At 40.8% G+C, this 137,499-nt stretch overlaps 2 protein-coding genes across 9 annotated transcripts; both read left to right on the top strand.

Moving 5' to 3' along the window:
• The first annotated feature begins 9,092 nt into the window (after positions 1–9,092).
• Positions 9,093–102,324, top strand: sema4c (sema domain, immunoglobulin domain (Ig), transmembrane domain (TM) and short cytoplasmic domain, (semaphorin) 4C). 3 transcript variants are annotated; one of them, XM_040155960.1, is made up of 17 exons: positions 9,093–9,561; positions 42,051–42,177; positions 60,406–60,614; positions 74,684–74,838; positions 79,389–79,451; positions 81,354–81,452; positions 81,832–81,928; positions 82,524–82,643; positions 83,941–84,092; positions 87,499–87,674; positions 90,077–90,221; positions 90,808–91,021; positions 94,045–94,160; positions 96,006–96,163; positions 96,465–96,556; positions 96,805–99,301; positions 101,221–102,324. In XM_040155960.1, exons 3-16 carry the CDS (start codon positions 60,491–60,493, stop codon positions 97,698–97,700), a joined length of 2,607 nt encoding a protein of 868 aa, XP_040011894.1. In that variant the 5' UTR covers positions 9,093–9,561; positions 42,051–42,177; positions 60,406–60,490; the 3' UTR covers positions 97,701–99,301; positions 101,221–102,324. The 3 variants fall into 3 exon arrangements, with proteins under 3 accessions (XP_040011894.1, XP_040011896.1, XP_040011895.1); XM_040155961.1 differs by lacking the exon at positions 9,093–9,561 and adding an exon at positions 10,710–10,765; XM_040155962.1 differs by lacking the exon at positions 42,051–42,177.
• Positions 102,325–105,160: 2,836 nt separating this feature from the next.
• Positions 105,161–119,009, top strand: cdca2 (cell division cycle associated 2). Of its 6 annotated transcripts, none has more exons than XM_040156056.1 (15): positions 105,161–105,567; positions 106,152–106,344; positions 106,706–106,842; positions 110,234–110,399; positions 110,794–110,936; positions 111,365–111,511; positions 112,988–113,117; positions 113,894–114,219; positions 114,611–114,662; positions 114,769–114,843; positions 115,258–115,394; positions 115,614–115,679; positions 115,919–115,990; positions 117,596–117,770; positions 117,975–119,009. In XM_040156056.1, the coding sequence occupies exons 2-15, from the start codon at positions 106,152–106,154 to the stop codon at positions 118,868–118,870; spliced, it is 2,715 nt and encodes a 904-aa protein (XP_040011990.1). In that variant the 5' UTR covers positions 105,161–105,567; the 3' UTR covers positions 118,871–119,009. The 6 variants fall into 6 exon arrangements, with proteins under 6 accessions (XP_040011990.1, XP_040011991.1, XP_040011992.1 ...); XM_040156057.1 differs by having other exon boundaries at positions 115,617–115,679; XM_040156058.1 differs by having other exon boundaries at positions 110,794–110,879.
• The last annotated feature ends 18,490 nt before the right edge of the window (positions 119,010–137,499 follow it).

Below are 137,499 nucleotides of genomic sequence, written 5' to 3' on the forward strand. Positions count from 1 at the left end.
GATGGCTCTCTGAAACCTCAAACCAGTGTGATTAGATTTTCACTGTTGAACACTGACTGAAGGATGATAGCATTAGATGACACTGAAGGGGAGATACACACAGAAACCAACTTGATTTGAGCAATGTGGCAAGACTGTAATCCTCTTTGCACTGTTACTAGCACATGGATGCATTTGTACAGTAGCTCAATGCCATCTTAGTATACATGCCACATTTTATTTAATCCACTTTTTAGGTGTTATGTTCAGGTGTTTTTAGCCATGCGGGCAATTTGGCTCTAAGGATGATAATGTCGGTCTGTCAGTCACTCCACCACTTTGTCCCCGACTGAAATGTTTCAACAAACACTGGATGGATTGCTGTGAAATTTTAAACAAACATCTGTAATCCCCAAAATTCTGACTGTGCTGATCCGTTTATAATTTATTACATCCCACTATTGGGTGTATTGCCATGCAATTTAAGCCACCAGCATGGCAGAGTTTTCACTCATCCAGTGAAATATCTCCAGTGAAATGTTTGGACTGGCGTTTTGTACAGACATCTGCAGTTCCTCGACAATGGATCTTACTGACTTTGGTGATCCTCTGACTTTGTGTCTCAGACTTTCTCGCCATGAAATGTGGTACAGACATTGATCGTCAAAACTAATGATGTTGGCGTTTACCACAAGTACAGCCTCACAGAGCTGGGCTTGTATAATCAGTGTCCCAATTCCATACTACAGTTGTATACAGTGTACTTTTTTGGCAGATGTGTACAACAACAACAAAAAAATTTACATTAACAGTTTACAATGTCAAGAAATTATACAATATGTGCGCAATTAAATTCCAATTAAATTTCAAAAATGGACATCAAAATGTCTTTTTTACTTAAAATCCAGAATTTGTTTTGCTATTTGAAGTGTTTTAGTCTAAATACTAACTGTTTTGAGTATACATCATTTTGACATCTGTGATCGCACTATATATAGGCTATAGTGTGATCATTCTATATAGTGTATACCATAAGCTAAAACCTGCTTAGATTTTGTTTGTAGTATGAATTTGGGACACAGCTTTAGTCTCGTTAAAACCAATTGTGCATTCAGTGTGAAATCCAGCCGCGGATAAAAAATGCATGGTCACAGAAACACATTCTCAGTGCAGGAGTTTGTAGAGCTTGCTGCATTCAGCATTCACTGCAGCTTTCTCCAAACAAACAAGTGGATGCGAATGATGTGCATTCATAGCCAACTACCAACAAGCCGGAGGCAGAAAATGGCCTTTTAAAAAATGACTCCATTTTGTTAAATCAAGGATTGTTTTTATTCAGTCACTGGCCGAACCTTTGGCATCCCAAATGAGAATATCAAACTGCAGGCCTAACCAGAGCCTATTCCCATGTATCTTCCTTCAAAAGAACAGAACGGTGTAGGAGTTAAGCTACCCCTGTATAATTTCTCTCATGTTTTCCAGTGTGCGTGCATATACATATCTGCTGAAGAAGATTCATCGGGCAGACTTTGTGGCAAGGAGAGTGATGAAGCTGAGGGGAAGTGAGGGCACTCCCTTGCTGTTTATTAGAGTAAGCCAGCTAGGGGGCAGGGGCGTAGCGGAAGGATGGAGAGGAGAGGAGAGGAGAGGAGGGGAGAGGAGATACGGGGGTCCCACGGGCCCCAACCATGCCTCCCACAACAGTTTTTCCCTCTGCGCTGACAGGCAGCACACTCTCACCTGGGGACTGAAGAAATCCCACTTGTGCAGTTTCCACTGGAATTGAATAACTCCTTGATTCTATTCCTCTTTATGTAAGACAGTAAATTGGCATATTGTTATCCCATCAAGAGAGACAGAGCAGCATTGAGCCAAACTATGCAGATATCGAAATTAAGATGAGCTCCAACAATGATTTATAGGCTTGGGGACTGTGAAATTAAGTGAAAGAAACCCAGGGCTGAATCGGTGGTTTATCTCTGTCATCTAGCTGATCTATCACCCCGACTTTTAAGAAAATTAAACTCCTTTCTAGCGTTGGAAAAAACGCACTCCTAAACTTAATTGCCTTACTTTGATGAAAGCAGGCCCTATTCTTTCCTTTCTAATCAAACACCACAATTTCAACTGCAGGTCAGATCAAAAAGATGAAGCATGTTTATGAAGCGGTAAGGAAAAGACGAAAAGACAATTAGATGATTCTTTTTTCCCTCCCTAAAAGTGCTCTGATTAAAACCTCGCTTGTCGCTTCCCATCTCCCTCTAATGAACATACAAGTTGAATGAAATAATGTTCTGTTGAGCTTTAATTTCCTTCTTCCGTTGGGGGAAGGACGGAGCTACTCATCATATGGGACATGCTTTAATACACTCATCTCAATAGATATTAACCACCAGGCGACTGCAGAGGCAGTGAAACATTTGGGCCATTCATTTCAAATGAAGACAGGAGATTTCTCCACTTCGTTCCACAAATGTTTACCCATGAAATTGCAACGAGATGAAATGTGACAGATCAGCAGCAGCTGAAAGCGGTTTTCTGTCAAAAAGCTAACGTTGCAAAAAGACCTTTAGATTGATTATGACAACTTTGGTTCTCCACCGTTTAGAATCAAACTGCTACTGCTGGCAGTTAAAACCATTCATTAATTTTCATTTCAATCTCTTTACAATCCGGATGATAATCTAGTTTCCTAATTCTGTTATAAAGTCAATTCTGTCTAATTGTGAGGATGTCTGTCAAGTAGAGAATATTATACATATCTATTAGAGAAGTTTAAGAATTTGGACACTAATGATTTTAATAAAGATGTAACAGGCTCCTTTCATGCATCGCATCGTCAGCATCTTCCTCAGGTGGCATTAGACCTGTGCGTATATTAACACATTTAACGTCCTCATGCGTTGTTGAAAAAGCCGTGGAATTTCTCTGTGCTGTTAAAAACTCCAGCTGACGATGAAAGGTACCGACACAAGGTAAATGAGGTAATGGCTCAGAACAACTGTTTCCTAACTCCGACTATTCCCCCGTATGAATCTCAGCCAAACTAAACCCCGGGTCTCATTGTGATGGAAAAGGCCAAGCAGAGCAAACCGAGAGGAGCAATACAAAGAGAGCCGAGTCTCACGGGAGGTGACCTGTGCTCTGCCTCCTAATGAGACTATACCCCACTTTCCCACCACCTGGCCTGCTTTCTACAGTTTCCAGACATGTGCTTGACATAATGTTCCTGTTGCTGGTTGTCACTCATTCAACCTTGCTACCAGCAGATCTGGGACATGTAGGAAAACAATTGTTTAGCATTTTGAGTCCCCCTGTTTGAGGATAAATGAAAGGAGTTTTTTTTTGTTGTTGTTGTTGTTGTTTTTTTGTCCTGCCTTGAAGCTGAAGCTCTTAAGGGTTTAGTTCTCATCAGTACCAGCAATATCTTTTTCTCTGTTGTTGCTGGGGAAGATTGACCTGAATTTCGAATCACTAGAGTTAATCCCTCCTACATTCACAATATGAAGAGCTGGATTTCCCGAGCCAGCCTCATACAGACCGTCCTGGAAGCTAACAGTGTGGATTAAGCTGCATTCTGTATCAGGTTGGTATCTGCTTGCATACTGTAGATATTTATGTCTTCATTTTGAATTAGTCCTGTTGCCAACTTGAACTGTTACAGGGAACAGAAAAATTCTATTCTAATTCAGACAAATAACCTAAACTTTTAGAAAACAAAAATACTACATATATTATGAACTTCTACTATATAGAAGTGAAGCATGAAAAAAAAACTGAAATAAAACACAATAAATACTGCACCAACATAAATAGTAGCTATAAAGTTTAATTACAAAAATAGTCAGAAATAAAATGAGGAGGCAATGAAGTTTCAATTAAAAAGTTACCAAAGTTACCGAGCTTTGTGTTTGCAGATTCTCAGCAGCTTAAAATGCAGTTGTTGGACTTGTAGAAGCAAAACCAAAGTGTGTGAACTGTGGGTCTGATTTAGTCATGCAAATACAGTTAGAGTTGTGACTGACTTGCTGACAAAACTGAGGACACTGAACACTGAAGAGTCTGACAGCAGCAGGGACAAAATACTCTTAGAAGCACCTTTTTACACATCACAGGTGGAGCAGCCTGTCACCGACGGAGCCGCCCAGAGCATTCAGGGTTTCGTGTAGGGGGTGGGAGGTGTTGGTCATGATGGCAAGGAGTTCTGCCACCATCCCTATCTTTTCTGTCTCCTCCGTTGAGTCCAGAGAGTATCCTAGAACAGAGATTGGCCCTCCTTACCAGCCTGCCAAGCGGAACTCTGGTGCTGACCAAACAACAGCATCGAGACCGCCTGAGACGCAGGATTTTGGCCCTTGTTCCCGAGCAAGCTCTGGTGCGGTGTGAAAGAAAACAGACCAACCACAGGATTTTAGGACATGATTTTAGCATGATTTCGAAAGGTGAACTTCTGTTAAATCAATGTGCTTATAATTGATCGGTACATATTTATATTCAGTAACCATGGCAACATGGATGCAATTCAGCACGTGAGCCCTGGGATTTTCCCTAACTAATCAAAAGCAGTCAAACCTGGTGTGTCTGTGTGCGTCATTAAGAAAGTGTTTGATCCCTCAGTGATACCTCCTGGAATACTGCTGTACAAACCACCTCTTTTTCAGCCTGTCCCTACCTGTTTGTCATTATTCATAACCCGCAGTGGATTTTCAGCATAATAACGTTACTAATGCTCATGATCAGTTCTACGTGAGCTCTTTGTGACAATAAAGAACATAAATACGCCCATAAGAAGCGACAAACTGCTGTCAGTCACCAGCATTTGATTTCCACGTGTGGGTCCTGATGATGCGCTGATGATGCAGGATGACAGCTGCCAAACCTCTCCAATCTAGGAGGTGCCTGTCAGTGTGGACAAAAAAATCAGTGTGAACATGAACTGGACCTGAAGTAAAAAGCAACACTATCATTTCATGTCCCCCTGCTTCAGGCCAAATGAACCAAACTACAGTTGTGAAAGAAAGGCTGCGTGCCCCCACAGACTCCAGAGGACCTTACCTCCTCATTTCTTGCACAGTGCATCTGTGTTGTTGGCTCAGTCCAGTTTGCTGTTGAGGCGAGCACCAAGGTATTTACCACCAGCAGCTCCGTGGTCCTATTTGCAGTACGTAGTTTTCACTACCGTCACCATGAGTGATGCACCCAACAATGGATGAGTCAACAGGAAAATGTAAACAGCAGTTTTCCTGTGTTGTAGCTGAAGTCTGATGTGTAGAGGATGGGTAGAAATAGAGTGAGGTCGGTCCCCTGTGCTACAGACCACTGTACCCAAACAAAGCCCAGTAGTCTCACACACTGTGGTCTGTTGGTGATGTAATAAATAGATGCAGGCGAAGGCACACAGACTAAAGAAACTTTATTAAATTTATTTAAAGACTTTCTAATCTTAAAATGATCTATTGAAGCTCTTGTAAAGGAAAATGCAAATCTGTATCTTTTTATCCTCTCATATTAATTTCGGGGGGAAAAAAATCATGCTACTGCAATGCTGTAATTACTTGTGTATCCTTGTTATTGTTTATCAGAGGCTGTGAAAAACAGAGTAAGTGAGCGCTCCAAGCTGCTGACTCGCTATCAGCCGCTATCTCTCTTTGCCTCTCCGTCAACTATTAGCCTATAATTTGTGCTTTCACACTGTGAAGGCCTTATGCCGAAAGCAATGGCAGAAAGTTTTCGCTTTCCGTCTGTTGACGGCTGTACATTGACTTGTAAACAGAAACGCTGACAAATATGGTGCTCCATCACGCCCACTGCAGGTGTTCGAACAAAAAACATAGATTTAAAAAAAGGGGATGAAAAGGAACCCATTGGAGTGGAGGTGTGAATTAAACTGCAGTGCAGTTCGGAGTAAAACCTAATACATTTTTAAAGGTTTAGAAAAACAAAAAAAAAACAGCCAGGCAGACTTTGAATGTGCTCACAAAATAGACGGCTAAAACGGACTTCTCTGGCCATCCAACCAAAAATCTGAAGCCAAAGAATGAATATAATGTTCATATATGATCAAGAAAAAGCAGCTGGTATTGTTTCTTCAAAGAATTTATAGGTTTCAAGCCTGCAGAAAGACTGCAGTATTGTCAGATCAGCACCATGGATTTGTGAAGTCAGCTCTGAATGGCTTTAAAAACACCATATTAACTTGTTCGGTATACTGACACTCTTATTTATTCCTACGCCATCAGCACAGTACATCAATAACAAATTGAGCTCGAGGTCAGCCTTGGAACTTCACACATGGCGGATTCTTCACATAATGCATCTAAAGTCTATTTTATCCAATATCGGGTGCAAATAATCCCTGCAAATTAATTCTCATCATAGTCTCTTTCATTTTGAAGTGTTATTGACTGGGATAGACATTGAAAATATAGAGGGAAGGTCAAGGTCTGCGTAGGATTTCTCCTGCTTTCTTTTTTTTTTTTTTTATTTAAATTCCTAGATAGATATATTTACCATACCAAGCACAACTTCCTAACCCACATTTTCTCAACAGACTCTCCTGATGTGGCCCGAGGCCGTGCTACTTTCTCTTTTCATCACGGAGCTGTTTTTAACACACTGCAGAAGAAGAGTCCGACTCCAAATTAGTGTCCTAAATCCAAACTTGTTAACTCTCACACCAAATAAATCTGTGCTAGGGCATCCACAACCTAATGTGAGTTTGAGATTATAAACATTATAATTCAGCCTTGTTTATTTGGTAATCTGTCTATGTGAGGATTTGGGGAACTAACTTCATCCCATCTCCATCAGGCGGCATGTAAATTCAGAGACTGCAGACAGTTTAGCATCAGGCGGGGCTGAGAGGTGCTAGATACACGCTCACAGATGGCAGTAAACAGTAGTTAAAGTGCCAAATGTGCAGTGTGCAGTAACACACATTAAGCGTGAAGATGTTTTGGCCTTTCCTTTGGGAAGTAGCCTATGTTGGCATCAGTGTGTTGATCTGTGCTGGGGTTAAAAGGCCCCATGGTGTCCGCACCTACATCAACGCTGACACTGAGACAAAAATTATCCGCAATATTTTCTGTGCTAATGCAGAGAGATTATCATTCTAATATTTGCCTTCTAATCTGTACACTTAATCTTTGGATCATAATCCAAAGGTATTGTGTGTTATTTCATTTTTTGGCCTCTCTGCTCCAGTTGATTTTTATTATTCAGCCTCCTTTGTAAACTCACAATCAATAACCAATCACTGAAAAAACGTTTAATGACGCTGTTGTATTCCTACAATCAAAACTTCTTTATCTATTCTTGTAGTGCAAATCATATCATGATTTCCAAATCAGTAGTAGTGTAATAAAAAAAAAAGACAAATGCAGTGTAAATTAATTTATTATTATCATTAACATTGGATTTTGAAAAGCAAGGGGGGGGGCGGTTGTCCCTGATGATGTCATCAGGGTTATCTTGTGAGAAGAGACTCAAAATTTCAAACAGAGAGCCTGAGTTTCCAACTGAACGTGTGGAGTTTGGAAGACATGGGCATTTGAGAGGCAGGGACGGTCTAATGAAAGATGCTATCGAGTTGCATTATAGGAAACATAGGATGCAGTGTTTCTGCGTATGACACATACTAGATTTATTGTATTTTGGTCTCTGCTGTCTTATCTGCCCCCTGTGAGTCCCCCAACTTTATGCAATGCTAAATTGTCAAAGTCGCCCCTTTAATTGTACTGAGCCATATATACAACATGAGTGATGTTGTGTACGTGACTGGTGACTTGCTCGCCAAAATGACTGCGAATAGTAGAGTGACTTTGGTTCAAGAGTAGAGTGGACCCTAACCTCAAAAAACAACAAAAAAACCACGAAAAAAAAACAACCCTGGATCTTCCTGTTGTCCTCAGTCGGGAAGAATGACGTTCAAGCTGTTCTTGATTAACAGGCAAGACCTTGCAAAACACGGTCATGTGAAAATACTGTCCCCTCCAGACATCTTTTAAGACACAGAAAAATACTCTGATTTGAATATGACTTTGTGTCTGATGCGGTTTTTCCGCAAAACAGTTCCGTTGACTTGTTCAAAATTCTTAGAATTACCTTCAAATCTTCAGTCTTTTAACAATGTGTTTGTTGTTGCTTTCAATACTTCTTCCACCATTTTTTATATCATATACTCTGTAGAGGCTGAACATTTATAATAATAGCAGCTGGTGTGGGGCAAGTTTCAATATCAATGGATAAAGTTACATCACTGAAACAGGCAGAATTTTGTCACGTCAAGAAGATGCTTTAGGCCATAGACCATGCGTTTTATAAAATCAGACTATTGACCTCTCCATAAGACAAAGACATGAAATAGAAATGAATAGGTAACAGAATACAACAGACACTAGGCTATAAAAGTTACATTTGGTCAAGAAAAGGGATCAAGGAGTCAAAAACAACAGATTATCTTCATTCTTACTCCGTTGTATTTTCCTCAGTTCAGTGCAGTAACAGTTAGGGGAAGAGTAATATCACTGTACCAAAGCTGTATTGATCTCCTGTGGACTGTTTTTTCTGCCTGTTCAGGCTCGGCTACAGAGCAGGTTTGAAGCCGGTGCCTTGCTCATTGGTACCTGAGCAGCGCAGGAAGTGGAGGTGAACCAGACCCCTCCAGTCTAACAATGGTCTCTTTAACCGCCAGACCACCCTGCTCCACAGCTCCGTGCTCATTTGGCTGCGGGAGCCCGTTAAAAAGCACCTCTGAGCGTCTCGGGTCAGACCCCGGGTTGGGAGGCACTCTGGTAAAACAGACCCTCGCTTTCCGCATAATGAAACGGTCTTAATCAAGCAGTGTGATGGCTGCTGGGGGCCCCACGTCTGTGTCCGGGCCCCTTGTTCGGAGCGGCTAATGGGCGGAGACCTGTTTGTCTGCCTTTTTTGAAATCCTCCATGGTCCCTGCTGTGATGCGTACTGCAGAAATAGGCTGGGGGCGCACACAAGCTGCGGCGCAACGCACCACACACGCACACACACACACACACACACACACACATCATTTTCATTAGATTGGCACAGAGACGCAGCGCCACGACCACTCCGACATGTCTGCTTTGTGCGGACTGCCGAAACTTCTGCGCAGAGACACACAGGCGGATAGATCCATCTAGCTGGTCCCAGATAGTGGATTAAATTCACGCTCTCTCTTCTTTCTTTCCTTTTCCCCCTTTTCTCCTCCTCCTCCTCCTCCTCTGGTTTCGTGTTACAAAGCCTTGGGAGGGAGTTGTGCGGAGAGCCAGTTTCTCTGTGTAGAAACTGAATGACGGGATCATAAGGCTCGATTTACCTTCCAGTCGAAACATTGAAAATAATAGAGGAAACAGGAGGAGAAGAGTGAGAAAACGAGGGGGAATTCGTCAGAAATTGATGAGGATGTGGAATAATTTATAACTCAGATTCAAAAACAGTTCCGAGATAACGGAGGAAGAAGAGAGTGGGGAGAGAAGGATACTGGATCTGTCGTCAGAGCAGACGGAGAGGAAAGCGCAGGACGCGTTGCCTGTAATGATCGCCACCATCACCGCAGTAATAAGGTAAGTTTGTAGCCGTTATTTATCCGGATGGTGGGCGCTATGATTTGAGGCGGCTGTAAATAAAAGTAGACGGAGGAAGCGGAGGGTGAGCACGTCCCCATCCCGAGTCCTCGGATCTCCAACTGTTGCCCTGAAGCCCGACGCGTTGAGGTAACGGATCACCGAGGTGCTGGAGGTTGTCCGTCTGGGGCTCAGTGTGGTGCAACTTTATCTCCATTTCGCGCAGAGTAAACACAGCGCACTGCGGCCAGGAGCCCCTGGAAGGGAATCAAGTCCGCGTATTTACATGACTGCTCCAAAATCATGCATCCGAGTCCACTAATGCATCTATACAGTCTCCTCTGTACTGTATCACACTTATGATACGCGGTTTGTGCTGCAGCGTGCCAGAATCGTCCCTATGCACCACTTCGAAGTAAAAATCCCTTCATGTTTTATTATTTGCCTGTAATACTTCCCAGTCTGGAGTGTGTGTGTGTGGTGCCGTTTGATGAACTTTCAGGCACCTTCCTATGCTCGATTGTGTTTTGTGTTCCCAGTCGCATCAGTGTAATATTCCAGCAATATTCCTAAATGACTCTGTGACCACTGCTGTCTGCCTGAACGGAGAGTTTATACAGATGTCAAGTATTCCGCACTTAAACGGATGCATGAATTGAGAGTTATACAGCAGCCCAGTGAAAACGTACGTGGAGGTTTTGATAGTTCATTTACATATAGCAGTTATAGGATTCATATATAACAGCCCTCATCCACTTCCAATGCCATCAAAGCAATGAGTCCCTTGAATTGCTGCCTCTACTTCCCGCTTGCTCATCTGACACTCAAAAATGAAGCTCTTATGGTGACAATAATCCACTGACTTGAGACATTACTTTGGAGTGCTTTTCCTCCGTATTCCCCTCCTGATTTTTTTTTTTTTTTTTTGCCTTAATGAAGTAAGTATTAGCTTCAGTTGAGTGATTATTGTAATTACTGAGGAGGAAGGGGGGGCAAGCATCCACACTGGACAGTCAGTGAGCGAGGGTTTGTGTAAAAAGGTGGTGTTTTAGGATGAGGAGGAGGAGTTGGGTGGGTGATGTGGGGGTGCCTGTTTTTCCTTTTTCTGTTTTTTTTTACAAGCTGGATGGTGCCACTGCCGGTTAACTAACAGACAGTGCAGGGGGAGCGTGGCCTTACAAACTAAAGACAGTAAAGGTTGTGGGTAAGTTAGCGGAGTCGTGTTATTACCATGTGGGAAGGAGGAGGTAGGGAAGATGACTTTATATGAGTGTTATTGTACTTGAAGAACCACTGTCTGCTGTGATGTCTGTATAATTTTCTCATAAAGTTTGTCATAGGATTTTCTTTTTCATAACATTTGTGGGCGGGTAGTTAGGCATGTCTGTCTGTGTGTGTGTGTGTGTGTGTGTGTGTGTGTGTGTGTGTGTGTGTTTGTGTGTGTGTGATCCTTTGTGTGTGTGTGTCACTGTGTCATTTGCAAAGATTAATGGAAGTAATATACTGGTAAAATTCAGCGTTAGTATTGAGCCGCAAGTTGACATTTGCAGCGTAGTGGGATGTAGTGGAGGATAATCCTGCCGAAATTCAATTGGCTCACCTTTTAATTTGTGAAATCCAAGTTCACCGACCTTTAAGAATACACATAATCCTTCATATCAACACGCAGAGTAGATTATACAAGACTGAAGTACGTTACGAGGAGATATGGTTGGAAACTGATTTGGTTGTTTGAGGGATTCCTCCTGACATCTGCATTATTCGAGTCTGGCAAAAAAGCCTTGAAAATCCAGTTTATCCAGGCCATTTGCAACAAAGACACACACACAGAGACACACACACACACACACACACACACACAGACACTGCAGCCCTCTGGCCCCAGATGTTAATACCTCCATTCAAAGTGAGACAGGGCTCCTGCCGACTCGATCTCTTCATTGTCGAACAGACAATGGATTCCACATCCTGATGGCCAGCCTCCTTCCCATCTTCCCTCACACACTCCTCATGCTCCTCACACACACATAATTAAATGGCACACAGGCAGGCAGACAAAGAACCGCATGCATTATATATATACATGCAAACAGGCAAGCTATTATGTTATTATTAATATATATTAATATTATGTTTTGGCATTTGAGTGCAAGTTAGACAGATGTGGAATTTCTTGAAACTTTTCTTTGTTAATTGAAGCATATGCGTGTATTTATGTGGACTCCTGTTCCCTCTGGGTGTCCCGTAGTACATGTGTTCCTGCAGCCGTTCGTTTCACTATAGGGCTGTAACTAATGACTATTTTCATAAGAGACGACTCTGCTGATGATTTTCTCCATTGATCGAGTCATTATTTTGTCTATAAACGGCCAGAAAATAAAGACAAAATGTCCTTAAAGTTTCCAAGACCCTGGATGACATCTTCAGCTACTTTGTTTTGCCCAACTCACAGTCTTAAACCCAAAGATGTTGTATTCACCATCATATAAAACGAGGGCTGCAAAACCTCATTTGATAAGCTGGAAAAAGCTAATTTTGGTATTTGGTTTCAAAAATGACTCAAACAATGAATCAATTATCAAAATAATTGCATTAATTTTCTGATTAATCAGTTAATTAATTAATCCCTTCAGCTTTACTTCACTATCTGTCATTCTCGTGTGTTTTCGTGTCTTCGTGCATGTGCGCACGTGTGATATAAACTGTGTGTTTTGACACCAAAGGGCCAACATTGCATCATAGCTGTTAGATCGTCACTGCACCAGATGTTTCCTGGCTGCGCTGTGTGCGCACGCTTGTGTGTGTTTAATTGTCAACTCTGTGTCACATGCATCACGTCAATGCAACAGATCCTGTAGCCCACATGGCGAGCAGCTGAATGCACGGTAAACTCCCGTGATAACGGGATGATTTCTTATTATGTAACTCAAAAGCTTCACATACAAGAACACACACTCAGACCATTCAGCCTGTGTTCATGCTGGCTATGGTGTTGTGAGAGCGTATGGACCTGAATTCGCTAACGATAATGTATTTTAGATGGTGGGAGAGGATTTTTTTCTTCACATCCTCTGCTGAGCAACAGTTGACGTGCCAGCTTCCCACAGGAGGCATTTTTTCAAAATGTCCTTTTCATCCCTACAACGATTTGAATCCTGCAATATCTGCCTTTCTTTTCTTTTAACAATCTCTTTTACACGCAGATTTGCTTTTGTTTTTGATGTTTTAAACTGGTCTGCGTGTTGAGCTTCCTGCTGGGCTGAGGAGAGTTCACATCTCTGGCCATGCCCTGTGTGTTCTGATCCTGCATGAACAGAATCGCCCTGCCTCAATTTGAATGTGTGTTTGTGTTGAGCAGAGATAGGGTTCATGGGAGGCCAGATGCAAGGTCTGGAGAGCAGAAGCAGATGGGAGTGTGTGTGTGTGTGTGTGTGTGTGTGTGTGTGTGTGTGTGTGTGTGTGTGTGTGTGTGTGTGTGTGTGTGTGTGTGTGTGTGTGTGTGTGTGTGTGTATGCCGGAGGGGAACAGTGGGAGGCAGGGTTGGGCTGGACAGGCTGATGTTTAGAGAAGAAGGAGAGGAAGAAGCTTGTTTACAAGAACATCATGGTAAATGGGTTTTGGTAGGGTGCAGGGTCAAAGTGATAGAAACCTTATGTTTTCATGCTTTCAGTTTGTATGAGCCTGCCTTGTTATTGCTATTGGTTCATTATCAAGTACTCTATTAGCAATAGATTCAAGGTAATGTGTGTGTGTGTGTGTGTGTGTTGAGAAAGGCTTTGACGTGTGCAGAGTTGTGGAGCAAAATTTACCCAGTGTCACCGTAACGTGAAGGAGTGTTACACATTAGCATGTCACTGGCACATTAATCATGATATCTTGTGTAATTACCATAATTAGAGTTGACTGAGACGACTCCTGGCTTCATTTCCGTTTTTTTAGTTGTGGTCAAAATTACGACCAAAAACCATGAAAGCTGTTGCTTCCTCCAACTAGGATGTTGCTTTTTGTCCTTCCTCACTCTGTTCCTGTCATGTTGCCTGTATTTGTCTTTGCCTTTCCGTAAGAGGATAAATGTGTCAGAAGGTCCTTTTTTTTTTTTTTTGGTTGTTTCTTATTTTAAAAAACGTGTTATCTCTAGTAGAAGAACAGCACCCTCCCTTTCATCTGGGCCCTAAAACAATCTTTCTTTGTGCTGTAAATCAATCCAGGAGGAAATCTGCAGTGGCCGAGAAATTATGGAACACTTTCACCAATTTGACAGCACATACAGGACATAAAGAAAACCACTGCAAATTGAAAAACACAAGCAAACAGAGAAACGCATCAAGTCGTACACAACAGAAGGAAAGTGAGTTATAACACATTAGAAGTTTCTGGGGAACACTAAAATCTGATGAACAGGACCGATTGGCTGAAGTTGACCACCTACAGTAATAATAATGGAAAGTGATTAGTTTTTAGTTTTCCCCAGAAACTTTTGTTATGATGTGTTTAGTTGTGCCCTATTTTTATACTACATATTACATGTAGCTGCAAACAGCATGTGCTATATAGTGTTTGTCTTAGTAGACTGTCGTGCTAAGGAAAGGATTCAATATGCATCCGTCAAACTGATTTGAAATGTCATTGCCAAATTAACTTCAAAAAGAGAAAGTCAAATGTTTTCCCAGTGATTTAATACTTTTTGTTGTTGTTGTTGTTGTTGTTTTCCTATATTTTCATGGAGCTGTCTCATCACCACCTGTAATTAGTTATTTCTAGCCGTGAGTCGCACCTCCATTTTCTTTATACATTGCACTGTGGGACATCAACAGCTCAAAAATCAAGTTTATGAAGTATGCGACATATGTATCGTCAGAGTGTTGATGATGTTTCCTCATTTGCTCGTGTTTTCTTTTTTTTTTATTTATGTTAGAGAAATGTTTCTTGTCTCAAAGTTGATGCAGTTATAATTTTTTGATGTTACAGTGTTACAGAACGAACTATTAATACAGAGCACAAACTGTGCACAAGCAGAAGCACACACACACCCTTCTCAGTGGCTTTAAGGCCTGTTGAGAAATTTCCATCAGGCACTAGGGATGGATCCAGAGGGTTTTGGCAGCAGCTGTGATTGCAGTTGTTCTGAGACGAGAAGCTTTTGCTCTTTTGCAACTTAGCCTTCCCTTTGAGCTCTCTCTCCCTCTCTCTCTCATCCTCTGTCTCTCTCACCCACTTACGCACACATATTTTTTCCTTGTCTTCTATCTCACTCGTTTTGCACCATTCAAGTAGCATAATGAATTCATTTTTGTATTGCCAAAGTGTAAGAACTTACCACTTATATAGTTCAACTTTAATTGAATGGACAAGTGCATATTCAGCCTATTGAGAATGAAAACTATGCTAGGATAGAGAAAAGTAGTATAATCCTTTTTGATGCCCATAATAGTAGTGCCAGTACCCTGAATACCCTGGGAGCAGCCATCACGGATCTTTCTCTCAGTTCGGTTCAGTTAAATTAAATTAAGTCCTATTGCCGTTGTCGTCAAAAATTAACATTGTTGCCAAAAAATACAGTACACTCAGATTATAAAACCCAGAGCAGTAATAAATATTTGTCACCCTCTATGAATGATTCAGCCCCCCTTTGGGGCAATCAATAAATAAATAAGTCCTGAGGGGGGAGAAGTGTTTCCAGGAAAGTCAGAGTGATGGAAAATCCAATATGGTGCATACTGATGTTCCTGGAGGCAAATCTGTAGAGCAAATATGGCTGGATGCACCAAATCTTTTCACTCTTGCACTGCGGAAGTTTTGTTTATCAAAGCTTTTCATTCTGACCTGTAATTTCCCCCCTGTCAGGCTGATCAATGTAATTTTAAAAATGTCAGAGTGCAGTGGTGAGAGGCATCACCCGCATCTAATTACAGTTGTCTGAAACAAATGATTGAACAGATGGAGAGTAATCCATAACTCCCCGCCATGACATAAAGGTTTGTGCTTTCTCCAGCTTAACAAACTCTCTATCTACCTTTATGAGAGACTCGCTCGGAGAGTTGGAGGCCTTTAGAAGAAGCTTGGTGGTGCTGCTCTGGGTGGCTCCAGTCCTCTGCATTATTTATGAGTGGTAGAATAGAGGTGGAGGATAGCCCTGACCTGCTTGTTTCTTACCAGCTGACCACTTTTGGCCATCTGCTGCCCGCCAGCCTCAGTCTCTCTCTCTCCTTCTGTCTATCGCTACCTCTCTCTCTCTCATTATCTATCTCTTTATTGCTCTGCTGTCTCTATGAGTCTGTCTGTCTATCAATAACTGGGTTTCCATCAAAGTTTTTATGTAAAACAGGACACATAGAGTTAGAAAGGTTAAATGGATTTTTTGGATACTTGAGATCGTAAAAACAGTCATAGAAAGTGATGACAGCACATTATTTCTGTAAGTATTAACATATTTTAGGTTTGACATTGAACTTTAAACTGTAGGCAACTGCAAAGGTTTATGTCTTTCTGTTTTCATTTTTATTGTTCATTAAAGGAATAGTTAGGAAGTTATGAAGCTGGAGCCAGGAAACTGAGACTGAAAACCAGAGGAAACAGGTAGCTGCTAGCAAGCTAATTTCCTGGAGTCTTGGCTGGTTGCTGGTAGGTGTACTTTGCTGGCCTTACATTGTACAGACAGATATGAGAGTGGTGTCAAGCATATTTCCCAAACTCTCAAACTAAAGCTCAAACAATCAATTAGTCAAACCACAAGAAAAAAAAGATCTGCATCTATTTTGATGATCACTTAATTGTTTAAGTTTTTTTTTGGCAAAAATGCCAATTTATTGGTTTGAGCTTCTCATCTTCTTCTTTTCTGTGTTTTGCTGAAAAGTGAATAACTTTGGGTTTTAGACATCACTGAAGACATCACTTTGGTCTTTAGGAAATTCTGACAGGCAGTTTTCACTATTTTAAGACAACATATAGATCAAACTATTACTTAATTGAGAAAATAATCATCAGATTAATCAGTGATTGAAAAAAATCGTTAGCTGCAACCCTTTGTCCAACTGTTCCTTTAAACGAGACATAACGTGTTAACTAATGAGCTTTCAGAGGTGCTGGCAGCTGGATTTCTGTTGTGTTTGTACAGAGTGAGACTACCTGGTTTCCCCCTGCTTTCAGCCTGTGTGCCAAGCTAAGATAACCATCTCCTGGCTCCAGTGTATTTAATGAACAGCTGTAAGAGTGGCATGCATCTTCCCTTCTGACTTTTGGCAAGCAAAGAGAATAAGCAGATTTCCTAAAATATGAAACTATTCTCTTAATTAGTTGTCAGTGCAATGTAATTTTTATTGATGGATCATCAAAGATTATAGTACCTGCATTTATACATCCATCCATCTATGTGTAGTATCTTTGGCCATGCAATGTGTTTTTCCAATCTCCTGTTTCAATCACGGACTCAGGGAGACAAATCTTTATATTTGATAATTTTCCCATAATTTCCTCTTCAGATAGCATCTTGACTCATCTCTCCCATTTCATCCTGTTTCCTGTGCCCATGCTTGGCTCTGGTTGAAATTGTAAAGCTGGATTGGGGAGAGACAGGAATATGCTTGGCCAAAAACCTTGTCACCTTGTCAGTGAGCCAACTGTGTTTCGGGGGCACTGTGTAAGGTATTTAGTATGTTTTCTGAGGCCCCCAACGGGCCTGTTAGTTGGCTGATTATTGTTCTGTTTGCTGCGACTCAGCAGATGTTTTCTGGCTCAGCTGTCCATACTGACTTTTGTGTACAGAGGACTGCTGGAATTGTTCTCTTTTTTGTTATTCTGGTTTTGGTGACATGTCAAAGCTGCTAGGACCCAATGTGAAGCGGAGGTTCCTATTGTTTACTGTCAGTGGCAACATTGCTATGTGTGTGTGTATGTACTTTGCATAGAGGACACAACATTCATCCACAACATTAAAATCGGTAACTGGTTTTAATGTTCTGGCTGATAGGTGTATGCCCATGCATATTCAGCTCTTGCTGTTTTCAGGCATTGTTTCCTGGATAGTGTATGCAAATGTGTATGGGCTAGCAAGAAAAGATAACAGTAAAAAATACAGCCACATGGACTGGATATCTGAGATTGTGTGCATTAATGTGTGCGTGTGAATAAAGATGCAGATGAAATTGCCGGGGGGGGTTGAGGAAAATAGGCCCAACCCCTCCACTTCCCTTTGCTAACCAAGAGCATGGTAGCTTGTTTTTATGACGGCCTTTTTTTGGCATTGTTCTGGTCCGATAGAGCTGCTCACCCTCCCTACCGTGGGATTGGCCGTTAGTGGGCAGGAAGTGCTGGGAGCGCGCAGCTTGAGCGCACACACACACATGCGCACATACACACACACGCATACACGCGCGCACACACATACTGTATTGCAATCTCCAGCACAAAGCCCCTCCCAAGCTATCGCCCCACACTCACACATAAAGTTTGGGAAGGACAATAAAAAGTTGCCCTTTGGCTTGCAGGCTGGTAAGCTACAGCTTATCCAGGAAGGAGCTGCAGCCGGGCTAATGGCCCCTCTCCGGGATAGGCACTACAGAGGGGCCCATGCAGGCTTATCAGCAGCAGGAGGGCCCCAACATTGCTGCTCTCTCACAATTCCGTTGAGCTAGTGTGTGGGAGTAGCTTAGCTTTCCTAGCTGTTAGGAGACTGAGAGCTACCCTGCTTACTTCCTGCTGTTTTTTCCAGTGTTACCACTGGTCTGTAGGAAAATCAAAGTTAGTCATTAGTCTCTCCTAAATGAAAAAATAGATGTTTACCCAGTGCAGCACCTGTAATTAGAAATTCAAAGTTAACTTAGTGTCACACTTCCTCATGGAAACTAGGCCTATCAAGTCTTACTGGGAATTCAATGCTACCCTTTATTGTTGAAAAATTAATGGTAGATCAGTGTGGCTTTTACTACTAGGCAAGTACTTCTTTCTATTTTCATGGGCTCCTTTTGGCAAGTGTGAGGAAGATGTCAAACAATGTGTGGAACACTGCTTAAATACACTGTATCTCCACCGCTGAAGTGTATTTTGTTTCCTTAATTGGAGATGTCCCAGCAAAGAGCCCGCATGATCTGTGAGAAAATTATTTCAACTGCAATGACGAGGAGTGAGATGCCCTGCTCCCTGACCGACTAATCAGATTTTGCCTCATGGATCCCAGTATGAAGGCTCCAGCATGATCTGAGCCCATGAGTCACTGCTCATTTTCTTCATCTATAGCAAAGGAGGAACCGATACAGTGTGCAAAGCAGCTGCAAAATCTACTGCAGTGAGGTAGCCCATCACTGTTACTGTTTCGTCTTATTAAAAGATTTGTTAAACACAGCCCTTTTTTGCCTTGAATGAAACATGAATGCAGGGTGTACAGAGTCATACATACAAATCCTAAACCTGCTCTTTGTTTTTGTTGACGATGCCACCTACCCACCTACTTGTCTGCTTTCCATATTGCCCATGATTGGTGCAATGACATCCCACAGGGAACAAGAATACCACAGTAAATACGCAATGTAATGATGAGACATAGCTGAATATTTGATCCTGATGTGGAGAAACAGTAGAGACAGAGGACACTGTGTCATTGTAGTGATGCCTACTCTTCCACATGCAGTCTACCTGCGCACTGGGAACTGCCCAGCACAACCAGAGCCTTCTACTGGGGTTGTTGAACAGATCCACCAGAGCAGTTAGGGGTTAACCCTTTAATGAACACCCAACTATCTTTTGGTGGTCTGCTTAAACTAAAACAACTTTAAATTTTTGATTGTTACAACCTTGCAATGATTATGGACATAAAGTTTTCAAGGATTTATGATGCTGTAGGAACAAAAAACGGAGTGTGATCCGTCGATACATATATTACATGTTCATATAACTTGTCATAGTACTAGAAGTCCATGACATTTTTGCATAGGGCTAACCTCCCTCAGGTACAGTGGATGATAATAAGTTACGTGCTTTTCTCAGGGGTACCTCAACAATGGCAATACGGTGCAGCTACAGATCCTACGCACATAGCCACAGTAGCTACACTAGTGTTTCCCCCTCCCAATGATGATAAAGTGAAGACAGCATTACAGAAGCTGAAGACTCAGTAGTCTTCTTCTTTTCAGTAAAACTAACAAAGACATCTCTACTGTAAACAAGGCGACTGCATGAAAATAATCTCTGATTCAGTAATCAAACAAGGCAACATACAAGTTACGTGGTTGTAACTCCAGTTTTATAAGTACGTGTGTAGCCCACGGTCACTCTGTATCATGAAGTAAATCAAAGAACTTACTTTACTTACTAATTTTATTTTGAATATTACCTCTGAGCCTTTTATTAAAACATCACTGCTATCTTAGCAAGGCTCTCAGTTATCAGCGCTACCTTAGCACTAGCACCTTATTAGCCTCAACTTGAGTCTGGCACTAGAATCTCCTTTGAGCTCAGCTGCAGCTATAATAGTTATGCTGTTGAGGTGTTGGTCTTGCTTATGTGCTGGGGATGGGGTGAAAGAGAGAGACAGACTCTGCCCCCTCACCCGCCCCTGTCCTGCTGCAGACTCACCTTTGACCCCAGATGGCTGCACTCCCCCCTCTCCTGCTGCTCTTTTCCAGTCCACTGCTCCCTGCGTGATGTCTGACTGTCTCGATAGAGGAATGGAGAGAGAAAAAAAGAAAGACAAGGGATGCTCAACGGGATGAAGCCGCAAAATTATAAGACAAGGAGAAAAACAAATTATTGGGAAAAATACGCAGGTTGCCAGGTTTGGTCCACTCGTAGAGAGAGAGAGAGAGACAGAAATTGGAAAGCAAGAAAGAAACCAGCTTGCCCAGACAACAGCTCTGGGAAACCAAGATAAGAGCTGACCAGCAGTCAATAATTACACCATCAATTTCCAACCTGGCTTTCACCTTTTTTTCTCACTCTCTCTTTCAATCTTTCTCATTTTTTACTTTGCGGTACTCACTCTTATTCTCTTTTCTCTCCTTTAGTACCCACTGCTGTGCTCCCTGTGTATTTTTGTAATAGACCTCTCTGCCTGCAGCCTGTTACACACACACACACACACACACACACACACACACACACTCACAAATATACTCTAATATTCTCTGACACATTACATGCATGCAGACAGTCATGCTTTCAAAGAACTTTCACTCGAGTACTGTCCTTACATACAGTTTTGAGGTAACACTATTGTACTTCACTTGAGAATGATGATCTGATGCTACTTTATATTTCTACTTCACTACATTGTGTGAAATGTAGTACTAACATTAGGCTACTAACCAGGTTAAGATTTTACACACAAAACACATGTTCGGCTTATAAAATTTGATGTATTAAAGTATAGCTATAAAGTAGTTACACCTTGACCATTTATAGCATTAATATACTGCTAACATGTTAATGCATTAAGAACAATGCAATGATACACTTTTTGTATAACACTATTCTTTCTTAAGTAACACTTTACAGGGAAGTTACTTGTTGCATTCATCCTGGTACTCACACATGGGTTTTTTTCAGTAAACCTCAAGTGATTATCAATAAGATATCCTGCTGATTTGGCTAACTCAAACCACTGAAGCCTCACATTAGCTGCAGTGGACCTTATGGTGCATTCATACATATGGATACAAAGTAGCTGGCAGTGTCTGTCCTCTCATGAATCTGTAGCTCTGGGGGTTTGTTGTGTTGAGCACATAATTTACATTCTCTGCTCTGACTGGACAGTTGTTTTCTGACGTACCCACCGCCACCATACACACCAACAATGTCGGCGCCTTGTTTCCATAAATCGTTCTTCTTCTCTATGTCCTGGTCACTCATGAAGGATACATTGTAGAGAAAAGGGAAGCCAGAGACTGTGACGATCAGCGTTTCCTCCATTTTGTTTAAAGTTTTTTTTTAAAAGTTCGTTCAAGTTCATTCGCGTAGTGAAGTGACGTAGTAAAAAACTCTATGCTTTCCTTTCCATTCATTCATTTCCATTATAATCAAGATTATGTGTCCAAGGATATTTGCATTAAGATGAGCCTTTTTCAACTTTTCCCTGTAGTGTAGCAGGCTGCTTATGAAGTCTGTCAAACTCAGTGGGAGGCACAGGGCTGCAAAGCCAGGTCTCATTCACAATGAATAGCAGCTGTTGCTTTCCCAGCCTTTTTAATCTGTATGTGTAAAGGGCCCACTAAAAATACATATCTGAGAACTAAGAGAGAGCATCTGCGCATTGTATAAAGATAAACTCAAAAAAATTTGTACCTGTCAAGATCCCCAAATTAGCGGATACACCATTTTCAATGAGCAGAGACCACTGTTGCTTGCTACTTTCACTTGAGGAAAGGATCCGAATACTTCTTCCGCTACTAATGCTTTCACACACACATTCTCTCACAGGCTCTCAAACATACACTTGTAATATCAGACAGATATGGAAGGCCACGTGTGTTTTCTCGGAAGGCCACACTCTCACCTGCACAACACATGTACACATTGCTTGCCAAACATGCGCATTTGCACGCACACCTTCATACATGCACGCGCACAGACACACACACACACACACACACACACACAAGCACACACACATACCAAATACACACATACTGACACTTGCACTCCCACTTTGTCTCTATCTTCCTCTCACTCTCACACACAGAGCCATGGCATATGGAACAGTTTATCTCACAGTGTTTTTTTTTTCTTGCCTATTAGGCAAAGTCTTTTTTAGGAACACCAGGGAGGAGAGAGAGACAAACTCTTTATTATGATTTTTTTGCCGGAGGTTAGACCAGCCAAGGAGAACACACGCATACACACACACACACAGAGGCATACACGCACACGTATACTCTCAGCCCCTCTCCGCTTCTACACGTCAGGAAATCAATAACACGTCTCTTTCAAAAAAAGCCTAAAAACTAACCGAAAGAGACAGTGAGGGAGTGAGTGAGTGATGCTGATGAACACCTCACACACACACATTCACAACAGACGTGCTCTAGATAGATAGATAGATAGATAGATAGATAGATAGATAGATAGATAAATAGAAAAGCATTACAGTAAAGTAGGAAAAGGAAGAGGAATCGTGTTAAATTGAAGCAACTGAGTTAAATCCCTCCCTATTTAAAATTCATTGACCGTCGATCCTCCATCCCTCCGTCCCTCCATCCCTCCATCCATCCTGTCCTCTCATATCTCTGCTGCTGAATAGCTCTGATTTGTGTACCAGGATTAAATTCTTCAAATTTGTCTTTCACTCCCTGTGGGAGAAGACCATGCTTTTTAATTAATTGATTTTGAAATTAAGTTAGCTGCTGTGTCTGCATTTGTGTGTGTGTGTATGTGTCTGCGTGGTTAGCTGGGTGTGTGTGGGTATGGCAGTGTCTTGCTCTCTATTCCTATTCTTAGGTGGCTAACAAAGGGGTGGGGTTCTGTGTTTAGCTGAGTGTTTGCCTGTATTTGTTCTGTGCCTTTGTGATCATCTGTTATTGGAGAAGCAAAGAAATGGATGATGCTAGAGCTAAATCAGAAGTGTAAATATTACAAACTGGGGTTTTACATGGGGTTACATATGTGTAAGTCACTGCTCCCGGCAAAACACACATGTCCCCCTATAACACTGCAAATTGTAATTTTTACTCTTTGGGTTTTGTATGAATTAATCAAACGAGATATAATATGTTAATAAGTGAGCTGTAATGCCAGTAAGCTAAGCCAACTGGCATTACATTTATACAGTGCATTCAGACAGTACTCAGACCCCTTTCCTTTTTTTCACATTCTGTTATGTTTCAGCCTAATGCAAAAACTGTTTAAATTCATTTTTTCCTCATCAATTTACACTCAATATCCCACAATGACAAAGCCAAAACAGAATTTTAAAATTTTTTGCAAATTTATTGAAAATGAAGAACTGAAATATCACATTTCCATGAGTATTCAGACCCTTTGCTATGAGTCTTGAAAATTAGCTTCCTCCCATTTCTCTTGATCATCTTTGAGATGTTTCTACACCTTGATTGGAGTCCACCTGTGGTAAATTCAATTGATTGGATATGAACTGGAAAAGCACACACCTGTCTATATAAGGTCTCACAGCTGACAATGCATTCCACAGCAAAAATCAAGTCATGAGGTCGAACGAACTGCCTGCAGAGCTCAGAGACAGGATTGTGTCGAGGCACAGATCTGGGGAAGGGCACAAAAAATGTTCTGCTGCATTAAAGGTTCCCAAGAGCTCAGTGGCCTCCATAATACTTCAATGGAAGAAGTTTGGAAAAACCAGGACTCTTCCTAGAGCTGGCTGCCTGGCCAAGCTGAGCAATCAGGGGAGAAGGGCCTTGTTAAGAGAGGTGACCAAGAACCAAGAACCCAATGGTCACTCTGGCTGAGCTCCAGAAATCCTATTTAGAAATGGGAGGAACTTACAAAAGCACAACCACTTCTGAAGTCATGTCTGATTTCCTCCAGACATGATGCTTAGAATTGAGGCCAAAGAGTTCAATCTTGGTTTCATCAGACCAGAGAATTTTGTTCCTCACAGTCTGAGAGTCCTTTAGGTGCTTTTTTTGCAAACTCCAGGTGGGCTTTCATGTGTCTTCCACTGAGGAGAAGCTTTGATCTGGCTACTTTGCCATTACAGCCCAGACTGGTGGAGGGCTGCAGTGATGGTTTTCCTTCTGGAGGTTTCATCCATCTCAGGTGACCATCAGGTTCTTGGCCACCTCTCTTACCAAGGCCCTTCTCCCATGATTGCTTGTTAATGTGATATTTCGGGGGCGGGGAGGTTTAAACAAATTTTCAAAAATGTCTAAAATTTGTTTTAGCTTTGTCATTATGTGGTATTGAGTGTAGATTGATGAGGGATATGAGAATGGTGTCTATCCCCTCATCCAACTCTGCAAATTTTCTCTGCAAAACCAATGTGTGACGTGAGGGGTAAGCGAGGAACAGGTAGAGGTAGACCTGGAGGACAACGTGGGCAAATAAAATGACCAAATTTATCAGCTGAGATTTGAACAACATTGGTTCAACATGTTGTAAACCATGGGTTGACATGGAGAGAGGCTGGAGCATAGAGAGCATAGCTGAGAAAAAACTTTTCTTTACTGTCTACAGTAAAATCAGTACAATGTAGCCTACTATATGCTCTACATCAGTACTTTTTGGAATCCATTCACTGGTTTCCATGTTTGAAACAATGCCTTGTACGCTTTCTTGTGACATTTTACATGTATTTTGATTGGTCTACATAGGAGAACGTGAAAGAGGAGGGGCCCCATATTCTCGGAGGAACAAGAGAGAGCTATTGTAAACATGGTTTTGCCCAATAATGCGATACACCTCAGAGAAATTCAAGCAAATATCCTCAGTGACCACACAGTTTTCAATAATGTCCATCAGGTCTCTTTACTAACACTCGGGCAATTCCTTAAATAACATCAAATGCAGATGAAACAACTCTACCGAGCGCCATTTAAATGAAATCCTGAGAGAGTAACAGACCTGCAGCATGAATATGTGGAGGAAAGTAATGTACAACTCAGTATTGTGCAATGCACAAAGAACCTTTTTACATGTAAATTTGTAGTAGACTACACATTGCTTTCTTTTTTCCAGAGAGTTATGCAAATGGTTGCTGATACAATCCCGCATGAATTTATCTTCACAGAGGAGGCTGCGTTGAACTTGAATCAAAAGTAAGATTCAGGTTACTCTCTTTGGCCCCAGTCTATTTTGATTAAAGTCCTGTAATATAAAATCATAGGGAGGCAAGTCTTAGCAACTTAAATGTGAAGGTTCTGCTAAGTAACCCTAATTCTGTACTGTTGCATGTGTGTCCACATTCTCATAATTATCAGCCCGTGTCTCTAAGTGAGGGTCTGAGCGTTCCGCTGTGCTCTATGTTTTCATGTGTGTGTGAGATTTCTTTCTTTTGCAGCTGCATGGACACTTGCTTTGTTGCACAGAGCTGCTGTGTTATTGAATGTTTCCCGTATTATATAGCGCACAAAACAGTTCTCTCTAGAGGTGCGCTCACTACCACAGCGTGTTGCCTCAATGCTTATAGCATATGAGGATTGTGTCACTCATCGGCGGGGCAACTTTGTGCGTCACAGCGCTGGTGGTGCTGCTGCATGCTTTCAGGCCCATGCCGTCTGTCACAGTGTGTGTGGGTTTCTTTGTGTCTGTGCCTTTGCTTCTTTGATTTTGTGTGGCTGTTTCTTTGTGTATGCATCAATGTGAGTGTGTGTTAACCTGTGCATCTTAATCTCTTTGTGTCTGAATGTGAGTGTGTACGTGTATATTGTACCTGTGCCAGTGTGTGTCTTTATATGTTTGTGTCCTTGACTTTATGTGTGCGTGTGTATTTGTGTGTGTGTGTGTGTGTGTGTGTGTGTGTGTGTGTGAGTGTGTGATGGTGTGCCTTTGTCTGAGTGATTTGTGTTTGTATCTGCTTAAGTCTTATTAATTATATTTATCTGCATATTGTGGATGTCTATATTTGTGTGTGTGTGTGTGTGTGTGTGTGTGTGTGTGTGTGTGTGTGTGTGTGTGTGTGTGTGTGTGTGTGTGTGTGTGTGTGTGTGTGTGTGTGTGTGTGTGTGTGTGTGTGGGCGTTACCACAGTTATATGACAGACAGACCTCCCACAAGACTTTATTAACAACATTTACTAGAATCTCGGCTCGGGTTGTCTAAGCTGGGAGTTTAAGACGTGCGTACACGCGCACGCACACACATACACACACACACACACATACACACACACACACACACACACACACACACACACAATCACACAATGAAAAGACTGACTCACAAAGACACCAGGGGTTTGGGAAAGAGAAGGAGTGTGTGTCTGTGTGTTGGGGGGCGAGCTTTGCAAAATCAACAAACACATGCCCTGCAGCATCCTGACACATTCACACACACTCTGCTCTCACATATTCTCGTTCTTTCATGCATACTGCGTCACACCTCCCACACACACACACACACTCTCAAAAACACACACACACACACAGTCAGTTTGTAATTAATATGAATTTATTCACCTGGGCTATAGCAGTGTGAGTATTACCTCACCTACACACATACACACACAAACACTCAAACACCTGAGAAAGTTCACCAGGGTGTTGTTACAGAACTATGAAGACATCAGTACGTATCTCTGTCACTGAGTGTGCGTGTCTGTGCTTTTGCTGCATGATGCAGTAGCAGCAATTGGAGTGGGTCTATTGATTTATTGGTTCTAGCAGAGGGATCGTGAGAGTGGTCAATTCCTCGTCATTCATTTTAATGGAGGGACTCCACAGGTAGACTACTTAGACCTGAGAGAAAAAAAGATAGAGAGAAAATCAATTAGAAAAAATTAAAGGAAAAGTTCGGCATTGGGTTTATTTTTCTTTCTGAGAGTGAGATTGACATCATTCTGATGTTTGTGGAGCAGGAGTGGAGACATGGTTCACCTAGCTTAGCATAAAGACTGGGAGCACGGGGAAACAGCTAGCTGGGCTCTGTCCAAGGTAAAAAATATACCTTCCAACACCTCTAGAGCTCATAATCAAAAATGTTGTACCTTATTTGTTTAGACCTGTACAGAAACCGACATGTAGAAACAAAAGTGTGTGGTTTTACAGGGATTTATGTAGTTTATTTGAAAGCAACAGCCTGGTGCAATGACTGTGCAAAGCATCTCAAAGTCTTGTCATCACATTTAGGTTGCCATCTTGTCTCAACAGAGACATGATCAACAGAGAACAAAACACAACTACATCTATAGCCAGAGATGCTGCACAAAAGTACTGGGATGAATGTATAAACTGTTGTTTGTCAAGAATTAGTAACAGTAAAATCACAAACAGTAATGTTTTCAATTTCTGTTTATGTACAGATTAAACAAAGAAGATGTAACATATTAATTCCAAAGATATGGTAGACACAGCCAGATGAATGTTTTCCGTCGTTCTGATCAATTCTGATCCATCCCAACTATTGAACTGCTCCTTTATAGTGGTAGTTTTGTAGACATTTTGGGAATACTTCCAGGAGTCTTGCCGTCTAGAAAGACACTGCTCCGGGTCAAGAAATAGTCCCGTACATAATCCTCCGTAAAACCAAAAACTGTTGCTTTTACATTTGATCTTTGTATGGATTAAACATATTTGACATAACTTACTAATCAGTGAGAGGTGCTAGTTACCTGAAGACAAAGTTAGGCTGGCTCTTTCCCCCTGTACCCAGCCTTTATGCTAAGTTAAGTGACTCCTGGCTGTAGCTTAAAATTCAGTGTACCGGCGTGAGAGTGGTATCAATCGTTTCATCTAAGTCTTTGAAAGAAACCTAAAAAGTGTGTTTCCCAAAATGTTGTTAAATTCCGTCAAAGAAAAGTAACTGAAAAGAGACAGAGATACAGTCACAGGCAGCTAAATAGACTGGGAAAGGGAGAAACAAGGAGGCAGAGAAAAGCCAAAAAGTGCCAGACAGAAATGAGAAAAAGAGAAAATGGAGGCTGAAAAAAATTAAATGAAAGAAAAGGGAAAACTCATATCGAGAGCCTGAGAATTGTCTGAAAAGATGAAAGGGAGTCAGAAAAGGTGAGATAGAGCAAGAGATACAGACAAGAACAGGAAAGCGGGAAATAGTACAGATAGAAAAGACAGAAGCAGAGTGTGCGATTGTTGTCGTCAGCGGCTCTCTGACTTCTGCTCGTTGACCACAGGCCTCCTCTGCACTTCATTCATTGTCAGTCAGTCCCCCCCCGTGTTTGCCACACAGACACCCCGCCACTTTTGTTTTTCCATTGCAGCCCCATAATGTCTTAGTTCTTTCCTGTACACTTGAGTTAAAGGGCCAAGGAGTGCTCTTTTCCTTTTTTTTGGTGCTTTGGTTGAGTTGTGTGTTTGAGTATTTTTTTCATGAGGTTTCTTTTGTAACCGTTGATCAAAGTGCTGTGGTCGGTTTAAAGGTTTTACTTTTGCATCTATTTACCTCAGCGACTTCATTTTGGAACATGCTTTCCTATGACTATGCCAGTATGTGTCCTAATTTTCATATAATGCAATGTATCTTGAATATGACACATCCTTTCTAAACATACCAGTTTGTATTTGCATGCTGCAAGTCTGTATAAATTGCCAGCTCACCACCGGTTTTGGTTGTGTGCAAATGTTGCTTCCATTTAACAGACTGAATACATTTTTCCATTTTATATTAACAACTGGGCTTTTTATTCTGAGGTAGGTTTATTTATGTTGATATTATTCAATATGGTCTGCAATTTGTGATGGCTGATGGAAAGTTGAAAAAGCTTCCCAGTGACAAAGCTGCATGTGATGACAGTTTGTATGAATAAATTACAGGTTTTAAAAGCTGATCTTTATGTTTTGGTTAGAATAATATGAAGCTGATTTTACTGAGTTTCCATTTGTGATTGAGATGTACATGAAGTAAAGTTTTTTCTCTGCAGCTTCTGGGCTGTCAGCCTGTAAAACCCTGCAGTGAAACTTAAGCGGCTAACCCACCTTAAAAAATTTCGTTTGTATGGTATTTATTGGCTGTCACATGACGGTGCAAAAGCAGCTTCAGAGTTTTCCACCCTGACAAGAATAAAGTACGCAGAGAGCACTGAATCCAATTTGTTCTTTTGCAGTTTAACAGTCAAATTTGTAAATCCTGAGTATCTAGCAAAGTGCTTTCAATCTACGGCTTCCAAAGATATAAACCTTTAAAAATCCAAATCAGCTACATCTCCAATCCCAAAGAGGGAATTTATCCTTACAACATTACCTTGCAAGCATTCTGCCTGCATCAATTGACCAGCAACTGCATTTAACAGGTAGCATTACAATTTAACTGTAACTTTTCACTGTCCATTACTGCACCATTGATTTCAGTTAAGCTCACATTGGAAATGGATAAATTGTAAGCGGGCTCAGGGTTTGACTGGAGAGTCTAATCTCATCTCCAACGATCCTGACAGTTTAAAGCACATCGAGCAACTGGCTACAGCCCCGCTGTGATCTCATGACGATGTGATATAATCCTTCTTGGTCATGGTGTCTGGGCTGCCAGTTGTATGCAATTTAAGCAGCAGAAGAGTGAGATGAATGTAAATTCCTGGCGTCTCTTCACTTCTATTTCTGAGCAATCATTGAATTTACGTATAAATATACATGCAAGAATACATACAACCATAATGTACGGTAGTAAATATAGTCTTCCTGAAGAACACGAGAACACTACATCCTTTGAGGGTGCAATTGAAAATGGGCCCAAACTGTAGAAATAGTATCTCGGGATATCCCAGGACTTCGGAGGTCTAAACTATATAACTCCTACCAACAACACAGCGTGCTCAAACCCAGCTGGCAACATTTGTGTTTGTGCCCTCACTGTCTTTGCCATCTCTCCACTCCGCAGCATCCAAAAGAAGCACGAATATCATAAAACAGCTTCATTGAGGTGGAAAGAGAAATTGCTTTTCAACCAAATGTTAAATGCAGCCTAACCAGAGCGAATGGCGAAATTCACCAGCTGTTCTGCATTTATTGAGCAAGACGATCCACTGAGCTTGAAATGTGTCACATGTTCAGTTCCTGAGCTCCGTTGAGGATCCAGCATGACTTATAATTTATTTTGTCACAGAATGTACATCATGTACTACATAACTTACTTCATTTAATTGTGTTGCATGGTGCAATTCATTAATCTGATAATCTGCCTCACCCTTTGTTTATCCTGCTATTGCAAAACGAAAGAACACACTAGTGTTTAAATATATTCTCAGTTCATAAAGATTTTATTTTGTTTGTTTTACTTGAGCTTTGCTGTAGTAAACACTCAATGTTATGTAAGTCATTCCCATGAAGAATCATCTGGAACAAGTAGCATCATGGGAAGTAATGTGTTTTGTATTTGGCAGCAGCAACAACACTTTGTTTGGAATAACTAGAGGAGGATGCAACGTGCGAAGCATGATATGGCCTGCCAGTGTGGCTTTAAAAGGAAAAGAGTGCCACCTACAGAAACTCCCCCAAAAATGTATGTATTACATTATGCTATGGCTTTACTACACAGGATTCAGGTTCCGACCAGCATTAGAACTGCATGATAGAATACACCACACTCATACATTTTAATGAAGTCATTGCATTGGCATTAAAAGTGTCTGGATGCAGAGGGACCCCGCAAAAAAAAAATTGAAGTGTCGTTCTGCAAAGAATTGTACCTGGCTTAACCAGGCTGTGGTGAAGAAGGAGCTAAGCAGGAAGGTGAATATCTTGATTTGATTTACCTGTAGATTTATGTTCCTACCCTCATCAATGCTCATGAGCTTTGTTTAACAACAAGAATGAAATTGTGAATACCAGCTGCCGAAACTAATTCCCTTCATTATCCTTCATGTCTGGGCTTGCCTTTAAGCATGAGGCACTGAAATTAACGCACTCAGTTCTGTTAATACTGTGTTGGGTGTCAAAAAGCATGGTCCTCATGGTCATAAATGTTAGCCTGCACATCAATGGTCCACATCAACTCTTGGGGACATGGGCAGATGACAAAATTATAAAGAATATAAACTGGCCTTTAAGGACAGGGTCTGGAGCTCAACATTGGAGCCTGGAGTTGAACCCCTTTTTCTTCAGATTTAAAGGATTCATTTGAGGTAATTCGGGCATCTTATTAGGATGCCCTCTTGTCGCTTCAGTCTGGAGGTGTTGTGGGCATGTCCAGCTTTTGAGACTACAGGGCAAACCCAGTGTATGCAAATGAAGGGGTTATAGGGTATATCCCATCTGGTCTGGGACCACCCTAGCATACAACAGAAAGAACTCGAGGATGTAAATAGGGAAAGGGATATCTGGGCTACCTTGTTTAGCCCGATGTCAACACAACCTACCAAATTGTCATAGTGAAGAGGGAGCTTAGCCTGAAGACAGTGCTCTTGATTAACAGGTCGAATTATGTTTCAGACAGAGACAGAAAGCACAAGACCATTGAATACAAACTGCCAAAATTAATTTAAGTAGCTTCCAAGCTTTTTTAGTGTCTGGTATCTCCCATAAGGGCCAGCTATAGTCCAAAATGCTTGCATGCAGTTCGTTTTATATTGTTTTGTGTGTCTGCCTGCAACGACGTGTTTCATACAAGTCACAAATTTTAGGCTGCAAATGGACGGTCCATGTGGACCCTCACAGACATGGCCAGATGACAAAATTTACATCAAGTCGACCATTAAATCCACAGGGTTGTGGAAAGTATAAATTGGGCTTTAGGAACAGGGTGTAGCGCTCAGACCAGCAGAAGGAGCTCAGAGTAAAACTGTTGTTTCTTTGGGTTTAAAGAATCCAAGCCCAAACTGCATCCTAATCAGATGTAGTTCAGGCATCTGATCCTTCTGGAGGTTCTGGACAAGTCCAAATGTGGAGACCACAGGGCAAACCAAGAACATTCTGGACGGATGATACATCCCATATGGCCTGGGAACACCTAAGGCTTCAACAGAAAGAACTGGAGGATGTAGCCCGGTAGTTAACCTCCTGCTACCACGACCTGCATCAAATATTTGCACACATACAATCCCGGTAGGTTATTTTCACTTTAATGATGTCTTGATAACTTCCCAGAATTGTAAAATCTGGCCTCATGCTATTATAAACTGCTGTGCAGGGTTTTGAGGTTCGATCAAGCCTTTTCTGATCATACGTCGTCCTTTCACTAGTACCGTAGCAACATGCCCTCAAAAACAAACCCCCTTGTATTATTTCAACAGACGGCTGGATTTGGACTTTACATCTGCTTAGCAAACTAAAAAATATCCACCTGCTCTGATGCTGTTACCTACAGTTTTTTGCTCAAAGGTTTTTCTTCATTCTTAGGCTTTGATGCAAATTTTAGCTCAATTCTTCTACTTCTCTTTCCCTGACCCACACATACACACACACAAACACACACACACTTACACACACATACACACACACACACACACACACACACACACACACACACACACACACACACACACACACACACACACACACACACATACACACAAACATACACCTACACCTGTCTTCCTCCCTTAGGCACGTCTTGTAGATAACCATCCCTCTCCTCTCCTGTCAGTGGGAACAAATGAGCCGGGGCATGTTTCTTAGTGTGTGACTGAGCATGTGTGCAGGGCAAACTTCCTGTCTGTCTGGCCTTCCTCTTTTTTGCTTCCCCCAAAACACACACACAGACAAACACACACACACACACACACACACACACACACACACACACACACACACACACACACACACCTGCTCCGCACTGTTACCCTCTGACAGATCACTGACATGCTGCTGTCTCTAGGCCATCCTGCACTGTGTGTGTGCGTGTGTGTGCGTGTGTGCGTGTGTGTGCGTGTGTGTGTGTGTGTGGTTACAGACAAAACCCTCCCCCCGCCTCTGTGTCAGTCCAGCAATTGCCATCTCTCGAGGAGCTAAAGAAGGGAGGGTGTGTACAGTAAGGATGGAGGGAGGGCAAGGGCCTTGATGTGATGTGAGTGTGTTTGTTGTCAGAGGGTTTATTAATAAAGATGACCTCAGCCAGAGCTGCTCAGAGGGTGTGTGCTTTTTTCCTTCTTTCTTTTTTTTCTCTCTATGTGACTCCTTTATTTAGTGAAATAATTATTATTTTTAAATGAATCCTCTTCTCCTTTGTCATTTTGGAGCAACAGTCTGAAGTTGCTGCACTTGTTTGTATGGAATACTAATGTGCCTTTGCGTGCATGCAAGTCATCTGTGTGTGTGTGTGTGTGTGTGTGGGGGGGGATAATAGGGATAATCCTTCTTGATATAACTCTTTTGTTTCTCAGTGTCCGTGGATGTGATTATGTGCTTCATTATGTCAGGCTAAACAGGTTGAGTCCAATGCGTGCGTGTGAGCAGACCCCAGTCCCCTGCTATGTGTATTAGAAAGAACAGAAGTCCTCCCAAGAATAGCATCATGAGTAATGTTCTTAAAAGTACATTTCTGCCTGTCGTCACTGCAACCGTCCATCTCCGTCACAAGTTGAATGATATGACTTGGTTTACATTTAAGGGTCCAGTTCACTCTAATTACAAATAGTCATATTTTATCTCCTCTAGTGGTACCTATCCACGGTGATAGTTTGGGTTGTAATTGTCCAGCTTTTAAGTTGTCAGATCTCTGACATTTCTGCTTAGAATTTTGTTTGCCATGCTCCCAAAATTAAAATGTTATCTTTAAGTGGGGAAGCAACTCTCAGAAATGATGTCCTGTCACTCTGGATAAATCACATACCTTGATGTGGACAGATTATAGTGGACTTACTTTCTACACAAGAAACATTCCCTATGGAAACTGTTGACAGTGTATTCTGTAAATGATCCAGAACCGGGTGATGTGTCTGAATTCTGTTCAAGTCAACTTGGTGATCAGGGAAGTCCTACAGTGAGGTGACCATATCAGGACAGCAGGGCATAGCAGAGATTTAACTGTAAACTAAACCTGTGTCCGTTCCTGTATTTAGCTGTCTTGGTGTCGTCTGACCCCTGACCCCTAGTCCTCCCTCAGGTTTTGACCGTTCAATGGTTTCATACAGTGACATAAAAGTCTCATTTTGCATCACCTTGTGAAACACTGCCACCTGGCCTAATTGGATGCAACAAGCACACAATAACTTTTAAAACTGAGACCATTGCAACCAGTATGACACAGCCTGTCCAACAGCTAGATCTTTTAAAAACTGATACACGGATTTCGCCCATGGCACCAAAACATCCAGGACCGCCACTGAGCAACCCCATCAGCTACTTGCAGGCAGCTAATGTAGGTTATAGATTTAATCATCTCAAGCACTGCAAGCTTTCCTGATGGTTTCCCATAATATTTTGTATAGTGTCCCATAGTGTTTTGCCTGTGTTGATGTGTTGTGGCAGGATGGCGTGGACAGGATTCAAACTGCTTCTCCAAAATGAACTGAATACTCATGTTCAAACAGCAAATCTGGGCAAAATAAAACCAAAGTTATCTGCATGAGCAGATATTGTACTCATAGAGTTAAGACAGAAAATATCTTAGTATTTTGGGTGAACTGACAGTTTAAAGAACAATGTAAGATTAGTAAAGTTAGGAAAGACTTATAAACTGTATGGAGTCAGGTTAGGTTGAGGTAGACGTCAGTAATGGGAGGTGATCTCATTTGTTTAGCTGAAAAACTCCCCTCTGGATCTGCCCCCAAGGGCTGGAGCTGGAGCTTGAGTGGGACGGCCAGCCAAACAATGGGTCCCCAGGGGTCTGGCAGTTACCATGGAGGTGGATGGCAGCCCGTATTTTGCCCTCTGTCTACCCCATCATAATGAAGACAGAGGCCATTAGGGACAGGGTCCTCCTGCAGCCTGGGAGAGCAACATAATGAGAAAATACAATGAGCTCAAACTGTTACTATCATCTACACATACACACACACATGTGCGGGGGCAGATGCAAGCATGCACATGTGCAGAAATTAAGCTATACAAACACACAACACCCAGTGGGAAATATGGATGTGGTGCACATGTAAATACACACTGACTCACACATTCACGGGGGTAGATCCATGAATTGATCCACACTCACATACAGAGGGTATATTAAAGAATCACCCCCTTTCAAAGCATTCACATTTTGTTGCTTCACAGCATGAAATGAAAACACAGAAAACAGAATTCTTCCAGCTTTATTTTCTCAGTGCAGCTTACAAGATCCAAGTGAAAGAAAAATTGGAAAAAGGTGCTGGGGTCAGATGATACCAAAATTGACCTTTTTGTCCTTGTGTGGCCTAGTCAGAGCCCAGACATAAACACTATTGAGAATCAGTGGAATGACTTGAATATTGCAGTCCACCAGCAGGCACCATCCAATTTGACAACCATCCAAGCTTGAACGGTTCGGTGAGGAAGAGTGGGCAAATACTGCTCAGTGTAGGTGTGCAATCTTGGTAGAGAAGTATCCGAACATTTTTCAGAACTGTTAACTGCTATATTTTTTTCACTTGGATCTTGTACGTTGAGTAAATAAAGCTGATTTCTGTTTTTTGTGTTTTCATGTGAGGCTGTGAAGCAACAAAATGCGAATGCTTTGTAAAGCGGTGATTCTTTTCTATACCCACTGTATCACTCCTTAACCTATCTATCTGTCAGTAATCTTCCACTCATGTAGGGTTCCCTGGCTATTTGCTATTTCAGCTGCAGCCCAGACCTTCCGCCAGTTACATTTTGTTGGACAGACAGCAGCAGCAGTGAGAGGAAAGCTAAAGCAAAGGAATATCCCTGCCTCTGGTTATTCTACAGGAGAAGAAGAAGAAGAAGAAGAAGAAAAATCTATGACCTTGATGAGTCTATAAAATCACAGCGCACTGTATGTAGAGGAGGGCTGCATGTTTACCCAGTTCACTTATTCACTGGCAGGCACCATTGTTCTTTAGGACCAACACAAGTCCTGAAATGCCACAGACTCCCTGTAAGGCCAAGGCTGCAAATTACAGAAAAGGACACAGGATTTTCAAAAATACTTTTAATGGATGCTTCTTTTCTTAATGGAAATTAAGACATTTTTCTCTAACAAGCCCGCAGGTCAAGACAGCACTGCATAAATGATTGTGTCAACCCTCAGCCAAAGAAGCAATGAAAACTATGTGAATTTGCGGAGGTATTTAATAATTGCAGAGATATGGCATCAACGGAAAAATGGGGGACAAAAGGGAGAGCACAAAAAAGATGGATCAGTGTCTGTTTTAAAGTTCACCCATCTCTCACAATATACCATTCTTTATTTATATTTATATCATTTATATTTATTTAATATTTATCAAATGTGTGCAATTATCCTTCTTGCATCAGGGTGTATCTGAAGTAAGAAATAAACTAAGTTTTACCTTAGCAAAGGGAATTCCTACTTTATTTAAATACATACGTGTCTCAAACCCTATGACTATATTAATTTTACTACTGCCTAATTAATTCTACTGTATTTATTGATTTTGGGCCATTTGGGAGCAGGGTGACGTTCTCTAAACACAACCTTGAACTATTAGCCAGAGTCGTTTGATAAGTGACACCTTTCACATTACACAGTCATTTAATCAGGGTTTAATGCAAAAATATTTATTAGTGCAACTTTAACAAAACTTTCAAGATTCAGCATTTGACACTGATTGGCCATACTGGCTTTTGTTTTGCAACAGCACTTTCTCACCATTCATAGCCTTACTGGGCATTTCACTAGATGGAAAAGTTGACTTGGGAGTTTACACCCATAAAGCATGTGTGGTAAGAAAAGCAGAGATCAGTAGTGAAAGTGGTCCAATGAAAAGTCCTGCATGGAACGTTGCAGGTTTTATTGGCGGGCGCCTCAACAGGAGGGATTTGTTAGGCTTTACCCTTGTACGAGACAAATATTAGGATAAATCTCCTCATCGCCCAGGGCCTTGTTGTGAAAAGGCCAGGGCCCAAGCCAGTGCTTTACCATCACATCCTCCCACTTATGTAAACAGATGTCTCATACAACACACACATGCATGCATGCATGCACACAGAGGCCTCCTAACCCATGCACTCACCCCACTCATTGGTAGGGCTTTCCTCTTCTCATGCATATACACCTCAACAACTCAAAAACACACTTTTACCAATTCAAGTGAATGAACTCTCTGTCCTCATGGATTGACTTCCTCCCTTTTCACTTTCAAAACAGATAAAACCTTGTGCAGTATGCGCCTGCGATATAAAGCACTTGTACGTATGTTGTGGATATACTGACAAATGTGAGTGTTTTTCTTTCTCCGTGTGTTTCTTCCTCAGTTTAGCTCACACACCAGGTGCTGCTGAGTATCTGGTGTCTGCTGTGTCTCCTGTGTGCTCTGGCAGAGTGAGAATAGAACTTGGTGGATGCATTCTGACTGACTGCAGTGCCAGAGGCTTTGATAGCATCTGTGCTGTGGGCTGCAGTTGCAAAGTTTGAAGCTGGTATTTTCCTCTGGAACTGGTAATGTTAGAGAAGTCATGAAGGAAAAAGTTTTATCCACCTTACCAATAGGTGCAACTGGTAGATATTGTAAAGAAATAAGAGGACTTTGCAGCCTTCCAAGATTAGCAGTCTTGGAGAATTGAGCATTTTTAATTTTTCATCATAAAAATTATTGGAACCCTTTTCTAAAAAAGGTTTTATAAGTTGTATGTAGTAGCTTTAATAATGATTATTATATTGCTTTAGAAAATGGTTATAAACCATTATTATTTTTCTTTACTTTTGGTTATAATGCTGTTATAAATGTTGGTAATCAATTAATAAATACTCAATAAGTGGTCGTACAGTCCAATTACTCAAAGGGATTTTTCACAGTTTGGCAACCCAGCAGTTGTTCTTATTAATGGCTTATTATGGATATATAAAGCCTAAGTAAATAATCTATAAACAGTAATGAAGCCATTAATTACAACCTTAAAACATGGTACCAAGTGATCAAATTCAACATATTGCAAATGCAGGACGACATCAGCCATCACTGTTAAAATATCAATATTGATCTTCAAAGACAGATATCTCTTAAAGCCCATAACATGAATAGTATAACAGAGCAGACACAATATTTTACAACCAGGGCAAAGCATGAAGAAGACAAATGCTACACCATCCGCTGTGTATCAGTCATTTCTATGGTACACTGAATAATTGATCCTTCAGTTGAGTATGGATTGACGACTCCCATGACGAATCTCAGTGGGAATTGACTCTGTTATGCCTCGGCGCTGATAATAGGACCAGCAAATGGCGGCCACCTCTAATTTTAGCTTGTAAATCACAACCCTCGAGTAATGGGCTGCACTTAAAGGGGTCAGAGTTTACAACTAAATCACTCTGGAGGACAAAGACTGTAAAGGCAAGCCTTACAGCTCAATCTTTTCGTTTTTTTAAGGGGGATTGGCAGTTGGTGTTCATTGCTCAGATCTCGCTCCGACCTTGGCCAGATGTCCAGCAAGATGGAGCATGTGTGCGTATGTGTGTGTGTGTGTCATCGGCCAGGTTTTCGAAGAGTGCTCGGCTCTAATAGGGACTGGCAGGCATTTTGTTGGGCTTTATTGCCACATGCCTCTTCCAATCCTGCTGCTGATTAGAGCTGCCATTACTGGCACACACACACTCTTACAAAGCAGACCCACACACTTTGGCACATGCTCAAAGCTCAGGCCTTTGCATGTGATTAGCATCCTATTGCGTTGTCTTGTACAGTGATCAAATGGAGCATAGAGTTGTGCTCTTGTCGAGGCCGATTGGAGGAAGTGAAGTGTACATCGTCACTCCACTTTTATTCCACTCATCAGGGTGCTGTCAGCTTAGACAACATCAAATTTGGTGCAAAGCAATTAAAGGCCCGGGCTGTCACAATTGGGCCTGAAAGGGAAGGCTCATACAGAGGCAGTACGCAGGCATACACATCCACACATATCTAGGCACTGGTACACACTCTGCCATGCTCACCTAGTGAGTATACAGCACATCCACCCACGTGCACACACCCACATACATTTACAATCAGCATGCAGGCGATTAGCTCAGAAAGTGCAGGTTTAAACTGTTAGTCATTGCTGATTCACAAGCGGCTGGCTGGCTTCAACACAGCTACTCACTGTGCTGCCTGTCAAACACGCAGGCAGCCAGCAGCTGGAGGTGTGTGTGTGTGTGTGTGTGTGTGTGTGTGTGTGTGTGTGTGTGTGTGTGTGTGTGTGTGTGTGTGTGTGTGTGTGTGTGTGTGTTTGTGTGTATGAGTGTGTGTGTTTGCAGGTGTTCTTGAAATCCTGCATTTTAACCAGACCCCCTTACTCCTCCTCAACTCCACCCCTCTCCCTCCTTTTTGGCCTCACGAGTGTCTGCTTGTGTATATGCTTGGGGAGTATATGTTTGTGCACTGGTTTGTGTGTAGACGTTCATCCATATTTATGTATGTATGTGCATGGGTTTGTGTGTGTGTGTTTGTGTGGAGCCTTGCAGTATTTTGGCTGCTGTGTTCTCCTGGATGCAGCCAGTGGAAAGCTGAGGTCTGGATGACATACTTATTTAGAAAAAATACCAGAGATGGTCAGTATGCTGCTGTGCTGTCACATAGTCGCACGCGTGTGTGTGTGTGCGCGCGTGTGTGTGTGTGTATTTGAGTTCTTCCATTCCTATAGGTATCCCAGCCAGTGGCCTCAGTAGCAGCAGTATATTTCATCTTGGAGGGACATTTTTTTTCTAACAGCCTATAAAGTTATTCTGTTGCTGTTAAAGCAGACAGTCCACCGGTTCAGCCCCAGGTCGAGACATTCACTGAAGGGTTAAAAATGCTACCAGAAGCATTTAACACACACACACACATGCACGCACGCTCATACGGTGACTTAGCCATAGCCACAAGGTTTTTGATTAAGTCTAAATTCACTTTCCAGCACATTTGATTAAACTAACTCAATTTTGGAGACCTTTATGGGTTGAGAACATTTTTCTGCTTCTTAGGATAAACGAATGGGATTGTTTGAAAACTGCCTTGTCACAAAATTAAAACAGGGCTTTTTCACTCTACTTTTACTACTAAAGGACATTAAAGGGCATCATGCCATTCACATAAGTGTGCCCAGTCTAAATTAAAGAGGGTTCTCAGAGATTTCAGATTTCATGTTCTACACACAATTTAAGTTAGTTTGCATGTGTGTGTCTGTGTGTGTTCAGTCAATAGTCTGATGAATATCACAGCTTTTCCGGTCAATATAGTGCAGCGCTGTGTGCAAAGAGTGTTACTGAGTTTCCAGTGTCTAGTTTATTGACAGCAGTGAATGAACTATGATGGTGTCAGAGGTTTCGGTGTTGCCTTTGTATGCTCCCTGTGTGTAACACTAGCCCATACATTACTGACAGAATGCACTTGGCCCTCGGCGTTCTCATTGTGATTAGGGAGCCACTGATGCTGACATGAATCTTGGCTTCTACACACACATGAAAATACACACATACACTGGCTGGGACTTGGCAGTTCGTTATGTGATCTGCGGTGTGAACCATAGGATCCAAGGAATGTGAGCCTCAAGCATTCAGGTGTGTGTATGCGTAGATGTGTGTGGGGCTTGGTATGTCAGAGAGTGTTATTCATTTGTGTGTCAAGTCCAACAACAACAACAACACAATTAAACAGTAATTAAACCAGCATAATTTCACAGCAAAGTCAAAGTAAATTGCCGCATTTTTCACATCAGGCTCAGCTTTGATACACTTTGCTGTATTCATGCCATGGCAATAAAAAGCCATCGTGGCAGTACTGAACCTCTGAGAGCAGAGCTGGAGAGTCCAAAATGGCGGAAGCTCTCCTAGCTTGTTAGCTGTGTTGTCTCATCCATTCTTAAGTCACCCTCCTATGTCAGTGTAAATTGTGAGACAGGAAACAGGAGTCAATGGTAGAATTACGTATTTAGAATAAACTTTATGAACTTGTTGTTCTGTTGGCAAACAAGCTTGCTTGCAAAGCTAGCTAGCTCAGAGAGCTTTTTACCCCCCTCTTTGGCTACTGTTTGAATGAATGTACAATCTTGAGAAGAAAATGCCAGGCAGGAGTAAGTACACAGAAAATAAAAATATACTTCAGTTTATAAATATTCGGTCAAAATTGAGTTAAGACTGGAATCTGACTTTTTAACATCTGTATTACTATATAAAACCATATCATAAACTTAATTGAGTTTGTTATACCACATAAATAAGACAGTAGCTAAAATGAATCACAATGGAGATTAGAAATAACACCAGATAAGGTACTCCTGTTAAAAGCTAACTTGCCTAGTTAGAAGAGTAGCAATAACTGTAGACTCTCGCTCTAATGAACTTCATGTGATTTGATGTGGTGAAGCTATTTTTATTAAAATGTATAAAAACATGTCTGAAATATTAAATAACTTGTTAGTTCAAATGGACAAAAATTAGGAAGAAACAAGAACATTTCTTTTTCTAGATACTGCTCTCTCTACTATGCTCCTGGCTAGATAGTGTTAGTTGTCAGCTCGACAGCTGCAGTAGCTCACCAACGAGCCAGGTGAGTAGTCCCTAGGTTTTTAGAACCACATATTTCGCAACGACCACAGATGACTTTCACTGTGCAACATTCTGGTGTGCCCAGGCTTTTTATGTGTCTCTGTGTGAGTGCAAATGCATGTAGCAATTATTGTTAATTGTAGCATGTGTGAATTAGTGTGTATCTGTATCTGTGTATATCTGAGTAGCACGGTTTGTATGTGTGTTTGCAGGCCTTGTCTGTAAGACGAGAGACGAGAGACATTAAAATGATTAAAGCAGCCCTGTCAATCTCACATAGACATCAATATACACATGCGCAAACACGCACACCTCTTCCTCCGTCACTCATTACCCCTCTCTTCTTCTTCTCCTCTTCTCGTTTAGCCCAATGTGACCTTCATCTGAGTTGTATGTCCCTATTCAACATTCACGGAGAAGACAGAAGCAAAAAAACTGAGAGGGAGATTAAGAAGAGAGCTCACAGACGCGCGAGGGAGGAGAAGAAAAACAAGTAAGAAAGTAAAAACAGAACAAAGGGTGGAGAAGAAAAACAAAGCAGCATCTTTTTTGCCTCCTCTGAAACCTTCCTCAGCAAACAGCACGACTGGCAGAGTGAATCAGAGAAGAGAGTAGAGGAGAGAAAGCAAGATTTATGGGGAGGCATGCAAAATATGAAATGAATCTAAAGAAATAAGAAAGTTGCTCTGAGGAAGAGGAAAAAGAAAACCTTGCAGGAGGGGGGAAGTTGGTGCTTGTCAAAACAGGATGTGGAAATTACTGACATTTCAGGTGCTCCCAGAAAGAAATCATTCTGGTGCAAGACAAACAGAAAGTATAGGGAGATTCATGAGCCGGGAGTGCAGAAAAAAACGCATACAAAAAGAAGGGAAAAGGAAAGATAAGGTTGAATTTGGGTATGATATTGGATTTAAGATATCAGAGAGAATTTTGTTAAGAAAGATGGTTAGGGGTGTGAGATTGTGTGCGTGTGTGGGGGGTGTTCACACCTTTTCCTGATAGTGTATGTGTGAGTGAAAGTGAGGCAGTCATATTTCGCCAGAAGCATAAAAGCGGAATACATGGAAGAAAGAAAGAGAGGGAGACAAGAGAAATGACCTTGCACAAAATTTCAAGTTTAGCTTTACTGAAAATGAATTTTGTGATTTCTGACCTACGTTCAATTCCATAATTTTTCCACTTTTACAGTTTGATTAACTCACTAAACCTATCTAAACAGTGTCTGACTGTTCAGATGAGAGAAGTTGATAAAAATGTTGATCCACTCATTTCTGTCGCCTTCAGTAATTACCGTGCACTCACAGCAAATTTTATAAATAGCAGCAAGTGCTTTATAGCCTTTTCTGCCCTAGGTTTTGCCTCTCAGGCTACATACAGGCTTTCCTAATCCTCTGATTGATGGAGTTTCACTCATATTAATTTAGGAACATGCACAATGTCAATTTTGAAAAAACAAATCACTCCACAAATCCAGCCTGAATCTAATACACGTAGACTGGACAGGTAAAAATGCTTGAAGGAATACTTCATATATACGCCTAGTTGCTTTCCTGGAAAGGGTTAGATGAAGAGAGGAACAACACCCTCATATCTGTCACTACAACATGAAGCAGTCAGGAAGAAGTTAGCCTAGCTTAGCATAAAGACTGGAAACATGGGGAAACAGCTAGCCTGGCTCTGTCCAAAGGTAACAAAATCTGTCTACCAGAACCTGTGAAGCTCATTAATTAACACAAAGCGTATAAGGGACAAGTTGTGGTTTTACTGGGGGTTTCTATGCCATTCCATTTCATGCCTTCTGGGAATCTTCTGTGTTTACCAGGCAAAAAGACTACCAAGGCTTTTTGTCTTCATGCTATGCTAACATCTCCTGGCTCCAACTTCATAATGAACATACAGACGTAAGAATGGTACCAATCTTCTCATCTAACTCTTGACAAGAAAGCAAATATGTGTACTTCCCAAAATCAGCTATTCCCTACAAAACAAGAACATTTGACGCATATTTTGATTTAGATGATATAACTCTTAGATGGTAACTCCTCTACTCACAGAATCGAGGTTTATATTCCATAACCAACACTCCATTAATCCCTTGACTTTTAAAACAAAACCTGTGCCACTGTCATAGTAGGACACTGGATATCACCATGTGTGATATGCATGTGTGAGAGTGTTTTTGTAAGTTGGTAGGCGGCCATCTCTTGTTTGAAGTGTGTGATGAAGGGCTTTCTCATTAATAATCCGTTTTCTTTTTGATTGAGCAACGGGGAGCTCCGGCAGACTTTAGTAAATTGCCTCCAATAAAAAAAGTCGTTTGTATTCCAACTTTCACCTAGAGAATACAGAGACATACTGTATGGGCAGGAGAGGGATGCACTTACACACACACACACACACACACACACACACACACACACACACACAAACACACAAACACACATGGACAGACACACACAAACTGTGATGACAACTACAACCAAGCCGCACACACACACACACTCACACACAAAAACAAAGGCGAGAAAAAACAGCCTCGGGCAACACTGCTCTATTCGTCAATCCACATTTTTTCTACGTGTGTTTCTCTCTCTTGTCACAATGCACTTATCCCTCTTTCTCTCTAATAATTCTGGATTTCTCTCTCACTCATTTTCTATCCGTGTCTTTCACAGTGTGTGTTTATCTGTGAGGATATTTGTTGGTGATCATAAATAGCTTTTCTCTGACAGGGTGCCTTCACGGACACAAAGAGCTCAGAGGAGGAATAGGAGGAGGATGGGAGGGAGGGGGACAAAGAGGAAGAATGGAGGATATGGCAGTGGGAGGAGAGAGATAGAGAGAGCGATAGAGGGAGGAAGAGGAGAGGGAAAAGGCAAGAAAGAAGGAGGGGGGGGTTGTGTATGTGTATGTGACAGGTGTCAGGTATGCAAGATAAATGTACTGCACTGATATGCACGCCCCAGTACACACCCAATCACAAAGCAAGAATTGCAATGTCCATACACACTAACACAAACCTGCACACTGAGATAAATGCAATGCAACACAAGCTACTACTGTAAATTCTCAAATAGTGGTGGGAGCCTTCATTTTTCTCAACGGTTGAGAGAAATGGGCAAATATAGTTTATCATATTTTACTGACCATGTCACTTATTTCTCATCTGCTCCTGTTTTAATTTGCTGTTTGCTGTTAATGTAAACATAACACTCATTTTATGTTTACCTGTTGTCCTGATAAATGCAGTTTAATGCACATTTATCCAGCCCAAATTCCATCTGAACGACAACAGAGTCCTGTAATACTGGCACTCTGTTACTCTGAGTTATTCTTACATAACAAAATTACTGATTTAACTCACTTTTTTTTTTCCAGTCACTTCCAGTTTGCCCTTTTTTTCGATCGCTGTTAAGCTACTGTCAGTGAAACTCAACACTTGCTACAAAGATGTTTCATATTAAAAGTCTTTGAATTCCTAAAGGGGTGTTATCCTTAAAGGTAGCTTCTCTCTGAACAAAAAAAAAAATTGAAAAAAAACAGCCAAGTAGAGGCAATTGGAATACATTAGTGAATAGGAACAACATTCTGGTTTAATGTACAGTTGGACATTTTCTGGATACATGCTTTTTCACTTAGTTGTCGAGAGGTATATGTGAAGATTTATTCCATGTTCATGTATGTATGTAAATCTGATGCCAGAGTAAGCAGGCAATTAGCTTATCTTAGCATAAAGACCAAAATCAGGGGGAAGGGGGAAGTCAGATTGCCTGGCCAAGAAATAGTCCAGCACATAACTCTGTATAAAACTACAACTTGTCTCTTTGTATTTCTGTTTGTGTACATATTAAACACACAATATGTTGATTAATATACTTTCTAATATTTAGAAGTTCTGATATGTTGAACTATTCCTTTAACAGAAATTCTCACTAATTCATTTAATTTGCCTTTACTTTCTCAGCTACATTTCTTTATTTTTTTTTAACACTTCCTGCAACATTTTTTCATATTAAAAACATTTCAATAGCTGAAAGGGCATAAACCTTTGAGCTGCTCAGTATTATGTCCTTGTAAGCTTTTAATGTGAAGCATCCACAGGAAGTGTTGAGCTTAACTGATGTTAATTCTGAATTAAAAAAAACTGTACATTATGCTGAATTTACTATATAAATTTACTATAAGAGTGTATATACAGTGTCTATATACAGTGTCTAAATACATGTACAGTGTCTAAATACACACACACGCACACACACACACACACACGTACACACACACATTTGCTGTATATATACCTCATTCAGCCACAACATTAAACCCGGTAAATGGTTTTAATGTTGTGGCTGATCGATGTATACACTGTTTCCCAAGTACCCTGTCACATACAGACAAACATACAAACGCACACACAGAAACACCCCTCCATCAGGTTTGATGAGGTGAACGAGTGTGAACCTTCAGCATCTCGCATTCCTCCATCCTCTCTCTCCACACAGCAGCAGTCCTTGTCTCTCTATTGATCCCAGCTTATCTTCACATAAACCTGGACCTCTTTTCTCTCCTCCTAGCCTCGCCACTTCCTACCCTCCTCTCCTTCCTCCTCATTGCTATCGATCAACCCATGTGTTCAACAAAATAGAGAGCAGGCAGTGGTTAATGTAGAGCCGGACCGGAGGAGTGCTGCCCACGGTTCCCGTATCACCTTTCCTTCCTAATGGGTCCAATCAGGCTCTAATAGACCCTGGGTTAGAGCTCTCGCTTCTCACTCCTCTCACCTTTCACTTCTCCTCTCTTCTCTTCAACAAATATCTGTCTGCTCTGTGGGTCTGCCAGGTGCAATTTTAGCTGATGATCGTTGATTTTGCTAACTGATCAGATAGCTGCCGTTGGCGGATTTCTTTATACATTTATTCACCCAGGAAAGGATTTGCTCCTGCTGAGTATGCACACGCCTGGTCAGAAACATCCCACTTTGCATTTTTTACAGTAATGAACAATCATTCCTGGGATCTGCCCAGTAGAACCACAGTCTACTAATTTTGGTCACTGGAAACTGCCCAGTACTGGAAGCTCAACTCTTTCATTGTCTCCTGACTTCTCTCAGTCACTTAGGACATTGAATCTAGCTGGGTTAAGTGCCTTGCCATGGGGCAAAGCAATATTACCCAGTAATTTAACCCACAAGGAGTGTGACAGTTAAAGCAAGTAACTTTTGAGAGAAGAACACACTGTTCCTCTTGCAAATGAATAGTTGTATTCATCAGCAGGGGTTTTGCTGCTACAGCAGTTTGGCCAGTATTTTATGGTAACTAATGTTAGCAAACTTCAGGAAAATATTGCTATATTACAGACAGTACTGAGTCAGTTTGGTGATTTCATGACTTTTCTCAACGGTTACGATTGCAAAGCATTTTAGCCAAATGCTAAACAGTAGTTTAGCTAAACAATAGCTTAGCTTCTAGCTTTATCGCATATTTGCCACATTTAACAGAAGACACATAGGGGCACCTTAAAATATTATTCCAGTTTATTACAACTTTGGTCTTATTTTCGTAGATTTTGCCATTGTAGCTACAACAAAGTCTGGTGGGATAAAAAACATGAGTGATCAGACAGGTTGTGAACAGGTTTACCCAGATTATCTAAATGTTTCCCAACTTGTGGGCTGGGACCCAAGAAAAATCTGGTGGGTAGATAGGAAGATAGGAAAGAAAAAACACACAAAATTATATTCTTTTTTTTTTTCCATTTTCCTTGACATTTACCAGATCCTTTTAACATTTGGGTCTTAAAAAATTCTTTTTAGTTGAACTGGTCACAACAGGTAGACATACAGTACAAATGGCAACGAAGGGTTGCAAGTAGACAATGATTTGTTTTAAAGAGTCGTGAGCTAAAAAGATGGGAATAACTGATCTAATTTGGATTTGGAGATTAATTCAAAAGTAAGGAATCCCAAAGGGTCCATAATAATTCCTTACTGTGCAGGAAAACTGCAGTCATGGTGGGTTCATGTTGAACTGCTAAATTGGCTTGTAAATTGTAATGCATGTTTACAACAGACACTTCGGGTAATAATTTTGGAATTTTGTTTTCTACTTCCAAATAAATTTTCTAACCTATGGTTTGTTTAAAACCTGTCTGGTCATCTGACCCTTCATGTTCTTAGCCTTATCTGACTTCTATTTAACAATGTTCATGTGTACCCAGATCTCAGCAAGTAAATACGAGAGTACAGTGTAATTATTTGGCCAAAATCTGCAATATTAGGACCAGAGTTGTAATAAAATGAAATTATTCTTCAATATCTATATGTTATCATTGCCAAATACAATCTGTACATGTTTTGATGTACACGTACAAGATCCATAAATGCTCAGAAAGCACACAGGCCAAGTTTCAACCATTTACTTCAACAATAATAGTTTGGGGATGTGACTCTGCTCATGTGATGCTCCAGAACAAATCTGAGCAAGCTTGACGCATCCTGTCCTGAACTAACAAATGCCACAGTAGAGCCTGTGATACACAACATCTGATGAACCTAAACACTTACTGAGAGAAGTGGAGCTGGAGGGAGCTAAATGGACTGAAAACAGGTAGTGGTTAATGGACCATCCGGTGGTAGAGATAATGGTTATGGTCATACATGTTTGGACGGCATATGAAACATATGACTATTTAACAACTTTTAACTACTGCAAGGCTCCTTGGGAAGCTATAAAACTAGATAAATAGATAAATATACAGTATAACAACATTATTGTATGTCCCTGAATAAGAAACTTTACCATGAAAACCTCAGCCCACAAAGTCACTGTGACCCTCAACATTTACTCTACAGTCAGCCATGTCTTTTCCTTTCAGTCCTGTTTTTCCTCTATTGCCTCTGTCATTCCATTCATTTCTCTGTCAGTGTAGCCTTCCCTACGTCCCGATCTGCCTGCCTTTGAGGTGTGTAGGCTGTTTCTATAGGAGTCCGGCTAGGTGTAACCTTTCAGCCCTGTGGCACCTCACTGGGATCCAGGCCTCTGGGCTCAGCATGAACTCCTGAACTCGTCTCTATAGAAGCGCTCAAAGAACGGAGCAAAGGAGAGAGGAGAGGACAGAGAGAGTCAGAGGGAGAGCGAAGGAGCTCCACTGGACAATTAGCCCCCCTAAGAGCATAGTAGGCAGTCTCCCCAAGCCAGAATACCCTGTGAGTGTTTCAGGGACTGGCAGCCAGAGAGAGAAAGTAAAGCTAGAGGGAGATAGTGTGTGCGTGGGCTTGTGTGTGTCATAGTGTTTTGCATTCACACGCCCAGCGGTTGTTGTTCTAAAATGAGACAGTACGTCGGGTGCCCGCAGGCATCAGTACGACCATTTCTATTATTCGGAGCTGATTACAGCACTAAATCGTACAGTGGTGAACACTTTTTAATGAGCTCTGAAATACAACAGACAAAGTTTTTCAGGTTTTTGGTTTATCTGAATCTGGCTGGTGAGAGAGAGCGTATTTGAGTAGTGCATTGGTGTGGGAGGAGCAGGGTGCAACATATATGAGCAGTGAGATTAAAGATGTGGGTGTGCATATGAAACATGATAAAACCTTTCTTTAATGCTTTGTATGTGTGAACAGTGTATGTGCATGCATGTTCCTCATAAATATATAAAGGTATAAATATATACATACATACAGTATGTGTGTATGTAGTAGTCCATAAATGTGTGCAGCATTTATATTCAGAATGTAAATATGTACAAAAAGTAGCATTAGTCTGAATGAATTTTCTCTTGTGTCTGTGTGCATGGGTTTGCCTGCTCTTCATAAGCCAGTCCGCTGCCTCGAGCAAGGCTGATCGACCTGTGACTGCATGGTGATCATGGACTAGTGCACACACACTCATACTATATGTGCATTGATGACAGGTCAGAGTGCAATAACAGCATCCTCTGGGCCTGCACACAGGGCAGGCAAGTCAAGGCAGGGCAGAGTGCACGTGGTTTTTACCATGTCTCACTACACTCGGCTGCTCACCAGAAACAGCATACGCTGGGCTGAATAGCACAAGGTCGACCAGAGTAAAAAGGGAGATGGAGACCTAGATGGAGAGGCTGAGAGAGAGGAAAACACAGACAGTGTGTCTGCTCACACATAAGTAACCTGGTTATCGTTGGCTTTTTGCAGTAATCACATCTCTTAAATGTCAAGTAAACAAAAAACGTGGTTTCCTCAGTCACGTTCAAGGATTGAGGGAAATCTGTACCCAGATTGTGAATCTCTTACCGATCTAATTGTATTCTCCCTTAAGTTTTTTCAGTCACCTGTATGCCATATAATTACACAGAGAATAGCCACAACAACCAGTGACATCTAAGCAGATGTTCAACCAACAAATCGGCCCAAAGTCCAGTCCAGAAGCCTGTAATGTTTAAGTGATAATTCTGTGATTAATGCTGACAAATAAATGATAAGTTAGCTTGATAATCAGACTGAATTGACATTTTTGTATTCATGGTAACAGTTTATTTGGAGGTTATTTTACTGGACTGTTTTGGGGTTATTGGCTATCCTAGCCAATCAGAAGTGAGTGACATATCAGTCTCATCAATGTCATATTCAGTCAACAAGCTACAAACAGCCATTAACACAACCCTAATGGCTGCCATGACGTCTGAATAAATGTGCTGATTTTATTGTTAGTAATCTTAATAATAATATGAATTCCCCCTACAAAGCTTTGATTAGCTCAGCTGATTTTCCTTATTGTTGCATTTTATCTAGATAAATGTAATAATACTGTAAATCATGATATAGATATTAAATAATATAGTCAAGTCTTGTTATAAAGTACTTAACTGAATATTTTATCAATGCAGGAAGTTTCTGGAACAATAGTTCTACAAGTGGCAAGTCTGATTTTACCAGAGAGACTGATGCACTGATGAAATTAGTTTCTGTATTGATTGGTTTGAAAAAACCACACACATCTAGGGCACACGGTTGAGAACCAGTGTTTAAGCACATTTATGAACAGTAAAAAGTTCTTTTGGGCTGTTTGTCAACTCCTTCATGCAGTTAATGATGGCTGCAAAATAATTCCATAGATTCAGATCCTTCTGTCGTGTTAGCAAACAGTCGCCTATTTAAAAAACCCAGCAGATGCCAAAACATTAGCATAGATTTGGAATGGTCTTTGTCTCCCCCTGATGAATATAAGTAAAATATTAATTCTCCTTTTAGCTCTGTTTTTGGTCTCCACAAATTCCTTAGGTAAATATCTGCCTCATTAGCCGCTAACTGCTCCCGCATTCACCATCTAGTAACTAATTTTGTCTGTCTTATCTGAGGTGCCTGGCTGGTAGTGTTTTTTTTATCAGAAAACAGATGCCTTCTGTGACTGGCAACAAGCCTGATAAGTGCAGAGAGAGTGAACCAAAACATTGAAGTTGCAGGCTGTCAAACCACAACAATAAGTTGAAAGATGCTAAAATGCTGCATAGCTGAGGGGGACTGGTAACTTGGTAACTGTGCATTTGTCACTACTAGCGACCCCTTTCAAATTAAATGGAGCAATTTGAACCATTGGTAGCTGTATTAAAAATATTCGTATTAGTCAATTCAGGTCTCTGGTATTGTTGAAGCTTTCGTCTCAGAATAGGTGTGAAATATCATGTCCATTCCCCAATTTTTTTTTGTTCCGCTGATGAATATGATTCGCTTCCATCAGGTGTGCGTCAACTGCTACAAACCAAAAGCACAGATGGTCTTGCTGTCTAAGTGGACGTCAGTCTCTCCGGTTTCATCTCGCCCGCACCTCCTGTTCTATCACTTCCTCAGGTCTGAGCAGGTGTTTGGCCCGCAGTCAGAGTCCAAATCAGATCCATTTCATCTGTAATCAGCTGGAGCCCCCGGCACTGATGCAAGAGATCAGAGTGCCGATCAAAGAATTATAAGTGGACCACGCCTGACCAGCTGACTATGAAACGGACAAGGCGGCATGGATTGGGGGCTGCATTTGAAAGGAGAGAAGATGGGGATTTGGAGGCCTGCAGATTTTCCCAGAGGAGAGACATGAAAGAGCAGGGTGCTGGGGGGAGGCAGCAGTGAGGGAGGCTAAAATGTTACACTGCAAGCTCTCATGGGAGTTTTTTTTTTTTTTTTGATGTTTCCACCAATTTGAAATAGGTTGCTTAAATTACAATGCTGATGCTCAGTTCCGCTTCAGTTTGAGGTAATTAGGATGGGAAGTGAATTCCAATCACCATGTGAAAGGAAAGTCAATGACATTAACTTGATGCATTTGAATTGCTTGATGCCCTGCCGCTGGTTAGCAAATCATTAATTGAATGTAAACATAGGAAATCAATTGCTCAGGTGCATGGAAATTGATGAGTGGTTCATATATTGATGTTAGCAGCTTTAAAGGGGGATTTAAAACACTTTTTAGAAGATTTTAACATAGTGTTGGATGTTTCAGAAGGACATTGCAGCAAGCATGATCACACAGTCTTTCGCATTCATCTTCTACATTTGCACACACGCACACGCACACACACATACATACATACACTCACTGCATGCAGCTGATCAAACCACTCTTTGATTATCAGTCTTTCATCTGTGCCAGCTCAACACAAACACACTGGACATTCTGCCAGCACATCACCGACATACACACATACAGCTCTTTAATGTGAGGTGGTCAGCATAAAGACTCAACACATCCGTTTGTAACATCTGTATTCACAGATATGCTTGGTAATGCTATCACTCAGATGCAGACTCACACGGGTTTGATATTGCTTTAAACCATGTATTTGAACCATGCAGGCTATCATATACAAACATACACTCTACCTGCTATAAGTGTTCACTTATGCTTTTTTGGGGAAAAAAAAGTTGCTAAAGGGGTCTGAAAATACAGTAAATCTAGGGAAAATGGAGCTAAGTTGGCAACACTGCCCGTAAATGCCTCCTGACTACATAATAGAAACCGTTTATTCAATTCACTTCTAAAGAGTAACAGCCATCGGGGAAACTCCAACAATCGGTTGGCCGACCAATGGTGTAACCTCATCACTTATGCAGTCAGTCAGTCAGTCAGTGACAGACATTTGCGATTATAGGGCTGACCTTGCCTTGCAGTCCACCCAAAAATGGATGTTGCATTTCCTCACTTCACATCATCAGTTTTGCAGGAAGTGCTGTAACATTGCTTTGGACTTGAACCCAGAACCTTGAAATTTCGTCTTTGATGCAACAACACAACTGGAGCCATTGTATGTTTCTATATTTATATTCCTGGCATTTAGCTAAAGCTGTCATACACAGCGTCTTACAGCAAGTGAGCTCAGAGTCAAATCACCTAAACTGCTTTTGAGCGACCTCCGTGTTTTTAAAGGCTGATCTCTGATCAAAACATTTCAGCTGTAAAAGATCATCTAATTTGGTGAAATTGTCATATGATACATATTCTCCCAAGGATCTCTGGTGGGTTCAGAAACTCTCTGATAAAATTTTGAACCCTTCAGAATAAATTTGAATCACAAAAATTAAACTAGGAGAACTTGGATCACAAATTATCATTGACAGTGCAGAAAGATGCTTTCAGCTGGTTTCCAATCAAAATTTAAATTTGTTTTTTTTTTTCTGGACATAAGTGTCAGTACATAGAATGCCAGTTAATTTCAGATAAATATTAAGAAAAGTCTATTTTTATTGGAAAACATAAAAATAGACTGTACCTAAGTAGGCTGTAGCCTACTTATCTGTACCAACCAACAGGCTGACACTGCCACACCACAGGCATGGTTAGGCATAAGACTCTTAACGGTCAAAAATATGTATATTTCTTAATTTCATTTATTATTATATCATATTTATTGTTATGTTACTACTAGTAATTTTACATCCAAATTAATTATGAAGCATCATTAGTCTTGGTTTCAATACTGACTTTCAGTTATTATTCTGCTATTATTCTGTCAAGAAACACCTTTTTTGAATTTCACCAATGATCCAGTGTTAAAAATCAGCTATCAGTAGCTATCAGTAGAAATCCCAACATGTCCAACCATTAACACACCACAGCTGCTCAAACGTCTTACTATGGTGATTTCAAAGGGAGTGAAAGACAGTATAAAAGTCCTGGAATCCCCCTCATCCCTCCATCCATGAGGTGTGAAATCATTTGATCCAACTTGTTCTGTTTAGGTGAAACAGTTTTTGTGTGAGAGAGTTTGCACTTGTGTCTGTTTGTGTGTGTTTTTTTAAATGCTGCCGGAGCAGTAAAAAGGCTGAGGGACAGGGGAGGGTACAGGGTTGCATGCAGGAAGGAAGGAAGGAAGGAAGAGCCGACGGTAGCTGCAGTGTTTGTTTTGCAGGGAGGTGAGAGGGGAGATGAGGGGTGGGGCTGTCCCATGGTCCATCAGTACGTGCTTGTGTGTGTATGGGGGGGGCAAATACGGGTTAATGGACGTTAAATTTGTCCCAGTTTGATAGTCGGGTTGGAGAATGCTGAGTGATGCGCCCTGGCACTTTTTAACCAACAAAAGGGTCAGAGGTCGTGCTTAAAAGTCAAACAATGCCTGCAAGAACTAGCAATCAGCTGGGATGGCACCAGAGGTTTGTGTGTGTGTGTGTGTGTGTGTGTGTGTGTGTGTGTGTGTGTGTGTGTGTGTGTGTGTGTGTGTGTGTGTTAGTGTGTAGTAATGTCGGAGGATGGGAAGGAAAAGGCTGCCAGAAACGAGAGGTGGGGAAAATGAAGGGCAGGAAGAGGACAGTGGAAAACAGAGAGATGTGGGTTGAAAACGTTCTTCATCTCTTTCTTTTTTTTCCCCGACATCCGCTCTCTTCGAAGAAACGACCCTGCTTTGCTTCTCCCTACGGGGACTCATCTTACCTCCAAATACACACCGAACACACGCAGGCTAAAAAGACAAGCGTGCACATGAAATGACACAAATCGACAGGCACAGCCAAAACACACACAACTCAGCAACCTAATTAGAACATGTGGCCTATTTCTCCGTATGTTTTAATGAGCTCTCCATTGTTGAGGGCTGACTGATATTATTAGGCTGCCGTGTCTCAGCTCATTAGCTAAACCAGGCTCAACAACAACACCAGCAGCTAAAAGATGATTTGATACCGCCTGCAGAGTTATGTGTCACCGCAGGACCTTAAAGAGACCGTGGTGAGAAACAGAGCAAGCACGTTAATTTGGTCGTCAGGGGAGAACAAGGCTGAACCTCGCTTCTTACGACCCAGCATGGGATCATAAGAGTCGGTCTGATAGAGAGGAAAAAGGAAAAGAAAAAAAAAAGAAAAATACATCATAGACTGACTACAGCCATCTCCCCCGGCGTTCATACAGTTCCTTGCAGATGTAGCTTGAAGATTCAGTGTGCAATTTTAGCAGCAGAGCGGTGTCAAGTTAAGACAAGTACTCAAAGACACTGACTGGAAACAATACTGCTGCTAGCTAATCTGTTCTTAGCTGATTGTTATTACTCTATAGGGAATGGCTCAATTTTCTATATTGGCACTGTATATATAGTATATATATGGTTTCTAAATAGTTTGTTCTTGCAAAGCTAGTACTGCTCCTAGTGAGGTAATCTACTAATGTGTTTACTGCTGGCTGACCATTATTGGATGTGCAAGCTATTATTACAAAGTTACATTATTGACAGTGGTGGAATGTAGTACATTCACTCAAGTACTTAACTTGAATGCTTTATTTTAAGCTACTTTAAACCTCTACTAGGTGAACATTGTACAGTATATTTATTTGACACCTGTTACTAGTAACATTGCAGGTTAAGATTTTACATAGAAAGCATTTGTCTAAATTAGAAAATATGATGCATTGGTATAGATGACACCACCCAAATGTAAATGTTTCAACATGAAAATTCTTCGTATATGTTAGCATAACTAATAATCATCATATATAATAATATAACACTAGCTACGTTTCCATCTAAATATAGTGCACATGTTAACCAAATTTTGAGAAAATAAGCAAAAGAAAATGGGAATTAATTTGCTTTTCCATCCTCTACCATTGCACAAATATTCATAGGTCAGTCAGACCGCAACATTCAAAACAATGTAGAAAACATTAGGGAAATATGGTAGTTATGTTTGTTTCATGGATTAATTTTAGAAAGGTTACAGTCTCCTCATCACTTAATTTTGCACGGATCTGTTGTTTTTGTCTGCCACTATTTTTCATCTCAGTGGTTGAGCAGAAGCTTCAGTAGATGTTTAAGTCACATGCTTCATGTACATCATGATTTATTTACAAAGTCTGTTTCCACTGCACTCTTTCTCACTTTTATTAGCACCAAATTTTCCACCTCAGTCAAGCTTAAAAACCTTTTGCAATATTTCAGAGGTTTTGAGGTGCAAATTGAAAATATGCATAGAAACATTCTACTGCATAATAAGTACTTTTACTTTTTTTTAAAGTAGATTTTGTTGAGAATACTTTTGTACTTCCACTAAAATACAATTTTGAATGCAAGACGTTAACTTAAGTACTTTTTTCATCATATTATTGCTGCTTTTACTTTGAAGTAAAGGGATTGTAAAGAATCTATCCTTCTTCCATCGGTACTTATGGACCACACTGGCTGTGTTTTTGACGAGGTTGTTTTATGAGTTTTTACTTCAAAATGTCACTATGGAAACATTTCAGTAGGAATTTATTATTTAAGATTAAGTATGTCGTTTTTGGTTTTTTTTACTATATTATAATTGAGATGTGCCTTCTTCAAAATCTGACATTTCCAAGATGCAGAGGATAGTCTGCATGCAATTTAAGCACCATGTTTTATTCGTGTTCAATGCTACACAGTTATTGGCATGACTATTGTGAGATCACTATTGAGATATTTTTGAGAAAATTAAGAACTATCCATTTATTGCAGTATTTGGAGTTCCCAAGGACTAGAACCCATTCACTTCCAAACAGTTAGATATTATAGTCTTCAAATCTTTATTAGCAAATGCTGTGTTTTTTTTCATCTTTCAATGGCTTAAGGATGTCATGGCTTTTTCTAAGGCTGGATGAACTCTTTTCTGAAATTGCAACCTTTAAGTGATTAAAGGCTTCACCTCCAGACCACATAGGATTTCAAAATCCGACTAACTAGAGATTATGCTTGTATATTCAAGGGTATGACGTCATACAAACAGCCAAGGTAACAAGGCTGCTGAAAATCAGCTTGCTAATGCCTATGACTGTTTCCATTGGTCACCTGACCACAGCTTGTAGGCCATACCTTTCTCAACAGTATATACAGTATCTGCTTCTACCTATTATGAACAAAGAGGGTTCCAGGGTTCCCCTCCATGCACTGAGTAAAACAGGAACAGTTTTTGAAATTGCCCTACCTTATTGACGATATTTCACTATGACTTTACAAATGATTGTTTCCTGGATTTGAAAAAGTCCACATTTAGTATACTGCTTTGGCAATATTATTTATGGTTCAATGTTGCACTAGCAGAGAAGAGGAAAGAGAGGAAGATAAAATAAGTGACAAGCAGAAACAGGAAACAGACTATAAGAAGGACATGGAAATGAGAGCAAGGTAGACATTTAGGATTTTTAAGCTTTTCTTCAAATAGGAAGAAGCCTTTAATCTCCATCTCCTCTGCTATCCTCTTCCTCCTCATGTTCCCCTGTAGTGTTTACAAACTGCCTCTTCACTTAATATGGCCTTCAGGATGCCCACTTCACTTTGTTACCTCTCAGCACAGAGATAGAAGAGAGGATGTTGAAGGATAAAAAAAATGACAAATTGCATGCATCCCGCAACATCTCCAGACATGTTTTTTCTTCTTTCTTTACAACTTTTTTCTTTTTTTTCTCATCCTTTCAGCCTTTCACCCCTCGCTCCCTCCCTCCTTTCATCTCAATCTCCTCTCAACTCACTCAAGCGTTGGCCAGCAAGGCCTCCAGCATCGATCCAATAGAGCTAGTAGTTGGCTCTGCGAGGCTCGGAGAGCTTTCACCCAAACCCAGCATTTAAGCACGCTCATTTAACAGCACATCACCATGATCTGATCAAGGGGTGGAGGCTGAAGGGTGGTGGGGGGCTATGGGGTGGGTTGATTTTTCTTTTCAGCCTCTTCTTATTATCCTCTCAAAAGTGTAATCAATAATAGTCAGGTTGGTTGGACATCTGCACACAAACACATGCATGCACCCACACACACACCTCCAAATCTCAATTACCTCCCCTGTCAATCCACCAAATAGATCAAATGTTTGTTTGCCAGCACTGGAAATTAATATTCATGTGTGGGAATAGATGAGAGAGAGGGAGTATGAGACATAAATTGTGTGACATATACAGAGGTACTGTCTTTCTTTTGCTGGGTTAAGGTAAATACAGTTTGACATTTTGTGCCTTTTTAAAAGTTCATGGATTCCCTTCTCCAATGAGCAAGCATCATCAAAGGCATCATTTCACTCACTGATAAGCAGCAGCAGATGCAAAGGGGAAAGCTTACAGATGGTGTGTGTGCATTTAGATCCTTATGAGGATATTTGGTCCTCATAAGAACAACAATATTAAGAAAGTTCCATCTTTCCTCATATCTGCAGCAGTTAGGTTAAAGTTCAGTATTATGGTTACACTTAGGGAGTTAGAGTTGCACTGTAGGTTGTATTTAAGTTGAAATTAAAGGGTCAGTTCACAAAATTACAAAAAAATATATATCCACATATTCCCAGTGGTACCAAGCCATGCAGATAGTTTTGGTTTTATGTGCTGAGGTTTTAAGATATCCATTTTCTGAGATTTCTGCTGCCATTTCAATACAATAGAATTGAGCAGAAATTTTGCTTGTGGCAAGCACAGTATTTAAAAATGACATTTAAATTTAACAGTGCCCTCTCTTCCACACAGTGTTCCAAAGACCACTTCATGAAGACCTGACAAAAGAGCTACTTTCGCCTGAAAAAAATAGTCCAGTGGACAGAATTTTTTGTCGATTATCCTTAAGACTATCCTTAGTATGCTTCAAACAAAGTGGTTATCAGATTATGTAACAGTGTATGAAATCCCCTTTCCAGGGACGTAATCAGGCAGGGCTGCCTTTGAAATTTTTTTCGAACTTGAAAACAGACAATCCCACAATGGTATATGATATTTGTACTATTAATTGCACTGAGATCATGGATGCAGCCTGGAGGAGGATATGATAGCAGGCTTTTTGTCCATCTTAAGGGTGTGGTCACGTAGAACAGGTAACAACATTTTTACCTTAGGACGCCATCGAAGGACAAAACCTAGTTTGTATGAAGCATAATGAGGCCTTTAGTAATAGAGACTGTTTCTGGATGTTGCTGTTGAATTTTATTGTTGTGAGCAAAACAAAGGAAATTCCAATGGTGGCAGAAATCTCATAGACACAAATCTTAAAACCCGGATAAATAAAGCCATCTGCATGGTTAGATGTGACTAGAGAAGGAAGAAAACATATTTATTTGTCATTCGTGTGAATCAAGCCTTTAACCAATAAACCTGTCTAGATTTTTCGATAAATATGACTATCCGGAGTGTTTTGTAGAAGAACAAGCAGAACATGTCATTTCATTCTTAGCTCTGTAATCTCCCACTTGCAATCATTGAACATCACTGTCAGCACAGGTGGCTAAGAAACAAAACCACTGATGACAGCCATTCAATATAATTAAAAAAGTTATTTTCACACTCAAACACTCCACTAATGAAACTACTGATGAAAAAGAAATTAATTTATTTAAGGCTGCTCATGGTTGATTTAACAGTTATTTGTTAATAAGTGATATGTTTCATCTTGCGTGTGCGTAACACATTTATACTACTTACTGATGTCACTGCGTTCATACAAAATGATGATATGACAAACGTGAAGGTTTAGGTGCTGGCAGGTCCTCACAAGCATACCAAAACAAACTTGAGAGTGTGTCATTGTGTGTGTGTAAACACCATTTTAATGTAAAATACCTCTTTTCGCCCTGTGCATCAGTCTCACCTGCAGCACAGCAACAAGTCAATCATCCTGTGCTGTTATTGGACTGTAATGCTACTTTGCGGCTGCACACTTGACATGTTCATTAGATATAAACCAATTCATTTACAACATTAGTATTGTACTGTCCTTGCCTCCACATTCATTTCCCAACACACTGGTGTTTGATGTGTTGCCAGCGCCAATTAACTTTGATAACTCAGCCCCAGTTTAATGTACTGCTGCTGAATTGGCTTGACAAAATAGCAGCGATAAGCCATTTCTGAGCTTTTTGAGTGGCGATAGCTGGATTATCGCTCATAGTGAGGGAGGGACAGGGAAAACTTTCCTGCGTAACCCCCACGGCCAAAAGTCATTAAAATGTTTGGTTTGTTTTTGTTGGCAGACACTCACACTCAGAGGCACATATACTGATTATAGCTATGTCCTTGTTGGCTCTAATGATTTACATAACTCACTTCTGTTTTACATTATTGTGGATTTTGATGACCATGTTCAATTTTATATTACATGTTTTCAAAGTGAGAGATTTATCTTTGAGTACAGCTTGAATGTATGAACTGTTTTGTGTGGCTCTCTGGAAAAACATGCATGTTGTAAATACTGTTGTGACAAAATTGTCACTGATAAACAACTAAGTCAATAAAGGAAGTGAATTGCTGCTTCAAGCTGATCTGTTGGTTTCTCCTTTCTGTCTGACAGGCTGCCAGGAGCCAGGCTGCACTCTTGTGTCCCTCTGATCAACTAATTGATCCCTTGATCCATCACTCAGCGCCAGTTCTGACGAATGGGAGCTGACATTGGAGCCATGGGCGGGACGAAGGTCTTGCTCTTGGTGATTCTGGTTGGATGGGAGAATTCGCTGGGTCTCAACTGGAACCCAATCCCACGCAAGACTGTTCGATATCAGGGTGAGTGATCAGTGTAATACCAGCTGACAGAGGAGTTTGACCTTAGGGACCACTGAAACTTTCCAGTGAAACCCAAACCTAAAAAATCCTTCTAGGCAGCAGATCCTTAAAGTCACAGTAAAATGAAGAATACATTTTCCAAGCTCTAATCTTGTGTCCCTGTGTTAATTGTTCATTTTTCTCTTGTTACATGATAAATACGTGTCCAAAACATTTAAAATCCCTTTCTTTTCCTGCAAAACATACACATAACACAGGGTTGTTTCTAGGAGCTTGGCTAAGTAGTGACTACACGCAGGGCTGGCTGATGACCTACTGTGGCCAGCAAGTTAAATGCTAACACACCAACCAGCCTGTAACATGCTAGTGTAAGCAACTCTGCGATCTTCTCTCTGCGTTCTCTGTACCATGCTGTTGCTAGGCTTGTAAACTGTCTACAACTTTTAAAAACTCATTAGCTTGGTTGCTAACAGACAGTTAAGTTCACACAGTTAATTCAAAAGACATACTGTATTTGTACCTAGTAAAGCTACATTAGCTTCTTCCATTTCGAAATCTCCAGCTGTCCGTTCCCTCTAAGGCCAGCCCTGTCAAGGCAGCTTGTTATTTGTTTAGCTTTTGAATTTGAGGATTTCTGATTTTAGCTAAGAGGCCCACATCCACCGTCAGTAAAACAATACATCAGTCTTATCCCAGTGCTCAACTGTATTTGCACTCTTTATCTCGGCCCTCCTCTGCAGCCAAGCCCAGCTTTCTTCACTGAAAAATGCCAATTGTTGCAAGCTGAGAAATAGTGTTTTTTAATCCCTCAAAAGGGAAGTGCTGCATTCTCTCTCTTGGGGATTATGGAAATACCATAAAGAGAGGGAAAAAAAATGTGGAAAAAAGCTATATCTCACCTCTCTGTACCACCTATCCCACCTTTCATCCCATATCTATCTCGTTTCTGTTCTCTTCCACCTCTTTCTTTTTGCCTTTTATCCCTCCCCTCCCCTTTTTTGCTTTGTATGCTGCAGCTCATCGTATGAACCCGAAATGCTCTCGTGGCGTTTTCACAAAGAGCTCCGATTTCAGCTGCTCTTGAGGAGAATGGCGCGTGGTGGTGGTGGTGTGTGGGGATATTTCAAAAGCTGCTTTCTCATACCGCTATCGCCCATCCCCCACTCCTCCCCTTTTCCTTTTTTTTCCAGAGAGCCCTCCTTCTTCCTCTCATCCCTCCATGCTACAGGCATCACTGGGGTTGTGGTGGGATGTGAGGACAGAGAATGGGGAGGAAAAAACAATTGACAGGCTGTCAATAGTCTCTAGTGAAATTCTCCAGCGTGACAATGCAAAGCCAGTGTTGGCAGGGAGCAGACCAGATCTCTGCTGCACTTTGGCCAGCACTCAGTTGTGGTAAAGACACACCAAACAGGGCAAACAGGGACAGCTGCACACACATGGTCTTATATGGAAGGAACAAAAAAAATGCACTACCAAAAAGGATCACCCAACTCAGTTTTTCTGAAAAACAAGTGAATAAATTTGCTTGTCGAGGCAAGATAACTCCTAACGTCTACTTCATAACTTCTTGTGCAGCCTTAACGTTTCTTTCAGAAATGTCTCAGAAATAAAAGCCTTGTCATGAAACACAGGAGAAGGCAGATCATGTCACTTGTATCATACTTGATTCGAGTGTGGCACTTGAGTGCAGAACGACTCTTGACGCAAATTGATTTGCATTGGAAACAAGTGGGATTACTATAGCCGTTGACAGATTTCTCCACTTGGTTAAAGAAAAATGAGATTTTCAGGCTCAATACTTGGTCAAATGACTTATATGGATGGATTCTTCCTACAGTGCTTGGGAGGAGATAGAAAGAGACTAAATGGAAAAACAAAGCCACAGAAAGAGGGAGGGATGGATTGGAGAGGAAAGGCAAAGTAAAAGGAGAGAGGAGATATATAATGGAAAGAAATCAAGAAGGAGAGAAAGGTAGAGAGACACAGAGAGACTAGGAGAGAGAGGCCAGTCACTAACTGCCTTAAAAGGACAGAAAGTAGCTTCAGACGGACATAGAGAAAGGAAAACACACACACTCTCTCTCTGCAGGCCATTTATCCTGTTCTTCATTTTGCATGGAAGCATCTCACTGCACAGACACACAGTCAGCATCCATATTACCATGTGTGTGTTTATGTGTGTGAACTGCTGTTTGCATGCAACGTGAGTTTTCAAGACAGAGACAAGAAGACAGGCAATAAAAAAACAAGAGTGAGAGAAAATGTGGGGGCACAGAGGGCGTATGTGTTTATACCTATTTGTGTAGAGAGAGAGTGCGTGCATAGCTGTGAGTCTGTCTATCTAATCCCCCTTTGTTTATATGTGTGTGTGAGTGTGTGTACTGCTTAGGCTGGCAGTCTGAGGGATTTGGAGGTCCGAGCCATTATAGGAGGGGAGTGTGTGCGTGTGTGTGTGTGTGTGTGTGTGTGTGTGTGTGTGTGTGTGTGTGTGTGTGTGTGTGTGTGTGTGTGTGTGAGTGGGTGAGCTGGGTGGATAATTGTGGGGCAGAGATGGCCAAAGAGATAATATTTCCCACCCCCCACCCCCCATCCCATTCCCAACGACCCCCCCACCCCACCCAACAACACCATCACCACCACCCCCGGCCAACAATTACATGAGGCTTACATGAGTTTGCGAAAAAAAAAAAAAAAGCACCCTCTCTCTCTCTCATCCGCTCTGTCTTTCTCTCACAACCTATCCACTTCTTCTTCTTCTCTTACATTTTAAAAGTCACATGTTGACATTTAAAATTCTAGGCTGTTGTTATTCCTCACCAGCCGCTCGTCACATTTATGAAGGGAAAACAATCACTGTTGGCTCCTAATGAGACATTTTATGTATACACATTATGTATGGCCCTCATGAGCTGCTAGTGACTGTTGTAAATTTACATACTTTTCATTTTTCTCTCATATTCTCTCGTTCTAATTACTGACATGGTGCATGTATCTTGATTTCTTTTCACTTTTATGTGTATTATATGGACTATATTTCATACACATGTTCATATCATACAAGTTTCTCTTTAATTGTTTTTCTCAAATGGTCTTCTGATCCATATATTTTTACTTAGCATTAAAATATACGGCTGATGTTATTCTGGATTTTTCTTACTGTCGACAAATCCCATGAAAAGACCAAAATTAACAATATGTTAGTGCATCTTTCAGTACTTTCAGTTCTAACTGACTTACCTACCTTGTCTGTGGCATTCAGCTCGAACTGGATACATAAATCTTTAACTACGGGTCATTAATACGTAGTTTCAATAATTTCCTAAATCAGATGGGCACTGTAGTTTTCATATTTGAAGTATTTACAGCACCGGGTCAGTGTATGTGGTGATAACGCAAACTACGCTAAATTAGCTATTTTAATGGTAATGAAGGAACATACCACCCAGTGCAACAGTGTGGTAATTAGAAACATTTGAGCTCTATGACACAGAGGAATAAGATCTATCAGGCTTTGGCTACTGCTCATACTTTTTAGTAGTATTCAAAGGTGTCATTGTTTTGCAAGCCATCAGTAAGTCTCAAGTCTGGGTATGAAAGCCCAAGTGAAATTCCACATTGAGTCCTATTACTGTTTTAAGTGCTAAATAAGTCATTATGGAATTTGGGACATTAGCAACATTCAGCTAAAGTGACTGCTCGCCACCTTTAAGTCACAAACACAGAAGCTAATGTCAGACATTTATGATTTTGTATTGATTTTAAAAACAGCATCTATGCTACTAAGTCTTAGTCGCAAGAATTTTGTTACCACACTGACTGTGTCAAGGGCTCACTGATTGGAAGTTTGCAATGTTAGCTACGTAACACTAGCTCTGTGCTAACGTTACTCTTAGCTAAAAAAAAAAAAAAATTTGTCCATTTTTGGACTGTCCGTTTTTGTATATTTGAATGTGATAATTCTTGCTATCATCTTTTTTCTGTCTGTTGGTGTGCACTGCTAAACACACCTTTACCTCGCGCTCGAGCAACATGATCGTCTGCTCCATTTCCTCTCCCACTCAAACAGCCTCTGTCCCTTTCTCTTTTTGGGTTTCTCCTGTTGGGTTCATACACACACAACCAAACATGCACGCCTTAGCCCAGCCCAACGACAGAGGCCAGTTAGCCAAAAGTATGACAAACGCAGCAGCTGTGGTTAAATAGAGAGAAAGAAAAAGAGGAAGAAAAGAAAGAGGGAGGTGAAGAGATTAGAAGAAATGGAGCCCTTAGAAACTTGATACTTTGTTTGAAAATCTAGCCAGCTTTTAAGCAGCAAAAGAGCCTTGTATCTTTAAAGAAAAGCCAAGGCAAATTTGTGCCTCTTGATTTAGAAAAATAAAGATAGAATGAGAGATGGTAGGAGAAAAAAATACAGAGCAGAAGAAGAGTGGAAAAGGGCTGGGCCTCTGACCTCCAGAAACCTCTCTCTCTCTCTCTCTCTCTCTCTCTCCCTCGCAATCTTTTTTTTTTCCTTCTTTCTGTCTCTCTGCAGTATCTCCCCAAACCCTCCAATTACAGTAATGAGTGGTTGAGAGTGAGGCAGAGGAGGAGGCAGAGAGAGGCTGTGCGTGACTGGGAGGATAGATGGGGGAGAAGGAAGGAGGGATGGAAAAGGAGATTCATCTTTGCTTTTTATCTGCATTGTCACTCATCCCATGACCCCATGCTGACTGGTCAGTGAAGATTAACAGATGGACCAGATGTCAGGACCTGGAGTGCTCTTTGTTGTCATACTGACTTTGTGAGAGCTGATGTTTGGGCAAATTAGTATGTGGATTAAAATGAAAATGCTGCTTGAAGGCTGCACTTTGTGTTTGAAACGATGCACTGATTTACCACTGTCAACGCTGTATTGAAAATCACTACCATCCATCATCCGTACCCCTAAAACATAAATTTCACATATAGGCTTTTGGACATTTTCATATGACAAATTCACATAGGCATAAATCACTGTCAGATATTTCACAGGAAATGTAAGGCATCAAATTTGAAGACAAAAATTTTACACGCAAAATCACATGTAATGGATTCATTTAACATGTGAAAAAAATCATGTGATACAAGCATGCTTGGTAGTCACATGAGAAGTATGTTTCCAGGTAAAACGCTTTTTTTTTTTTTCCTTAATGATGCAGTTCAATTACATATTTATTGCATAAACTATACATAGATCAACAGGAAAATAATCAACAACAATTTTGAAAGTTAAGTAATTGTTTAAGTCATTTAACAAGAAAAAAATGCCAAAAATTTGTTGGTTCCTGCATTTCAAATGTGAGAATTTGATGATTTTCTCCATTTTACAATGAACCGCAGGTTGAATTTCTTTTGACAAAAGTGTTGTGTAATACCAGCGCACAGGCCTGATTTGTGCACTGGGCTTTACCGACAAATGACTGACAGATGAATCAGTTCTGAAAATAGTTCTTGCCCTACTACACTGGCTTGTGAGGAACCTAAATTATCCCCTTTGATTCTTTTTGCCAGACTACCATATAAGTATCTATAGTATGAGGAATTTTTTTATCATTACTAAGCTGAATTTGAATGTCGTGTTTCATGGTCTCAACAGCTTTTCACTTGAACAAGAATTACTCTTCCTGTGACTCATCACTGGCATGTAAATTTTTCAGTGAATCAAAATCCAAAACTATAGCAGTGCCATTCTGCACCACTGAGCTCCACAGGCTCCTCTCTATCTCTCGTTGTGCGTCATCCCCACCACAATATTGTACAAAAAGGCCTAACTCTCCCCAGCTGGTGCCCATCACTGTACCAGTCATACACGGCAAACCGTAACACTGGAATGGAAAAGCCTCACTCGGGGCATCAACCAGCTCTTGATTTGTTCTGCTTGTTGTGGATTGTAATGACGACCCCCCTCCGAGCAAGGCTGTTTCACCCCCCCCTCGCCCCGCTCCCATTTTCATCTTCCCCCTTCACCCCTCTGAGCTCCCCCTCCCCAGTGGGCTCAGTTGTTCACTTCACTTAATGTGTTAATCCACTTTTACCACTTCCTCTCCTCCCACTCTCCCATCCCTTCATCTCACTCTCTTCAAATTCCTTTGAATTCAGTAATTCTGTTGCCATGACTGTTTATCAGAAACTATAATGATAGAGCTGTATAGGAAATACAAATATTAAATAACCAACAAACAAGGGCTTACACATTTAAGACATGCAGATGATTAATTAATCATCTTAAAACATCCACTTTAATTAAGTATTCATCAATGTACTTACTTTTATTCTTTACAGCATATTGATTCAGTCATGAGTGAGTTAAGTACATAAATTCCCTGTGTGGCAGTCCGAATAATCCTATGAATGTCATACATTCTCAGTTTACAATACCATTTAATCTGTATTAACCTGGATTCAACCCACAATTGGCAAAAGGTGCTTTGCAGATCCATTCACGTAGCTATGTCTTTACCTTTCTTGTCTCTCTCTCTCTTCATGCTCCCATTCCGTCTTACACCTCATTCTCCTCTGAACTTGTTGTCTGCAGCAGACAAAGCTCATGCGTCCATGTGGGAGTGTGTGCGTGTCTTTGTGCGCGCACAGTTTTTTTTTTGTTTTTTTTTTTCCTTCAAAGAGGTTACCTGCTCAAATGAAGGTCTGATGGAGCTCTGCGTGCATGCTCGGGTATATCTGCATTTTTGTGTGGGCTCTACACAACATCTCTCCCTCCTCTGTCTGTCTGTCTCTGCCTCTCATTCGGTGTTTGTCGCTGCTTCAAAGCTCTCCCTAAAATAGACCTTTAATCATAGTTTGGTGTGTGAGAGTAGTTCGGCGGTTAGAAGCTATAAGCAGATGCTGGGTGTATTTATAGCAGGCAGGGAGGGGGAGGCTGGAGCTCCGCTGGATGGCCGATGGAGGCAGATCACAGAGGCGAGGCCCGGTTCGAGACCTTTTCAGCCGGCCATATAGCAACAGGCGCTCCCCCTTGAACCCTCTTCCTTCTCCTCCTTCTCCTCCTTCTCCTCCACGCCACATAGGAGATCAATTTGGTACGGCTTGGTTTGGCTCAATTTGGTTAGGGCTGGGCTGGATGATGAAGCCGCAAAATGACCCTGAGATACCCTACCACGAAATGTGAACATGCATACATGTACATCTAGGATCACATACAAGCATAGACACGCATGTTATAGAGGATGCATACTCTGCCTGTGACAGTTTCAGACAGTGACCCACTAGTTGTCAAAACAAAACAACCAGCTACAAGTATTAGCAAAAACGATTAGCTTTTTACAGTAAATTGCCATACGGATTTTGGTGTAGTGTTGCATATTTAACCACATTTGTACAGTTTTCCAAAGAATCCCATCACATTGATTTCCTTTCAGCTAACCTTTGGATTCAGTTTATCAACCCGTACAGCCTGGAAACTTGCTTGACACAGCTAATCCATCAAAGTGGACATTTTTTGCCCCTGTTGCTGATTTCTATGAAGCTATAACATTCAACACATTAAAGCTGGCCGCTGAAGAGCTACCTTTTATTGCAAGAAAGGGGCAAATTCACATTTTCATAAAGACAAGGTTTTCTTCATGACCAAACAATAAATACTAATGATTACATATCTTTGACAGTGGTGGAAAGTAACAAAGTACATTTCAGCATCAAGTTAATGTACTTCAGCACAAATTTAATGTATCTGTACTTTACTCGAGTAATTCCGTTTTATGCTAATTTATAATTCAACACCACTGCATTTCTCTGAAGATTAATACTTTGACATAAAGAATATAATGTATGATGAGTTAAAAAATGTAAGGCATTCCGATAGAATTAAATGCCCAACAGTATATAAAGGAGTTAATATTAGCTTCACCTCAACCAGCTACAATAGCTGCGTATACATTACATTATCATTACATCAATAATAATTAATTCAGTAATAGAAGTAATAATAATAATAATATATGGCTTACAGGGGCCTTTTTCTGCTTAATATGTACTTTTACTTTTGATTCTTAAATTAGAATTTAATGGACTAAATTTAAATTGGAATGTTAAATAACTTTGTAAAATGGTTGGCAGTAAGGTAAAGTAGTCGTTCCCTTTTTTACTTGTGACCCTTTAAAAAAAAACATGTCTGTGACCGATTTATTTATTTCATATCCCTTTAATCATCTGGGGACCTTCTTAGATTTATGTTGGTACCCCTTGGGGGTCCTGAACCCCAGGCTGGCAACCACTGATGTAAAATATAGCCAACATAAGTTTTAGTTAATTGGCTAAAACCTGCTTATGTGGCTCTTTAAAGGGCCATATATCTTCATATTTTCCGAATCAGCTACTAAAATTATACATTACATGTAATTACTTCAAAATCAGTCATGTGCAGGTGATAACACCATGTTTGTCTTCTAATAAGTCCCCAACATCTCTTTATTTAAATCTGTGTCATTATAAGTGATAAATATTCACCCACCCGCTCAAACACAGATCCAGCCTGACACACTCTCTTTGTCTCGTTTTATTACCTTCCTTTGTCACAGCTTCACACCCATCTAAAGACAAACATGCACACACACAAACAGAACCAGAGAGAGGTTTTAAAGTGCAATCTCTGATCATCTCTGTTTCCAGTGCTACTGACCTTGGTCAAGTCCTCTGAGTTTTTTATTCCCCCTTTCTCTTCTGCCTTTCTATTTAGGCTCTTTTGTTTCTATTTCTCCCATCATCTTTTGGACTCATTACACCTCCCCTTGTCTCTGCCCTCTCTTTCTCATTCACACTCCTTTATTTATATTCTCTCTCTTCCTCTGATCCCAAACTGTTGTCTCCCAGCATTAGAGCACTCGTAATTGAACCCAAACCACCCTTACACAAAGACTCGTATTCAGAGCAAAGTTAGTTGTATAGTAAGCTTCCTTTATACATTGGACCTTATTCATCTTACATGTTCTTGCTATTCTTCTCCTTTTCTGCTCAAGAGGATTCAGTTCCACACAGCTGTAAAAACCTCATCCAAATTCAGGTTTTTCTAAAACCTAGATGCTGTTTACATAAGTAAATGTTAAATTTGTGCCGTGTCTTTCAAAAGCATAGACATTGCACACAAACACTGATAAACACTGATACACTGATAAACCACAGGTGTGGACAGTCTTGTTTATGTCAGAGAGAAACCCACACTCAAGCAGGTTACAACTTCACACTGACAAACACACACACAACAACAACAGGTAGCCTCAGGGCTGCCACAGTGTGGTGGCAGATGGTAAGTGTGTCTGCCTGTATCGCCTCTTAATGACAGAGCCGCTGATCACTTCAAACAAGCCACTCGGAGCAAAACTTTCCCTCTGTTGGTGGAGAGATGTTCGAGTCACTGAGCAGGTACCCTGGAGGACTATTCAGGACTCTGAATGTGTGTGTGTGTGTGTGTGTGTGTGTGTGTGTGTGTGTGTGTGTGTGTGTGTGTGTGTGTGTGTGTGTGTGTGTGTGTGTGCAAATGCAATATGTCTTTTAGCTTACACACAAATAGTGTATATTCAATGTACAAACGTGCACTGATTTGTGTGTGCGTAGCCACGTACCTCAACACAAGTGTGTGCGTGTGTGTTTGTGTGTGTGTGTGTGTGTGTGTGTGTGTGTGTGTGTGTGTGTGTGTGTGTGTGTGTGTGTGTGTGCACCTCAGTAAAAGTGTGTCAGCTCTGGAGTTTTTTTTGCCTGACTGTGTGGAACACAGCAGATGTGCTCAGTTCTCCCCCGAGGATGCTGCCTCTCTCTCTCTCTCTCTCTTCACTCACTCTCATCTAGCTCGCTCATCCGTACATACCCTCCAATGTTTATACACCACTGCTCTTCAGATAATAAGCTGACTTCAGTACTTATCCCCCTTCCTTCCTTTGGTTACTAATTCCCTGCTCTCTTCTATCTCTTTCCTTCCATTCCTCTGTATCTCTTAACAACATGTTACCTCTCTGGGTTTTTTTTACCCATATCTTGTCCAGATTTTCTGTTAATGTTTGCTGCGTGTTTGCAGTCACACACAAAGGAGGCGGGTTTTATTGCCAAAGATGGTTAAAATGCTGTTTCAGAGGTTTGTTACACTGTAATAAATATCTGTACATCATATCAGTTTTTACCCTCAAAGTCCTGAGTCAGGGGTCTGAAACTCAAATTACCTGGGGGCCACTGACCAGGTTGGTCTCCAAGGTGGCTTCTTGAATGACCCGTGGACCCAAAAACAAAGTCTTTCAGGGTTAAGAAATAAACATTGTGGTGCCAAATGACAGGTGTGCAGAGGTTATCCGAGTGTGTTTGGTCATATCTGACAGCTTCTGCAGTTAGAAACAGTTTACTAATTCTGAATGTGAAATAAAAGACTATTTTTATGTTTTGATTCTGCTGCCTTGCCAGAGAATTGAATGATTACTCTAAAATAAATGACTGTGGGAAAATGAAAATTGGAATAAGTAAGTAAGTAAACAAACAATAATAATAATTATAATAATTTTGGTTGGCCTTGTGAAAGTGTCTCAAAGGACACCTCTGATCTAGCCTCCAGGCTACAAAATAATAACGTCCAAGATTCTTGTCTCTCTTGATTTTGGTGCCACCTTTGGTCTAAAATTGTCAGTACATCAAAGTTTTGCCCTGAGTTAAAAGCAATGCTCTTTATCTTTTGAAAATAAAGTGACTCCCTGTGCAGCAGGTGTAGAAAGAGATCAACTTTTATTTAAAGCAACTAAAACCAAATCTTCCAAGAAATAGCTTTAGGTTGAATGACCACTGTATGTTATCACTTTTTTCCTTTCAAGTTAGGAAACATCTGTGTATAATAAGCCGTTTTTTCCCCTCATTGAAGAAGTCCTGAGTCAGGATGGTCAATGAATTTGATGTGATTGAACTCAGCTAAAAGCAGCGTTGGTTTTCTTTAAAAATAAGAAACAGCACTTCCTGTGCAGCACGCATTGAAAGGGATCAGCTTGTATTTAAAGCAACAGAGAAAAGTGGCTTTAAATTGGATGACTTTGCAGTTCAGTGGCATCAAGGGCATCTTAATGGTTAAGCAGTTATACTGTCAGGCTTTCAGTAACAAGCTTCACTTTTCTAAGCTTCCTTTCTTTTGTCACACACACACACACACACACACACACACACACACACACACACACACACACACACACACACACACACACACACACACACATACACAGTACCTTCATCCTGTACAGGCTTCTCCATGTATATAAGTCTATTTAGTCCCAACTAGGCCACAGCATCACATGAGCATTTAGTCACACCATAAATCACACCAGTTCCTGCCTTTCCCTCCCTGGATTTCAGCTGCTATTTTTAGTCGGGAAAGAACAGAAAATATTCATGCTGTAGAAAACAAAAAAGAAACATTCATATTCAGTTTATGAGATCAAATTACCTGCAGCACGGGCTGTCGTCGACTTGCATTTTGCACACAGTCTGTCATCCCAGATAAAGTGAGAGGGAGAGAGAAGGGAGAGGGGGAACAAGGTGACACTACAAGCAACAAGAGTGTGGATAATGGAAAACTAAAACTGAACACCGTCCTTTCTTTCCTTCTGTCTTCGTCTTGCTTTCTTTTCTGCTCTGCACCAGTGGTTTGTATGCTAGTCAGGGGATTTGAACAGTGTGTATTTGGGTGTGTGTGTGTGTGTGTGTGTGTGTGTGTGAGAGAGAGAGAGAGAGAGAGAGAGAGAGAGAGAGAGAGTGACCAGCAAACCAGCGGGTGCATCTTTTTAAAGTTTTGATGAGAAGGTCAGCTCTGGTTTTCTGACACGCAGATGGGACCATGGACAACCCAAAACAACCCTTAAACATCTTAGTCAATCCTGAGATAAATCACAATGATTCAGCTATTTGATATCAAAGGATCAATAACTGGGTTTAGAGGAGGCTAATATTCTGTTAACACTCTGAGTGATAGCCTGATCAGAGTAAAAGGCCTCATTTAGGCCTTGTATCAAAATGCGATCTGCATCTGGATGTGCACCCCAGATAATGAACAATCTAGTCACACCAACAGATTTACACCCACTATTAGTGAGCATTTATAAACATCCCTATGCTCTGCATTCTGCCCACGTTGTCACTTGGATCACATTTTCCATTTGCAATAACTCTACTTAATCCAACTCTAAATCCTTGTATTGTTGTGTATAGGTGTTTTGTATACCCTGGATTAAGCTGCTCCTTTTCTATAGAGGGAGTCCTCTTAATGCAGAGTTTATAAATCCATTAACAATCTGAAGTCTAAAAGCTGTGTTAAATTGAGACAAAACACAATTAAGGTTGTTTTCTAAAGCAAGATTAGCCGATTTTCTCAATTTGAAAATTATCTGTCTTAATGGAATTTTATTGAACAAGTGCATGGTTACAAACATCTTGGCATCTGGCTCGGTAACAAACTCACTTTTAAACCTCACATTAAAGCACTGGCTGATTGAAACTTTTGAAGGTTTATTTTCTCAGAAAAAAAGATGGCGATTCTGCTGATTGCACAAACTTGCAACCTTGCTATCATTCCTAGTATATGGCGATTATCTGTATTCAAAAATATGCTACTCTTAAAAGCTTTCAATGCAGCCTAACTAAGCTGTTAGATTCATAACTAGTGGCTGTAATAGTACACACCACTGCACTGTTCATCACAATAGGGGCTGGTCTGAAAGTACAGCATTGCTTGTTGTTTATTTGCACAGCTTTTCTAAATAGAAAAACCACCTTATCTCACTTCTGACATGCAGATCTGGAACTTATCAGACTTGCCCTGAAGACTTGCCTCTGCTCCAGGGTCTTAAAGTAAATACAGAGCTTGGGAAGCTTTTGTGCAGCGTTCCATCCTGCAGGAATAATTTACAACAGATCTTGGAGATAGATACTGTGGGTAGTTTCAGCAAACTCATTAGGACCTAATGAGTTATAACCGTGCAAGCTTTTAGTAAATCTGCATTACTTTTATGTTGTGACGATATTTTGTTACTTTCACTGTCTTTATCAATTTTAGGTTTTTATCTTCAAAAGAATTCCTGTTTCTCCGATTGGATTCATTGTTAATTTTTGTAAATGCACTGGGGTACTTTATTCTGATAGTCAAGTATATAGCTGAGGTGTAAATGGGGTCAAATTGAATCTTTTAGCCACTTAAATGGAAGGAGGGGGCTGTTGTTCCACTATCTGTTGAACTGTAAAACACTACAAGCTAACAGCCATTTCACGAGCAGAAACGTTCATGTTTAAACCAACATTCATCGATTTGTTTTGGTAACATGGGGCAGTGCAACAAGCTGTAAACACAACGTAATTAAATTATCGCTTTTTTAAAGCTAATAAGGCAAATGGACGTGTAATATTCACCTCCTCCTCTGAGCCCCAGTTTTTTTCTCCATAAACTCCCGAAGTAAATAACTGGCTCTTTACCTGCTAAATGCTGTACTCACCAGCTAGCTGCTAACTTTGTGCTGCAGTTATGAAGTCCTGGGCAGGAACGGTGCCGCTGGTTTATCAGAGCTTTATCATGGAAAACTGCTGCCTGAGCCTTGATACGACGATGATTGAGCGACATCTTTCACATTTTGCATGATCTTTTTATATAAAATGTATAGCAGCTTGAAGGATCAAACGGAGGTAGAAACTAGGTGATGTTTTTCAGAAATCCAGGCAAGTAAATGCAAACTGATCTGGTTGAAGATCTTGAGCAGATTAGCAGGCCACAGGCTTCAAATGTTCAAGAGCTCTCGGAGGTTGTTACTCTGTAAGGTAGCATCTGATAACTGTGTAATACAACACAGTACTTAATGAAGAAGAAGAAATATGGGAGAGATTTACCATGTGCAAGCAGAATGAATTGACATTAAATGACATTAAGCTACAGGTGGTGGGCGAGGCTTGGTGGTGTGAATAAGCTGAGACATCGACAAATTTTAACAACTCAAGTGTGAAATGTTCTTCTCAGGTCATCTGTCAGCAGATATTTTGCTTCTGTGTGTTGTCAGCAATGTAATGATGTATCTGTGTGTCTTTATAAGATGTCCTGGACAGCATGGCGAGGTTCAGCATTCAGGGAGTGTCCAACTACAGCATGCTGACTCTGTCCGACCATGAGAGGGTCCTGTATGTCGGAGCACGGGAGGCGTTGTTCGCCCTGGACCCCAACGATATTAGCAGACAGTTACGGCCACAGGTAAAACACACACACACACACACACACACACACACACACACACACACACACACCCATACATACACACAAACACACACACACACACACACACACACACACATACACACACACACAAACACACACACGCACACACTTTTAAAGGCTTTATTTTTCACCATTGACGGGTTATAAAATTTATAAAAGTTCAATATGGACAAGGAAGGATTTCAAAAGAAAACAATTATATCCACAACACTGCCTGACTGTCGCTGCAAACACCCACACATTCTTAAAGGCTTTTGTGGAAACGCAATGAATTAACACACACGAGATATAATATCATAGAGCTTCATGATGGACAGCTCGGGAACAAAAAGCATCCTCTCCTCCACACAGTCTGGTTACTGAGCATTCCAGAGATAAACACTAATTTCAAATACTTAATTTAAATACACCAAGTTTAATTCTGATATAAATTGTGACGTAATTATGATATGAAAGCTTTAAATATTACAAAGGTTCTGCTTGGATGAGCAGGAAAGGACAGAAAACAAAAAGCATAATCTCTGTCTGTGCCACACTTCATGGTTGCCCATTAAGTTACAGACTGACCTCATTTTATATTTCATTCTTTTTTCTTTTTTTTTTTTCGGCTCATTTTTCGACTCAAGGACATTTGAGAACACACACACACAAAGGGAAATTCTGGCAGATAATCAAAGAATCTAATAGTACAATAATAAAGTCAACTGAGTCATAGTTGTTGGGTCTTTTATTGGTCTAGCTTTCTTATTTTGGCTCAGCTAAGTAACTAGCTGAAAAGCCTTGTGCTCACTGTGTTACCCATCAGTCTTTTCACTTAAGCTAGCTAGCCAAAATTAAATAGCTTAACAAGGGTTAAAGCCTTATATCTCTTTTCATACTCCATTTTAATTATTTACCTAAGAATATCATTTATTGATGTACTCAGTTATATTTCCAGACTTGTCAACTTTACTGAATTTTGTCATTTTTTGGCTCCGTATATGAAATCTTTCAACTAAGGTAAACCCTGTAAATCAGCAAAGACTGATGTTGTCTCTGAGTTACTGTCACAAATAAACTTATACCTCTTATGATATGCTGATTACTTGTTAATCAGGAAAGAGATTTTTACAATATCATTATATATATTTTGGAATCAGTTCAGTTGCTTTCTGACATTTTGCCAGGTTATTACTTGGAGGTTATTTATGTTATTTGGTGCTAAAAGCCTCCAACAGTAATAGTGTGCGTAAGCTGCCAAATATTGAGATCATAATATGTGCAGCTATTGGCTCCAATATTTCACTTCCATCAGCACAAGCATAACCACTGTGAATGTGTGGGAGTACACAGGCACTCACACACATACTCTACACTTGTGCAGGCTTTGGCCCGGTTTCTCAGAATTTATGATGCACTTATTCAATGTCTTTTATTGTCCTTGTTTTAATTTGTGGATCTTGTTTTTCTGTGAAGCACTTTGGAGCAAAACTGTTTGTTAAAAGAGCTATATAAATACCCTTGACCTGATACGCGTACACGTACAGAGATGCTGAAGCCTCCATCTGGTTTTGCCTTGTTCCCTCAGTAATTGGTCCACATTGCAATCAATACAATTACAGGTGTCCAATGAAAGTGTAGTGAGCAGCCTTCAGCGGTTTGGGGATTGTTATCTGATTTACCGCTGAAATGAGCAGTTATTAGATACACACACACACACACTCACACACAGACTCATACACAGACATAGGCTGTTTGAGTGAGGGTTATGAGACTTACAGTAATGATAAGACCACCTGTTGTCCGCCTCCAGTGTGCACTGTAGAGGGATGGAGCCAACACAGAAGAATGATTGAGCAAGGACAGGGGAATAGTCCATCCCCTCTGTCACCATCTGCCCATCACTCTCTCACCCCTCCTCCTCCTTCCTTCCTTTAACAGCTTCTTTCTTTATTTCTTTGCTGCTGCCCTCCTCACTGTCTTTCTTCATTACGTTCTTGTCTGTCTTTCTTCCCTAGATATTTTTTAGGGATGTTTCTTTGCCAGGATTTATACTTTTTGGAGACAAACAGCTCCCATTTGTGTCTAAAGTGCTTTCTTCTACATAATTTAGTTATGTTCTTTCCCATGATGGTTGGTGATTGTTCCGTTATTTCATTTATTAATTTTGTTCAGTCATTCCATGTGGCAACTCAGACACCACTGAAACAATTTTGACAAAATCTGCAACATAAGTGCACTCTTTTACCTTGTTCCAGCATCATACAGTACAAAATGTTTCAATAATTCTAAATGACATGACATTTGGTTCACCTATCCTTGCATCTGTCAACAAATGATATTACATTTTCAGCCAGCACTTTGACTTACTTGAGAACAAGTGTTCAGTTTAAGGTCTTTTTTTATTCATCTGCTACTGGCGAATGATGCAGTGTGAGATAAAACATCAGAGATTAGCATGTGCCTTTCAAAAATGCTTAAAACCAAGTGGCCATGTAATAGCGCTGAGTTCCTTCCCAAAATAAATGTTTTCCACTTCATTTTCAGCGGTTGAAATCTTTTCACTACCTATGTAAGATACTTTTAGTAACCGTTTTTACCTTCTACAATATATTTGTCACACAAAGACTGTAAGATAAAGACACTAATGTGAAGAGAGTTGGAAAATTTTCCTTCGGGCTGTTTCATATTATTAGTTCCATGTGTTAATGTGAAGTAGAGGAGATTTATTTTGGCAGATGTGTCTTTGTTGGATGGTTGTCATTAACAATGAGAGCTACTACTTATTGTTGCCTTACTACTGCCTGATATTTTTTGTAAAACACCTGATCTGTGTGGAGCAAATGAGGACTCGACTTTCTTGGATTGTATAATAAAGTTGCGAGTGACTAGTGGCACATAAGAATCCCTTGGGAACAAATTAGAAGTAACAATAAACTGCTGGTGTTGCTATGCTCGATTTTATCCGCTCTTTCTTTCAAAGCCAAAGTCCATCAGTTAAAACCACCGATCATATTACCTACAGGTAATATTTCACAGTCACTGATCACAGTCACGATTAATTCAGTTATTAAATCTTAACCATTACAACGCCATCATCTCTCCAGTGAACATAGGAACTTTCTGAAAATGAAATGTGGATATTCAGTGCACAATAGTTGGGAGAAGTATGGTGAATAATTTTTTATGTGACTTGCCAGTAAAATATTATTATATTAGACAGAAACTGTAACAGAATTCTAGCTTAGCTGAAAAGATATGTATTGTATCTGGAAATCTTTTTATGCTTGTATGTTGAATGAATTTTTATAAATATTGGATCACGCTCAAGTTAGTTTTCATGATAAACCAGGTGTGTCGTTTTTTCAATTAAAGGCCATTAAAAGTAGTAGTATTATTATACTATATAATAGTAAGTGTTATTCAATTTTATGACTAATGGTATGCGGCAGTAATCCATTGTTTCATCGCTGTTGGTTTAAATCCAGTCAAGTAAATCAGAGTTTAATTCTGAAATTACATCAGCTCTCAGCCCGTAATGGCCAGTGTAATTATTTTTAATGGTGTGGAAACACATCAGTAAACACAGTTCATATTTTAGACCTCTGTCAATAGAGCAAAGTTCAGACTTGTGTCACACAGTCATTAAAAAGGCAGTAAAAGGCAGTATGGACAGAATATGCACCTTCCCTTTTTGTTTGGTTCTCTCTTGCTTGCTTCAGCAGAGTCCTACCTTTTGTGGGCGCTTTTGTGCAGGACAGAAGTCTGTAGCTGGAGTTGTACTTTCTACGAGTGCATTATGGTACACTTTCTCGCCAGCCTGTTTTTGATCCTACAAACAAAAGTGCAATCATTAGGGAGTTTTGCTGCAGCAGGGACCTCACAGTTTCCTACCTACCAATAACAATGTGTTTGATGGGTCTTGATGGGTAGCTCAGAATCACCATTACCAGGGAATGAACCTGGGTCTCTGCAGTAGTGCTTTATCCCTGCACCACCTGGGCAGCTCATTCCTTGGACTATTTTTTCCCACTTTTTTTTCTGTATCTTTAATCCAGGGTAAACTGGTATACCTTTGTACTCCAGTCTTTCAGAAACTACTTAGTAACTATTTGGTGGATCAAAAAGTATGCATCTGCTCTCATGTGGCCCATTATTTTCCCTGTTATAGTGATACTGTTATAAATTTATATTTTTCAGGACCAAAATATAATGGTGAAGGGTACTTTCTATGAATCTGTGGTTGTTGCTATAGTTACAGCTACTGGTGGTCAAGAGTGCAGTCTATTGGCCAACTTAAGCAAAATAGCAGCAAGGAAAGTGTGAAATTTTTTGCCATGATCTGTCTCTAAGATCACCCTATTAGAAAGAAATGAGATGATTTCATGGACAGGTCTATTTACTGTGTGCATCATTTTTCTGGTCTCCGTCAACAAATGAAAATGATATACTGATACATAATAGACTTGTGGAATGTATTATTTATGGGCCAGAGGCAGACATCATCTTACCTGGAGACATCACATCTGTCTCTATCTGTTCTCCAGATCGACTGGCCGGCTCCGCAGGATAAGAAGAGAGAGTGTGTTGCCAAGGGGAAGAACAACCAGGTAATGTGGATTTTAGCTTTGGTTACCTGCCTTGCTCAAGGGCACAGGTAAGTAGATTTTAAGACAGTAGTTTATTAGAGCAGCATTAATCACTTTATTTTACTCAATTACATTTATTAAGTCAGTCTGTGGTTTGAAACTGGAAACCTTCCAGTCATTACATTAGTACACAGTGAAGTGCATCTTCCAGACAGGATTAGCATCAGCAACTTTTAAAGTGTTTTGTCTTGAACAACAAAAATTATATGAAAGTCTTTCTCCAAAAAGGGTCGAATATGTGATAAAGAGTTAAATAACCGATGGTGTACAAAAGATGTCTACAGTCAGAGAAGCAGTCTTCAATCAGATTAAAAAAATGTGACAAATCTTGTCATGATTTTCCACCTTTGCGAAATATTTTATAATGATATTCAATGGAGAAGTAACTCTTTGTAATTCAGCCTGAAGTCATACACAGAGAGTGAATTGGCCACAGGTCCATACTTTAGTCTAAGCAAGAGCCTCTCACTGCTTAGGCTGCATAATGTACACTTGCAAGAAGCTTCTTTAAATATTTTATAGAAGTGGAGCTAAAACTTATCTCAATGCACTTTTGATGTGGCTTTAAACAGAAAGGGGAAAGAGCTCACTGGCGCCCAGTAACAGCAACACTACTTTAACTAAAAATTACTCCAACTGAAGTAAAAAAATACATTTCAAGAAATTAGTCCAACTGGAGCTTTAAAAATACCCCATTGCCTTTAAATAGTCATCAAAAGGCAATGCATATTCAAACTTCACCTTCAGAAAATTAGCAGTTTTCCTGTTTTGGTGCAATTCTTAAAATCATGCACGATAGGCTGTGATCAGGATGGTTGTACAGGATATTTATTTAAAGCAAAAGTAAATTTATTTTGTACATCCACTTTAGTTTTTATAACTAAAATATCTGTGAATGCTTACATTCATATGGTAACAAGAATTAACTTAATGCGCAAGAATGACCATATGGTGTTTACGAAAATGCCCATCATTATACAGTATTTAATGGTTAGTCCTTTTATGTAATGTTGTAGTTGTGGGCTTGAAAGAGGCCCATCTGCCAGACACATTGCATCCTGATTATCCCCAGTGATTGCAGGAGCTGCAAAAATTAATTTTGAAAAAATCATCTTGCTTGTATTACAGCCGTGAGATACAGATATGCTTTTGCTGCTTCAATGGCAACATCAACTGGATGCACTGAATTATTTATTCCTCTAGTACACATCATGTGTGAGCATCTGTTTCCAATTCCATTCAAAGAGCTTTGTTGTTCATCACAGTGCAGGCATTAAAGGGCATTTTTCATAAAACAGTGCATATATTATACTGTTAATGACTTACATATCCGTTGAATGGAAAAAATCTGTTGCTTCTTTTTGTTTAGTTTCAATGTTACTGAGATAATGTGGTTGTATCACTACCTCATCTATTAAGTGATGTCCTCAATAGCACACTGACCACTTGCATAACAGTGTTTGGGTTCACTGACATCCTAAATCCCGAAACAAGCGAGAATAAAATGTACTTTTTGGAGGTCGCCGATGTCCAGTGTTTCCAAGTTTACCCATTTGTGCTGCTGAAAATAAAAATGACTGATGCTTCTGTTTGCACAGCCAAAAGATCTTTAAAGTCGACTGACTGGCCGATTGGTTTCACACATTTTAATAAAAGTATATTATCAGCAAACATTATCTAGTTTCAAGGTTGTGGAGGTATTTCAGGTGAATGAGCATTTAAAAGAAGTCACATTGAAGCATTAAAGTAAAACTAATTCTCAGAGGATGTGTTACCGTACTGAGTGGACCTTTACAAAGGACAGAACAGCACTGGGGAGATTTGCATACAGCATTCTAACAATTCCTCCTCTCTCCCTCACAGACCGAGTGCTTCAACTACATCCGATTCCTGCAGAGCTACAACCACACGCACCTCTACACCTGCGGCACTTACGCCTTCCAGCCCAAATGCACCTACGTGGTAAGTATGCGCACGCGCGTGCATGTTTGTGTGTGTGTATGTGTGTAGTATGTGTCTTTCCCTAGATAGTGATTCATAATGAGCCAGTGCTGACAGGTGTCAACTTAAGATGTCTGCCATCTGACCCGAGGCTAAGAACGCCGCATGAAAAATAAGAATAAATTCAATGGGAAAAGGTATCTTACACTGTGTTAGCTGAATGTGTGAATTGTGTGCATACTGTATATGTGACAATGATGCGATAGAACATAATGGCGAAGGGTGAAGCTATGGTCCTTGTAATGGACAGACGGAGCTTGCAGCTGTGTCATATGGGTCATAATACATACTGACCACAAACCACCTGGGCTCCTCATTTTGTGTATGTGTGCGCTTGCAGAATGCAGATTATTTTACCCTCAACCCTGCAGCCTTGGAAGATGGGAAGGGAAAATGCCCATACGACCCTGCCAAAGGACACACTGGCCTGATAGTGGGTAAGTATGCATGTATTCATATGTACAGGTATGTGTTAGTGTGACCACAATGCACATACACAGCTTTACATGCATACGTGTTGAAGACAGAAAATACAACCTTTTTATAGTATAAGTAAACATAAAACATGTTTCTGAGCATGTTCAATTATCATTAAACGATCATTTCACCACTTAAAGAAGGACTAGTCCTTAGTTGGAAATCCATTGACATTCATGTCAACACCAAACACACAGTCAGCCCCTGTTTTTCCATCTCAGCAGTCTTTATATTGAAGTGAACAGCCCCATGTTTTTACAGCTCTAGCAGAAGCATAAAATGTCCATCAAATCTCCACAAACTGCTCCTGCAGCATTTCCCATCTGTTTTGTAGCCATACAATTGCACTGAGAGTCCAGAAGTCTAATTTAACTTTGCATGCTGCATTCACTTCACTGCATTCACTGTGGACAGATTCACTGAATCTACAGGCACCAATTCTCCATTCTTTTTTGTGTCTCCCTGCTGAACCGCTGACCTTCTTTCAATGTAAGCCTGTACAATCGTGGTTGAAAAGAACAGCATTAAACTAAAGCTTGTATTTTGTTGGTGCAGATAAGGAGCTGTACTCGGCAACACTTAACAACTTCCTGGGTACGGAACCAGTCATTCTGAGGAACCTGGGCCAACAGCACTACAGCATGAAGAGTGAATACTTGCCTGCCTGGCTCAATGGTAAGTGAAAAAAAGGACATGAGAAAGACAGAGAAAGCAGTGGTAGGCCTGCCAACAGAAAGAGAGAGAGAGGAATGGATGGAGAGAATAACACAATTCAATTTTAAATTTGCACCCAAAATTATATTCAGAAGAAAGTTGTAATTGATAGAAAAATATCTCTCTAATATATATATATTATATATAAATATAATTCAGTTCAGGTTTAAGATTTTTTTCTAAGAACTTGTGACACTGACAAATTACATATATATTCCAATAAAAGAAATCACATTAAGCTTCTTTTTTACAGAGTTTCATTTTTTTTAAAAGAGCCAGAAACATGCAAAAGAACAAGAGAAGAGAAATGAGTTGCAGGAAATGAAGCGCATGACTCTGCTACAGCCAAGGATCGTTATCTTTTTTTGGGGCGGGGGAAGTGAGCCACTTGGAGAGAAATGAAGGGGAGAGAAGAGGATGAAGTTGCAGCAGGAAAAATGGGTAATGAAAGAACAGGCATTAGGACTGGCGATGAAAAGATAGAGGGAGAGGTTAGGAGAATGGAGAGGAAGGAGGGAGGAACATATAGATGAGGCTGAGGTTTGGAGGTTTGATGTTTTAGTTTTTTTATACATGCTGATACAGAGATTTTATTAAGAACTAGACCTGCAATGAAGCCAGCCTCACTTTAATTTAAGCTGCTTCTGACGAGTCTAAAAGCATTTAATTGCCCTGGGTTGCAATTCTGTAGTGTCCCATGATGGCCTAAAATACTGCTGCAGAGGCTTTTATACCGAATAGAACTCCGTCTGAAGAAACAAAGTATCCTTGTAATTTATAAATAAATAAAAATACTTTTGCATAAAAACAATTGCATATGAAGCCCCCAGCGGCCTCAGTCCAAAAATGTCTGCATCTGCCTTTAAAAAGAAAACATCACTCTCAACCTAATGAGGAGTTGATATAGAAAAAAAATCTGAGACAGACGGGAGGGAGGACGTGAGAGGAAGTGAGAAACAGAAAATGGACCGCTAATAGGGAGCACTGGCGAGACAGTGAGCGAGAAATGACTGGAGGAGAGATGAGGTGAAGGAGAGAGTGATGATAGAAAATAGAATGGTGAGAAGGGGGTGGCAGGGAATGAAAGGGAGGCGTCAAACCTGTGTGTCTATATGTGTGTGGTTGGATTCAGTCCAAATGCACCTACAAGCTGAGACAGTCTATTTATTCAGTACTGGTGTATGTCTTTACTATTGTGTGTAAATACGGTACACTTTCTGACACTACTCTTCTGTGTGTGTTGTGTGTGTATGTGCAGAGCCGGACTTCGTGGGTTCAGCGCTGGTGAGGGAGAGCAGCGGCAGTAAAGAAGGGGACGATGACAAGATCTACTTCTTCTTCAGTGAGCGAGCGTTGGAGCTGGACTGTGACACAGAGGTCACCGTGGCCAGAGTGGCCCGCGTCTGCAAGGTAACACTTCAGTTGATAATCAGAACTGATCTCTGAGCACATTCAAGCACACAACTTTCTAGATAGCTCAACGGGAGCACTGTTGTTCACTTAAACCTAGGCACACAATTTCTCTAGAGGGCTGAAAAGATCGGTAATGTTCAGATTTTTTTTTTTTTTTTAAATAAATCTCCAGTATTCAATTGCAGACTGATTACCATTCACATTTTATCATTCTACTGAACTTCCAGACTGTATGCATCCATCTAATTATCAAGCAAATTAGAATTAACCTACTTCTTCTACCGTGGCATATGCAGGGCAAGGTGGTTTGTTGAAGACGACAGGAACTTGATGCTTTCTCTGCAAGTTCTGTATCAGACATGATCTGATACATGTAATATAAGAGATTTTCTATGAAACTACTTTGATCCACAACAACAACATGGGCAACGGAATCTGGGCTCAACACCAGTTTACTCGCAACGTGTTATGTGAAGACAATTACATTGACATGGATCTATTTGGTAACTAATTAGCTTAATTAATGGCCTTGTTAGGATAACTGATTAGGTTTGATATACCACAGTGATTATGGCCAGACATCAAAGGTGTTTGTTGTTATGAGAAGAGTCAGTCAGTGAGACTTGATAGACTTTCTTTTTATTTTGAATGATTTCAATGACTTTTTAGTTAACACAGCAAGGGATTAATGTCATGTTACAGTTTCTTCTGCAACCATATAATCTCAGTAACCTTTAAACTGAGCAAAATGGAGGCAGATTGTTAACAGGGGAGATGTGTTAAATTACACAGCCACAGCTTTAAAGCTATTTAAAGGTAAAGTGAATAACATTGATTAACTCCTTACAATGGCACCTGTCAATTAGGCAGCAAGTGAACAGTAGGTTCTTGAAGCTGATGTGTTGGAAGCAGGAAAAATGGGTAAGAGTAAAGATCTGAGCAACTTTAACAAAGGACAAATTGTGATGGCTAGGCGACTGGGTCAGAGCATCTCCAAAACGGCAGGTCATGTGGGGTGATCCCGGTATGCAGTGGTCGGTACATACCAAAAGTGGTCCAAGGAAGGAGAACCGCTGTGTTGAAGGCTGGCCCATGTGGTCCAATCCCACAGAAGAGCTACTGTAGCACGATTTACTGAAAACTTGATAGAAAGCTGTCAGAATACACAGTGCATCGCAGCTTGCTGTGCATGGGGCTACGTAGCCACAGACTGGTCAGTGTGCCCATGGGCACAACTGGACTATGGAGCAATTGAAGAAGGCGCCCCGGTGTGATGCCTACAATGGGCACATTTTCTTTTACATCATACACTATGGGAAGAAGGCAGGCCAGCTGAGGCAGTGTGATGCTCTGGGCAATGTTCTGCTGGGAAACCTTGGGTCCCGGTATTCATGTGGATGTTATTTTGACAGGTACCACCTACCTAAACATCGTTGCAGACCAAGTACACACATTCCTGGCAATGGTATTCCCTGATGGCAGTGGCCTCATTCAGCAGGATAATGCACCCTGCCACACTGCAAAAAAACAGATGACAAAGAGCTCAAGGTGTTGCCTTGGCCTCCAAGTTCCCCAGATCTCAATCCGATCGTGCACAAGACCACAGACCACCTTCAGAGGTCTTGTGGAGTCCATTCCTCCATGTTTCAGAGCTGTTTTGACGGCATGAGGAGGACCTACACAATATTAGGCGAGTGGTTTTAACGTTGTGGCTGATCGGTGATAATGCACTGTTTATGGGAAGTGCCCTTTAATGTTTGCACTGTGGGGGACAGTGGCTCAGGTGGGAGACCAGGTTGGCCAGTGATCCCTGGGTTGGTTGTTCAATCCCCAGCTAAACAACAACAGCAACTCTCAACTCAACAATAAAGCACTTTGAAACAGATGCTCACACTTCATGTGCATTAGAGCAATGAATAATAAAGGGCATCCTGCCGATATTGCAGGAGCAGCATAATGTCTATATCTCACTGCTTTAATATGAGCATTTGCATTTTTTAATTCCTTTTTTTTACAGCATGTGCAATCACAGAGGATTAAAAGAATGAGACATATCTGGCAAATGGGCCTCTTTTGAGCCAACAGAGTACTATATAAAGGGACTACTCATCAATACATATGCAACCTTTATTGTACAATAGAACAATATTAAATGCAGGATAAATAATAATATCTAATTGTAAAATAAAGATAGAATATGTATTGATGAGTCCGTTGATGAGTAGTCCCTTTATATAGTATTCTGTGGGCTCATTAGAGGCCCATTTGCTAGATATATTTCATTCTTACTATCCTCAGTGTGTTGGGGGGGTTTGTATGTTCACCCTGTGCCTGTGTGGATTTCCTCTGGGTGCTCCGGCTTCCTCCTACCACAGTCTGAAGACATGCAGGTTAATCGGCGACTCTAAATTGCCCACAGGCGCGAGTGTAAGCATGAATGGTTGTTTGTCTCTATGTATCAGCCCTGGGATAGACTGGCAGCCTTTACAGGGTGTACCCCGCCCCTTGCCCAGTGTCAGCTGGGATTGGCTCCAGACCCCCCGTAACCCTAAAAGGATAAGTGGTAGAGGCTAATGGATGGGTGGTTGGATGGATCCTGCTTTTCGGTGGTACCCTTGAAATGTCCAGAGCAGACACGTTGAAAAAGTTGGTGGGGGGGGGTGCTGTCAGCTGGCCCATCCCTAATGTATTTATTATACAGATACAAAGTACATAGAATGTATGTACAGAGGCATTCATGGGGTGAAGTAGAAGCTAAATGCAACATAAATATCAGCAGAGAAGACGTTCGAGTGATGCAGCACAGTTTAAGATCTCTGCCTGAACTGGCCAGCAGGGTTAACGCCATTCAAATTTTCAGGTGGAAACTTTGAGGACCCCCTCCAGGCCTGTTTTAAAACATATTTAAAAAATACTACCCTTTAATTGATAATGTGTCTGATATGGTTCGTCCATAAAAACATTTCATAACCTCATACAAAAGCCTTCAACCCACATCAGTTATTCTCTCTCATTGAAAAAAACTAAAATCTATGAATATGCAAATGTTTTTTATTTCAAAAGTTTAAGTGCTGGAAAAAAGATGTCTCTTACTTCACTAAAAAGTCCATTCTGAGTGTATGTGACCTACGGGTTTCAAGTTTCCACACCGCACTTGTATAAGTTGCATACAGGGCCATGAATCTCTTGTAAACTAATTAGGGATGTTACAAATTCGCTGAGATTGATGAAGGTGAGAACAGTCTACTAGTGCCAAACTCTGCAAAATGAAGCTTAAACGTCCAAGTAAAGTAACAATAAACTAAACATATCTTGAGTGGAGGGGCCCTTTTTGAATCCAAAAGAACTAATATATAATTGATCCATTTCAGCCATTGATAAGACCTCATATGTCCTCTCTTAGGGGGATTTGGGTGGTACCAGGACCCTGCAGAAGAAGTGGACCACCTTCCAGAAAGCCCGGCTGGAGTGCTCCCTCCCAGAACGTCATGTCTCCTTCAACAACCTGAGGGCTGTCTTCACACTGCCGGGGCAGGACTGGCGGGGAACCACCTTCTATGGCATTTTCCACGCCCAGTGGTGAGTTAGAGCAGTCTCAACACCAACAAAGACATGTAATAGAGACTGTAGCTTTAACTCAATGTCAGTATCAAAAATGTGAGTTAATTACTACATGTGCCATCTGTTGTCAGGGCGAGACACTGTATCACTTTTCCAATATGGTGGGATATATACTGGGATTTTTAATAAAATTAGGGGTCAGCCAGTCACTCTGATTTGATGCCTCTCGTTATGCACTTTATGTAATTAGGTATTTACTGTGTAATTGGGCTTCTTAGTAACATAGGCTTTTCACTGACACTAATGTGAGCTCTTTTCAGTGGATGCAACTCAAGTGTGCTTGAATATGTTTTATTGTTTGTTTTTTTATCAGTGATTTGATGTCGCATGTTGTTTCAGATGATAGGGAACCCATTTGCAATACAGAAACAGACTGATTAGGTTCGGTCTTCCGCTATAAAACGTAGAGAGGACAAAATTTCATATGAAGATTCAAAGCTCTTTAAAAACTTTCCTTACTAAATAGCTAGCTAAATTAGCTCAATTGATTCACGGTGTTTGACTCACTGGTCTGAGCAAACAATTTATTTACTCATCACTTGTAATGCCTTTCAATCTGAGTTATTACTATTACTCAAACTGACTAACTATTTTATTTCTTCCCGGGTCCAGAAACTCCTCAGGCTATTTTAGGACTACAGTAAATTACTTCTTTTGACTGATCAGGGAAAACAGACTGTTGCAGCCCACTGGTCTCGGTCATTTGTAGCTTGATAAAACCAATGTAGAGGGATAAAATAAACTTTTCCTTTGACGTGTTGACAGAGAGAACTAATTTTACGGGGCGGCTTGATAATTAAACTACAATATGGTAATTAGAAGGGTTGTCTACAGTAACTTAATTTTAATAATAGGGTTTGGCATTATTAGGGGTATAAAGATTGGCATTTGTCGGACCACAACGTAACAGTAATGTGTTAATGAGTTACTTGTCAATGCAGAAAAAGGCGTGAGGGCAGGAGGTTTTCTTTGGGAGGAAAGTTGGAGCCTTACTCTGTCTCCGGGCAATGCCCTTTGATGTGAGTCTTTTGTGTTCTTCAGTAAGATATCGTATCACAAAGTGAAGCAGCTTTGAACTTCAAGCTTTGATTCTTCATTCAGAGCTTCTACAGCTGCTGAAAAAAGAAGCCTAATCTTTTTTCTCTGTGTGACTCGCTGGGGATTCCTTAAAGCCCCCTGGCTTTGATAGAGATAACATTAAGATAATTGGACATTATGTAAATGATGACTTGGAGTTCAAGCCATAATCTGACTGAATAGGCGAGCTTTTTAACTTGCTAAGGCATCAGTGCTGTCCTTTGGTTTTGACATTCGCCCTATAAAACCTACTAGACTGCTGCACATTAACAGTACTGTTCCAGACTGGAAAAACACTTCCCACAGGACAAATCACATTATATGAATTAATGGACAGAAGCTTCTTTCCTGTTTACAGCTTTCAAAAAAACAGCCATTTTACAGTAGCAGTACACTCTGCATTTAAAGCTGAATTGGAGCAGTGTACCTCAATGAATGTACCAACAAAGAGCTGCAATAACACTGTAACTGTGGGACTTTGCTACTTCCTGAGTACTCGACATTCTGCTGAAGAGACAATCCAGAATGATAAATTATTTCTCATGTTTGAGGGTACAAAGCTTGGCTTATTCATAACTTTATGTCCTTGTATTTATATGTGAGTGACTTAGTTTTAGAGCTAAATAAAAAATTTTTAAAAAGATGTCTTCATTCCATTGAATGAGCATACAAATCCGATCTATTTGTGAGATTAGGAGTACAAGTACAATTTGATGTGTCTGGGTCATGTGTCAATAGCAAATTATAGTCCCACATGGGGTCTGAAATTGGGGAAAAAAATTAAGATTCCATACCCCTGACCTTACCATTAAATGAAACGTGTTTCCTCCACATCGACAACTGATATATTTCACTGGTCTATGAAGGAAGTGTATTACATGTGCATCAATTTGTACATCACTTCTGCTTCGCTGGAGAAAGGAAAGATGGCGATGTGTCGACACATCTGATCATCGCAGCTCGTTCAATAAAGAAAAGTTTAGGCTTAAGGGTTAATATGTACTTACTGCCATGTGAAATATTGTTTAAAAGCACATGTACTTGTCTTGAAGTTGTTAGCCTATTTTAAACATGTTAGTTTTTAGTTCATATTCCATGCTTTTGAAATACAATAGATATTTATATTTTCAGATATTCTGTTCTGTTTAGTTTATCTTAAATTCTTGCACGTTAGTCTAGCTGCTATTGAGAAGTCACGTTTTCCACAAGGGTATAACAGGTAATCTGTCTCTCAGTTTTTTATTGCCACATCACTAATTCCCCACCTTGCCAACATGTTTAAGGGGTGACGTGGATGTGTCAGCTGTGTGCCAGTACCTGATCAGTGATGTGAAGAAGGTGTTTGAAGGATCATACAAGGAGTACCGGGAGGCTTCTCAGAGATGGGGACGCTACACCGGTGCTGTCCCTGTTCCACAACCTGGATCGGTAAGAAACTGGGAACCCTGTACTGGCACATATGAGGTGTGATATTTGACAATGCAGATATTTCCAGATAACCTCAGGAAGCAAGAAAATAGGGTGTTCTTAAGCTAATAAAAAATGCATTATTACTTTTTTATAATGCAAGATTTTTTGTGCATCTGTTTTTTTCTATCTACGACTGCATCATGAAAGGAGGGATGAGTGGGCAGGAAAAGGATGGAAACACAATATGAGTGAGAGGGAGGGAAGTATGGGTGGCATAGGGCAACGATAGAAGTGAAAAGCAGCAAAAGCTGGCACGACACAAAAATCTAAGAACGTAATGAGAGGGGGTGTGATGACAGGCCGAGGTGAGAGCAAGAGCAAAAGAAAGATGGAGAAGAAGAGAGGAGGGGAGGGAGAGAGGGAGGGCAGTCATCTCTAAGCCAACTAACAATGCCAGCCTGTGCCAGCTGCAGCTAAGAAGTTTCCTCCTCTTCCTCTTTCTCCTTCTTGGCCCCTCTCACTCCTCCTCTCGTCCTTCGCTCCGTTCCTTTCCTTGCTTCATTTCCCTCCCCCGTCTCTCCATCCTCCTCTGTCTGTGCGGCAGTGTATAACTAACTCAGACAGGGAGAACGGCTACAACAGCTCTCTGCAGCTGCCCGATGCCACGCTCAACTTTGCCAAGAAACACCCGCTGATGGAGGACAAGGCTCTGGCTCGCCCCCTGCTGCTCACCAAGGGCGTCAACTTCACAAGGCTGGCAGTGGATCGGGTCAGCGCCCTGGACCAGCGGGCATACAACATGCTCTTCATCGGCACAGGTAAGAATTACATGAGGGCAAAAGCATTGGTATTTTTTTTATTGAAAAATATAAGCTGTCGATCAGCCAGGAAAAATTAATCAACATCCATCAACTTTATCCTCTTAATACTCATTCATATGTTTACCTAGAAAATTAACACAAACCCCTGTCTGTACCCGGTCATATTGGGTCATCTTTTACACATCTTTTGTAGTTTTTCAGTTATCATAGTTCAAGTTTCATGCTCTTTTCCGACCCTATCAAACTTAGAGTGCAGCGATGTCCCGTACTCTTCCTCTTCAGCTCTGGAGCTTACTGACAACTATGTACAGTGCACATTTTAAGATATTGTGACGTGTCCAGAGTGTTTGCACGTGCAACTTACAACAGGCCCGAGCACACTGAAATGTTCGCCAGAAAATGTAGCCTTTTCTATGTACATATCAAGTTGCTAGAGACAAAGCCTCTTATTAATAAGAGAATCCCACACTCTCCAGCCTCTACCTTTATAAATGACAGCGTTGAATCACACAGTATGTAAATACAGAAATTCAAACTTACGAACTAAGGTTAAAGCTGGTATGTTTTTGCTGGGTTGTTGTATTGTATTGCATTATACAGTATATGGTGTTCCCTTTATTCTGCCCAACTCCTGTAGTATGATGTTCTTTCAATGTGGCAGTTCAACAACATTCTAGGTACACAGTCTTTCTTCTAATTTCCCTACTCCCTCACTGTGGCTGAGTGTGCGTGTTTGTGTGGGTTGAGGGGAGTTGCACATGGCATGCGTTGAAGAGATGAGAGCTTACAGGCCATGGCAGCAGACAGGGACAGGTACTGGCATTAGGTAAGGTGGCACAAAACAACATGCCATCTGGCCAGACTTCAGCTGGGTTTCAATTAAGAGCTTGATTTGCATGCAGAGATCCATCTTCATGCATCAAAGGAAACATCTATGTATGCGCGACTTAATTAATGTCTCCAGTCAGTAGCCATCAGGCCCATACGCAGGTGTCCTGTTTTGGCATAGATCTGAAATCAGCCGGCCGTCCCAGAACCTTAATCCTGAAAAACACAGATCTGTCAGTGGAGTCCAGGGAATGTGAATTTGAATGCAGCCAATCTCATGAATGGAGAGAGACTCAGCTACTTACCATTCAGACCACTGCAGTGGCAGAGTGACTGTGGCAGCTGACAGTGCGACAACAGCGGACTCAGGGCTTCTCTGCTGGCAAGCAGAGAGGTCAACCCAGACACACCAACACACACACATAGGTAACACACTCACAAACTGATACACACACACACACACACACACACACACACACACACACACACACATACACACACAGATACACACACTCACAGTCCCTGAGCCAAGTGCAGTCATCCCCGCTTGTCGTGCTTCACAGCACAAACTCAACAGGGCCCTTGGCAGACGTGTGCTCATAGTGCCAATTGGGCTGCGGGGTTGATTAGCTATTAGCTGCAGCATAGCGACAGCTGATGTGAAAAAAGAGAGAGGGAACACTTGCCGAGACTGTTTTTCAGAAAAACCAGGCTACAGGACTGAGGGATTAGCCGACACTGGTCCCCGAAGCCACTAGAGGGGAGTGTGATGATATGCCTCCTGCTTGCTATGCCGTATTTCTGTGTGTGTGTGTGTGTGTGTGTGTGTGTGTGTGTGTGTGTGTGTGTGTGTGTGTGTGTGTGTGTGTGTTTGTGCGTGTGTTTGTACGTGTATTTCCTTCTCTCAAGCCTCCTGTTGGCTACAGGGTTGCTTTTTCTCATTATCTGTGACAGTCTCTTAATCGAGAGGACCACACAAGAAGCACATGTCAGCACGTAACACTATCCATAGATACACACACATGCACATCAAGGTCACCCCAACAGCTGTGCCTAAAACGCCTTCATCACAGGGAATCTAAACTTGTTGACAATGTCCTACATGAAAGGAACACAGGATCTCCTCTTCCTCCTCCCCCCACACACTGCTTCAAAAGTCTTCAAATGTCTCTGATATATTACTTTTACCCCAAGTCTTAAAAGGCCACTAACAGCATCTCGACTCTTTTAAATTCACCTTTAAATAGTTTCTCGCTGAGCTGGACTCAGTAATGCAGCTGTAAGTTCTGGCAGAAGAAGCTTCATTTTCCGTCTTTTTCAGTTGCAGAGAAGCATGAAATTTTAGCGCAGCTGTTTCACAATTTGAAGTTGACAAAATTCGCAGATAACTTAATGACACTGTGCATTTGTTATGATGTATGTTACATTTCCCTGCAGAGTGTTTTCTTGTCTTTAGTAGACCTTTTTCACAGCAGACATTTTTACATCATAGCAGGAAAAGCACAAGTGTAAATAATAACATTAGTTAAGACTAAGTAATGAGGGTGATTATGGCTAATGGCCATCGCAAGGTACAGCAGGAACCAACAGCAGCTGAGGTACACAGTCAGTATTAAAGCACAGTTTATGCTTTAATATTTAAATAAATTGTTATGGCATCAAAGGAGTGTGTTTGTATATCATAATATCTCATCATTAATATTTAAATGAACTTCTCTGCAGTCACAGGTGTGAGTTTGTGAATTTTTTAGTACATCATCAATATTTAAGTAAAATACTGTGCAGTCACAGGGGTTTGTTTACAGATCATAAATATTCAAATTGATTGGTCTGCTGTCATAGATGTATGGGTAAATTTATTATAGCATATCATTATTATTCAAATGAACTACTGTGCAATCACAGGTGTGTGTGTGTGTTTGTGTAGATAGTTTCTAATATCATATCAATGGTATTTAAATGAATTGCCTGGCTTTCAAAGGTGTGTGTTTTTTGAGCAGTTTGTATTGGGACTCAGCTGAGTGTTGAAGCTTTTTGTTTCTAAATATATGTTTTTATGCATGCCATGAAAAATTTCCCTGAAGGGATGAGGAAAGTCTATAATTGTACTGAGGCGAACGCGAGTTGAAAGTTTGAGCACGAGAGATGTGAGGTGAGCTGAGTCCTCTTTCCTTTTCCTCTCGGTGCTGCAGCGGAGGGCTGGCTGCAGAGGGTGGTGATCCTTGGCTCTGAGGCCCACGTGATAGAGGAGATCCAGCTGTTTGAGACAGCCCAGCCAGTGGATAGCCTGACCATCTCCCACTCCAAGGTAAGGAAACAGGGATGGGATGTCTCCTTCGTTGTTTACAGGAATGGGTTTTTGAAGGGCACTCCCGCATTTTTACACATTGAGAACAATTTACTAGTCATGGGTTGCTCTACCTGTGAAAACAGTTGCATAATGTCTCCCGTGGCCCTGGAGGAGCTCATCCAAGTCAAGAAGAATGGGGTTTGAAAGATGTGGGCGTTTACCACACAGACAGAGTCTAATGAAAAGATGCAATCCATCTTTTTAGGACCTTGACCCAAACTAGCAAAAGAAACATCAGGATATCTTGGCCTCTGCTGCATCAACTTTTGCCATTTTTTAAAAATCTGTTTCACGCGATTCCCTCAACTTTACGGAAGTGCTATACAAAAAGAAAGGGTGTGCTTGAAAAGAACTAGTTTGAACGTTTTGTCCAACCACATTGGAAAGGAAAAGTGTTTGTAGGTGTTAAAGATGTTAAACAATAGGAGATTGAGTGAAAAGCTGGAAGAGATGCAATAACTGTTGTAATATGGAGACACTTTTTGACAGTCTTTCCTAAAAGGCATTCAATTTTTTTATAAAATTGTAAAGTGGGCGTGATTGTCAAATTTTTGGTACCAGAAAGTATCAGACGTTGTTGGACGTAACCCCACTGTCAGAAAAGCCATCTGACACGCACTTCTGTTGGAGTATGGCAACACTTAAAGGCACTCCAGGATCCCTTTTAAACTCTTCACTTCAGTTGAGTTCTACATGGAGTCTTATGCTTTCAAGACAAAACGATGCAAGGCTAGTGTTGGCATTTCAGTTGAGACAGCACTGTCGGGATACAATTTTGTGAAGAACAACAACAGGCCAGATTCAGTACAACAAACCAAGGCAGAATCGATTTTAATACGAAGAAAGCAGCTCTTTTTCTATTATATGATCATTTTAGTTTGAGTTTTCAGCTGCTCCCAATCACTACAGTGAGGCATGTATATATTATCGCCATGAGCTCCTAAATGTAATGTCTTCTGTCTTTTTGAGAGATGGAGAAGCTTAATGGTATCCCAATTGTTGCACAAATGTCCTTTGTTGTTTTGGGAATCTCCTGCCTGGCAAGCACATCTGGACTGTCATTTGGACTTCCATTAACTCACTTTTCTGTTGTATCACTTGTTCACTGGTATTCGGTGGTATTTTTCTTTGTTGATCTGTTAATGCCAGACACTTACAATCATAGATTCATTGACCACGGACAGGCAGGCTGCACAGTGCCATTCTACGGATGTTTTTATCAACGCTGCCCTTTTTCAGATCAAGTGTCACCTCATGAATCCAAAACCTTCTCCACAATAACGGTAATTACAATCCTTCACCGCGGTGGGGAATTGAACCTCTGCTCCTGTTGTTTTCTCAATCTCCCGGCCCAGTCAGCTGAGCCTGTGTGTTGACACCGGCCGTGTCCCTGTGGCTCTACGATGGCATGTCTGCCGATCGATGCAGTCTTGACGGGGTATTCCCAGCCCAAAAGCCCACTGCTTATCTCATTAATGCTGGCTTAGCCGCGACCAGATATTTTATAACAGCTTTTGCGAAAAGAGCACAACCCAGATTGGATTGGAAGAGGGTCGGGGGAGTGAATGTTATTGTAATTGAGACTGATTATCCCATTATCTCCTCTAACCCCAAATTGAGTCTCTCTCTCTCTCTCTCTCTCTCTCTCTCTCTCTCTCTCTCTCCAACTCTCTCATTCTGTTTATCTTTCTTCTTTTTTTTTCTTCGTTTTTCATCTCTCTCTGGTTTCTGTCTCTGGATGGATGGCTGGATCTGTTCTTTGTATTCTTCCTTCTCACTTCTCCTCTCTCTGTTTCTCTCTAGAAGTACTTGTACATCGGCTCTCGTTCGGAAGTTCTCCAGCTGCCCTTGGCCAACTGCAGCCGCTATCAGTCTCAGCCAGACTGTCTGCTCGCCCGGGACCCCTACTGCGCTTGGGACAGTGAGGGTCGGGCCTGCGTCCGCATTGACCTCCACCGCGGGTGAGATGAGTACCTATGTGCACCTATGCATTCATACTATATACTAGATTCAAACCAGTAGAGGTTTTTGAGGCTGGGTTTTGATATTTTAACGGAAGCCTCAGACATATACCGTGTCTATTTTTACTAAAAGCCTGATATATCAGTCTTATTAAGTATGTGTAAAGGTTGTCTGTAAAAGACTACACACATACAAATACTGGTGCAGTTTTGTCTGTAGTACTCAGTTAGAAATATCCTTTAGTACTAGTGAGAGACCATTATTAATCTTCCGCTCTGCTTTCTGCCTTTTCCTCTCCAGGTCAACCTCCTCTCTGTCACAGGACCTCATGCTGGAAAGGTTCAGCTGGGGAAAAGCCAAGTTCGATAAGCCTGTTTCCATCCCTAGCCCTGGTGAGTATGTGGCCACTCTTCAGTAGTGGCTCCTTGTGGGAATTGACTGTCAGTACAGAAGCAAGTCGGTAGCAAAGAAAGAGAATGGACTTTAGCTGGACTTAGTGAATATATTTGGATTGAGCTGAATAAATTGAATTAAGCAGAATAGAGCTGGCTGCTGTACAATAAGAATTGGAATTATTATGGAAGACACTTAACTCCCGCTCCTGTCTACTCTTCCCTCCACCTCACCTGTCCCTCTGCAGATCACTCCCGTCTGAGGAACGTAACAGTGGTGGTGGGGTCTGACATGGTGCTGCCTTGCCAGCTGGTCTCCAACCTGGCTCAGCCCTGCTGGGTTCTCAACGACCGCGAGCTCCAGCTGGGAGACCCCGAGTCTGGAGGGCCTCGCTTTGACCGGACCCTCAAAGCCCTCGTCATCCCCGAAGCAGGCCAAATGCAAGCCGGCCGCTATATCTGCTACTCTGAGGAGCAGGGGGTCAAGTTTCAGACAGAGCGCTACCAGGTGGCCGTGGTAGCCAGCGCTCCAGTCTTCATGGAGGCCCGGGCTCCAGACAGCAGCATGGGGCTGTTCTGGGTTCTGGTCATCACCCTCGGAGCGGCGTGCCTGCTGCTCCTTGTAGCAGCTCTTTACCTGCGCAGGAGGCTGAAGCTGGCACTAGGAAAGGGAGCCGACATGAAGCCCCTTGAGAGTACCCTGGTGTACCCCATCACTCTGCCCAAGGAGCCACCCACCTTTGTGCCCAGCAAGATGCCCAGCGATGAGGACCGCTTCTGGGAAACAGGCGCCAACTACTACTACTCAGATGGCTCGCTGAAGATCGTTCCCGGTCACGCCCTGGGGCCCAGTAGCGTCAGCAGCACGGCGTCACCCAGCGCCATTCCCGGCCAGCCCATCCACTCCCCCAGCCGTCTCAGCCTTACCAACATCCGAGGCTCCGGTAGCAACGGCTACATCCGCCTGAACCTGAGCACAGCAGGGGAGGAGAGGGCTAGCGGTGCTGGCGCTGGGGGCGGTGGGCTGGGAGGCCTGGGCATGAGTGGGAACGACTACTCCAGCCCCTTCAAGGAAGAGCTGAGACGCACTCTGCAGCAGAGAAGCGTGCTGCCTGATGCGAACCCTGAGGAGTCGTCCGTCTAGGCCTGTCCTCCACCGAATCCATTCCCTGAGTTGGAAAAACAAAACAACCAACCTACCTCCCTCCTTTTGAGGATGCCTGCTCTCTCTCTCTTTCAATGACAAGCTGTCACTTCCCCATGCTCTCTCGCTCTGCCAATGCCTGTTTGGCTCACTGTAGACATTTATAGTACACAGCATGTTAAATATACACACTCATACACCGTGTTCGCCAACATGCACTCCTGTAATTATTGTGTTCTGGGCAACAGTGCCACTTGTGTAAATTGTGTATTTAAAAAGGCTGAACGCAGAGGAGACCAACCCAAGTATGGAAATCAAAGAAATGGTGTTTCATGTTTTTTGAAGGGCACATCTCTTTTACGTTGGATGGACCAAGTGAGGCTTTTAGCTCCAGTGCTGAAAGTTGACGAACAGCAAATGCAGCTGACTGGAAATATTGAACTTATTCTCTGTCCCTCTTTTCCTTTGAGACTTTTTCAGCTTACTGCACTTAAAAACTGGAAGCGCATCTTCCATTTTCGTATTTGTGAGCCAGGAGTGTGAGAGCGGTATAAAAACACTAATTATTCTCGAAGCAAGACGACAATCATGTCCCTATAGCAGGAGCTCTGCATGGGACAGAGAAGAGAGGTGAGAGAGTGAGAGACAAAGAGAGAGGAAATGAAATGGAAGATGGAGTGAATTGGAGTGAAAGGCGTAAGGGGGTTTTCAAATGAAGGACAATCTCTCAAGACTTTCTCTGCTCAATTTGTATTTTTTTCCCCACTTTGTATTTACCCTCGGAGAAAGCCCTTGATCCCTTCCACTCTAATTTGTTGTGAGGGTTTGAATTAAGACATTTCTTGTTGTTCTTTTCTTGTTCTTTTTCTATGTCTAAGGACCACAGCAGTGTTCAAACGGTTGTCAAGTGACTAATGGCTCCCCTCTTTGAATCACAATATGAGGGTAAGCACTTACATTCCATGTCAGCGCTGCACGGTGACCCTCAAACGCAAGTTCAAGTCCAAAATACTACAAGTGCACTCCACATTACATTTAAACAGTATATAACAGATATGTGTTTGGGTTGTGCTCTTTTGGACGTTTGCTCATCTCCTTAGTAAAGAAAAGGCTATAGCATTCAGCTCTTAGCAGCAGAACAAAAATTGCACATTCAATTCCAAATTGAAGTTGACGGGAAGACGTTAGGCATGGAGAATGTAGTTGAACCCTCACTGTTGCGACCGCTGTGGATGTCTCAATAAGTGCTTTATATCTTATGTGTTTGGTGAGGATGGTAACTTGCACTGCCAAGAAGGAAACTACCCTCCCACACACCCATTCAAACACAATCACAGTCCTATGAATGCCAACCATCCCGGACTGCAGTGTGGTTGTGACGCACCCTTAAACCCCATGAAACCCCTCCCTCTTACCGATGCCCAGAGACTGACCCAGGGCTACTGTGGACTCATAAAGAGGAAGAGCACTGTAAAACACACCGACACAAAAACAACACACACACAGTGTTTATGAAAGGAATGGACAGACAGACTGACTGATTGCTGCTGCGCTGAAAAACTACTGGCTCCAGGTGGGAAGCAGCCATGAACCAGTGACAGGTATTGTTCTACTTAATTAAATTCATGCAAACAGTTTTATGCAAAGTCCTAATCTTTAATGATTTCCAATTTATCTTCTTGGCTCTTAATGCTGCTCAGTGTAGTGTTATATTTAGTTTATTTATCTGGCTGTCCCTTTGCTCAACTTATCGCTAAAAGGAATAGTTCAACATGGGAAATACACTTCCGGTATTTGCTTTTTTGCTGAGAGTTTGATGAGAAGATCAATAGCATTGTCATATCTGTCCACTGAATATGAAGCCTCAGGATGGTCCAGTTAGCTTGACTAAAAACCAAAAGCAAAACAGCTAGCCTGACTCTTTCCAAAGGTAAAGAATCTCACTAAATAACCCATTTTATCATGTGTAAAAACAGCCAACAGGTTGCAGACTCCAGGAAGTCGTTGCTCCCAGCCAAGAAATTGTCCAGCACATAACCCCCATGTCAAACTGCAATTTGTTGTTTTGCACTTTGGTTTTTGTACAGAATAAAGAAACGAGAAATTATGTGTTAATTAGTGAGGTGTAGAGGTTTGTTTTACTTTAGACAGAGCCAGACTAGCTGTTTCCCCTGTTTATGCTAAGCTAAGCTAATCATCTCCTGGCTCCAGCTCTATATTTAGCAAAAAGACATGAGAGCTCTTCTCATCTGACATACTGCAAGAAAACAAATAGGCGCACTTCCCAAAATGTCAAACTTAATTTAAAAGATGAGACAATAAATCATCATTGGTTGATCATTACCACTGTTACTGCAAGGTAACACTACTCATGGATACCTTATGTTAAGTTTTATGAAGAGACTAACATTTTAATAAGAAGACTGATCTTGTAATAAAAATATAAAGTGTTGCAATTGCAGTATGGCGTATGGCCTATAAACGCCATATGGCTAATGTAGCTTGGTTTATTTCTGGAGCTATTTCAAATCCGTACGTATTACGCTGAATGCAGTATCCAATCGTCTGCTGTTAGAATTTCTTATGTGAGGCAGGAAAGTAGTCCCTGGTGGTGATGGATGATTTTAGCCATGCTAGTGGTGTGGCCCTAAAGGTGGTTGGTCGGTCGGTCACGATTTTGTTCTGACTTAAATATTTTAACAATTATTTGATGGATTGCCATGAAATTTGATTCAGAAATTCTTGTTCCCCTCAGGATGGAGTGTAGTAACTCAGTACCTTGTTTTATGACCAAATACTTGTAAAACATATGACATTACCATCGACCTTAGCCTTACTCTGTGTTTAGTGCTAATTAGCTAATGTAACCATGCATGACATTGTGAACACGGTAAATCGGCATGTTAGCATTGTTATTGTGAGCATGTTAACATGCTAACATTAGCATTTAGGTCAAAGCACCACTGTGCTTCAGTACAGTCTCACACAACCCCTGGCATGGCTGTAAACTCTAAGTCGTGTTATATCATATGTTCTGCACTATTTGACCAGTCTCCTTCTCATCAAAAGCTGTCCTTGTGCACTCTGAAGTCTGTTTCTGAAGTCTTGAGGGACAGGTGCATCAGGGATCTACTTTCAATGCAAAAGATAAGAAAAGGGCCAGCACACCGCCCAAAGCTCAAAGCAAGAACATTTTATTAAAAAGAAAATGTTTAAATCTGTCAAAGATCAGAATAGGTTGACCTAAGGAAGACTTCTGTCAGACTGAAACGTCTGTATAATAACAATGTTCTGCTTGCATTCAGACATTCTACATTATACTGGACCTTTTCATACCAATCTCAATTTAATAAGGTCCTAAGATATACAACCCAGTTTCTGATCTAATTTGAAGAAAAACTCTGAAATACAGCCAACATTACATATGGAAATGATTAAGTCATATTGTCCCTAACTTTTTGGTTGTTTCCTGTTACTAATTTTGCATTATTTTGTCCCCTTTCTCTGCTTTGTCTATCAGGGTTGGCTTTTGTTTTTTGGAATGTGTCTGTTGGGACCAGAGGAGCACATCAAGAAGGAAGGAGAGGACAAAAATACTTTGTTTTGCCCCACTGTGTACAGATCACTGAGAGAGATGTAAAATATCAAATATGGTCCCAACATTGAAGAGGTACTCAGCCATCAGCACTCCATCCTAGTGTTGCATGATCCTCTGCAAGTGGACAGTACATCTTTGATATGATCATCCTTGTACAAGTGCATCATTTTGATCGATTATCTTTGGACTTTTACAGACACTAATGTTGTGGAACACTAATGCTCTCTTTGGAAAAAAAAAAAAAAAGTCTGATTTTATGGTTCAAGGGTTGTACAGGAATTCATGGCTGCATTTCAACATGTTTACTTTTTCTGTGCCTCTTCACCTTTTGAATAAGCCAAAGTAGACTGCAGTTGCTTTTGTTCTTGTTGAAATACATAAATTAATTTTATTTGATTCCAGATCAATATTTAAATCTCAGCAGTCCGTCCACTTTGTTACACTGAGCTGACATCTGCAATGTTTCTGCATATTTTATCTGCAGCTAAATTGTCCCTCAAGCAAAATACAAAAAAGTCTTGATGCTGACGGACCTCCTGTTTGCTTCCTGTTTACATGTCAGTAATGATTTGCTGGATCCAATTCTTTATGCCCTTTATCAAAGGCTGAATAATGTACCAAAACGTCACCCATTATTTAATTTGTCAGCCCGTGAAAAACCAAATAAGTAGCTGCCGATCAGTGCTAAGAATCGCCCCCTTTATAATATTAATGGCCCTGAAGCAGAAAGCTAAAAACACATTAGCTCTTTACACTGGTACTTGGTTATGTCTTAATATATTTTCCTTTCCAATTTGGCTTTTAATTTAATATAACATGTTGCTAAAACTAAAAAATATAGGAAAACAGGACTCAAGCTTGAAAAAAATGCATGTGTAATGCACTTTATGTGCATTTCCTCAGTTCTTACCCATTTGTTTGCTCGTAATATTTTCTCTCACACAAGGCTTTAATTTCTGCTGTTTTTCTCACATTATTATTTGTATTATTCTGTTATCATCTGGCTTTTATTTTGCCCCATTTTCGCTGGTCTGTTATTGATATTTTATGTTTGTTTTTAAAGTATGTTAAGTAACTTATTTCACATGTACAAACATGTTGATATTTATTATCATTGTAAATATGTCCTTATTTTTTATATGTGTATATATACACAAATAAAAATAGAGATATACTCAAGGTGTCTGACCTTGTTTGTTAAGAGGAAGTCCACAAATTTTACAAGTAAAGGTCAGTTTAGTAGTTTACTACACAGGAAGCACTCAGCCTATGATATCAGTTGCATAATGTCTTCTATGGCTCTGAAGGAGCTTTGCCAAGTCTGAGAAAAAAAACACTGATGGGAAAAGGGAAATGCTGGATGTTGTGTTTTTGGAGCTTCACTCATTTAGGACATAAAGTCAGCATATCTTGGCCTCTGCTGATTCAATTTTGATTTAATTTTTTAATCTGTATTTTGTCAGTCCCCAAACTTTATGAACATGGAATACTATATTGCTGAAGTGTTCCTTTAGCACATACCTAGAAAGTAACATGCAGGTAAACATTTGACAGTGTTTCTATAGTTTAAGTCAGTGATTCCAAACCAGGGGTACTTGTACCTAAGGGAGTACTTCTGAAACTATGTTAGGAACAAAAATATGTATATCCACATATTTGCGTTTTGAGGTTTATCTTATTAGTAAGTGAGAATAACCATTAAACTACCAGCTACAATATGCTGACACAATTTTGACAAATGCATGTCAGCTGTAACAATTATCACCAAGTGTTGATGATGACATTGCGGAAAAACTAATTAGCAGATGACCAGAGATGTGGAAATAGATTGCAGAGTGCACGATAAATGGTTGAAATGTCCAGCTTCTACCAATCAGAGCGGTAGCAGTACAAATACAAACTTGACAGAGTCTACTGAAAAGAAGAAGACAGAGCAAGAACACTGGCATTTCCAAACAATCTATATGTCATGTATTTAAAAAAAATTGTAACAATATTCACTTTTATGATACTAGATAAATTACAGCAACTTTAAAATTTAATTCAAACCAACACATTTGGGTCATGAAAGATGGTGTTAATGGAGAGACTTGAACTCATCTGACAGGGTTACTGATACATCAAACAAAAAAGGCTGGGAACCACTGATTTAATATATCTTGCTCCATTTATTGATGGCCATTACCCTTTAAACGATGACACTTAGTGAGAATTTAAAGTATAAAGACAAATATTTCTAGTGACAAAATGGGGGCATTGAAGCATAATGAAAAGCATACACATTAAGAGAGTTAAAAAGGGCCTTTGCAAGGAATTATAACTCACAACCTAAAATTTGAAAAATGCCACCAGATGATTAATGTTTAAAGTGTATTCTAACAAAAAATGTGTAGAAAACTGTTATGGTTTCCAAAACTCCATGTATCATTAAATGGATGATTCTGTATTTTGTCAAAAGAAGACTTACAGATTTTTAAATTGTAAAACATTTCATTTTGGACGGGAGCTCAGACACATACAGCGTTATGTCCAAGTGAACATGCAGAGCTATTTGATTTTCCCAGCCTGTGCTGCACGACAATAACTACAACAGTCATCTTCCATCGCCTTACACGGCCTTGCCTGGTGTCAACAGAAGAAGCCACATGCTTCATGTGGTCGACAGTCCCAGCCGTGGAGAGAGGTTCACAGTTGCGTCTGATCTCAGTGCACTCAGCTGTGCCACAGACTCTCAAAACTCACAAAAGGAGGAACTCTGTGTGTGTTTGGGATTGTGAGTGTGTGTGTGTGTGGCTAGGGTCTACTGAGTTCATCCACCTGTTGGGGCTGATTGATTTTCAGTCCCACAGAGAAATTTGAAAGTGATGTCACACCCCTGTAAGCCATATGAAAATACAGTATTTAGGGTTGAATACTTTTTAATTGCTTTTCTTCATGTGACATTCATTTTGTTTTGTTAGTGGCTATTTGGCCTATAACCAACTGAACATCAAAGCTTATTCCCCTTTTCATTTACCACAACCTCCTCATTAAAATCCATAAAGAAAAGCAAGTAAATAGATACTAAGTTCCTATTCCCAGCTGTTGTGACCCAAAACCCACATCTCTGTTATGTGTGTTGAAAAGCCATAGGCTAAGTACAGTACAGTATGTCACATTACATAACCTCCAACAAGAAAATGCTGATAGCTACCTGTCTGGCTGACTGATTGGGGGAGTTTTTTTTTTTTTTTTTTTAACTTTGAGCATCAGGTCAGCTATGAACCAACAGACTGAGAGAGAGACGCCGTCAAGCTCCAGCTGTTTGGTTTCAAGGCAGCAGATGGGGCCCTGTAGTCGATGGGAGCAACTTCCTGTCCAGCTGGATCACTGTAAGAAAAAAAAGCAAAGAAAAAAAATTGTTTTTAAATTTAACCCAATTACATCATAGTGATTGATTTTGCTTGCTTTTTCCTAACATGGATCTGGACCATGGATCAGTGTTTGCTCAATATCAGTTTAACTTAATGGGGAACATCAAGAAATCAGTCAAGCCTGTAAATTTTTATTGATGTGCAAAGGGTTTTGTTGTTTGTTTTTGTTTTGTTTTGTTTTGTTTTGTTTTGTTTTGTTTTGTTTTGTTTTGTTTTGTTTTGTTTTGTTTTGTTTGTTTTGTTTTTTGTACATGTCAGACCACACTTCGTCAACCTGCTTCTCTAATGTAATAATCTTGTTGATAACAAGAACATAAAACGGGTACAGTGACATCCATCCCTCAATCCATCCATCCATCTATCTGTCTGTCTATATCCTGCTTTGACTTTGGTAGGGCACGGGGTGTCTTGTCTGGTGTTTCTATTGGCCAATTCATATTAAACTAGTTCCGGCCATGGTCCCGGCCCCTTTCAAGCCTTTAAAAATACGGAAGTTAGTTCCTCCGAACGATACAGTTTCCCAGTTATTACCGACGTTTCTAACAACACACGTCGTTATTATTCAAAATTTAACATGTGTAAATAAGATTACATAGTACACGGAGTGTTTTGAAATTATACAAGTGTTTACGAGTGTAGCAGAGTTTTCCGCGGAGGAATCCGTACGCTGCCGCCACTCCACTCTGGCGTGGAGCGTAATTTGAATCGTTCTCTGCTGCTTTTTTTTTTTTATCGTTTCTGTTTTGTAGGAACATCTGTTGAGATATAATTGGCCTTTTATGACATCGTAGTTTATATGTGTTTTTATATGTATTTTAACAGCAGAAACCCTTATGATTCACGTTAAATTGACAAGGTAAGTGTTTTACTTGCTGTCACGTCATTATCTTCCACACTGCTCTTGCTGCTGTTAGCTAACGTCCCGTATGGAGACACTAGCATTAAACAACAGTTAGCTTTAGTTTTATGTTTCCCAGCCTGTCGGCGATAGTAACGTCCCCGTCATGTGTCTACTGTAGCTGTTAAACTGGCACCGAGTCATTCAATTCATTATTCATTCAATAAACGCATTTATTATAAAGCACATTGGGGGAGTTTTGGGTTTACTTGATATTGTCGTGTTCCCTTATGTTAACGGCGGTAGTAAGCCAAAGTTATTACTGTCCAGCTGAACTGAAATGGACGTTACTTTTTGTAACGCTATGCACTCTGGCATGAGGTTTTGTTCGTACAAAATGTTGGGTTCACATTGCTGTTCGCTGTGATGGGCCTACAAGCATGAATCGTATTGGAGCAATATACTGTGGAAATACAAGTGGCTGCCTAGTCCCCTGTTGTCAGGCATCTTAAGTTTCACCTAGTAACTACTGCTGGCACTGTGCATGTCCCTGTGGTTCAGCTGCTCTTGACTTATAAGAGCTACTCAAATTGTCTATGCAGATGGCTACCATAGAGATGAACACTGCTGGCACTGAAGGAGATCCGAAGAAGAAGATGCTGTCCCCCGCAGAAGAGGATGTCCCTCCTGTTTTAAATGGCACCCCAGCCCCCCTGAATTTCTCTGAGCTCACGCCTTGTCAGTTTGGCATCTCAGTCCAGAGTTTTACCCCAGCAGCATCATCAAACCGCAAAGGTGAGAGGACTGGTCCTTATTTGATGCTAATTAGCATTGCCTTCCATACACAGAAGTGTTTGCTTTGTACTGATTCTGCTGTGTTCAGCCACCACAGGAAGAGACCATGAGAACAGCTGTAGAAATACTGTAGGGTTTATTATAATCTCTAATATTAGGACATCAACTATTCAAAAGGAAATGTGAGCATATTAAACCATACTGCAGTCACAGTTGTGACTAAAACGATAACAGTTTTAATCTTCAGCACCACTGATGCATAAAATCAGAGACCCAAAAAAGTCAAGGGGAAGTTTATATTTCCCGTATATTGCACCAGTTGAGTGTTACTGAAGTAGCATTCTTCTACCTTTTGCTTTAGATAAGTCTCGTCTAGCACAAATAAAGGCAAGGCGGCGATCCAGCATTGGTGTCCGGGGCTCCCCAGAGACAAACTCCCTCATCCGTTTCATGGCGCAACAGAGGATGAAGACTCCAACAACCCACCAAACTCCAGAGGTGAGATGCTTCTCAGGATACAGTTGAGCAAATCTTGCACCCCTGTCACATCATGTCAGACTGTGAGTCAGTGTTCAGCTTAGTGTGGCATTTGGTCAGCTGTGTGATCAATGTTGAAACCTGCATACTGTGCGGCATACTTTTTGTGTTTTTCTTCAACTGACAGGGACTGTCACTGCCACAACCATATATAAAGTGACATGAAAAAGTTTGGGCACCCCTGGTCAAAATTTCTGTTAATGTGAAGAGGTAGATGAGTAGAAGATTTCCAAAATGCACAAAGTCAAAGATGAAATGTTCTTTTCAACATTTTAAGCAAGATTAGTGTATAAAATAGTGAAAAAAGGAAAGGAGCACCGTACAAAAGTTTGGGCACCCCAAGAGATTTGAGCTCTCAGATAACTTAAGCTCTTAGACCTTAATTAGCTATGGGCTGTGGCTTGTTCACAATTATTGTTAGGAAATGCCAAGTGATGCAAATTTCAAAGCTTTAGAAATACTCACAACAATCAGCAGCCATGGGCTCCCCTAAGTAGCTGCCTAGCACTCTGAAAATTAAAATAATTAATCCCACAAAGCAGGCGGCGGCCATAAGAAGATAGTAAAGTGTTTTCAGGTAGCTGTTTCCTCAGTTCGTAATGTAATTAAGAAGAGGCAGTTAACAGGAACGGTAAAGGTCAAGTTGAGGTCTTGAAGTACAAGAAAACTTTCCGAGAGAAGAGCTCGTAGGATTGCTAGAAAGGCAAATCAAAACGCCCGTTTGACTGCAAAAGACTTTAAAGAGGATTTAGCGGACCCTGGAATGGGGGTGAACTGTTCTACTGTGCAACAACACTTGTACAAATATGACCTTCATGGAAGAGTCATCTAAAAAGAAAAAGGGGTGCAGAATTTCATGAAAAGAAATTGTTAAGCACAGGGGTGGATCGCTCACACTTTGGGCTTGTGTTGCCGCCAGTGGCGCGGGGAACATCTCACTGGTAGAGGGAAGAATGGATTCAGTTAAATACCAACAAATTCTGGGATCAAACATCCCACTGTCTTTAAAAAGGCAGAAGAAGAAAAGAGCATGGCTTCTACAACAGGATAATGATCCTAGAAAAAACCTCAAAATCCACAATGGACTACCTCAAGAAGAACAAGCTGAAGGTTTTGCCATGACCCTCACAGTCCCCCGACATCATGGAAAATCTGTGTATAGACCTCAAAAGAGCAGTGCATGCAAGACGACCCAAGAATCTCACAGAACTAGAAGCCTTTTGTAAGGAAGAATGAGGGAAAATCCTTCAAACAAGACCTGAAAGACTTGAAGCTGCTACAAGAAGCATTATCAAACTGTGATACTTGCCAAAGGGGGTGTTACTAAGTACTGACCATGCAGGGTGACCAAACCTTTGTTTTGTCTTTTCCTTTTTTATTTTAAAACTGAAAAGGTTTTTTAACAGTTATCTTGATTAAAAGATTAAACAAATGTGTCATCTTTAACTTTATTCCTTTTGAAAATCCGGTCATCTGTTACTCACTTAACTATTCACAGTAACAGAAATTTTTACCAGGGGAGCCCTAACTTTTTCATGCCACTGTAATTCTACATGCAAACATATCGACATGTGTCCACTCTCATTCAAAACTTGCTTTCAACAAAACGTCCTCTGGCCTATTCACTCCAGCCTCACCAGGTGACTATAGATGCTCAGCTCGGCCCATTGGATCCAGCACCAAATTCTCACACGTTATTTATGCACAGGCACACAGTGAGATATTGAGCTTTTTAAAGCCTATTTAACCTAACAATTATTAAATAAATATTTACTGTGAAATGTGCACGGGTTCCTGTCTGTCTGCAATGCATGTTTGATAATAATTTATAAAAAAGAGTAATTTGCTTTGTGTAAACAAACCCCCAAGTAATGACTTGCTATTTCACATCAGGTAAATGTAATTGCATAAGTTTGGTCACTTTCCAAGTTCTGACCAATTCAAACAGCCTGCGTCTTGGTGGAGAAATCTTAAGTTCCATTTGATTTTTATCTCATATGATCCTTGTTGAAGTAGGAATATTATAGATAATACAATAGAATAGTTAGTATTACTCAAAGAAAACAGTGTGCATTGCTTTCAAGAAAGCAGAGGCCTCCCTGGCTTCTCTATATTTAAAATACTAGTGTGAGGGAAGACACAGGATGAAACAAATACTTGATATTGTCTTCCACAAAACAAGCCTTGACAAGATCAATGTGAAGAGGGAGGTCAAACCATGTCAAAGTGTAATAACGCCTGAACCCTCGTTTCTCCTGCCATGTTGAATACATTAACATAGAAAGTAAAGTAAAGCAACAGCCCATAGAGAAATCATTAAAGTGATGCGTTACCCAATGTTTAATTCTCAGACTCACATTCTTGAGCCCTGAGAGGTTATTACAAATTATTTGTTTTCATGTTGACAGAGAAATGTCAGTCAAAGTGTACTTCAATAGTAGCAAGTCTCTGTGGGTTAAAAAAAAAATGAACAGCAAAGTCCTTATAACGTCTCTGATAACAGCCATTGACACTTTTCAAATCACGTCTGTACTATAACCCACTTCTGCTGTCTATCCTTATTCTTGATGTGTTCCAAACCAAAATATGCTTTAGCTTTTTTTAAACGTCTTTTAGTTGGACTAAGGATAGACATCCTCTTTTTTTTAAATGTTTTCTGATGCTGTAAGGTTTTTTTACACCAATATTTTTTGTCATTGCAGTATTACGATGGCTTCCATTCTGAATTATGGTCAGTTAAGAAACACAGTACTTTTGGATAATACGAATTTAGCTGTAATTTATAGGGAGGTATTTATAGGATATCTGTCCCAGCTCACTCATTGCTGAAGATAGCATGTTTCTGACCAATAAAGGACAGAAGGTGGGCACTAAAAAGTTTAAGCCAATGAAATGAATCTGCTTACAAGCACAAATGGGTTGTGCTAAGGATTCACATGAAAGGTGTGCATTTAGCCATATGATGACATAGCTATGCATATTTGGAATAAAGTGAGGCTATCGTGGACAGTGGAGAAGTGTATTATGCTGCAGAAGTGGTTTAAGAAATTTCTGTGGACTTTCTGTACTTTTTTCCACAATGAAAACCAATTCTCAAGCCTGCAGGTGGTGAGTCTGATACTAAAGAGAGACTGCACATTTTGGGCCATATTTCACTTGAAGAAAAATATTCTTTTACTTTTGTGTGAATGGTAATGACAGAATATTCTAACGGTGTTAGACGATGCACAGCTTTGCAAACCATAATATTCCTGTATTGTTTGTGTGGAAGGAGTAAGTAATTCAGAAGTCTATGACCTGTCAAGTTGCATCACTGAGCAGATATGTTTGTATTTTCTGTCTCAACTCTCAGCATGTCAGAAGTAGCCCCTTCCTTCCCCGGGTCACCTCCACGCTGAGGCAGAAGATGGCCTCCTTCCAGAGCCTGATGGATGTGGAGGAGAGTGTGGTCTGTGATCCTATGCCAAGGCAGGACAGCAACACTGGAGGATGCATCAAGACAAGAGATTATCTGTCTGGTGAGGCTGCCTTATTGCCACAGGATTAATAGTTTCATCTCTCAAAGAGGATCTATGCCAGTAGGATTTCTTTATGATGTCTGGAGGCACCGTTCAAAAGCAGTGGATTAATTCATAGCACGGTTTAAGCCCGAGTCTGACAACATCTTACAGAAATCATTTCCTATGAGCTTGGTCAGTCTCTAAGATGGGCTGGGTTCTGAGATCTTTGTAGCTGAAGTGAGACGTTTAGGCTTTTTATGTTGTATGTGTGATATTTTATTTTTATTTAACTGAGATGTCCCCGAGTCCCTTTTATTTTTTGTATGTTTATCTAACATTTCTTTTTGATGGGTGGGTTTTTTTTGTTTGTTTGTTTGTTTCTTTTGTTTGTTTGTTTGTTTTTTCCTCTCAGATGGGAACAGCAAGGAGAACCACCCACCAACGATGACACCCACACCCAGAAAGAGGAGGTGCCTGGGCCCCCTTGAAAGCTGTGAGGTGAAGATTAGAGAGGCCAGCGCTCCTATCCTGCCCTTCAATTTGAAGGAGCAGGAGGTACACTCACTCTGACCATGTACTTACTTGACTGCTGTAAATAATTTAACTAAAAGGTTTTACCTCTCTGTACTTGGCTGCCATTGAATCCACCATTATTTTTAACTCCTATGACTGGTAGGTCTCAGTGCTGCACAGGACTTTTTCGACTACAAGCATCCAAAAAGGGAAAAAAAACTACTCTCAAACAAATCAAGTTTGATTTAAGTACTGGGTATTGAGGTTTATTTATTTATTGTTGCATCTTCTTTGTCTTTGGTTTTTGAACTTGGAGCTTTTACTTGTATTTTAGGAATTGCAATATTAGGTTTTAAATATTCTGTATCATTCAAAAAAAAATAATTTACTGTACCCATGAGAGAAGTGTTATTGCTGTTGTGCACTGCGGCAGAATGAAAGCAGTGGGAATTCTTTAATGATGTGCACAGGAGGATAAAGAGCCAGTGATGCAGATTTTGACACAAGTACCACTGCTATCCAGTGAGGCTGTGGAAGAGGCCCAAGCCTTGCTAATTTCCCCACCCCTACATGTTGACTTTGAGATCCAGGCCTGTTCCCCTACTAAGAACCTACAGGTTTGGTCTTAATCCAGACTGCAACACACACACAAGTACACACAAAAAATTAGGTACAAATCACAGAAATTGAAAAGGGGGGAAAAAACACAGCTAAAACCAATAAAGAGCAGTTGTGTAATTGAAAGCACAACCAGACTCAGTAAGAAGCAAACATTTTTAACCTGAAAATGTGAAGTGAGGTGAAGTTGTATTTCTAATGTTAAAAAAACAAGAACACAATTTTCTGAATGGAACATGTAACTTCCGTCACAATGTGGTGCCAAGCAGCAATCAAATGCATTTCAACTGCGGCCCCAAAGCAGGTGATAACAGGGCAGACCTACAATATTGTTGCTGTGCTTGAGAGCAGAGCCAAACTGTGACCATTTCCTCCCTTAACCAAGAGCTGTCTTACCTGAAAGTGCTCAACGTGCGGTCATGCAAGCAAGAGAGAGCGTAATTTTTAGGTGTTACAAGATTTAGGTACGTTAAGTCCTCTCTGTGGTTTGGGCTGTTTTTTTTCCCCTCTCCTACATTCCTGTTCTTACACTCATCTAAAATATAACAGCCTCAGTTTTCTGATCTGCTTTTGTATGGCCATATAGGAGCTGCACTGGTGTGCTAAGAGAACATGTCCTGTGCTTGATACATTTTGTAAACACATTTTTCCACCCGAGGACCACTGGTGAACTTTTATTATGAAGCAGCTGTAGGAAAGGCAGTTTATTTGTCATTGAGGTCAGCACTGACTGCTGTGCAGTAAAAAATGGTCTACACAACAAAATGTTTCAATTTTAAACAGGTGCACTTCCTTTGAGTGATTTGGGACTTTGGTTGGTGAAATTAACTTATGAACTGAGAAAGCAAAACTACAAAAACAAACTATACTATGCCATAGTATTGAGAATGTGTGTTTTTGGACTACCATAATCTCAGTTCATAAGATTGATATTTTCAGCAATTCTTTTGTCAGCAGATTAGTTTTAAAGAAATAGTTTCACGTTTTGGGAAATACACTTCTTCGAAACTTGGAGACATGGCTAGCCTGGCTCTGTTATTAAAATCAGCCTACCAGCACCTCTAAAGCTGAGTAATTAATACATTATATCTTTTTTTATTTAATCCACAGGGCTTTTAAAAATAACAGTTTCTGGTTTTTCAGGGAGTTCACATGCTACAACGTTTTCTTCACCAGTCACAGTAATTTCCTGTAAGAAAAATGAATAAGTGCAGTTCCCAAAATGTGGAACCTTACCTTTTAAATATTGCAAAGGATGAAATGTAACAGAAAACATCTGTAGTGAACCTCATTAGATGAACAAACTAAACAGGCGATTAAGATAATTTCATGCAGTATGCTTTCAGATTCTGTGTACAAAAATTGATGCTAGGATCAGATATATTTCAGTAACACTTACTTAACAACGTGTTTTGTGAAGCTCCTCAAACTACAGTCCAACAGAATGGTGGCTCTTATGTATTCTCTCTCAACAGGATGGTGTCTTTGAACTCCAAAGCCCCAGCCGACCACCGCCTGATGATCCTGCAGCGGCTTCACCAGCTCTTCCTGGTTCCCCCTCCCACATCCCCTCCCTTCCTTCTCTGCTGGAGATGAAGCCCCCAGGTAAACATGCACTGCTCTTTGTGGCCATGCTAATGTAACTGGCCTTTTATCTTGGATTATCCTGGCATTTGAGACTAAGCTTGATGCAGTGTATCTAGGCTCCATACCAGGAGAGTGTCCGAGCTGTATTTTCAGAGAGGAAATTCATCTTTATTAACAGCCCTTTGAGTGTCCTATGTTGGAAGACCATGATTGTTTACAAGGTAAGTGTTATTGGGGATCACACTCACTAGCACTGTACTTGGATCAGCAAATTTACCTGTCCCAATATTGATAACAAAGACATGACCATGGCCCAGGAAAGAAAATTAAAGCAGTGTGAAAATGCTGCAACTTCTTTTTTTATAGAGACAGCGTCTACTTCATTATATGCAGGTAAATCTCTCAGATACAGTTAAATATAGTGTATTATAACTTAAGTTGAGCTTTAAAATTCTGGATTGTCATACAAAATACCTTCAAATAGATCAATTGTTGTTTTCTTTTTTCTTGTACTATTTTCTTGTCTAATGGGCATGGAAGTATCTGAAAACCTTAGCTCTGTGCTCATTAAACTTGCAGGCACTCTGAACTATAAATCCATTGGTAATAAGCCTGTTTTGTTGGATTTTATTTCATGAGATGTTATACCCAGCTATTTTAACTATTCATAATACACCAAAAACCATGTCTGCAGTCTTAAGAAGCCGTGCTTTCTGCCTCTTCATACACTGTGTAATACCGGGAGCAAAAATAAGTGGCTTAGCTGTGCATTCAAGATTTTACTTTCTGGGCAGGAGAGGATGACTTCACTGGGATGTCCGCGGTTCAGAAGAAAAAGAAGGTGCGCTTTGGAGGTCCGCTCTCCCCAGAGTTCTTTGATAAGAACCTGCCCCCCAGCACCCCATTACAGAAGGGGGGCACACCGGCCCGAGCACCCACACCAGGTGGGAGCTTACAGCTGCGCTCAGTGTTGAAGACGCCACAGAGGAATGAATCCCAGACACCACAAGCTCAGCGAGACCTCAGCAGCCCCACTATGTTTGGTGCCTCGCCTACACTTGCGATGCCTCGCAACTGCAGAATGCAGTCGGTGGGAGAGGACAGTGAAAAGGATGGAAAGGTAGACAGGATGCCAGGATTGTTTTGATTGTACATGTCATAAAATAATAATTACAAAATTGAAAGGTTACACTGAGATAACCTGGATAATAAGGTTGCACACAGCCACAAACATCCAGGACATTAGCACCATTTTGATTTTTATTATTAGTTCTGACGCATGTAAATGTCTTACATGTGGTTTTTGTCTTGCCAAGGCTGTTTTTGTTTTTTGTTTTTTTTTCTCATGGTATATGTGTATGTTATAATTGAATATAAAGTATGTACAAGTTGTGTTGTTGATAATTGTATATTACTCAGAAGAACCAGGATATGACCCACTATCTCGTCTAGATTGTACATGTTAAATTCATCACTAAGCAGCATTGTTTTTCTTTATTTTCTGGTCCTAGATTGTTTTCCATTCAATGGAGGAGATTGACTCTGCAGCGACGATTGATACAGGTTGATTACAGTTTCACCCTGAGAGTTACAGTTTGTTGTATCTAGTAGAATTTGATTAAACTCTTGTTTGTATGATAACAGCTCTTTCCAAATGTTAAAATTTCAGAATATACGTGGGACTCCCAGCCGTTGAATTTAAACACTGCTTTCCATGAGGAGTCTCTTTCGCAGATAGTGACAGGTGAACTGCCATCATAATTCTCCATTTTTTTCCTTTCATTGTCACTTAACTTTATGTCTTCATTCCCCTCTTCTCTGCCTTCTCCTGTCTCCTGAAAAATCCAGGAGGGTCAAGCTGTAAAACTTATCAGAAATGAAATTCAGCTTTGTTGTGTGTAGCTCAAACAGCTCAGGTTTTTCATTTAGTGTTCAGCTTTTCAGGGAGGTCACATGATAAACATGTTAAACCACACTTTTCAAGTATTGAAGACAGTACAGTACCCTTTTTCATTTGGATTCAGCCATATCAAATTTATGTGACACTTAGTTTTCTCTTAATTATAGTTTTCCATGCTAACCCAAAGAATCAGTAAGAATATTACCTACAGCTCAAGTCACAGACAGTTGTCATTTCAGATGTAATATTTTTCCTCAGAGTCTGAGACTAAACCCAGCACAACCTCCAAGATGGATGTCCTGGGTGAGCTTGCATCCTTGCCAGAGAAGGAGAAGCAACTTGAAGCAGTTGTTGAAGCTCCAACTCCAGTCAGATCGAACAGTAGAAGGAAAAAGGTCTGTCGTCATTACAGCTTTTTAATTTATTTTCTTAATTCATTGATAAAAAATAATTCATTGTGGGAACATAAGATGTATTTTTAGAAACATGCAGCTTCACATTTGCTACAGTTACTGTCTGTTAATATTGCCAAAGTAATTATTACTGTTCTCTATAGAACCTCATACTGGGAAATTTCCATTTTATACATTAAAACTTTGTATGTTCTGTCTTAGCAGCCAGAACCAGTGTGTGAATCTACCAGTGAGGCTCCCGCTCGCTCCAGCAGTCGAAAGAGAAAGGTCTGTTATTACCCCAAACTGCTCTCAGCTTGATCTCACTTGCAGAAATCTCCATTTAGCAAACATTATTGTCTTTCTTAATAATTTAGGGGTCATAACATGCTCCAATCTAATCTACTGTTTAATTCCACTGGATCTGAACTTAATCAAATTCAACTATATCCACTTAATGTGTGTGAGAAAGTGTTGCAGAGACACTCTATATAACATATCCTCATGCCAACTCTGTGCTCCCCCAGCAACCACAGGAGAGCGAACCTGCGAAGAGGTCGACACGCTCTGCTGCCAAGTCAGCCTCTGGGAAGATGAAGGTGAGTTGGCAGAGTCTGCTCCTTTGATTTCTCTTTACACCACTTCAGCGAGGGATCTGCAGACCTGTCTTTCTGGGGGGCTGTCAGGGAGCTGATGGCTGCACAGTCTGACTACAGCTTACTTTTCCTGAGTTAAGGAAAAGATCTGTGTGTGTGTGCATTAATACGCTCCTACACCACCACAGATTTATCATGCTCGCCACATGATCATAAATAATGGGAATTCAATTATGAGATCTTTAAATTAATTCATAAAGTTGTGCCCAATGGTCCCTGGGTTGAGAACCTGCACTGCTGTCACAGATAGCACAAAGCAGTTTGACAAGGCAGACACATTATGACCCATGTAGTCATGTTAAAGGATAAGGTTAGCGATATTTTGTATCGAATATTTTTGTGACTGTCAGCAAATCCTGTGAAAAGACCAAATCCAAAATGTGTGCCCAACTTTTCCACCCTCTCTGTGGCACTCTAAAATAGATGAGTATTGTAGTTTCAACAAAAATTAACTCTGACAGAAGTAAAACAGTGAATTTATTGGGGACTCTTTTCAGAGCTGAATTGATGGTTAAGTCAGTATTTACAGCTCCACAATGGCGTATGTAGGATCCAAGTACCCAAGTTCATCATAATGAGGAACATGTTGCCCAGTACGATGGTTTGGCTCACTCATGTGTTATTGGTAGTTTTTCAACAACGGTGGAGCTCTATGAAATAAGATGAATCAGCCTCTAGATAAACACACAATATTTAATAGTACGATACATTCATTGCTGGTTTTAGTGTTTTTATGGTATTTGTTGTCAATAAGAAAATAAAAAAACAATAATGTCTCCAGACTTACGTTTTAAGCCGATTTGCACAAGATTAATATGTGGTAGTTCGTAGTTGACAGTACATTCCCCAGTGCATCATACAAGTTATTTGAAGGCAATCTGCAGTCTGGATACCTATAGCTGCCTTGACTATGGCTCACATTACAACAGTCAATTTACTGAGCTTTTAGTGTCTACCTCTTCTTACAGCTTTATAGATTTTTGTTTGGGTTTTTTTTCTCGTACATACAGGCTCTCCGTCAGCAGTCTAAATTGGTTCCTATACATCAGATTCATGAATCAACGTTGGTTTGGTTGCAGAGCTGATTAAATATAATCAAAGCAAAGAAGTCATTCAGGCGAGACCATAATTATTAGAGGACGAACCAAAAAGGAGAAATTTCCCAGTAATGTGTGTGTTAGTCACCCTAGCTCCCATAGAGAAGTAAATCCCTTAAATAAAATATTGTTTTATCTGTAATTCATTTGTATGTTGTATTTTTATTTTAGTGTGCTGTTTATTTTACTTTTGTATTATTAATGTGATATTTCATAAATAAATAATTATTTATAATGTATTCCGTCCCAGCCTGTGACACAGCACCTACACCAACCAAAACTCTCCACTCTCCACCATTTGTTGAGGATGATATCAAATGCCCTTAAAAAAACCCAATCAATTCAGTATAATCATATTCATTGATAACCAGTGTAGTATTGATTTAGATGTACAAAACATACTAGTAGGAAGAGTAGAGACCTGCTCATGACACAGATTGTTTTCCCACAGATGACTTCCGCAACAATGCGTCGGTGGAACAGGGACGTGGACCGCTCCCTGTATGGCTCTCGGGAATTTGCCTCCAAGAACCCCACCCTGAGTCCCATCACTGAGAGGCTGTCCTTCATCAGTCAGTCTCCAGCAGCACAGCAGACTCCCTCCACGAGCTGCACAGGACATGAAGGCAATAACCAATCTTGTCCTAGAGTTTTAAAAGCAATAGTTAACTATGGATTTTGTTATTTTACTGTCGGGTGGAAAAAACTTTGTAATCCCTGTTGTTTTTGTTTTCGTTTTTTTTTTTGTTTTTTTTTTGTTTTTTCATATACATTTTTTACAACCTTTCAAAGTCTATGGTTGTCAGTATGTCTCCCATTTCTCCCAACAGCCCCAAACCCAGAGACCCACTTGAACTCTGAGAAGGATAACGACACTCAAGCAATAGGTGACCTCACTGTGACAAATGCTTTGGATAATCTTCCCACCTCCAGTAAAAAAAGCACCACTGGGAAAGGCAGGATGTTCTCAGGGCAGAGGGTCAGAGGGAGAGGACTGAAGAAAAGGAAGGTCAGTGTTGCTGACTGTGACTTGCTCAGTGAGGAGCCTCAGGACCAAACTGGAGGAAAGACAGAGGAGCACTGTGAAGACCAAACCACTACAAACCTTGAGACATCAAGGGAAACCCCACTGAACCAGACTGTCTCTGAACAGGGAGTAATTGACACTGAACTTAATGCCCAGACTTCTGCAGATACACCCAGCACAGACTTAGACGGGAAATCAGAAGGTCATGACGGTCTAAATGTCAGCCCACCCTCAGACAAAGAACTCAACTCTACTTTTAGTCAGGGCAGGAGGAACTCTGTAAACGCGTCAGTCCTACAGGAGCAGGAGGACCAGGTAGAGGAGCACCAAAAGATCCATGAAGTGGAGGAGAACGGACATGGACACCAAGCAGCAAGCCAGATTGAAAACAACAGCAGGTCAAGCTCAAACAGCCAGGAAAAGGAGGAAGTAGCTGAGTTGGACCTTGCCCACTGGCAGGCTGACTTTAATTTTGAAGATGTATTCAAACCGGTCACCACTAGAGGGCAGCGCTCTGTACGCCGCAGCCTGAGGAACCAGGCTGTTTACAGCAACAACAGTGCAGGTCTGGCCTGGCTGCCTCAGACCTCCCCAGAATCCTGTAAAGAGGCCCGCAGGAGGACCCGGGGCCGACGGCTCAGTGCTGCTTTACCTGTCCAACCTTCAATGTCTGAGGAGAAACAAGACAACACTTCATGAAACTTTAAATTGATCACATGGGACACTGTCTGCTTACTTAAAAGGGGATAGCATTGATTATGCATTCATTATACTGTCATACAGACATACCTAACCACGCTGTTTTCGTAAAATTAAATGGAATGACTTTCCAAAACAACGGGCTGATTGTTTTACATTAGCTACAACCTTAATGCTTTTGTTCTGCGTGAACTATATAAGCTGACCAATAATTTGTAGCAAGATTCCTGCCGGTAACCAAGCAAGTCAATACACTCAGAGCCCAGTTATGTCTGCTGACCACCTCCTAATCAATATCCAACCACTCAGCCAGTAATCACAGTGCATCTTCAGTCAACCTCTCCAAAGTCACTGGATCGATCACCTCCAAGATGCTATCTATTTTTTGTGGATAGATGTAGATGGCTGTACTACATTCACCATCTGTCTGTGGTGGGGGGGGCTGGGGTAGTGGAATAATAATGGAGGGAGAGCATGTGCCTTATACACAGAAATAAAATTAATGGGCTAAAATAATTGTTTATTTGTGGCTGCTGGAGTTTGTTTGTTTTTATGTTTTTTGTGATCCAGACTGTTGACATACAGGAATTGTCCAGAAGACGTCCTGTTGCAGTATCTGAGCTTTTACTGGATGGTTTTAATATTCTGTCAGTAATTAATAGTGAGAGCCAGTCAGATTGAATTTGTCTTATACATTGCATCAAATTAAATAATAATAGATGGTGTTCTCGATGAGTTCCCTGAAATGTCAAAGTGTACCAAGCTAGACTCGGATAAAATGCTTTGGTTGCATGTGAAGCCACCCCAGTATAGCAAACTGTCTTCATTTAAACAGATGATTAACTCATTTTGAAGGAATTCATCCAGATTATAAAACCGCCACATCCACAAATGTGATGTTCCAGTTTGTGTTCTCCTCAGTTCAAGTAAAGCAGCTTTCCTTTCACATCAACCACAACCTTTAGCTATAATCACCACATAAATTACCATTCAGATCTACATTTTGAACACAGCCAAATGTCTGGAAGTAAATTGACCTATAACCTCAGATTCCAGCAGTTAGAGAGTCAAATCAGCTCCTCTTTACTAGCTCCATCCATCTGTCTGAGAGGAACGAAGAGAGCAGTCAAATTGAGTTTCAAATTCAGTTCACATAGGAAAATTGGCTTCCAGAATGATGCATGACTGTAATCTATCCATCACTGGGTAATTGACTCCCTCCGTTTACATCAAGTCAGAGTTGCTTGGCTGAAGGACACCAGAGGTTCCTGGCTCCTAGTGTGTGCACCAAGGTCTCCTCTGTATTCCCGTGCAAGACGGATGGACAGCATCACAGACCCAGTAATGTAATACTGTGTTGGCAACGTGGGGCCACGGTGCCATCTGGTGGTGGCTTTCAGGAGATGCACATGACCACTTATCTGTCAACCTGATCAACTCTGATGAGATGAAAGAAGTCACGGGAACTGATTTTATCATAAGAAGAGGAAATAATTTAGTAGATGCACATTCATTTGTGTGAAAGGAGTTTCCTGTTGGATGCTACTGCGGCTTGTGTGTTTGGTTTTTTGTTTTTTTTTTCCACAGCATCATGTGCTCGTGTTATGGCTGTCTTTTCCAGTCTGATTTCAAAACTTGACTGGGAACATCTTAAGTGTGCAGCCAAACTCCTGGGCCTCTACACAAGTGGGTGTGGGCTGTGTTTGCTGTGTGTGAGCGAGCGGGAGTGAGAGAGTGTGTCTGAATGTGTGTATGAGGGGTGTGAAGCCGAGTCCCCTGTCCCTGGAAGACGGGCATAGTGAGGACGGCTTAACACAAGAACAATGGGGTCCTTTGACCAAACCGACGCCCCCAAGACATGTGGCCTCCTATCACCGTGGCAACCCCCCATGGGACAGGGAGCGGGCTGACAGCTGGAGAGGAAGACTTACAAAAATGGAGTCCATTTCTTTCCACTGAAGCTCTCTGGCTCTATATCTTTTCCCTCTTCTCCCTGTCTTCCGCTACTCTAGACCCTTATGAATGTGGGTTACAGCTCATTTTACAGCTGTATGTGATTGACTTTATGGGCTTGTCACACCACCTACAATTCCTCCAGACAAAAAACAGTCAAAGAGACAACAATAAATCAGGTTTTTATGGGCTGTGGCCGCTGTCCGTAATAAGAGAACATTGATCTCATTGACAAATATGGGGCTGAGCCACAAGATTTCACACTCACTGTACACTTGATTTTACGCCTCATTTTAAAACGAATGGGCACTTTCTGTACAGACACAAAGAGGCATAAGAAGTTATTTGTGCTTCCAGATTTAGAGACTTTCGTCTTTCAATTAGTTAATTAGTAGCTGAATGGTATTAAGTTGTCCTGCTGCCCCAGTCTATTCTGTGCTCTGTGCTGTGAGCCCTCTATGACTGATGCTGAGAGGCGCACTCTCTAAACCCTGCACAGCTCTCCTACGGAGCTAAAGCCAGCAGGAGGAGGGCAACAAAACAAAGGCAGGGCAACAACAAGAGACCCTCTGGCTACTCTCAGTTTGGTTTTCTGTCCCAATGTGTCTGCATTCACAGCTATGGCTTTTCTTCAAGCTATGGGTGTTTCATCACTAGAGCGGCAACAAGTAATCATTTTATTATCGACCAATCTCCAGATTATTTTGTCAAATAATCGAATCATTAGGCTATAAAATGTCCCTAAAAAGTGAAAAATATTCACCACAACATCCCTAGTGTCCAAGGTGGTGTCTTCAAATGTGTTGTTTTGCCCAATCAACATTTCAAAATGCAGGTTTTGCCCCTCAAAAAACTCGCACAATTAATTTATTATCAAATAGTTGCCGAATAATTTTCTTTCGATCAACTAATTAACTAATGGACAAATTGTTGTGGCTCCAATTATCACAGACAGTCATTTGTAATAGTTGTTTTCATGCTCATACCGGAAAAGGGCACATATCTAAATTCCAGCTTTAGTTAATTTATCAGGATTGCCAGTCTGGGTGAGTTTTCATTCAGTTAACATCTTCATGGAGAGGGATTCAACCTTATGGCAGCAGCATGGGGAAATTTACACTATGTAAAGGTTTGTTTTTTTGTAAGTTTAATTTTGGGTGTAGTTTAAATCCGGATTCAAAGGTTGGGCTTTTTGAAGTTGCCGCAATGGACATTTTCATTTGCCACCAGTGCTACAAACCTTGAGAGTTGCTGTAAAGAGCTTTGAATAAATGTGTGACGAATTGCTTTTTAATAGCTTTTCTAAATGTGGTACAGTATGTGTGGTATTTAACATTAATACGTTCATATACCATAAACAAGCAAGATTATTGTCAGTTAGACAGGTGGTGTCTGTCCCTGCCGTTGCCTTTTTGTCACAGTAAAGTGGAATTCCACCCATTATACACAGCAAAGTGTGTTTCCAGGTGTTTTCTACTGCTTATGTAAGAAAAAAAGTATAAAGCCTTTTTGTGTCTCCAGATGGACCTGTGTGAAGTCCGACAAATTACCTCAAGTGATGTCACTTGATTCAGTGTTGATTGAGGCTGAAGACTACAAGTCTGACAGTGAAAAAAAAACAGGGGGTGTGGAGTTAGAAAGAACCAGAGTTTACCTGACCATCTCTGCTTCAGGCTAATTAGCTGCTACTAGCATAACACACCCCTGACCAAATGACAGTCAAGTAGCATTGTGGGTAACATACATGGCATGTTTTGACAAAGAAGAAGAATGCGTTGAATGAAAAAGACAGGACCTTTGGTTCTGCTGCATCGATTTAGATCCCCTTTCCCTCTTTTAAAACAAGATCATGCATGTGAATGAATTTGATCCGATAGAAGCAAATGTCTCAGACTACAGGAGGAAACAACAGGTTTTTTTGGTAAGGTGCTGTTCCACCCTGAGCCTCCGGAGCAGCTTCACCGCTCCTTGGCACAGATTCTGCAAATTTCTGGACCTCTACTGGAGGGATCCACACCATTCCTTCCAAAAGATATTCCTTCATTCACACTGTCATTTTCTAGGGATAGTTATTTAATTTTGCTGCAACTAAAGTGTTCTGAACAAGTAATAAGCCACATTGTGTTAGTTTAGCCTGTCTGATTCTATAGTGGCGTTTACAAAGTGCTGTCATTGTCTCCATGTTTCTGCTTTATCTGTAAACGCGGGCAGAGCGAGGCCAGAGGAGGAAAAAGAGACAACTAGCAACATCCTGTTTGTGTCAGGAAGCAACAGGATTTATGGTAAATTGGATTTTTTTTAACACCAAGACTAACAACACTGTTGGCATTCTGGCTAACAACATTGCAGATGTGAGAGCGAGGATACCTATTATCTTGACCACAGTCTCAATTGTTTATGAAAATTAAGTGCATACTGTATCAATGCAATGCAATTAATTAGACAATGATGTATTACATCTTTAACAGTTGGAAAAGAGCAATTTCGGCAGATACATTCATCAGTAGCTACATTATAGAAAACAAGGATGCATTTAAATGTAAGAGTAATCACATCATGTATTCAAAGATACACTGAGACAGAAGTCGTATCTGAATAACTGAAGGACAAAGGGCAAACTACTGTCAGTGGTAAATGTGGTGTGTAACAGAGGACACAACTGCCCAGTAACATACCTGTACAAATCACCACACTATCCGGGCATGTCTGAACTCGAATTTACTCTTAACTGATACAATGTGGAAAACTTGGTCTTCAGATGAGGAAAGGTAGTGTCTGCTTGAAGGTTAACTCTTCCAACATATTTATTCATACTGAAACAAAAGATTTGATTAATGTCCAGTCCCAGCGTTGTTGGAATGTATTAAAAAGGTTTGGCGATAGCCTAAAGAAGTAGGAGGATAGCAGATGTTTCACTCAAGAATAAGGAGGGTTTATTTGGTATTTAATGTCTCATGTTTACAACTGATTCCATTTTTTCTCTTATCTGGTTAGAACTGATTTAGTATTGTCTATCACCACTTTCATCATTAATTATTACCCATTTTATATCCACAGAGACACACTGAAACTACATAAACCATAATAAGAGAATGGTGCATCCTCATCAGGGAAGTCCTGCGGGGTTTAAGTCTGGTCCCTCTGAATTCATGTTCTCCCCTTGTTCATATGTGTTTCCTCCACTTTCCAGAAACATGCATTCCCTCTGGGCGTGGATGTGAGCTATCCCTTTTTGGATGTACATTGTGTAACTGTGTTGTGGACCAGTGACCTGTTCAGGTTGTTCTCTTCCCTCTGCCTGTTGCATGCTGGGAAATGTTCCAGGCCCCATCCCTCTCTGTGTTTAGTGGAAGCAGTTAAGGGGGGGGGGGCATAAAAGAACAAACTGCTGCATTGCAGACCTACATCATAAATGCTCTATGATACCAAAATCCTGTCTACCTGAGAGATACAGCACCCGTCCTGTGCGGCGGAATCAGCTGAGCCAACATCATCAGCATTATGTCTCCAGAGAAAGCAGGCAGTCTGCCATGGCAACAGGAAGACAAGAACTATTGCTGTTACTGGAAGAAATCCCCGAAGAGAAGCTCCATCTTCAACTCTGTTCAACTCAACGAGCATCCAGCTGAACGCCACTAAAGGGCAGTTATTACTTGTTCTGCAAAGGGGCCTCAGAGATTTAGCTTAAGTACTACTATAAACTCAGTTCCTGGTAACTCTTGCTACCATGTCACTGCGAGCAGTTTTAACTGAAACTAAATTTTTTACTAAAGAAATACCAATGAAAACTGTAAAGTGAGGTCTGTGGATTATCCAGAGTAAAAAAAAATCATAACTATCTGCATGGTAAGATACCTGAGGATGGTAAGTTAGACAGTGTGTTTTTTGTAAATTATGTAAACTGACCCCTTAATCATTTTTAACTAATTCTCAAATTACAGTACATTTTCTACTGACCCTCAATAACTGCACATATTCTCCTATGAACAGTTTGCTTCATCAACTAGTGGGAAGATGTGACGAATGATAATACACAGTAACTGCTTGGCACTGCTTGGCTGTGTGTCGTATCAACATTTCTGCCAGACCCTAAGATATCTTCTGCTCCACCTCTTCTAACCACTGACTCCAGTCCAACAAGCATTCTCCATTCTTCCTTTTTATAGCATTTCTTGTCCTGGTTGATGAAAATGTCGTAGTAAAATGGTGGTTACTGTTGTTTGTTGTCGTCATCCTTGTAATGTGACAGCACTTCTACTTCATCAGTCACGGTCAACAGCGGTGCCAGAAATCGTTGAAAGTACCTGGAACTTGCTTTACTGTCACTTTCTGAGCAATGCAGAAATTTTGTTCCAGGAACTTGTCTCCAAAGCAGTGGAAACAAAAGCAGAGCATGTGATAGTGGTCACATACAGTATAGGGGTATGTTTCACTATGTTTCTAAAGTGGAAAGTCTATTAGTTAGGTGGAGGACCACCATGAGCTCTCCCATTGGTGTTGTGTTTGGTTGCTGGTGGCTGTGAAGACCATACCGTACGATTCACATCATTTTCATTCTCATCAAACCCTTAGTGAGCCCTTATGCCATGTGTAGAGAGATCTGGATTTGTGATGTTCCTCCACCAATTAATTAGGGTTTTCCTTCAGTTTGATTTAATGTACACTGAGTAGAGTTTGAAAGTTCGGCAGCTTTCTCTCTATATGTTTCAGCAAAAAACAGAAAAACTTGCATGCAGTGTGCAGCTGTCTTTAAGACAGACTTTAATAAACACTGATGTTTACATGGGAAAGACTCCTTTATTAAAAATAATCAGTGCACAAATGGCCTACCAAATGTAACCAAAATCAGTGACACTTTATCTACGAAGTACAATCAAAGTATTTTGAATTTCTAAAATCCATGCAAACACTTTCCTGGCACTGTCCAGTTATGGTACAAGCATGACTGTGTAACTATTTGCACTTAACTGTATGTTTTCTGTGTATTAATCTACTCACTAAAGCCCTCTCAGAGCCAAAGGTGACCTGATCAAGATCTGCAGTGCCTGGCTGGCTTCTCTGTGAGAAATGGGCCAGGCTGACATGTGTCAGCCATGATAAATGAGCAGGTGTTTGGGTCGGTGTTAAGTAAATGGAGTCATTATTGATGACCTCAGAGCTCCCTGTGTGTTGCCAGGATCAGTGATGACTTCCAGGCCCCGCTTCAGTAAAGGGGATGTTGTGATTCTGTGGGTCAGGGAAGGACTCTTAGCCCCAGGGCCAGACTTGAGTGTCTGCCATTGCGGGGTTAAGTTGAATTACTTGGACTGATGACCTCAAAGAGGGAAGTTCACTGGCAATGGTGTTCTTTGGCAGGCTCTGTGTGGACTGGCTGTGCCTCTTTGCTCTCATGAACGTTCAAGCTGAAAGTTACATTTATATTTTTTACATAACTTAGGGATGGCAGTGTCAGTCAATTGGTCCACAGCTTTGGTCCAGACTGAAATATCTCAAAAACTATTGGATGGATTGCTGTTAAATTTGGTACAGCTATCTATGGTGCCCATATGCATATATTCATGAGTTTGGTGTTTCCTTGATTTAAAGAAAAAAAAAAATTTCAGTTATGTGGTATGTGCCCTAACCATTAGGGTAACTGAGCACCCAGTAAGTGAAATGGCGATCATGGTAAGCATTATACCCCCTAAACATCAACATGTTAGCATGGACATTGTGAGCATATTAGCAAGATGACTTTGTACCACTGAGGCCCTGCTCAATCCAAACTGCTTGTCAGATTGTCATATAGCTTCAGAAACCACACTTTTTCATCATTGAAATGGGGGCATCTCTTTCAAGTAATCACTTCACGCTGTGATTGGCCAGCTGTGAGGAAGTGAGAAAGTACTTCAGGTTTAATCTTTTTTCTCAAGCTCACATTGTTCATTTGTTACACAGCTATTTGTGGCACTCTTCATGTGTACAACCAAGTGTAACATTATGAATGTCTTCCTGAAGAGCATGTCTGAAATAGTTCGCTGTTATTCACATTTTTAAGCAATATCGTCTCTCCCCCCTCTTTATGACGGCCGTGTGTGGCTGTATGGAACAACCATGAATACTTATGATTTCCAACATGGTCGGACAACCGTTTGTTCGAACCGCTATTGGTATCAGGTAATATTTTTCGTATTACCTGGCCATAAGCACAGCTTCAGACTGTAGACTCTTAGTCTTGTTAAACCCTAACCCTAGAAGCGTTGTTCTAGAAATTGATATATCGGTCAGTCAGTCCACCACTTTAGTCCAGACTGAAATATCTTAACGACTATATCATTACTGTGGAGCTTGGAACAGACATTCGTGGTCCCCCTAAATTGAACTGTAATAGCTTTGGTGATACCCTGAATTTTCACATAGCACCATCATCAGCTCAAAGCACTGCTGTGCCTAAGCATAGCCTTAATGAGCCATTACCATGGCTGTAGACTCTTAGTTTTGTTGACCTGATGGTGGTGCTAGAGCCAGCAGAAAGGTCTGGAGATCACCAAGGTCACCACAATTTTTCACAAACAATTTTCTCCCATCGACCTTCGCCAACTAACTTCAACAATGTCGTTGTCTAAACCATCAACCTGTCTCTTAGATTCTTTCCCAACTAGGCTGCTCAAGGAAGTTTTACCCTTAGTTAGTAGCTATTTATTAAATATAATCAATCTGTCTTTATTAACAGGCCATGTACTGCAGTCCTTTAAAATAGCAGTAGTTAAATCTCTGCTTAAAAAGCCTACTCTTGAGCCAGATGTTTTAGCCAACTATAGACCTATATATAATCTTCCCTTTCTGTCTAAGATCCTTGAGAAAGGTGTCGCCAACGAGTTGTGTGACTTTTTACATAGGAATAGTTTATTTCAGGATTTTCAGTCAGGATTTAGAGTGCATCATAGCACAGAGACAGAACTGGTGAAAGTTACAAATGATCTTCTTACTGCATCGGACAAAGGACCTGTCTCTGTACTTGTCTTGTTAGATCTTAGTGCTGCATTTGACACTATTGACCATCACATCCTATCACAGAGACTGGAACATTTAACTGGCATTAAAGAAACCTCTCTTAACTTGATTAAATGCTGTTTATCAGAGCGATTTCAGTTTGTGCACATTAACGATAAATCCTCCATACACACAAAAGTTAGTCACTGAGTTCCACAAGGTTCTGTTCTTGGACCAATTCTATTCACCTTATAAATGCTTCCTTTAGGCAATATTATCAGGTAACACTCCATAAACTTCCATTGTTATGTAGAAGATACCTAATTGTACTAGTCGATGAAGCTCAATGAAACCAATATGTTAGCTAAACTTAAAGCATGCCTTAAGGACATAAAGAACTGGATAACCAGCAACTTTCTGCTCTCAAACTCAGACAAAACTGAAGTTACTGTACTTGGCCTGCAACACCTCAGAAACATATTATGTAATGATATAGTCACTCTAGATGGCATTGCCCTGGCCTCCAGCACCACTGTTAGGAATCTCGGAGTTCTCTTTTATCAGGATATGTCCTTTAACTCCCATATCAAACAAGCCTCAAGGACTGCCTTTTTTTTACCTACGTAACATTGTAGGTCAGGCACATCCCTTCTAAAAAAGATGCAGAAAAACTAGTCCATGCTATTGTTACTTCTAGGCTGGATTATTGCAACTCCTCATTATCAGGCTGTCCCAAAAAATCTTTAAATACTCTCCACCTGATCCAGAATGCTGTAGCGCAAGTACTGACAGGAACTAGGAAAAAGATCACATTTCTCCTGTGTTTGCTTCTCTGCATTGGCTCCCTGTAAAATCCAGAATAGAATTTAAAATCCTCCTCCTCACCAACAAAGCCCTTAATGGTCAGGCACCATCATATGTTAAAGAGCTCAAAGTACCCTGTTACCCCAGTAGAGCACTGTGCCCCCAGAATATAGGCTTACTTGTGGTTCCTAGAGTCTCCAAAAGTAGAACGGGAGGCAGAGCCTTCGGTTATCAGGCTCCTCTACTGTGGAACCATCTTCCAGTTTGGGTCCGGGAGGCAGACACCCTCTCCCCGCTTAAAAGTAGGCTTAAAACCTTCCTTTTTGATAAAGCTTACAGTTAGGGCTGGCTCAGGCTTGTCTTGAACCATCCCCTAGTTATCCTGCTATAGGCCTAGACTGCTGGGAGACTTCCCATGATGCACTGAGCTCCTCTCTCCTCCTCTCCCTCTCCATCTGTATGCATTCATGTCCCATCAATGCTCCTTACTAACTTCTTATCTCTCCCGTAGTTTTGTGCTTTCTCGTCTCTCTCGTCTCTCCTCCTGTTGCTTTCTGCAGGTATTTCTGCCCCTGGTGCTGCAGAGCCTGGATCTATGACTGCAATCCACCTAGAGCCCCCATGATCCTGCTCAGCACCGGCTGTTTCAATTATTATGATTATCATTATTATTGTTATATTTTGTCTAATTAGTATTATTATTAGCCCTATTATTTTAATTACTAGTTAACATTATTAGTCTCATTATTATTATACATCTTTATGAGGTACCTGTATTGTTCTATGTTCTCTTTCCTCCGTCCTGCCCCCCCTTCTCTCTCGCTTCCTTTTTCTCTCAAGCCAGCAGACGGCCGCCCACCATGAGCTGGGTTCTGTTCAAGGTTTCTACCTGTTTAAAAGGGAGTTTTTACTTGCCACTTTCACTAAGTGCTTGCTCATGGGGGAATGTTGGGTTTCTGTACATATAACTATAAAGAGTACGGTCTGGACCTGCTCTATATGAAAATTGCCCTGAGATAACCTCTGTTATGATTTGGCGCTACATAAGTAAAATTGAATTGAATTGAATTTAACTGCAATTCATTCTGAGGTGAACATGAATGGCAGAACCAAATTCCTTGGCAATCCGTCCCACAAATCAAGACATTTCTCAAAAGAACATCATGGTGAAAATAGAAGAAAAAATCAGAGATCACCAAAGTAAGTAAAATTAATCCGCTGGGGACTATGAATGTCTTTACAGAATTTCATGGAAAAGTGGTGGGTGGACCAAGCAATTGACTGACAATGCCTCCAAATGTCATAATAAAAAAATATAAATATATTTAATAAGTATTAAAATGCTTACATGTATATTGGCCCGGTGTGCAGGTAGATACACACGGAGCCATTTTTCAGTATAGATATAAAAATGCAAAATGTATATATGTCACAGTTATAAGACAAACTACACAAGGCAAACAACCATCAATATAAGTAAAAATCAATTAAAATGTTTCCCCTTTAAAATTCTATTTCAGACTATAAAGTAGTTAATATTTTTTCCACATATAAATAGGCATAAAATTCTGATTTGACATGAGTTTACTCAATACTCCGCCCCTGTAGATGCCTGTTTCCAGGCAGGAAATGTGTATGAGGAAAACCTGGATGGATGAGACATGATATAATCATCGCTCTCATCGGCAGTTTCTGTTGCGTTTCTCCATATGAAAAACACACCAAGCCCTCTGTCATTGTCTCCTGGGCTAGATACAGTTATCCAAAAGGACTGAAGGTATTTATCACTTTCAGTATGATACATATAGGCATGTCACATTGTTACACGTCTCTCAGGATAATCTGTGGTTTTAATTTACATGAATATCATTACATAACATGCTCCATCTGTTACCTCTTGCTAGTGCAGGGGAAGACAAACAGGCATATCTTTACACAGACAAGAATCTAATTATTCAATTAAGGACCGTATTGAATGAATAACTGATTCACCACAGTTTACATAATAACAACACTGATCATTACTGCCTCTGAAATGCAATTTAGGACGACCGTGGAGGGCTCATCACTCATGGGAATGTACACTTTTTTGCCCCCATTACCCTGCAGTAATCTGAAAGTGGTATCATTAATATAAATGACTGTGAACTGAATGGCTTTTAATATATATTGCATGGCACGTATTGATGAAATCAAAGAATCACACAAATCATCATTTGTGTTAACTCACCCATTAACCAACATATCCTTTTTGACGTAAATCTTGCTCTGACTCTTAATGGAATTAATTAAGGAGGTCTCCATGTTCTGATGTGAGAAAAGCTTGTTGTGTAAGTGAGGGAGTGCTTGGTTAAAAAGGTGGGGGTAGCACGGAGGTGGAGAAGTTGGGGGAGAATTAGACAAAGCCTGCTGAGCTCCAGAGGTTAAGCCCCCCCAACACACCAAGCCCACAGGAATGTGTGTGTGTGAGAGAGTCCTGGAGACTGCATTGTTGTCTGTGGTGCATCCTGCTCTGCAAAGACTGCTATACTCCAAGACTCAGAGGCTTGGACTTGGGAGGGAGCCCGTAATGTGGGAGGTCTGGAAACTAAACAGCCAAACAAGGCATCATGGGATATAGTTGCTGTTTGTTGTGTGAAAGAAAAAAAATCCTCTGTGGTATAGTTGTTGAGTCACAAAGTAACTTTTTCAGGAAAAAGTGCTTGGACACTCTTTAACCAGGGTGAAAACAACAAACCTCCAGAATAAATAGAAACTAAAAGGCTAAAAGGCAAGGCCATGGCTTTAACTTTTTCAGGAAAAAGTGCTTGGACGCTCTTTAACCAGGGTGAACACAACAAACCTCCAGAACAAATAGAAACTAAAAGGCAAGTCCACGGCTATCACTGTGTTTTAATTATCTTCCTTCCCATCTTTATTGCTTCCACTTTCATTGTATCAAGCACAGTAATTGGAGTGTGTGTACACTCCCTGCTTTCTACTTCACTGTCTGAACTTGTCTGGTTTGTTGGTGTTTTTTTTTTTGCCTTTAACTGCCGCTGTTAGTACCTTGGAGTATAACCAGAAGAATTAGGCTGCCAGGCTGCCATACACAACATTGGGGAATAATAAACCAAAGGAAAAGCTCACATTGCCAGAGATGTGATGAGGACTACAAAAAAAGTGAGGATGTATTGGAGGCAGGAAAAGAAGGAAGAGAGTGAACCTGAAACCCTGCAATCCAAAATGAAAAAGATCACATATCCAGCTTTGCCCTACTTAAAGGTAAAGTTTAACATTTGGGACATAGACTTATTCACTTTCTTGACAGGAATAAGATAAGAAGATCAATATTAATCTCACGTTTGTGCATTGAATATGAAAGATGCAGTTAAGATAGCTTGGCATTAAAACTGGAAACAGTCTAAGGGAAACAAAATCCACCTTCTAGCATTTTTAAAGGTCATTAATTAATATCTTATATCTTGTTTGTTTAATCTGTATAAAAACCTATCTATAATTAATTGAAGTCCTCTTGCCATCAGTAACAGGTTGCCAAGGGGGTCTATTCTTGGTCAATTTCTATAGACATTACATATGGATAACATTATTCTTCCTAATGAGTAGTCAATGTCATTTTTTATGCGGATGATACGATTTTATATGCCCCTGGCTCTGACTCCAACCCAGGCTCTGACTAATCCAGTTATCCGGTTATGCCTTATTGATCATAATCTTGTTTTAGTGGCAGATAAAACCAAATACATGGTGTTCTCTACATCCACCTGTCCCTCACTATTCTGCCATTACAGCTTTAAATGGTACCATCTCACTCCTGCGGAGCCATAAAAACACATGGGAATTTGGCTTGACATCAGACTGTCATTTGAAATTCATCTTCAACATTTGAACCAAAACTTAAAATCAAAGGAGCTTTCTGAATAGAGTTAAAGGAACAGTCCAACATTTTGGGAAATACGTTTAATCGCTCTCTTGCTGAGTTTGATGAGAAGATTGACACCACAATCTGTACAGAAAATATGTAGCTGAACCAGCGCTGGGGCACAGTCCACTATAAAACAGTGAATTATATTTTATACACTTTGGCTTTTGCATGGACTGAACATTTATAACATATTAATAAGCTAGTAAGCTTTGGAGGTGCAGATAGATGAACTTTTTGACAGAGCCAACCTGTTTTAAATGGAATAAATTGAAAGTTGCCTTGAAGCTATATTCTTTCATTCCCCTTGGAATTATTACTTGATGTTTTTCAGGACTCTTTTAATTATTTTTATAAATTATATTTTGTTGCTTGAGTGTTGCTTTTCTGGCATTGGATGTGTTGTTCTCGTATGCTGGTGGCATGCTTGTCTGACTATGAAAATTTCTTGTTCGCAGGTCTCTTTTGAATCTTGGATCTCAATTAAACCACCTGATAAATCGTTACCTTATGAGTCCTGCCTAAAAAAGTGTCAGGGGGTTTTTCCTGCTTCAGCACTATCTATTACTGTGACTTTTTCCTCCTCTGCTGCGCTTAATAGTGTTAGAGTCAGAGCTATTAATGCATGTTAATGGCCTTGTCAGAGGCCCCTGCTTGAAATCTACACTTACAACGACTGTTAACCACAGCAGGACAATTGATTTGTCAAACGGAGTAGTTCTCCACATTTCCCTCCCTGTCTCTCCAACGCTTACATCTTGCATACAAGTGTACTCTGCGGCACTCTTAAGCACTTCTGGGTTCAAGTGAAGGAGATGGTGTTTCCAGGGAGATTACAGATAGGAAGAGTTGGAGGGAGTGCGAGAGGTGCTTGGCTTGACTTTCAGCTCAGCACCCACAAGCTGCACTTCACCTTCCAGCTGCTCTCTGTCCCTTTGGATTCAAGGCAGGGCAGGGAGCAGGGGCCACAGGGAGGAAGGGTGCGAGGAGGGGTTTGGGTGGTGGTGGTGATGGTGCAGGGTTTACTCGACGGGTGGGGGCACACTCTTGGGCGGACAGGCCCTGGAAATTTCCGTTGTATGTTTCAGCTCTTTTCAGGATGGGAGGGGTTTGGAGTTAGCGTTTTGGGTTTGGGTTGGGGGGGTGAGGGGAGTGGTTAGGTTGGGGTTTGGGGACTTGGCAATGAGCCAGCCACAGCAGGAAGCTTGCTAGTTTCACACGGACAAAAAAAGCAGCCTTGGACTCTGCCTGGCTATCTGAGCGAGCACTCCAGTTATCACCCGAAAAAACAGGAACTCAGAAATGTGGCCTGCACGGGTGGCCGCACGGATTGACTGCGGCTTACTCACAGCTGCACCCAATATTCATATCTACTTATTTTATTTTGACAAAGTAAAAGGCACCAGCTAGAGAGGATGTATTTCCCATTTTTCCTTTCAGCTGAGTCACTTCCAGACTTCCTTTTGATAATGTCCAATTCTTCAGGTCTCATCTATTCACACTATATACATCTGACTTCTCCACTATACAGTAGTAGTTAAAGGTGCAAAGGTTTCAGTATGGGTTTATATTAAATTAGTCATTTGTCAAGTGGCCATGCTTACTTGGAAAATGTCCCCTCAGCTGGACTCAATATGTAAACATCCTCATTTACTGAAATAGGCAGTCCATCATATCCTATTTTAAGTAACAACTGGGGATCTGACATGTAAGCACAAAAGGATTTAGAATTTAAAAAAAACAGCAAAACTTCTTTATAAGCTGAGAAACTGGCCAACTCACAATTAAAAATATGGTAAAAAAACATCAACAACAACAAAACAAGCATGGTAATTGTAGCATGAAATGTTGTTTTAGACTGAAAGGGATGCCCTAAGTTTATTTGGCCTGGCAATGGTCCAGCTTATAAACCGGAGGCAGGAAAAAGAGGAGCAGAGCAAGAGCCAGCAGGCCCGACAGCAGGCCTGGGGAGCAGGAGGTGCTGCTTCTCATCAGGTGGACGGGATGTGTGTGTCAGAGAGGGGAGAGTAGCAAGGGGCAGGTGGACACTGGTGCGGCTTGCTGGGGCTCAGGGCCCCTAGCAGGTGGATGCACAGTGAATAGAAATTAAAAAAGGAGGGATTAAGGGGATAAAAGGAAGCTAAGGATTACTTGTCTTCTTTTCTCCACTGAAGATAGAATACAAGCCAGGGCGCTCATACCAAAACAGCCATTTGTGGGTGGAGGCTATTTATTACATAATGCTAATTGTTCACTTTTTTTCAATCATATTGATGATCAGAAACTGTTCATATTTTGAAAACCAATGTTTTTAATGTTTGAAAATAGGAATTGATATGTTGAAAGATTTTCCTTTGTTAAGTGTGGCAGTGGTAAGTGAAAAGATCCACAAAAAAGGCCAAAAATGTTACATTTTAAACATAAATGCATGTTTCATTTTCATTATCAATTAATCTATCATATATTTGTTAGATGAGTCAATCAATTGTTTAGTCTGTTAAAAAATAATGAAAAATATCTGTCATAGTTTTTCAGGGTCAAAGGTGACCTCTTGTTTTATCGGACCTAGAGTCTAAAGACATCAAATTTACAAAGGGAAAAGCAGAAAATTCTCAACATTTGAAAAGCTGCACCCAGAGAATTGTTAAAATTTTTGCTTAACAAATTGACTTACAGAGTTTGACATTTTGGGAAATAAATATATTCATTTTTCTTGCCAAGAGTTAGATGAAAAGATTGTTACCAGCTAGCCTGGCTCTGTCCGAATGTCACAAAATCAACCTACCAGCACCTCTAAAGCCCACTAATTAACATGTTATATCTTATTTGTTTAACCCATACAAAAACTGAAGTGTAAAAATGACACACACAGGATTTACAATGGGTTATGTGGTGGACTATTTCTTGGCCTGGGGCAGTGATTTTATCTCTGCTTGTTGCCTGATAACCTTATGGTGACAACAACACCTCAGGAAGTCACTGCTCTTGTATGGATTCAGCAAAGAAGATATAACATTTTAATTAGTGAGCTTTAGAGGTGCAGGTAGGTGGGTTTTGTTACCTTCTGACAAAGCCATGCTAGCTGCTTCTGCCATTTTGAGTTTTTATGCTAAGTTAACCCCCTACTGGCTGTAGGTTCATATTTAATGGACAGACATGAGAGTAGTATTGATATTCTCAAGTATATTTTGACAAGAAAGTGAATAAGGGTCAAATCTCAAACAATTCCTTTAAACAATTAATCACTTATCTGAAGTGTTTCCCATTTTCTGTCGCTCAACTTATCCGTTAATTACCAATAGTCTCTGCTGTAGTATGTTTTCCTTATTTGAAAATACTTTTAGGCAGTGTACAGGACTTTTATACTGTGCACCACTGGGTATGCTGTAATAGTTAGCCCATTATCATTTGTAACATTTTTAAAGTTGAGTTAACTCCACTACAGATTTCTGTAAATTAATATTTGTTGAAATTTAACCTCCTCTGCATCCAAGCCCTCGTTCCTCAAATTACTCTAGAAGTTAACAGCAGTCATTTTTGAAAACGTAAAACTCTTCAAGTTGTGCCTTGCCTCCAATTATTTGACTGAATATCAATATGATCTTATCAAAATTACAGTGAAATTACTCCCTACGCCTCCACCCACACACACAGCACCCCGGTTAGTTTGTTTCTGTTGTTGTGCACTGGTGAACACCACCTCCGCTATGGATCATGGTACACAACATTATTTATTCATGGCCAGGAACAGTAGATGTGGTACAAACTCCTCCTGAGTATTGTCCATCTGCTAGCTAGCCTACTGTACACACTAATGTAATATGTGAATCCTCAGGAGGCGTACTAATAGTCGTTCATGTGTTAACGCTTCACACCATTTACCTATGTAATAACACTACCATTAATTAAAATCGGTGACTTGTCATTGGAATGTGATTTATCTGTCCCTGAAGAAGTGCAAGATAAACAGCAAGTAAAGTGGGACCTTACCGGTTTTATTTGATCACCACTGTGCTGACAGCAGTTCAACCTCTCACAAGACACCTTTAACATGGGAAAACCTCAGGTCTAATTGCTCCCTATAAGACACTCTACAATCCGTCTCTGAGGACTGCTGTACACATCATTTTATACAAAGCTGCAGATAATTTAATATCAACCCAGGGAGCTTTCAGCCTTAGCTTGTAATAGAAAAGGAAGATTGCAGCCAGATTTCCAACACAAGTGCCTCTGTATCACTATGATCATGAAATTGAAGCGGCCAAAAAACAGTTTTCCAATATTGATTGTTTTTCTTATGAATTATAAGAATACTGTACTTAAGTTGTTCAAACTTCCCCAGGGCACATTCATACATTACAAGGCAATATGTGATACTCAATCCCTATACAGAAGTCTGTGTGTTCTGATCCACGGTGAATTTTGTAATATATATTAGGACTAAAATGTCCATTACATGCGCATATTGAGTGCAAATTACTTTTAAACTGAGCACATGGGAAATTTCAAATGCACTGAGTGATAACTTTACATTATGTTGCTTCCATCTGTCACCAGATGCTCTAATTTATGTTGCACCGAGCTGTAAAAAACCCTCCTTTCTATAAACATAGATGATGAGGAAAAGGTGTTAGACTAAGTTTTCATTTAATGAAATATAACAAAGAGGATCGGCTCCAGACAGTTTGCATAATCATTTTCTTTGGTGGAAATATAATGCTCTGTGTCACAGTCTAAATAGCAATGCATCAGTATACTACTCTGCATACACAGATAATAATATGCTTGATCATGTACTGTAATACTCCAGATAGCTACACACTGCAACGTCTGATCATCTCTGGGGACTGAATCTGTGTGGCTTGCTTCCCATCTTCATCTTAAAAAACACACAGCTGCTACAATAGACTGCAGTGTGGAGGGGTGTCTCACTTTGATCTTTAAATACCCTCTAACGTTAAGGCATGCTCATTGGCTT

Source organism: Xiphias gladius, chromosome 19, assembly GCF_016859285.1.
Source record: "Xiphias gladius isolate SHS-SW01 ecotype Sanya breed wild chromosome 19, ASM1685928v1, whole genome shotgun sequence".
NCBI classification, from domain to species: Eukaryota; Metazoa; Chordata; class Actinopteri; order Istiophoriformes; family Xiphiidae; genus Xiphias; species Xiphias gladius.

Coding starts and splice junctions, on each gene's coding strand:
- sema4c (XM_040155960.1), top strand. CDS start 60,491: ATGGGAGCTGACATTGGAGCCATGGGCGGGACGAAGGTCTTGCTCTTG. Junction 81,453..81,831: donor AGCCCAAATGCACCTACGTG/GTAAGTATGCGC, acceptor GTGCGCTTGCAG/AATGCAGATTATTTTACCCT. Junction 82,644..83,940: donor CTTGCCTGCCTGGCTCAATG/GTAAGTGAAAAA, acceptor GTGTATGTGCAG/AGCCGGACTTCGTGGGTTCA.
- cdca2 (XM_040156056.1), top strand. CDS start 106,152: ATGGCTACCATAGAGATGAACACTGCTGGCACTGAAGGAGATCCGAAG. Junction 106,843..110,233: donor CAACCCACCAAACTCCAGAG/GTGAGATGCTTC, acceptor CTCAACTCTCAG/CATGTCAGAAGTAGCCCCTT. Junction 113,118..113,893: donor GCTGGAGATGAAGCCCCCAG/GTAAACATGCAC, acceptor CTTTCTGGGCAG/GAGAGGATGACTTCACTGGG.